The sequence below is a fragment of the Gymnoscopelus braueri genome, assembly GCF_963280865.1.
Source record: "Gymnoscopelus braueri genome assembly, chromosome: 22".
Lineage (NCBI taxonomy): Eukaryota > Metazoa > Chordata > Actinopteri > Myctophiformes > Myctophidae > Gymnoscopelus > Gymnoscopelus braueri.
The window spans coordinates 31,520,314-31,664,492 of NC_137624.1; the positions used below are offsets into that span (position 1 = coordinate 31,520,314).

The 144,179-nt window shown below is 41.7% G+C and overlaps 7 protein-coding genes across 13 annotated transcripts in view; 3 read left to right on the plus strand and 4 right to left on the minus strand.

Annotated features, from left to right (window-relative positions):
• aebp1a (AE binding protein 1a) overlaps positions 1-13,991 on the plus strand; it is a 21,935-nt gene extending 7,944 nt beyond the window's left edge. Inside the window, exons 8-21 of the mRNA XM_080419829.1 lie at positions 85-162; positions 1,382-1,491; positions 2,092-2,231; positions 2,825-2,909; positions 3,424-3,568; positions 4,052-4,131; positions 4,390-4,513; positions 5,560-5,756; positions 7,495-7,668; positions 8,148-8,273; positions 9,277-9,532; positions 10,310-10,449; positions 11,557-11,656; positions 12,782-13,991. Of these exons, the coding sequence (XP_080275955.1) occupies positions 85-162; positions 1,382-1,491; positions 2,092-2,231; positions 2,825-2,909; positions 3,424-3,568; positions 4,052-4,131; positions 4,390-4,513; positions 5,560-5,756; positions 7,495-7,668; positions 8,148-8,273; positions 9,277-9,532; positions 10,310-10,449; positions 11,557-11,656; positions 12,782-13,365 (2,339 nt within the window). The 3' untranslated portion in view covers positions 13,366-13,991. The remainder of the gene's footprint in view (positions 1-84; positions 163-1,381; positions 1,492-2,091; positions 2,232-2,824; positions 2,910-3,423; positions 3,569-4,051; positions 4,132-4,389; positions 4,514-5,559; positions 5,757-7,494; positions 7,669-8,147; positions 8,274-9,276; positions 9,533-10,309; positions 10,450-11,556; positions 11,657-12,781) is intronic.
• Positions 13,992-30,894: 16,903 nt separating this feature from the next.
• On the plus strand, positions 30,895-57,932 carry LOC308078603 (serine/threonine-protein phosphatase 2B catalytic subunit gamma isoform-like). 3 transcript variants are annotated; one of them, XM_080419842.1, is made up of 14 exons: positions 30,895-31,566; positions 38,118-38,315; positions 39,047-39,171; positions 42,671-42,782; positions 43,252-43,397; positions 45,751-45,890; positions 46,377-46,454; positions 46,773-46,867; positions 47,013-47,138; positions 47,894-47,971; positions 48,810-48,894; positions 49,381-49,478; positions 52,503-52,529; positions 57,500-57,932. In XM_080419842.1, exons 1-14 carry the CDS (start codon positions 31,500-31,502, stop codon positions 57,685-57,687), a joined length of 1,563 nt encoding a protein of 520 aa, XP_080275968.1. In that variant the 5' UTR covers positions 30,895-31,499; the 3' UTR covers positions 57,688-57,932. The 3 variants fall into 3 exon arrangements, with proteins under 3 accessions (XP_080275968.1, XP_080275969.1, XP_080275970.1); XM_080419843.1 differs by having other exon boundaries at positions 48,822-48,894; XM_080419844.1 differs by lacking the exon at positions 52,503-52,529.
• Positions 54,665-57,490, minus strand: LOC308078604 (sphingomyelin phosphodiesterase 5-like). Its single transcript, XM_080419845.1, has one exon. It carries the CDS (start codon positions 56,318-56,320, stop codon positions 54,770-54,772), a length of 1,551 nt encoding a protein of 516 aa, XP_080275971.1. The 5' UTR covers positions 56,321-57,490; the 3' UTR covers positions 54,665-54,769.
• A 5,941-nt stretch (positions 57,933-63,873) lies between the features above and the next one.
• Positions 63,874-82,939, minus strand: dmtn (dematin actin binding protein). The gene is made up of 17 exons (XM_080420299.1): positions 82,821-82,939; positions 77,065-77,113; positions 75,656-75,736; positions 72,166-72,237; positions 71,779-71,850; positions 71,523-71,567; positions 70,989-71,106; positions 70,543-70,587; positions 70,199-70,330; positions 69,912-70,054; positions 68,923-69,034; positions 68,772-68,833; positions 68,160-68,205; positions 66,671-66,933; positions 65,857-65,922; positions 64,273-64,353; positions 63,874-64,023 (listed from the first exon to the last, which is right to left on the minus strand). Exons 2-17 carry the CDS (start codon positions 77,071-77,073, stop codon positions 63,910-63,912), a joined length of 1,461 nt encoding a protein of 486 aa, XP_080276425.1. The 5' UTR covers positions 77,074-77,113; positions 82,821-82,939; the 3' UTR covers positions 63,874-63,909.
• A 4,958-nt stretch (positions 82,940-87,897) lies between these two features.
• Positions 87,898-93,382, plus strand: pbdc1 (polysaccharide biosynthesis domain containing 1). Its single transcript, XM_080419857.1, has 6 exons — positions 87,898-87,988; positions 89,109-89,174; positions 89,593-89,652; positions 90,250-90,390; positions 91,176-91,287; positions 91,386-93,382. Exons 1-6 carry the CDS (start codon positions 87,953-87,955, stop codon positions 91,478-91,480), a joined length of 510 nt encoding a protein of 169 aa, XP_080275983.1. The 5' UTR covers positions 87,898-87,952; the 3' UTR covers positions 91,481-93,382.
• An 11,713-nt stretch (positions 93,383-105,095) lies between these two features.
• Positions 105,096-144,179, minus strand: part of xpo7 (exportin 7) — a 45,079-nt gene continuing 5,995 nt past the window's right edge. Inside the window, exons 2-28 of one of the 5 annotated variants that reach the window (XM_080419828.1) lie at positions 139,898-140,044; positions 139,578-139,671; positions 138,358-138,524; positions 137,796-137,864; positions 137,505-137,609; positions 136,506-136,671; positions 135,613-135,686; positions 135,398-135,517; positions 134,885-135,031; positions 134,191-134,363; positions 127,345-127,538; positions 125,503-125,608; positions 124,725-124,860; positions 121,769-121,842; positions 121,464-121,544; positions 121,136-121,199; positions 119,845-119,953; positions 119,417-119,523; positions 118,354-118,442; positions 115,882-115,989; positions 115,234-115,316; positions 114,229-114,443; positions 112,446-112,584; positions 111,549-111,706; positions 109,214-109,312; positions 108,017-108,144; positions 105,096-107,706 (exon numbers count right to left, since the gene is read on the minus strand). In XM_080419828.1, coding sequence (XP_080275954.1) covers positions 107,613-107,706; positions 108,017-108,144; positions 109,214-109,312; positions 111,549-111,706; positions 112,446-112,584; positions 114,229-114,443; positions 115,234-115,316; positions 115,882-115,989; positions 118,354-118,442; positions 119,417-119,523; positions 119,845-119,953; positions 121,136-121,199; positions 121,464-121,544; positions 121,769-121,842; positions 124,725-124,860; positions 125,503-125,608; positions 127,345-127,538; positions 134,191-134,363; positions 134,885-135,031; positions 135,398-135,517; positions 135,613-135,686; positions 136,506-136,671; positions 137,505-137,609; positions 137,796-137,864; positions 138,358-138,524; positions 139,578-139,671; positions 139,898-140,044 — 3,246 coding nt within the window. In that variant the 3' untranslated portion in view covers positions 105,096-107,612. Of the gene's footprint in view, positions 107,707-108,016; positions 108,160-109,213; positions 109,313-111,548; positions 111,707-112,445; positions 112,585-114,228; positions 114,444-115,233; positions 115,317-115,881; positions 115,990-118,353; positions 118,443-119,416; positions 119,554-119,844; positions 119,954-121,135; positions 121,200-121,460; positions 121,545-121,768; positions 121,843-124,724; positions 124,861-125,502; positions 125,609-127,344; positions 127,539-134,190; positions 134,364-134,884; positions 135,032-135,397; positions 135,518-135,612; positions 135,687-136,505; positions 136,672-137,504; positions 137,610-137,795; positions 137,865-138,357; positions 138,525-139,577; positions 139,672-139,897; positions 140,045-144,179 lie in introns of all 5 variants that reach the window. The other 4 variants (XM_080419827.1, XM_080419826.1, XM_080419824.1 and 1 more) reach the window with 4 other exon arrangements.
• The window catches only part of cetn3 (centrin 3), a 180,732-nt gene continuing 162,380 nt past the window's right edge, over positions 125,828-144,179 (minus strand). The window contains exon 6 of the transcript XR_013932554.1: positions 125,828-125,850. The gene's annotated coding sequence lies outside the window, so the exon portion shown is untranslated. The remainder of the gene's footprint in view (positions 125,851-144,179) is intronic.

Genomic DNA, 144,179 nt, shown 5'->3' on the forward strand with positions numbered 1-144,179 from the left:
TGTACCCTACAGGCACATGTGGAAATGTTTAGTGAGGTGAATGTGTGTCACATGTTGTTTTCCCATCATCATCATCCTCCACAGCTGAACGAATGAGGAAGAAGTGGGAGGAGGAAGAAGAGGAGAGACTGAGACAGATGTCCGTCATTGTTGAACCAAAAAGTAAGACTGTGTGTTAGCCTAGCACTACAGCAGGCGACACAGTTTAGTATCAAACAAACTAGTTTGAATGTATCCTGTAGTGTGGACTTGTGTGCACAGCTGGTGCAACAGGCTGCTGGAATTTATTGGTCGATTTTTGGCACAGCCTGTGGCAGCCTCTGTGTGTTCATTCAAAGAAAGAATGCTTTTGATAGATCCATTACACACACAAACACATGCTCACTGGAGCAGCGGTTCTCAAACTTTCTTGGCTTAGATCACCCCTGTAAATAACCTCTTCATCCACGGCACCCCTGAATTACATTGTTACCTTACAGCACCTTACATAAAGATTTACATGTACATGTAAATCTTTCCCCCAGTATGTCACAATAGGAAAACTTGAGAGAACATCAGTTTCCATTAGGAGTCTAAACAGATTGAAAATAATGTTATACTTGATGTTTAACCACTTGAACCGCATCATCCCTATTCTGGGGGGAACATTCGCCAAAAAAGCCGATCTACAAGCTCACAGCAAAAAAATATCTAAGTATTCTGCGACGGCGGCACCCCTGGACTTGCGTCACGGCGCATTGGTTCTCAAAGTGGGGTCCGGGGACCCCCAGAGGTCCTTGGGGGGTACCAGGGGGTCGCCATAAATATAACCATATTTTATACTTTGGCTAGTCAAAAATTGCAGATATACAAGCTCATAGCACGGCACCAAGTGCCGCACTATGAGCTTGTAGATCTGCTATTTCTGGAAAATCCCTGGCACAAAATATTTTTGAGATGGGGGGTCCGCAGCCAAATACATATCATTTTGGGGGTGAAACATGAAAAAGTTTGAGAACCACTGTCCTAGAGTGCCACGGCACCAACTTTGAGAAACCCTGCACTAGAGCATAAAGAACAGCCTGACGGTTGTGAAGTATTTGTCAAGCAGACTTCATGTCTTTGTCTTCCTGTCAGAGTGTCCACCTCTAGGCTTAGGGTCTCATCATGTGTCTTTGTCTTCCTGTCAGAGTGTCCACCTCTAGGCTTAGGGTCTCATCATGTGTCTTTGTCTTCCTGTCAGAGTGTCCTCCTCTAGGCTTAGGGTCTCATCATGTGTCTTTGTCTTCCTGTCAGAGTGTCCACCTCTAGGCTTAGGGTCTCATCATGTGTCTTTGTCTTCCTGTCAGAGTGTCCACCTCTAGGCTTAGGGTCTCATCATGTGTCTTTGTCTTCCTGTCAGAGTGTCCTCCTCTAGGCATAGAGTCCCACCGGGTGGAAGATGACCAGCTACTGGCCTCCTCCCAGTCCCACCATGGCTTCGCTGCTCAGAGGGGACGCCTCAACATGCAGGTAAGAGGATTTTGACAGCAAACTTTGATTTAGTTTTAGTCATCTTTTGAATAAAATCCCATTTAGTTTTTGTCACATTTTAGTCACCTGTAATGTTTTAGTTTTAGTTTAGTTTTAGTCGACTAATTCTACAGTTGATTTGTGTGGACTAAAATGTATTTTGGCAGGCCTCGATGGCGTCGTAAAGCCTGATTTATGCTTAGCTGTGTGTTAAGTATAAATCTATTTTTGGAGTGCGACACCCGCACACAGCCAAGCACAAAATGACTTAGTCTTAGTTTTACTGGATCTCCTCTCCACTAGACCCTCCATAACATTTTAGTATTTTAGTTACACTGCTCAACTAGAAAGAAGGCTTTGAGACAATATTTGCAAAAGTCTGCCTAATGCCTCCTCATCAGGTAAATCAGTACAGTACACAGGACTAAACTGACCATTATGACATTATGATTTTATTTTGCTTTACTCCATGAGCTCTAGTGATGAAGATGATGTGTGCTGTTGTCCTATGCAGAGCTCTAGTGATGAAGAGGATGTGTATGTATGTTGTCCTTTGCAGAGCTCTAGTGATGAAGATGATGTATGTGTTGTCCTATGCAGAGCTCTAGTGATGAAGAGGATTTTTATGGTGGAGCATGGTGTTCTGACCCAGACGAGAAGAGCCACTGGTTTGAGGTTGACGCCCGCAGAGAAGTAGAGTTCACTGGAGTGGTGACCCAGGGCAGGATGTCAGAGACACAGTGAGTTCCACCTTCTAAAATGTACTAGCAAAGTATACAGCTATGGGCTACTTAGCACTATATAGTCACGACGAACATGCGTGGATTTGTTCTCATGTTTTTGTTGCTTAGGCTTGTCTTTCTTGACCACAATGTTAGAATTTTGATTCTAGACAGATTCTAGGTTCGTGGTCTACCTGGTATCCTATTTTCAATGTACAGAATATTATTTTGATAGCATATTGTTTAGAGTAAACTGATACTAGGTATTTGGTTTACCTGTGATCCTAGTTTACTGAGGCACTTACACTGTCTCTCTCTGCATTTGATGTACGTGTTTACCTTGCTTATTGTAAGTCACTCTGGATAAAGAGCGTCTAATAAATGCCTACATTGTAAATTGTAATCTGTGGATTAATACATGGATTAATCACTTATATCATACTGTATATAGAAAATAGCTGATCTACAAGCCAGCAATGCATCGCAATGTGACAGGTTTTGAGCTTGTAGATCGGCTATTTTCCCAGTTTGAGAATAATTTGAATATTTAGTATATTTTTTTTTTGAATAAAACACACTAATTGGACTAATTGATCTGATTTATTTGCCAGCGAGGATTTTGTGTCCTCCTACTATGTAGCCTTCAGTAACGACAGCCGTGATTGGACGACGCTTCATGATGGCTATGCTGAATGGGTGAGTGCAGAACAAAAATATTTATTTGATATTTATTATGATAAGTGACATGAATTCCACCAGAGAAGACAGCCAGTGATTACAGGCACATATGTGCTCTGTGACAGTGGTTCTCAAAGTGGGGTACAGCAGGGACCTCGGGGGTCGGTCCTTGAGGGGGTTCCCCAGCTAAATTAGTTAACATAACATCATAATCAGTTTAACCACTTCAACCCTTTTTACTCGGCTATTCGAAAATAGCATCTAGGAGCTAGGGGCTGGGGCGTCAGTAATGAGTGTTGGGCAGGAGGAGTAGGACGAAGGCTCTACGTCCTCCTTTTGGGGGCTCCTCAATGGTAGGTGAAAAAGAAGGGAAAAAAAGAAGAAGAAAATACCCCCAAAAAAACTGGTACAAAATATTTTTAGATGGGTGTCCACAGCCAAATAATTTTTTTGGTCCTTGACATGAACAAATTTGAGAACCTTTGCTCTATCCTCTATGATAATCATCTCTGATGTTTTTGTGTCTGTGCAGATGTTCTATGGGAACGTGGATAAGGACACCCCGGTCATGTCTGAGTTCGACAGGCCTGTGGTGGCGCGCTACATCCGCATCCTGCCTCAGAGCTGGAACGGCAGTCTGTGTCTCAGGGCTGAGGTCCTGGCCTGTCAGCTGCCCAGTGAGTAACAACCAGCACTACATTGTTTTCATTTTCTATATTTGAAAAAGCCACCAACTCCAGTCTCCAGTCTTTATCTTAAAGGAGCACTTTAACGTTTTAGAGGAGATAAATGTAACTAATAATGAAAGAAAAAAAACGCCATAATTACCTTGAGATTGGGTTTCCTTCGACCCATACACACATACAAATGACCCATACACATACATACACCCCATAGGCATAGAACACACGCACGCACGCACGCACGCACGCACGCACGCACGCACACACACACACACACACACACACACACACTTTTCAAACTTAATTTCTGTTCTTCTGATGTGAGGATTTCACATGTTGTATATTGTGGCAGATGTATTTTATTTTACTTCTGTATATTTGTAGGATATATACAGTATACACAGTGTATAGATTTTACTATTAGTATATATCCATATACTAATAGTAAAATCATGATAACAACTTTTTCCCATTTAGACAGCTACCGCAGTGAGAACGAGATTAACCCTTCAGATGACCTGGACTTCAGACACCACAACTACAAGGACATGAGACAGGTGTGTGTGTGTGTGTGTGTGTGTGTGTGTGTGTGTGTGTGTGTGTGTGTGTGTGTGTGTGTGTGTGTGTGTGTGTGTGTGTGTGTGTGTGTGTGTGTGTGTGTGTGTGTGTGTGTGTGTGTGTGTGTGTGTAGTATAAACACACAGCTCATGTCATGATGACATAAATGACAGATGACTTGTCTCTGTGTGTGTCTGTCTGCATCCGTTAGTTCTGTCATTCATTCATTAGTTGTCTGTGTGTCTGTCTGCATCCAGATGATGAAACTGATCAACGAAGAGTGTCCCAACATCACCAGGATCTACAACGTCGGCAAAAGCTCCCAGGGCCTGAAGATGTACGCCATGGAGATCACAGATAACCCTGGAGAGCATGAGATAGGTACGAGGCACAGACAAACCTGTTTGAGTGATAGCAATTACAGTTACAATTTAGGCGTTACAAAGCAGGCGCTCTTATTCAGAACTTACAGGTGTGAGATCAGAGTCCACCAACGGCCAGGTACAAACATCAAACCTAGCATCTGTCTAAACAACACGCTATCGGAAAATAACGTTCTTAACATTTATGGTCAAGCAAAACACAACAAGTGAACAAGTAGCCAACATACGTATATCTGCATATTATAACTAGCATCTGTCAAAGGGTGACAAGAAGGGATACAAGGAAAGATTGGGGATGAGGTGGAGTCTGAAGAGGTGAGGTTTTCATACTGAGGTGGAACATGGAGACTGGAGAGTGAGTCTGCAGTCCTGACTGAGAGGAGGGGTTTATTCCAGTTTTGGAGGCAGGAGGGAGAAGAGTCTATAGGACGTGTGGAGCGTTGTCCAGGGTGTTTTAGAGAAGGGAGAAGAGTCTGGGACGTGTGGAGTGTTGTCCAGGGTGTTTTAGGTGAGGGAGAAGAGTCTAGGATGTGTGGAGCGTTGTCCAGGGTGTTTTAGGTGAGGGAGAAGAGTCTGGGACGTGTGGAGTGTTGTCCAGGGTGTTTTAGGTGAGGGAGAAGAGTCTAGGATGTGTGGAGCGTTGTCCAGGGTGTTTTAGGTGAGGGAGAAGAGTCTAGGACATGTGGAGCGTTGTCCAGGGTGTTTTAGCAAAGGGAGAAGAGTCTGGGACGTGTGGAGTGTTGTCCAGGGTGTTTTAGGTGAGGGAGAAGAGTCTAGGATGTGTGGAGCGTTGTCCAGGGTGTTTTAGGTGAGGGAGAAGAGTCTAGGACGTGTGGAACGTTGTCCAGGGTGTTTTAGGTGAGGGAGAAGAGTCTAGGACGTGTGGAGCGTTGTCCAGGGTGTTTTAGGGAAGGGAGATGAGTCTAGGACGTGTGGAGCGTCGTCCCCAGTTTAAATTTGAGTATTTTGGAGGGTCGTGGCCTGAAACATTTGAGATCCACTGCCGTAGTTGACTGCTGTCACATGTTCATGTTGTGTTGCTAGGTGAGCCAGAGTTTCGATACACAGCGGGTATCCATGGCAACGAGGCGCTGGGCAGAGAGCTGCTTCTGCTGCTGATGCAGTTCCTGTGTAAAGAGTACAACGATGACAACCCCAGGGTGCGCCGCCTAGTGGAGGGAGTGAGAATACACCTGGTGCCCTCGGTCAACCCCGACGCATATGAACTGGCCTATGAGATGGTAAGATGATGACCTATGACCCATGAGATGGTAAGAGGACGACCTATGACCTTTGAGATGGTAAGACCAGTGGTTCTTAAAGTGGGTTCCTTGAGGGGGTTCCAAATGGTCCCTCACAGGTCTATAACTCTAAAACGGAACCAAATGGACCGTTACGGGTCCATTTGGTTCCATTTGTACGCTATCAGAGTTTTTAATTTAAAAGTTTGAGAACCACTAACTCCAAATCTGATTTAATAACAGTGTGGACAGTCGGTCCTAAAGATCACATTTAAGAACAGTGTGGACAGTCCGTCATAAAGATCACATTTAATAACAGTGTGGACAGTCCGTCATAAAGATCACATTTAGTAACAGTGTGGACAGTCAGTCCTAAAGATCACATTTTTTTTTTTTTTTTTTAATTTTTATCCCGCGATTTTTGTAACCCATTTTTTTCACCCGGTGCCAATTTCCTAAGTGATCCTGGGCACTACACCAGCCCTACACCAGTATTACACCTGTCACCCCACAGTAGGGAGGCCAGGGCCGAGCTCATGCTTCCTTCAGGCATGAGAGCCAACTGACCTTCTTGTCACCTGACAGGGGGGAGTTTCCCTGGTTGGACGTAGCGCGTGGAAGGAACACGTTATTCCAACCAGTTCCCTTCCCCTCCATCAGGCGCCCCGGCTGTCATGGGGGAGGCGGTATAGTGACCAGGATTACTACATGTTTTTGTGAGGGTATTAACTACCCTAGGAGACACGGGGAGAACATGCAAACTCCACACAGAGTAGGCCCTTTCGCCAACCCCACCTAGGGTATGGGCACTGATGACGCGGAGGAGAAGACACGCCCCCAGTGCCCACAGCATCCCCGGCGGGAATCGAACCCAGGACCTTCTAGCTGTGAGGCGACAGCGCTACCGACTGCGCCACCGTGCCCCTCAAAGATCACATTTAATAACAGTGTGGACAGTCCGTCATAAAGATCACATTTAATAACAGTGTGGACAGTCCGTCATAAAGATCACATTTAATAACAGTGTGGACAGTCCGTCATAAAGATCACATTTAATAACAGTGTGGACAGTCCGTCATAAAGATCACATTTAATAACAGTGTGGACAGTCAGTCAGTCATAAAGATCACATTTAATAACAGTGTGGACAGTCCGTCATAAAGATCACATTTAATAACAGTGTGGACAGTCCGTCATAAAGATCACATTTAATAACAGTGTGGACAGTCCGTCATAAAGATCACATTTAATAACAGTGTGGACAGTCCGTCATAAAGATCACATTTAATAACAGTGTGGACAGTCCGTCATAAAGATCACATTTAATAACAGTGTGGACAGTCCGTCATAAAGATCACATTTAATAACAGTGTGGACAGTCAGTCAGTCATAAAGATCACATTTAATAACAGTGTGGACAGACAGTCAGTCATAAAGATCACATTTAATAACAGAGTGGACAGTCAGTCAGTCAGTCAGTCATAAAGATCACATTTAATAACAGAGTGGACAGTCAGTCAGTCAGTCATAAAGATCACATTTAATAACAATGTGGACAGACAGTCAGTCCTAAAGATCAGATTTGAGGAACAAAAATCTGATTTGCCTGCAGTCATAACAAAACCTGAGCAGCAGCAACCATAATAGAAGGGATATCTGATAACACATAATTGCAAGAACAATATTTGTTCCAGACAGTGTTTTGTGAGCCCTAACATGTGCTTACTCTGGCCTCCAGGGCTCTGAGATGGGGAACTGGGCCCTTGGCCACTGGACCGAGGAAGGGTACGACATCTTCCAGAACTTCCCTGACCTCAACAGCGTCCTGTGGGGGGCAGAGGACAGAGGCTGGGTGCCTCGCGTCGTACCCAACCATCACATCCCCATGCCTGAAAACTTCCTCAACGGCTCTGTGAGTTTAAATGTTCTTCTATCTTTGCTGTCGGGTAGAAACCTTGTATATGTCCGAAACTGTTACTTTTTAGGGTAAAAAAAAACGAAGAACCAGTTTTCCAATTAATCCAACGTAGTTATTATTCAGTCACAAGCTCTTGTTAATACTTCTCATTGGTTCAGTATTTATAAAACCCCACAGACACACTTTCATTATCTAAACTGTAGCGGAAATACCAGATCCACAAGCTCACAACGCATCGCGATGCAATGCGGTGTGAGCTTGTAGATTGGCTATTTTTGATGCTTTTGTGTGACACGCTTGTAGGATGAAGTAGGACATTCATTTACCAAAGAAAAACATTTGAAAACTCTGTTATTCCTTTACCTATATCTTCAAACCCAGTATCACGGTACATTATAGCAGCTACAGTAAAAGGTAAGGAACATTCTATCATTTCCAGCTCTTGACGGTTTCTTGCTCTTCTATGGTGCCAGGTTGCCGCTGAAACCAAAGCCCTCATTTCCTGGATGGAGCGCACCCCGTTTGTGCTGGGGGCCAATCTGCAAGGAGGAGAGAAGCTGGTGGCGTACCCCTTTGATATGCTGAGACCACCCAAATCTGTACGTTTGTTTCACAGTGCTGTACAATACTAAAGATAATAAATTAAAAGGAGCAATAAACTAACAAAACACATTTTCAATACAACAAAATCACCTTATTATATGCTAATTAAAAGTAGATTGAAGAGATGGGTTTTCAACTGTCACTTAACCACTTACGCCATACTGTGTGTACTTCATTGACCGGGGTCCCCCAGGGGTCTATCCTTGGCCCCTTCCTTTCTTCCCCTATACACCAAATCTCTTGACCGAAAATAGCCGAGCTCAAGCTCACACGAGCTCACAACGCATCTCAATACATTGTGAGCTTGTAGATCCACAATTTTTCGCTGAATGTTCGCCGATTATGAACTGTCCAGAACTGGGGTGCTGGGTTTCCAAGTGGTCATGTTCCAGAGAGGTATCCCCTCTCTTTGTTAACTTGCATTCAAGCACCTTACACCAGGGGTCTTCAACGTTTTTCAGCCCAAGGAGAATAGACCATATTCACACGGCGGCCATTTTGGAATTTAACATTGAAAGTGCCACCCCGTTGCCGTGGCAACCAGGGTGGCACTTCATTGACTTAATGGCAACATGGCCGCAGTGTGAATATGGTATATTGTGTTGCAGAGTAAACTTTTTTTATAGATTTTAGATAGCTTCATAGACTTGGTGTTGGATTCATGTTAATGTGTATTTTCAGACCGTTAACCACTTAAACTCTCCCCCCCCCACACCAAACCTCCTTTGCCGAAAACTACGATCTACGATCTACAAGCTCACAACGCCTAGCAGCGCGAGCCGTTGTGAGCTTGTAGATCTGCTATTTTCAGCTAATATTCCCCTCAGAATAGGGATGTTAAGGTTCAAGTGGTTAATGTAAAAAATAATTTACAAAGAATTCATACAAAGATATGGCGCCCCCCCCCTGTAGTAACTCTGAGGACCCCCTAGGGGTCCCAGCCCCCCCCTGTTGAAGACCCCTGCCTTACATCATCCTATATGTGTGACCTGGTCCAAGGTGACGACAGACTTGCGTCACGGCGGGAGGCACGGCGTGGAGCACCTGAACGAGGAGACGTGGGCGAGGATCCAGCGGCAGAACGAGGGAGCCCTGAGGGAGACGGCCGACGACACCATGTTCCGCTGGCTGGCCATGTCCTACGCTCACAGCCACCTGACCATGACGGAGACCTACCGCACGTCGTGCCACACCGATGACGTCACAGGGGGGCAGGGCATCATCAACAGAGCCGGCTGGAAACCCGTGGTGGGAAGTGAGTGGGTTTTTGTTTTGTTTTTTTTCTCCCTAATTTTGTCATTATGCCATGATTCCTCCACACACAACATTTGTGTGTTGCAAGGTTATTATAGTTAACGATTACTAACGAAATAACGAAAACTAAAATTTAAAAAAAATGTTTTAACTGAATGAGTTAACTGAACTAAATAAAAACTAGGGGAAAAAAAGATAACTAACTGAAATTGTAGACAAAATGTTCTTAGTTTTCGTTTATTTACAAGGTTTTTAGGATGATATGGATTTATTGATTTCGCTGTACCAAAATGTATAAATAAATGCTATCTTTTGTTACGTTTTTATGGAGGACGGTGGATTCGAACCCACAACTGCTTCCGCGGTGGTGAGCGCCTGAGCGGGCACTTTACCACTGCACCACCCGAGCGCAGACAGGTGCTCTTTTATGGTGGTTTTGAATGAGGATAGGAAGCTCTACTGGTGGCAGGGCGTTCTTCGGTGGCAGAATAGTTATAAAGCTGACCAAAAAACGATAAATTAAGGATTTACCTCAACGGAAACAATCTGCAAGGACTTTTTTGGACGGACCTTTTAGACAAAAGTATTACAAATGTAACTGTGTTGTTTTACATTATTTTTGCCTAATACAAATTTCAATCAATCAAATTAATTTCCTATCGGTTCAATATCAATATTGCATTCTTAAGGCCGATATTGCTCCGATATGATGACCGATTAATGCATTCCCAACCAAAACCCTCATCCATGCTTGTCTATAAACTGTCATCCACTCCAGGTATGAATGACTTCAGCTACCTGCACACTAACTGCTTTGAGCTGTCCATCTTCGTGGGTTGTGACAAGTTCCCTCATGAGAGTGAGCTGCCTCTGGAGTGGGAAAACAACCGTGAGTCTCTGCTAGCCTTCATAGAGCAGGTAAGAATCACACTACTGCTGTTGACGTGCTGCTAGTCTCGCGTGGTCAGACTGTTGCCTCCCACAGTTTTCAAATGCTTCCTGTCGCACAGTCTGGTACACGGGAGCTCTGATCATGAGTAAAATATTGAGCCGGATGTGAAGCCTCCTCCCCACTTCCGTTTCGTCTTTACAGTCGCGCAATGTTATCCTAATATAAATCAAAATCATCTAAGCATATATAGCTTGCTGCTTAGAAATAATAAAAAAATAAAAAAATAAAATAAAGATATTTTAAAATATATTTTCGTGACCGGAAATGCCAGCTTCCTGACTCGGATTTGGTTCCAGACTATAGCATTCGGAGATTGTGGAATAGTTGTCTGGCTACGCAAGACTAATGTGCTGTTAACATTAGAACCATGGGGTCCAGGGTCCTTTAGCAGATTCCAGGTGGGCCCCCAGAAGAATTAGTTAATATAGCATCAAAATCAGTTTAACCACTTTAACCCCTATATACATTGGCTATTTGAAAATAGCCGATTTACAAGCTCACAACGCGTCGCAATGCGACGCGTTGTGAGCTATTTAAAAAAGACAAATCTTGAAAAAAAAATCAAAAAAGTTGGAGTATTTTTTTCGAAGCATTTTAAGAACACCAATCTTGTATAGGGCACATAGGGCGCTATACAAGGGCGCTCCCACTTTGATTTGGGGGTCCTTGACACTAAATGCTGCATGTGTTTTGTCTTAAAAGGATAGTTCACCCCCCAAAAAATATGTTTTCTATCGATTAGTCACCCCATGGAGACTTGAATTCATAGATTTTTAAGCCAATAATTTGATGACCAGCGGACCGGTAGGCAGCGGTTCCGGTAGGAAACACAAAGGACATCCCGGTCATCAAATTATTGGCTTAGGAATGCAACAAAAAGTAAAAAATATCCATGAATTCAAGTCTCCATGGGGTGACTAATCAATAGAGTCAAAAAGTCCTTTTTGAGGGTGAACTATCCCTTTAAGCCCGCTGTGTGATCTCTGGGTGTCGTGTTCTTTGCCTCCGTGTGATCTCTGGGTTTAGTGTTCTTTGCCTCTGTGTGATCTCTGGGTGTCGTGTCCTTTGCCCAGGTGCATCGTGGAATAAAGGGTTTGGTGAAAGACGTGGAAGGGAATCCAATAGCAAACGCCAGCGTATCAGTGGAGGGGATCAAACATGATGTCAAAACTGGTATGTGCTCCATAACACAGATACACAATACATGTGAATAATGTACCGTTGAGCCTTCTTTTCATCTGACACTGATTGTGCTAACATGGACAATATTTCCTCATTCAGAATGAAATCATTCCGATCAGAGATTCCAATGTATTGTTTTTGCTCATTGTATTTTTTATTAAGTTTTCAAAATGGACAATATATAATAATATAATATATCACAAATTGAGACACACGAATCAAAGGGAAAAAGTTAAACAAAATTACATAATACACAATAAGAGATAACAACTTAACTGTTTACATGGACGCTAAATACAAGTAATCCTCATTTACACATGCCTCAAAGCATTTAATCTGAATATTACTTTTGACATTTGGCACAAAGTGCTTCTGCCTGGTTTATTATTTTTTTTCTGTAAATGTTCCAACCAGACACCAACCAACCAGATAGAAACGATGGGACTAACTGTTTACATGCAGATATTTTCCTGTTTATCTGAACATTAAAAGGTTTATACAACCCCTCTCAGGAGGGAACATTCCAGAATGAACATTCCTTCCGATCAGACCGGATCGGAATATTCACTTCTAATCGACGTGTTTACGTGAGGCTTTTCTATTCTGATTGAAGTTTGTTTCTTTCTCTATTCTTATGCCCTTATAAGTAGTTTCTTGAAATTGCAATTATGAGCTTGTACAAACATAATTTCACCTACACTTGACCTGTAAACTGTGATGTGACGATACATACAGTTGAAGGTTGAAATTGACAGCCTTGCTACAAATACAAGATTTCATTATTTTTCATTTAACTACAGTCAAAATATAAAGAAATAGCTATGAGTCTTCTTTCTAAACAAGTTCTTAAAACCTTTTTTGAAATCGAATATTTTTAAATTGAAGAAGGTCATGTCATTCAATAATGTCTCAACCTGGCCTTCCTATTTTGGGGCGTGTCATTATAGGTGAAAACTGTCAAACATTGTGAAAATAGCTGATCTGCAAGCTCAGAATGCGTCGTGAGCTTGTAGATCTGCAAAGTAGTTAATTGAAGGGGATCCCAATGCTATTGACCTCTTAAACGTCTTAATCTGTTACATTACATTTCTGAATTTGTGCCGTACATGTGTTCAGCTGCAGGCGGTGATTACTGGCGCTTGCTGAACCCCGGGGAGTACCGGGTGACGGCGAAGGCCGACGGCCACACCCCTCAGACCAGGCTCTGCATGGTGGGCTACGACACCGGTGCCACTCCCTGTAGCTTCACCTTGGCCAAGTCCAACTGGGACCGCATCAAACAGATCATGGCGCTCCACGGAAAGAGACCCATCCGACTCGTCCCCAAAGCCACTACAACAACAAGCACCGGAGACAGTGACAGTGACACAGCGAGACATGAAGGAGGCGCCGGCAGCAGCAACACTGGAACGGGTGTGGTCGAAGAAGGGACGGAGGTTAACTCGCAATCGCACAACGCAGAGCGCCTCAGAAGGCTGCGGCAGATGCGCCTGCGCCGGCTACGTCTTCAGAAAGGACGACAGTCCACCACGACGACTGCAGCCACGACGACGACCGTAAGCACGACGACGGTTCCCACGACAGCGGCTGCGACCGAGAGTACAACTTCCTGGTACGACTCCTGGTTTCCTGTGGATAGCTTCGAGTCGGTGCCAACGCAGCAGTACTTGGAGATCAACATTGATGATATTGATTATTAAGCGAAATAAAGACACATTTATACTTTGTTGTATGACGGTGTCTTGAGCTGAAAATAGCCGATCTCCGTCGCAAGCCAGTAAGGCGCGCAAAGAATTGCCGATCTACATGCTCCGTCGCACGCCAGTATGGTGCGCCAAAAATAGCCGATCTACATACTCCGTCGAATGCTAGTATCGTGCGTCCAAAATTGCCGATCTTCAAGCAGCTTATAGATTGGCAATATTCGGCGCGCAATACCGGATGTAGTCTGTAGAGGATGTAGAGTAATACTTCATATAAATGAAGCATTAGTCTACATCCATGTTAGAAAATGGTAGAACCTTCCTAGCCAGTCAGGATAACTGCCACATAACTGCTGCAATCAATCATACATACAATGATCACTAATGCTTAGGTTATTAGTTATGTACTTTATTTTTGAAAAGTTGGGTCTGTTTATGTACTCATTTATTTTTTTTTGTATTTAAAGGGCTTTTCCATGTGGAACATTTTGTTTTTTAATATTTTTCTAATGCCGATGCAGACATCTGATATGACCTACATTGTATCTGCTGAGCAGAGACAAAGCAAGACAAATGTAATTGAATCTACATTCAATAAAAGCTGTTGAATGATAAAAGGACAATATGCTCATTATGTCATTATTAAGAATCATAGATGATAAAACATGTTAAACATTCTATTCTATGTTTTCTAAGTATGTGTGTGTGTGTGTGTGTGTGTGTGTGTGTGTGTGTGTGTGTGGGGGGGGGGGGGGGGGGGGGGAATTGCCATAGCGTTACTCGTACGACGGTGGCTCGTGCCGAAAATAGCCAATCTACAAGCTCACAGACAGACTTTATGTCACATCCGCAACGCGTTGTGAGCTTGTAGATCTGCTATTTTTTAATGTATTCTGAAGACTCAGCGGGAAAAGTTGCTTGACGTTTGACATTTAACTTGACAGCGTTTTGATGGCTTTATTTTGAAGGAGGAAAAAAAAACAGTGCTCACGTGGCGTTTCAAGTTTAACTTGCATAACTTGACGTTCAGGAGTAACCACATTCTAAAGCTTCTATTTCTAAATGTATATTTCCAATTATACTTATACTTGGCTGAACCACCGGAGGGCGCCATTGCATTCCATTTTACATTCAAAGCGATAGGTGTGCCGTGAACTCTGGTGTGTTACTGATCATTATGCTTATACTTGGTTTAACCACCAGAGGGCGCCATCGTTTAGCATTTTACGTTCAAAGCAATGAATACATCATAACGCTATGGTGGGCTAGTGATCAAGAGGTAATGAAGAAAGAGGTTTCTGTTGAAATAAATAATTAATGAATACACTGCCGTACGACTATGTTTACAGTTTTGTTGTTGTACATTTACTTCCAGGAAAATACGTGTAATTAACTTTAAATGAATGGATGTGATATAAACTAGTATATATTATTATTTATTATTATTATTATTATTATTATTATTATTATTATTATTATTATTATTACCCTTATTATATTTATTATTACATTTAATAATAATAATATTATTATTATTATTATTATTATTATTATTATTATTATTATTATTATTATTATTATTATTATGGCTTTCATTCTTCCATCAGCTTGTACTTTCTACATTGTGATGAGAACCAGGGGTTGATTGTTGTTGCTTAATGTAATGTTTTGGTGTGTTTCACTGCTTATAATAATCACAATAATGCCCCAACCAGATTTTAAATGGGTCTCATTTAAAATGTTATGATAGTAGTATATGTTGTCCAGTTGTCCCAGGTACGATTCCAGGCCTGGCCAGCAATGTGTCTGATATGACTGGTCGAAGTGTCCTTGAGCAAGACATTTAACCCCTAACTGCTCTTGTAACTGCTCTTGAGTGCAGCGATCAGCTGGGTTGAGCTGAAACCAAATTCCCCCCACGGGAGCAAGTAGGTCAAAATTATTATTATCAGTGGTACATTGTGTACCGTAAAGTGAACATACTGTATATGTGGTTCAATTCACAGTATTACAGTATCATCAATGGTACATCATGTACAGTGTCAAAGTGATAGAGGGCACAAACTTGTTTAGGTTCAAAGTCACAAGGAAGAACAATAGATCATAATCAAGAATTTAATAACTTGGTGCGCATAACTGTTCTCCTATATAGCTGTGTATGCTGGACCCTGAAGCCTGCCCTACAGATGTCCCTGGATGGGTGCTACACCAGAATGCTGCATGCAGTACTAAACCAGGATGATCTTACCAACAAGCAGCTGTATGGGGGCTACTGAGGGTGAGTGAGAAGATGAGCAGCCAGGAGAATGAGGCTGGCTGGTCGCTGCCATAGACAGTGAGCTTGTACTTCGCTTGTACAATGAATTAGAATTAAGAATGTAATAACTTTGTGCATAAGCATAACTGCAACACAGGAGCTAGTTCCTCACTTCCTGGTTTATCTAAGAATAAACTGTACATTCAACTTGCTGTCCCTATTTTTGACGTGTCATGGCAAAAATCTACTAACTTTTCCTAAGAACTGAAAAAAACCCAATATAAACACATTTTCCAAAATAGTGAATACATTCTTGTAGGAAGTGTTATACAACTTGTTGCCACCACCTTTACTGGAAGGCAATGGCATCAATTATAATACATGGGTTAATATTCAACTTCCAGCCTGTATTTCTAAACTTGCACTTTCATCTCATTGTCAGTTTTGTGCTGCATGAACAAAGGAGATGAAGGAAACCACGGTGAGCCTGCTTGTGTTGCTGTTGTGTCTGTCTGGATCCCAGGCTGGAGATGGAGCAGAAGGTGTTGTTGGTACAGTCCTGGAAGAAGCAGAGCAGGTTCAAAACCAGGACACATCCTCAGACCAGGCAGAGACGGAGAGAAGCTGCGAACCAGACATGCGTGACCTCCTGAGATAACTGGGATCCATGGAAACCAGGTTGCAAATAGCAAAGAATGATTTGGCACAGTTGAGGAATCTGGAACCAGTTGTGGCTGGTAAAACATTTTGCTATTATTTAATGTAATGAGAACTTTGTAAACACAAAGACTGAACCAAAACATGATATATAGGCTAACCAACGTAGGCCTACAGATGGAGTTATGTTTGCTGCAGCATCTTCTCGAGCCTGCAGTCCAAGCATTGCCCTTTTCCTCTGGCAATTGGGTTGCAGCCATGAAATTAAATGATATCAGAAAGGGGTGCTGCGTGGAGCACATATTTCCACCAGGCCAGGTGGCCTACCCAGGGCTGTTTTAAGTCTTAGGTTGCAGCGCTAGGCCCCGAGGAAGTTGCGGGGGGAAATAGCATTTCTACGGGTTTTCTCAATAATGGTACCACCTCTTGTCTGAAAGTGCCTTTAAAATTACGAATTGGGATGATTGGATGTTGCCTTCATGATCTATGGGTTAAAACAAATATCTGAGACATCATACAGACAGTTCTTCAACAAATCACATGTCACGTGTCACATACTTACACAAATAAACGCTGTCATAATTTATCTTTGAGAAAGCTCAAGCAGCAGAGATGGGAGCTATGGAGAATCAACTGAGAGATTTGGAGAGCCATGTGGTGAGGATGACACTGGAGAATGAAGGTATTTCATAAATCAGCCTAATAATTTCAACTGACCACATTATACCAATGTCCTGGCTCAGGTCCTGTCTGTCTCTCTTCTCTACCATTCATTTCATGTGTATGTGTCTTCTACACATTCTATAATCTAATGAGGTAGAAATGATAGGGTGCAGTAAGTGATATCAAAGGTGTAACTGTCAAACACTGTTATAACAGTTTGCCACTCCGTTCTGTCATGAAATAATTCATGCAAATACTACGATTACTGTGAATAATCAGGCTAGCTTTTACATGCAAAGCATTAGTGTGATTACGGCAAAATATAACCCAAGTTAACATGTTTTACTCAAAAGGCGGACTTGGTGAAGTTGTTATGTATTGCAGCTCCATATTCAGACATGCACACATTAATGCCTTTACAGAGCATGTTCAAATACAATTGACTATAGGCTTTGTGCATGACTGTAGTTTCCTTTTCCAGAAGGTGGCATTCTCGTTTCCTGTTCAAATCAGCTGCTGAGCTAATCAAATGAAGCTATGGGAAACTTACCCGGAACAGGAAATGTTTATGCCACCTTCTGGAAAAGGGAACTACAGTTAAACGCTTTGCTTACGCCCAATATTACAAATCAGATAACAGTGTATGACCATTTCAATTGCCTGCAGGGAGGGTTTGTGTATTCGTGTGCATGTACAGTAAATGTTCTGAAGACTATGAATGTTATGAATGTTTGTCATTGCAGGGAAGGGGTTTGCAGGCTCTGGCCTTCAGGTCCAATGTCACAGAGATGAAGGTTGAGGAGCAGTACACTCTGCTCAACCAACTTATGAGGAACATTGAAGTTGAGGTGGACTTTCGTGCTGATCTCAAGCTGAAACTGCCTGGTATTATCATACCATGGTTTGGACGAATACCCCTTTCTGTTTAGCAGGAAGGTATGTCTTAAGTAAGGTATTATTCAATTAATAATTGCCAAAAATATTAAATAAGTACGTAAAAACGTAAATTGCAGTACAATAAAGTTGTCTTTTTTTTTCTCAGGGGGAGTCACTAATTTGGAAGTACATTGGATAGTACAGTATTAGCATTAATGTTTTAACTCTAATTCTACATGTCTATTTTCAATAGCTCATAGAGATGTATTACAACATGACACTGCTCTGCCAATCAGAAGGGCTTATTTGCCATAGGTGGTCTGTGATGTTTTGGTGCCATTGTATGAAGGATTTATTGCACTATATGTTTTTCTATTCAAATCCTTTAATCTACACATTGTTTCTACTGTTTTATTTATTCAAAGAACACAAATTACCTGGTATTTGTACACATGTATTTATACAGTACATGTATCTCTACGTCCTTTAACTGGCTTATGTGTACCCAATTGCCCCATGTGGATAATGTTTCATCTCTAGATAATATTTCATCTCATCTCTAGCATCTTTTATTATGACAGGCAAGCAATTACCAAAATGTTTCCTTATTGTTTTATTGTAGGTCAACCAAAGTTTGCGTTTACGGCTGCTCTAGGTGGTAGTGGTGATATACTAGCTTCAGACAGAGAAACCATCCTGCCCTTCAGTAAGGTCCTTATCAACATAGGCAACGCCTACAACCCAGGGACAGGTAATATGTCAGAGAAAAAATTCATTGATGCAATAAATGAAGGTTGTTTTGCACAGTTAAATCTTGAGTGTTATTTTGCTCTTGAGACTTGATATCTTACTGTGCCTTTCCTTTACCATTTCCTTCTCAGCTTTATGATTCAGCAAGAAAATGTAATAACAAAAGAGTGGAGCTGCCAACTCTTTTTTTGGGGGGAAAAAAATTATCCTAGTTACTGTGCCATGTGTTGAATTGTTGTTAAATTGTAAATTTTTTATTAAAAAGCATTTTAACGTTAGTGTAAGTGATATTTTATGGTTAAAACAAAACATTACCCAATGGGCACCGGTCTAGTTTTAACAACACAAATGTAATTTACTGTATATATTCAAAGTATTACTACATTTTCAGTTCACCAGGCTTACAAATAGAAATGTTTCCAACATAATGTTGTCCCTCAAATTATGAAATGGATAAAGATAAAAGATCAAATCAAACCAAATCAGAGCCAGGAACAATTTCATGTAGTTTCACAAGTCTGATTTATGACCGTCTAATGAATTGATTTGTCTTAATTTTCTATGTCATTCAGGTGTATTTGCTGCACCAGTGAGGGCCGTCTATTACTTCAGTTTCTCTTCATTTGCTGTCACCAGTCATCATAACCTCTGCATCAGCCTCTTTCACAACTCCACACGCATGTTGTCTGCATGCGACCACAGCTCACCTGACGGAAAAGATGTGTGTGACAGTGCAAGTAATGCAGGAGCACTGCTACTGCAGAAAGGATGTCTACATTACCCTGCATGCACACTCCCATATACATGCCAGTTCCGAAAATCGAAGCGCGTTCAGTGGATTCCTGCTGTATCAAATTTAAAGTTGCATTATGTAACTTTCCTCTTCTATCCCGGATTTGAACCCGGTTTCCTGCACATTTTTACCATTGAGCTAATAGAGCCTGCCTGTTTTAAAATTTGTCATATCCTGTGTCTAGGTGACCTTATGACCTTTGACACGACCTAAATGTCTCAATAGAAGAGCAGGGAGACAAAATACAACCACCCTAATTGTATAAGTAAAAAAAGTTACATAGTGCCGCTGGAGTAAATTGCTGGTTATTCAACATGCTCAGCAAATAGAAGTGTGTGATGGCATGTTTGCAGAGAGGATGATAATAGTGAGGTGTGTGCCAATATGTTGGATGACTGAGAACCAAAACTTTATTTGTTTCTTCTTCTCTAATCTTTTCCCACAAATTATAGTGTCATGTAAACAAAAAGAAACGCAATCCATAAACCAAACAGTAATTTGCAAAAGGTTGTAAATTAGAGCATGTAATGGCATTGATGTATGTGCACATGGGTTATGCACAATCAATCCACACAGTAGCGACTGTACAGTACAGTAAAGGAATCAATAGTTCCAGAACTGGGTGAGGTAAAGCCTAATTGATACTCCATTTATACTCCATCATCATGACACTGGATAATGTAGTCCTTTCAAGGTTACAAATGTGCTTGAATTCTCAACTCAAATCAAATGTATTTGTATAGCCCTTAATAACTGTTATTTATTTCACTTTCAAACATGTTTAGGGTAATTTTAACATCTACTCTAGCTTTTGTGTGCACCCCAGACAGTGTTGTTGTTGTTGGTTGTTTGATTTTGATATTCATGTTATCCTTCCTATACAAACCTATAGTAGTAGTAACTTCAAACTCCATTTTAGCCATGATAGATTCATTGAAAAGTACACATGTCCTTGGTTCTAGTGACTGATATTGTCCTTCTAATGCATGAAGGGGCCATGTTTTTTCAATAACGTTTTTCATGTATTATTTGTTAATATTTTGGGGAAATGAAAGAAAAAAAAAACATTAAATAATAAAATGTATAAAATAAAATAAAAAGTAATTGATCCCTTTAAAGTCTCAAAGTGTTTCTGAACATAGTCCTGGAAAATGCATAGGCCTAAATTTGCCCATACGATTATAATTTAGAAGTGAACAAAAGTTATTTCACATTTTGCAAATGAAAAAACACTCAGTGGAATGGGCAGAGGTCTGGACCCAGGCAAAGACACACACACACACACACACACACACACACACACGCACGCACGCACGCACGCACGCACGCACGCACGCACGCATGCGCGCACGCACACACACACACACACACACACGCACGCACGCACACACACACACACACACACACACTTCAGGCCCACTGGCAGCGATAAGAAAGCAAATCAACTGTGTGGCTTGCAGGTCTGGAGGCACCTAGGGACAGATGCCGATCATTACTGGCAGCAGTCAGCTCCTTTTAGACAGCACATTTCATACGACAGGCATAGAGACAATTAAAAATAAAAGCAATAATATGCAAAGATCCAACATGACATAACATTAGGGTTGGGATCCGGAATCGGAGAAACCGGATCCAACATTGAATCACCACATTTGGAACCGTTTCCGGAAAGTTTTTTTTTACCACACTGTCAGAGCTGGTATGTGGACTTCGCGTCTTCTATACAATTACAATACCAGTGGTTCTCAAACTTTTTTAATTTCAATGGAACATTTGTACCCTCTCAAAGTTACAGACCTGTAAGGGTCCATTTGTAACCCCCTATAGGAATCGTTAAAGGGAACCATTAAGGAATCCGACCGTTGAGAGGGAATTGTAGAAAATACTAAAGGATCCCAACACTACATTACATAAGATAGGGAAGAATAGACGTTATCAAGAACAAGGTTGCTCCTGCAGTTTGATAGCCTATTATCAACTCAAACAGCTGGAAGGAAGTTCCCTGCAGCTGGTAGTTATTCTCGTAACAGCACAGATCAGTCTAGGGTTTGGTGCTCGTTATCTGAGGGAGAACTGACTTCCTCATCAGCCTGTTGGAAGCTGCACAGTATACTGCCCACAGTATACTGCCCTGCAAAGAGTATTAGGAGATTGTGTCACGGCCATATAGGATGGGCCTTGTACTGTATAACAAGGGTTCCCAAACTTTTCCGGCCGCAACCCCCCAAAATAATCATATTTGAACTGGGGACCCCCCATCCCGACAAGCACTTGGAATTGTAGGCATTCCATTTAGTTTGACTCGGTTCCACAGATAACTATTGTGAAAATAGGCGAACTACAAGCTCACAACGCCTCGCACTGCGAGGCGTTGTGAGCTTGTAGATCGGCTATTTTCACAATGTTTGCCTCTTTCTTACGAAATATTTGACCATTTGCTGCTGTATAGCAGTGGTTCTCAAACTTTTTTGGCTCAGGTCACCCCTGTAAATAACGTTTTCATCCACGGCACCCCTGAATTACATTGTTACTTTATAACACCGTACATTTATCATGTCATATTGCGGTACGCAAATATAGAAAATTGTTCCCCTTAAGATACAGTATGTCACAAGGAAAACTTGAGAGAGTATCTGTTTCCATTCAGGACAGATTGGAAATAACTTTATACTTGACATTTAACCACTTGAATTATGCATCCCTATTCTGGTGTAGATTTAAAAAAAAGAGAAAAAGAACACACCGAGTACAGTGCAACTCAGGTCCGTTCAACTAAGTGCAGAGGTTCCAAGTGGTTAAACTGAACAATATTAATTAATTCCAAATATTATTAAACGTAGTATTCTGTGGCCCTCCTGGACTTGCATCACGGCACCCTATGGTGCAACAGCACCCACTTTGAGAAACGCTTCAGTATAAACTGAGGTGCCCATGTATTTGAGCGTTAATATACATTTTTAGTAAATTGTCCTTGTGGCCCAGGGCTGCCCAAGGCCCCTGGGCAGTGGCGCCACTGGCCCGGTCTATATAATTTGTTCATGTGTATAGTACTGCTGTGAGAATGTTATCCTGGCTGTCGCACATAGAGAATTCAGTCCATGTGTATCTAATAGAAAAGTGTAGATATTTTTTTAAATATAAAGTGTAGTTAGGTTACGTTTAGGAATAAGGTTAGGTTGTTTAGGCATAGTTTAACTGAGGTTAGGTTTAGGAATAAGGTTAGGTTTAGGCATAGTTTTACTGAGGTTACGTTTAGGAATAAGGTTTGGTTTAGGCATAGTTTTACTGAGGTTACGTTTAGGAATAAGGTTAGGTTTAGGCATAGTTTTACTGAGGTTACGTTTAGGAATAAGGTTAGGTTTATGCATAGTTTTACTGAGGTTACGTTTCGGGATAAGGTTAGGTTTAATATGCATCATTTTACTGAGGTTACGTTGTTAGGTTTAGGCATAGTTTTACTGAGGTTACGTTTAGGAATAAGGTTAGGTTTAGCCTAGCCTAGGCATAGTTTTCTGAGGTAGGTGGCGACCGTTCCGAGGTCGCTGGATTTGCCCAGGGGCGCGATTGTGTTTTGGGGCGAGCGTTTTCTTTTTCTTTCTTTTTTTTATCAATTTTTTATTTATTTTTCAAGTAAAGCAAACAGGTGAGATCACCAAAGCACACAAAAAGGCCATACTCAGGAAAAACCAAGACAAAAAAGGGAAAGGAAAAATAAACTGATAATAATACACATACACACATGTAGACATACAACAAAAAATAATAATAAAAAATGAATAAAAAATAGAATAAAAAAGAATACAAAACTCGGTCAGACAAACAAACTCACAAAGAGCTAAATAAATGAGACAAAGTCAAACAATAAACATGCATACATGCATTAGATGGAGACATGCATACACATGCATTAAACAAAAAAACATAACAAGCAAAACATACAAAACATACGAGCGTTTTCAACACTACACTACCCACAGTTCCACGCGCCATTGCACATAATATAGAGCCGTGTTGTAGGAAATCCGCTTGTGTGTTGGTGGATTAATTTGTAATCCGACAGAAGAGGGTCTGGATGAATCCAAGCCACACAACATCGGATCACGGCGACGCACACACACACGCACGCACGCACGCACAGTCGCACACACACACCCAAACCCAAACCCACAGCAGGCAGCGGGGGCTTTTTGAACAGATGCAACCAAACCAACGCTCCTCGTCTAAAAGAATAAAGAGATAAAAAGGGAGAGCCATAATAACGAGATTATTAAAACAAATCCGACGGGGCGCTTAAGGTTTTTTATAAAGCATATGTGCGTGACAGCAGAGCGTGTTGGTGGTGGTGGCGCTGCGGCGGGACGGGAGGAGGGTCGTTTCCTGGACGGGTGGTCGTTCAGCTCCGTTCCGGTAGCAAATATAACACATCCGGTTTCTGAGCTAGCAAATATAAGGTTTCCGGTTGCCTTCAAAGTAAGAGCATCGCATTTAATGTTTTATGAAAGACATACATGCATTTCGAAAAAGACATTTATACAGTGGTGGAAAGTAACTAAGTACATGTAATCAATTACTGTACTATGCATTTTGAAAAATACACGTATACAGTGGTGGAAAGTAACTAAGTACTACTCCACTACATTTCAGAGGCAGATATTATACTAGTTACTTGTTACTTTGTATATTTTTGATTATAATTACAAGACCACTTCAGCCCTATTTAAACTTTGGAAATTTGAAAATAGCCGATCTACAAGCAAAAGATTTTTATATTTATACAAGACCACTTCAGCCCTATTTAAACTTTGGCAATTTGAAAATAGCCGATCTACAAGCAAATATTTGTATATTTAATTACATTTTGATACCAGTACTTTTACTTAATTACATTTAGAATTCAGGACTTTTACTTTTGCAGAGTATTTCTACATTGCAGTATTGATACTTTTACTTAAGTAAAACATTTTAGTACTTTTTCCACAACTGCATTGATGGATGTAAATATAAGAATTAGCCTATACGCCCTAACAGGTCGTTATTGAAATTGGCCTTTGATCCACATTCAATGGGCACTTAGCACATTTTCCATACACCCATGTTTAACCACTGTGATTAGACTGTAAACAGGTTTCAGATTTAAATTGGAATGCCAAAGATGGCAATCCCCTTTCTATAAATAATAATAGTAGCTTGTACAGGTGTAACATGTGGGGGGTTTATAACATATTTAACAATACAATACAGTGTGTGTGTGTGTGTGTGTGTGTGTGTGTGGGGGGGGATTTCGTCATTTTATAGGGTCAAGGCCACTTGGCCTCATGGTGTTTCTCATGGCATGGTGTTTTTCCCCTCAATGTCTTTAGAGCCCAAAGCCCAAATACCATTGAATATAATGTATATGTATATGTATATGTATATGTATATGTATATGTATGTGTGTGTGTGTGTGTGTGTGTGTGTGTGTGTGTGTGTGTGTGTGTGTGTGTGTGTGTGTGTGTGTGTGTGTGTGTGTGTGCGCGCGCGTGCGTGTGTGTGTGTAAAAAATTAAGCACATTAAAATGGAAATGGTCATTTTCACTAAATGTCACTACATTTCAAAGTAAAAATGTTAAATTATAAAGAAAAACATTACTTAGTGATGTGGTATTAGTAATTAGGGCACATATATATGTTTCTTAAAACAAAAGATGACTAATATATTTCAAGTGTGTGTATGTATATATATATATATATATATATATATATATATATATATATATATATATATATATAGGCCTACACTGCTCAAAAAAATAAAGGGAACACTTTGATCCCTTAATTCCTTTGAGCAGTTTTTGTTAGCAGTATGTACTGTACAGTTCATGAAAACATTTCTTTGAGCAGTGTATAAGTGTGTGTGTACATGATTGTAGTGTCCAAACAACTGCTATGGCAAAACATACAGACATCTGTGAAAAATGTGCATCGAAAGTTGAAAGCATTTCATGCGCGCCTACTGTTTTTGCATTACCGCTGACACAGAAATGTGAGTCCCTCAATTCTCTTTTCGAACACACAATCATGGAAGGTGAAGGTCAACAGAGATGTACAGCATGTGGTTCAGAAATGAAGAGACAAATATGTTGGATTGATGCTCCTGATGTCATTACTCTTTCTGTGTCCCGTGTTGATAATGGTGGGACGGTGCTCCACACGCCTGTAGTCCCATCTGATATAATCGAAATTCCCATTCGTGACAGCAGTAAAATTAAGTATAAGTTGGGCTCAATCATTTGTCATGTAGGCTCAGTGGCCAAAGCCGGACACTTCTGGGCACATTTGCTTTATGACAATGTTGTAATTAGAGCAGATGATACAAATATAAACATCCTTCAACCAGCAAATGCATTGCAAATGGCAAAACCACATGGGTACATTTATTTCTATGTGAAATGTAATGATGCATCACTTAATGCTGTTATCACAATAGAGGACAATTTGGAAGATATTGGCCATGGTGTGGATGTGTTTTTTTGCAATGAAAGACCAAATCACAATATGTGTGAAGCCATACCATTACCAATACTAACATTTCTAAAACAGACATCTGCTTTCCAAAAATGTCACACACGGCTTGCAGCAGCAGCAGCAGCAGCGCAGTCCCCAGCATTGTTTAAAAGAGCGCTTGAGAAACTTGCCAACACTCAGGTGGTGTCATTAGTGTCTCGGCAATTTTCTATGACAGACGTGTACCACATATTAAACAGCTTTGTGAATGACACACTTGGGGCTCCTTTCCTTGGAAATGACCTGCTTTGCCTTAAAAGTCTTGGTCGCTATATTTGTACTCAATGTGGTGACCAGGCCGTACCATCTAGAAAGAACATGTCAGAACTCATAGTGCAGCCACTTGAAGTGTCACAAAAAGGCATCTTGGACACAGTTGCCAAAATATGTTCTGCTCAACTTGACCAATGTGAAACATGTAAGCAGGACTTAAGCTTATCAACCTATCAAGTAATTCACAGCCCACAGACTTTACTTCTCCTGCTAAGATCTGGTGCAGAAATTCCCAAAACGTTCACTCTCTCCTGTCTGTACCACCAAAATGATTATGCTGTGTCCAGCATTTGTGCATTTTTTGACAAGTCACCATATGTGTCATTGTACACGTGTAAAGACCAGCAATGGCATATCATGACAAAAGCATCCAATGACACAGCAGGCTATACCTTTGAGCTGATGCTAAAAATACTGACCACAGCTAGTTGCTTTGTCGTGTCATACGAGAAAACTAATAGTGTGAAACTAATCAACTTTCAGCAGGTCGAACAAAAACATAAATGCACAGACAGATGCAAACAACACAAGCAGACAAGGGCTAGAAAAGGGAGATCCATTCCAACGGCAGCTGTGGAGAATAACGAGTGGCTGAGTGATAAGATGATCGATGAGTACCATAAGCTCTTGCGTGTTGAAAGTGTTGAAAGAAAAAAAAATGCATTTATTTGTCCCAGCACTTTTGTAAGCCAACAGTTACAGAGTTTTTGGTGTGATGACATCAGTGTCCTCCCAGATGTACCACGAGCATCACGCAATTGGTGGAACTACGAGTTGGTGATATTGCCCGTCAACGCAAATAAGTCCCATTGGGGAGCCATCGCGGTAGATTTCACCAAAAAGACAGTGAATGGTGATGTTATAGTATTAGATGTTGTGATAATGGATTCACTACGTGTGCATGAGCAAGACCTGGTTAAGGCATTTTTTCCACTGCAAAGGTACTTAGCATTACAGTACTTTGCATTGTATGGTAGAGGTATGGGTATTACATTTAGATATGAGTGTTATCACAGTTGTCCCAATTTCATAGAACAAACTGACGGCAGCAGCTGTGGTATTTTCACTTGTTTGTTTTCCAAAGCTGTTCTGTTTGATGTGAGCCTCAACACTTTCAAAAGCCACCGTGAAAAGCGAGATTGTGTTATGCATGAGTTGTCAGGCAAAAAGATATTTATCTGAGTACAAAGTTAAAGCATGTACTGTGATTTACTGTATCTTGGACAAACTACCTAAAAGGCTCTGTTGTGTCTGTTGTAGGAGAACGTCACAAATGGAGGATGCGAGGGACCAGAACTGACATGTTCCCAAGACACCAGGAGGGAACGTCATTTTGGTCTTCCTTTTTTTCCTTTAGGTTTTGATTTAATCAAATGTTTTCTTCTTTTTTTCTTTTGTCTTTGTGCTTACTGTGATCATCTAAAAACAAACATTAGAGCACAGGACTATGCAATGTTTGGACTGAGCTGGTTCTGCTTTATATACGTACATCTATCTATTGATCAATTTGTGTGTGTGTGTGTGTGTACAATGTTTGCACTTTAAGTTTGCTGTGTTGCACTTTTGAGTGATGTTTGCACTTCAGTATATTGCATGTTATACTTTTTTATACATTTGAGTGATGTTTGCACGTTGGTACATTGCATGTTGTACCTGTTTATTATACATTTGAGTGATCTTTGCACTTAGGTACGTTGCACGCAGTACCATTTTATACTTTTGAGTGTGGTTTGCACTTCCTAGAACTTCCACATTTTTACAGTTTTGCATGATGATTGTGTTTGAATAATGTTTGCTGTTATTAACACACACACATATAGTAAATTGATCAAATCTGTGACTACTAAACTACTAAAGTAGCCTCTCAGTCCACCTTAAGACAATTGGCAATGTTTAAAAACAAATATTGGAAAATGTATTTATATATATTCTGTTTTTGATAAATTGTACACTGTTTTATTAGTAAAGAGTAATTAAAAGGTCTTTTTTTAAACTTTCAAAGCCTGTCTGTATTCTTTTATGGTGTGGGGTTGTGTGGCCACTTTTCTGACCCTTGACCTCACTGGACGGCCCGCCACTTTTTTTTACACCTTAGTGCCGCTTAGCGGAGAGTGTGGCTGTGTAGAGGGGGTCTCCCCGAACGCGTGCGTACCTCAGAAGTTCCGGCACTAAGCACCGTCTCCTGTCCAGTGTCCAATTTGTATAGGCTATGCACTGAAAAGGGCCCTTTTCTGACCCCTGACCTCACTGGACGGCCCGCCACTTTTCCAAATACACCTCTCCCGCTTAGCGGAGAGTGTGGCTGTGTAGAGGGGGTCTCCCCGAACGCGTGCGTACCTCAGAAGTTCCGGCACTAAGCACCGTCTCCTGTCCAGTGTCCAATTTGTATAGGCTATGCACTGAAAAGGGCCCTTTTCTGACCCCTGACCTCACTGGACGGCCCGCCACTTTTTTCTACACCTTAGTGCCGCTTAGCGGAGAGTGTGGCTGTGTAGAGGGGGTCTCCCCGAACGCGTGCGTACCTCAGAAGTTCCGGCACTAAGCACCGTCTCCTGTCCAGTGTCCAATTTGTATAGGCTATGCACTGAAAAGGGCCCTTTTCTGACCCCTGACCTCACTGGACGGCCCGCCACTTTTCCAAATACACCTCTCCCGCTTAGCGGAGAGTGTGGCTGTGTAGAGGGGGTCTCCCCGAACGCGTGCGTACCTCAGAAGTTCCGGCACTAAGCACCGTCTCCTGTCCAGTGTCCAATTTGTATAGGCTATGCACTGAAAAGGGCCCTTTTCTGACCCCTGACCTCACTGGACGGCCCGCCACTTTTTTCTACACCTTAGTGCCGCTTAGCGGAGAGTGTGGCTGTGTAGAGGGGGTCTCCCCGAACGCGTGCGTACCTCAGAAGTTCCGGCACTAAGCACCGTCTCCTGTCCAGTGTCCAATTTGTATAGGCTATGCACTGAAAAGGGCCCTTTTCTGACCCCTGACCTCACTGGACGGCCCGCCACTTTTTTCTACACCTTAGTGCCGCTTAGCGGAGAGTGTGGCTGTGTAGAGGGGGTCTCCCCGAACGCGTGCGTACCTCAGAAGTTCCGGCACTAAGCACCGTCTCCTGTCCAGTGTCCAATTTGTATAGGCTATGCACTGAAAAGGGCCCTTTTCTGACCCCTGACCTCACTGGACGGCCCGCCACTTTTCCAAATACACCTCTCCCGCTTAGCGGAGAGTGTGGCTGTGTAGAGGGGGTCTCCCCGAACGCGTGCGTACCTCAGAAGTTCCGGCACTAAGCACCGTCTCCTGTCCAGTGTCCAATTTGTATAGGCTATGCACTGAAAAGGGCCCTTTTCTGACCCCTGACCTCACTGGACGGCCCGCCACTTTTTTCTACACCTTAGTGCCGCTTAGCGGAGAGTGTGGCTGTGTAGAGGGGGTCTCCCCGAACGCGTGCGTACCTCAGAAGTTCCGGCACTAAGCACCGTCTCCTGTCCAGTGTCCAATTTGTATAGGCTATGCACTGAAAAGGGCCCTTTTCTGACCCCTGACCTCACTGGACGGCCCGCCACTTTTTTCTACACCTTAGTGCCGCTTAGCGGAGAGTGTGGCTGTGTAGAGGGGGTCTCCCCGAACGCGTGCGTACCTCAGAAGTTCCGGCACTAAGCACCGTCTCCTGTCCAGTGTCCAATTTGTATAGGCTATGCACTGAAAAGGGCCCTTTTCTGACCCCTGACCTCACTGGACGGCCCGCCACTTTTCCAAATACACCTCTCCCGCTTAGCGGAGAGTGTGGCTGTGTAGAGGGGGTCTCCCCGAACGCGTGCGTACCTCAGAAGTTCCGGCACTAAGCACCGTCTCCTGTCCAGTGTCCAATTTGTATAGGCTATGCACTGAAAAGGGCCCTTTTCTGACCCCTGACCTCACTGGACGGCCCGCCACTTTTTTCTACACCTTAGTGCCGCTTAGCGGAGAGTGTGGCTGTGTAGAGGGGGTCTCCCCGAACGCGTGCGTACCTCAGAAGTTCCGGCACTAAGCACCGTCTCCTGTCCAGTGTCCAATTTGTATAGGCTATGCACTGAAAAGGGCCCTTTTCTGACCCCTGACCTCACTGGACGGCCCGCCACTTTTCCAAATACACCTCTCCCGCTTAGCGGAGAGTGTGGCTGTGTAGAGGGGGTCTCCCCGAACGCGTGCGTACCTCAGAAGTTCCGGCACTAAGCACCGTCTCCTGTCCAGTGTCCAATTTGTATAGGCTATGCACTGAAAAGGGCCCTTTTCTGACCCCTGACCTCACTGGACGGCCCGCCACTTTTCCAAATACACCTCTCCCGCTTAGCGGAGAGTGTGGCTGTGTAGAGGGGGTCTCCCCGAACGCGTGCGTACCTCAGAAGTTCCGGCACTAAGCACCGTCTCCTGTCCAGTGTCCAATTTGTATAGGCTATGCACTCCTTTGAACAGCATCTATCAATTTAGATAAATAATTAATGTTTTAAATCCGTTTTTGTTACACAGAAACATAATATGTGATATATAGCTTCGTTTAAATGCTTAATTTATAGTTTTAATGTGCAAATGAACCGTTTTTCAATGGTTTTCAATGGTTTCTTTTTACTCTAGAGGGTACTCTTATTCTGAAGAGATCGTCCACCGGAAGTCTTATATTTGCTCCGTTATATTTGCTGACTGAACACTGCTTGGTCGTTCATCATCATCATCTGGTGGCAGCAGCCACTAGCCAGCCAGCCAGTCCCTGAGCCACAGCCAGGCAGTTAGCAGCCAGCCAGCCACTAGAGCCAGTCAGACAGTCCCTGATCCACAGCCAGGCAGGCAGGCAGCAGCAGCCAGTCACTAGAGCCAGAGGCAGGCAGCAGAAAGTGACAGTGACAGCCTGCTGGTGGTGGCACCGTGCTGCATGGTGTGGACGGTGGCACACACAACAATCAGCATTATTCTCATCATCCCAGGCATCACCCACCCTGCTCTGCTGCTAGAGTTATAGGGTGGCACACATAGACTGGGTGGCACACGACCGAGTGACGGTCAATAAGATTGTCTTCTTCTTCTTGAAGCCATCATCATCATCAGACCAGCTTCCACTCCTTCATTGTGTTTCTGGGTTTTGGTGTTGGGAGTTGAAAACCAACCCACTGTTAGCCTAGCCTAGCCTAGCCTAGCAGCACGGCTAGCTGCGTTGTAGCTATAGCTCTAGCCATAGCAGCTAGTTTAGTTTAGGGAAGGAGGAAGGAAGGAAGAGGGAGGATTTCTTTTTGGTTGTTTGTTGTGGGGTCTTTTAGGTTAGGAATTGATCCTCATCCAGGACCAGGTGAACGATGTCGTCTAGTCCTCCTGCTAAAGAGGTGGTTCCCAAGATGTCCACCGTGGACAGGCCTGTCAAAGGTAAGGTGTTAACTGGTAGTTTCTTTTATGATTGGTTTCTTCCTGCTGTTGCACAAACTTGTGGTTTAATGCTAACCGATGCTAATGTCAGCTAGCCGTCGGCTGTTGCAATTATTACTGCTGCTGCACACACAGTCAAACATCCTCAGTGTTTGTTTTAGCAATTATCTTTTTTTTTGGAGGGATTTGTTTTTACCTCCTTGAGGAAGTGTGCAAATGTGACCACCGTTTTGGGGTTAGATTTGTACTCCTTATGAGGTTAAATTGAACGCTGAGAATTTGACTGATAAAACACAAACACATCACATTTTTGTTCAGGGTTTTTTTTCTCCTCTAAAAAAAATGTGCTCATCAAAGAAATAAGCGACTATTGAGTTAATTAAATCAGCAGCTAATTAGGATAGATGTACCAGCCAACCCAAGGTGTCAAATTATTTTGACATCTTTCTTTGCACGATCCTTTTTTTGAAACGTCGACCCCATTGTCATCTAATAGCTGTGTGTGTGTGTGTGTGTGTTTTTTCTTTTTCACAATTGTGGATAAAAAAAAAAAACGATTGGTGGTTTAGGTGTGTGTAGTAACGTTATGCCTCTGGACGTTCAAGGCTAATGATGAGTTAGCCAGTTAAGCTAGCTGTGTGTGTGTGTGTGTGTGTGTGTGTGTGTAGGGGGGGGGGGGGTGGTGTATGTATGATGGTGTCAATGGTTTAGAGAGGCTTAGCAGTGTAAAGCAGCGGGAGGGCATTAAACCTGTCCTAATGCTGCTACACAGTAAATTACCCCAGTCTTCACTCTGATATAGTGTACATTACAACGTGTTATCCAAATGATAACATTTTGTACACTATCAGAGCTGCACATGAACACTTATTTGATTGACTACTTTATTAACTAGATTAATAACAGTACAAGTAGTACAGTTAAAAGTTATGCTATAAGGATGACACCAAAGCCTCAAGGGGGATTGTTTGTTTCCATTGTGGTCCATTGGACTCAATTCATCATCAGTAAGAAATACATACTTGTGTACATACGATACATATCGGTAAAAGCACAGGCAGCCTATATTTCTTTGAAAAGTGCCAAATTTACACTGTGGAGGATTTTTACTGTGTAGCCTATACTAGCCAACAACAGTACCTGTGTTGTTTCCTCAATCACACGCACATGTCACGTTGACTGATGTGCTTTTACAATATGTGTACCTCTAAGGTTTTAATTATCTGAGATCACCCAGCTAGCTTGTTTGACTCCCAAAGAAGACAACCCTTCAGAATTGTTCTATATTAATTTATTTGAAATTTGTATTTGTCGTAGGGGGACAATGTTTTCAAACCCCCAAACCAGGACCCTGTGCATGATCATTTTTATTTCGCATAATGCACATTGATGCATGGCATGACATGCACACCGGCATTCGCACCGCAAGCGTTTTCAGCACGACGACAGACGGGGGACAATTATTTATTTGAGCACTTGCAGTAGCACGCCTAGTGATTGCACCTTTCAACAAAACACAATAAATGTGATAAATGTAAGCGCTGCAATCAATGTGGTGGGAAAACAGCAGGGACAATTTGGTAGTGAATGTTGAAAGCCAGGACATTGTAGTGTTTTACTTGTTGGGACTCAGGACACCCCAGCTTGAAAGCCGGGACAATCCCAGACAAACTGGGATGTCTGGGGCCTGGCACCCTAACGATTAAAGCTGCTTGAGCCCCTTGGTCATTTTCACCGACTCAAATATATCGTATAGAACAGTCAGTGGATCAAAGGAACTAAACTAAGACCCCAGTCCACCACACCAATGACTCTGCAATGCAACCAAGTTGCAACTTGCAACCAGCTGCAAGAAATTGCAAGAATAGTCTGAATTGACCCCGTTGCAGGTCTCGGCACAGTTTTTTGGATAATGTCAATAGCACAGTCTGCAGCTGGGTGCTTCTCGATAATGTTCCAGTTGAGAATCACTTATTTTTTCGGGTGGTATGTCAAAGAAAAAATACCATTACAGTTTTTACATGACATTATTGTTATCTTGATTCTTAATCATTAACATCTCAGTGTTTGCCAATTAGTTGGGGGGCCCCACAGGTTCACTGATATAGATCACGTGGAGGTTGTCCTGTGTGTGTGTGTGTGTGTGTGTCTGTGTGTGTGAAGCCTACATGATAACTGATGTTATCCATGTTCTTCAAAAATAAAACATTGATAGCATTATAGCATTTGTCACATGGGATAAGCCTTGTGTTTATACATGTCCCCTGGGCTCCTTGTGTGACTGAAACAAAGAAGGGGGGACAAACTTGATTTTACACACAGTTGTGTCATGGACCAGTCCCCGGAATCTATAGGACTGTCATAAGTATTACATAATTTTCTTAGTGATTTCTATTGATTACTTTACTGAATAATCGAGAAGTGCTTTTTTTATTTTATAAATCAACAAATCAACACAAAATATTATAATAGACAAAAGCGATTAGTCTAATCAGGAACGGCCTATTTTATACTTTTCCGTACAGCAGTGTTGTGCAAACATTATATCGAAAAGTTTGTGAGCTTGTAGATCTGCTGAGGGAAAAAAACTCCTGTATTTGTTGCTACTGTATTTAAAAAAAAAGGTAATGTTTTTTATAATTGATTAAATGGATAAGTTATATCAACTGTAGCACCTGTAGACTGGTGGCTTTTTGGACATCAGCATGATGATGTTATGACCTTTTTAACTTTAGTTACAGCGGTAATTGAATCACTCTGTCCATTTGCATTGCCTGGCATGTGTAATGATTCTGTGTCCTCATCCATGATTGATGATGGCCCTTGTGATGGAGCTCTGCTGCACCAGTTGTAGGCTATAGCGTCTTCTTGCCAACGGCCTTTATGACGGAGCCGTGCTCAGGGCAGGGCCTGTTCTGTGTCCTATGATATAAGCTCTGCTTTGGGCTCAACAAAACCATGACCATTAAGCCATTGAAGCCGGGAACGCATCTGTGTGACCACATTATCCATATTTTTATACTTTGGCTGTTCAAAAATAGCAGATATACAAGCTTATGTCATCTCAATGTCCCTCATAGTGCTATGAGCTTGTAGCTCGCTTTTATTGCTTTTATTTATTTTTTACGTGAATTTTTTTGCAAATCTTTCAATATATTTATTTTTAAAGCGAACATTTTTGACTAAAATCTTTGCTTCATTGGGGTCCCTGAAACTAAATATTTGAGATATACATTTTTGGGGGCCCTTGACATGAAAAGTTTGAGAACCACTGATATAGAAACCTACGTTTTTCAAAAAAAATTAGGATTCAGAAGACATTTGTAGAATCCCCAGATGCAAATATTTGAGTTACAAATGTTTGCTTTAAAAAATATTAATATATATATATATATATATTCAAAGATTTGCACAAACTTTCACAATCTTTCAAAAAATAGCAGATCTACAAGCTCGTAGCGCGGCACTCGGTGCCGTGCTATGAGCTTGGAGATCTGCTATTTTTGAATAGCCAAATAAATCTAAAAATGACACCGATTCTTTCGCGGTCTAAATGGGTTAATGCAACTCACACTAGTAGCACTAGCAGAGAAGTACAGGTTCATTTGCCGAGTTGGACGTGAATGACATTGAAAAAAATCCTCTTCTAAGGTTGCTAGTTATGTAACAGCCAGGTAGAAGAATGTCTTGTTGGAATTTCTTCAGTGGTGCAACTGAACATTTTGAACAACTTAAATCCAATATACTTTTGTTGACCGGGGTCTCCCAGTGGCCTATCCTTAGCCCACTCCTTTTCTCCCTCTATCTTTGCAGAATATAGCCTGATCTACTAGCTTACAAATAATGTGTCACGTTGTGACCCTGTAGATCGGCTATTTTTGATGAATGTTATTATTTATGACATGCCCAGAATACAGACGCTAGGGGTCAAGCCAGGGGTTAAGCAGTGTGACTTTAAAATGTGGCCCTGGTGGTCTACCCTCTGGAGTAGGGATGGAGATTGACACCCGGTTCTAAGGACTCCGTTCAGAATGTCCAAATCCTGAAGATCAGTAAGCTCTGATCTTATCTACACTGCTATCCAGTCTAGCAGGTCCGTGAAGTGATGTCATGTCTTGAGAGACGAGAGTCATGGTATTTAAATCGAATCACCGTGCACACAAATTGTTGATTGTCTTAAGTTTTTGAATGCATTCGAACACAGTGTCAAAGTCAAGTCAACCTACTACTACTAACCTACTTGCTACTTGACAAGTCGCAGCTCGTAGATCGGCTATTTTCTCTATGAATACAGGGTGTGCCTTTTAGATTTTGACTTGACCATTGGTACTGCATCTGCCAAACCAACATTTTATCAGATTCTTAAATTAGATGGGAATATTAATGCATAATACCGTATTTCACATGTGGGCTCTGAATAGGGGTTGGTTTTAAACTTTAGATTTTAGTTCAATTTATCCCCAACAATCCTATCATCTTAATCAGCCTGACATGTTAAACCATGTACAGCCTATCCTATCGTTTTAGATCAAGAGTAGTAGTCATCAAATGGAACAAAAGATGTGTTTTTTTGTTCTCCCTCTTCTTCTTAAGCCAGGTCATGCCTTGTATCCCAGAATTCATTGCATTTGAAATACCTGAGCTCAAGGTGAGAAAACTCTCCCTTGGTTTGTAAAGGGAACAAGCAGGCCTGTGCTTGAGTGTCTGGCTGTCTGACAAAAGGGGGAGGGACACATTTTGTGGATTAAAGTTCTCTGTGGCCACCAGTGTTGCCATGTCTGCTTATTATAAGCGACTTTGGGCTTGTTTGTCTGTAAAAGTCTAATGTGCTGTTGCTTATTTGAGTTTGCTTCCTAATGTTGTTTAAACCCAACATTTTCATGAAACGTGATGCGTAGTGAGTTTATGGATCGGCTATTTTCAAATAGCTGCTGATGTAGGCCTATTAAAGTTTAAAGACAAGTCGCTTCTTTTGGGCTTGTTTTCATAGGCCTGGTTGCTTGTTTCTCTCGTAAAAGCTGGCAACACTGGTGGCCACACACACAGCTGATTTCAGCCCCTTGGATTCCATAGAGGCCAGCATGTCTTCTTTCTCTCGGCTTGTAACTTTAATACTGCTGCTCTGCACCATGTGGCTGGTATAGTCGATCCCTACTACTAACTGTAATAAATGATACGTTTATTTTCTGATTAAAGAGCTTTTGAATTGGTCAAAGTAGCAATAGAATACACGTTCAGATGTATCCATAAAACCACCACAGTGGTCTCGTATATCATGAAAGCAAAAAAGTTAAAGCCTCAATCTCAATACATTTTCGCTATTATCCCTACACATGGTTAAAATAATTACCCATTTTGATTTCTCCCGACAGAAGTCTGAGAGGTCTATAACAAAAACAAAGAACAAAAACGAATGTAAGATTTGCTAATTTTAGGCATAAGGCATCCTTCCTAACCCCTCTTTGTAATCAAAGCTGTTTGACAGTCTCGGCTACTACTTTTTTTCTCTTTCTTTTTTTTATCATGAACCTGATAAAGAACTGTGATTTTAGTTTCGAAACTAGGATAGTTTTAACCACATTAACCCTAGCGACTCTGTTCTGGGCATCTGAGCAACTTTACTTGCAAATAGCCAATCTTCAAGCTCACATTTCACTATTTGACGTACAAAAAAAAGTATATGCTGTTCGGGTTTACGTGGTTAAGCTTGATTTAGTTCTTTTCATTCAGACGTGACAGAAAAAGTTGTTTATCTTCTAATGTTACTGCACGCAGTGCACGGTTGCATGAAAGACTGAAATGACATCAGACCCACAAATCTGGCAGTGCTGGTCGGGCTCTTATTTGTACGGACACGTTTCAGTAGTGTTTGTATCGACATGTTTCAGTATATAGAGGTGAGGCAACAATGTGCCTAGCCTTAGTCCATTGTTTCCCCTGTGTGTGTGTGTGTGTTCGTGCTTGTATATTACCATACCTATGAGGACCAAATGTCCCCACACATAGAATTGTAGAAATGGACAATTTTACTGGTTCTCAAAGAAAAAAATATGTTTATGGTTAAAAATATACATTTTTAGTTTAGGTTTACCGATAATAGTAATTTAAAAAGGTTGGTTAGGATATAGGATTAGACATTTACAGGTTAGGTTTAGGGGTTGGGGTTAGAGTTTTCCCTGTCTTAAAAGGATCCCTGGCTAATTCCAGCTCTATGGAATATTATTAGCATGTCCTAATAAAAAATAATAATTAATACTTCCTAAAGTTGATATGAACATCAAAACTATATTTTAAATATGTTATAGCATATGCATTCCATACATTCCATGTTATGATGCATTAAGGCATATTTGGCTTATTGGCCAGGGATCCTTTTAAACTGTGGCGATGTCACACACCGAAAGATGTTGAGAGCTTGAAGATCTGCTATTTTTTTGGCTGTTGTGTGGCTATTTTCAATGCCGTCCTAACATTTTGATGTCCTCAATTATATTAATACGAACCCCTGTCTCTGTGTGTGTGTGTGTGTGTGTGTGTGTGTGTGTGTGTAGCGGTGCCATACCCTCCCGGTACACGCCTGACAGTCAGAGACCTGTACGTAGACGGCAGGCCCAGCGTGGAGTGCCTGAAGGCCCACCTGATAAAGGAGGGCCGGCTGGAGGAGGAGGCGGCCCTACGCATCATCAACGACGGAGCCAGCGTCCTCCGCCAGGAGAAATGCATGCTGGAGGTGGAAGCCCCCATCACAGGTAGGAACCGATGATGACCTCTGACTGCCACTTGACTTCATTTAGTCGAGGATAAGTAAGTAATGTATGCAAGCCTTGCCATGTGTCCCATAGGGCAGTGGTTCTCAACCTTTTGTAGGCTGTGACCCCCCCCCCCCCCAAAAAAATAATCATATTTGAACTGGGGACCCCCGCACCCTGACAGCACTTAACATTTAGTTTGACTCTGTTCCACAAATAAATATTGAAAATAGCCGATCTACAAGCGAGCCCAATCTAAAAGCTCGCAACGCGAGGCGTTGTGAGCTTGTAGATCGGCTATTTTCATTTTTTTTGTCTCTTTCTTATATTATTTGGCCAATGTTTGACCAGTTTTTATTGTATAGTTTGTTGATTACTTTTGATGCAGTAATGGTATTTTTTCTTTCGATTTTGTTTAGTTATTAAAAAGGTCTTAATTGCCACTTCACGGTCATCTGGGGAGCCCCCCAAAATCATGTGGGGACGCGACCCACAGGTTGAGAACTACTGCCATAGGGCTGGAGGAGCCTATCTCCTGTTTCTGTAGCGTGAGGCGGCTTGATGTGCAAATACATACCCCCCCCCCAACAAAAAAAAAGTCCACCAGTTTTGTAATTAAATAACAATTTCCTATTGAAACGAACGAAGACATGACCAATTCTACTAAGAATTCGTTGACGTACACATGGAATCGGAGATAATGAATCTTTTATTTGTTTGTGTGTCTGCAGTGTGTGGAGACGTCCACGGACAGTTCTTTGACTTGATGAAACTGTTTGAGGTGGGCGGCTCCCCCAACACCACTCGCTACCTGTTCCTGGGAGACTACGTAGACAGAGGCTACTTCAGTATCGAGGTACGTCTTGTTTTGCACATTGAGTATATTATGTTTGTTTCTCCACAGCTGAAATGGACAATTGGTCTTCAATCTCGTGCCATGTTTTTAAATGGACAGGAGTAGAACTATGCATTTTGAAACTTGATGTTGTGATGTAAACTAATTTGAAAGCTTGATGTTGTGAATGTAAACTTTGTCCATTCGTTGAGGGGGGGGGGAGAAGCAAAAACAAGACGGGATCTAATAACGGTGTGGCTTCCACGTGGATCTCCGACTTGCCAGTTTATGACGTCCGTCATCTATGATGGCAGTACTGTGACGTCGGGTCAACTCCATATTTGTGCAAGGTTTCAGCTCGATTCGACCAGGGTTGTCTTACATTACAACGTTTTAAAAAGTTATATAGAACTACTGCACAAGAAATGTGTCGCTGATCAGTCCAGCATTTTAAAAAGTGTGAAACACATATCGCCCACACCCTCACACTTTCCCTCCGTCACTCACAAACAGTGTTAATTTTGTCGACTAAGACTAAAAGACTAAGGTTTTTGATATTTAGTCGACTAAGACTAGACTAAGGCTAAACAATTTCAGAAGACTAAAATAGGACTAAAACTATGTTATTCAAAGGACTAAGACTAAAGCAGAATTTGCTGCAGTGTAATTGTTTTTGACTAAGACTAAAGGTGGTTACACACCGGCGAATATGCGAATATACGCAAAATTCGGACTCGTTCCGAATAATTAAAAGACGCTTTTTCGCTCCGCGAAACTGATGTGGACGCTTGCATTGACTTTATACGTTTTTTTTAAAAAGCGTATTATTTGCATGAAAAAAAATCGCCCCGGTGTGTAAGGACCTTAAGACAAAAAAAATTCAGAAGACTAAAGTAGGACTAAAACTAAATGGTGTGTTATTCAAAAGACTAAGACTAAATCAAAATTAACACTGCTCACAAATGAGTGTGCAGGAACCCCTAGAGGCCTTTCATGTTGCCTTCAGGCCAGAGGAGATGGTAGGATGAAACCAAGACCACAATTCTGATTCATTTCCTGTATCTGTGTCACACGTGGGGCTCAAACCCCGTTAGGAGCACACAAGCGCATTGTGAGTCTATTAGTGGTTTTCAACCTTTTTGTGGATCAGGGCCCACTTGAAAATCTTGAAAGCGCTTCGTAGCTATGCTTATTTTAACGATCAATCAATCGACTGTGTTCCGACTTGGATCAATGAAACTAACGCAATATACTTTAAGTTCTTATTTATTGAGTATCATTATGAAAACAAAACTGTCATAATTAGTTTTACATTATCTTTTTAATATATCATTTTGTTTTGCCAATTATTTGGGTTGAGAATCACTATTAGTCCAAATGGGAGAAGTGACCGTGAGACGTGAGCACATGAGAGATTCTTTCGCCCCATAGTAACTGAAATGAATATTGGACCTATTCTTCACCAGCGACGTAACATTCCCAACATTCTGACACTAAAATGCAATTTTTAAGACTGGAGGACAAATGAGAAGGAAGGAAATTAACTTGTTGGAAACCTCTCTGTGTCAGCAACACACTCTGGTGAGAGATAGTGACAAAGATCACAGGATGTTTGACATCTGACCACAAACTGTGGTCCCCGTAGTAAGGGTGGCTGCGCTCAATTGGGAGACTAGAAGTGTATACACACACACCATTTCATACCTTTTTGTCTAGGCTTGGAATGCAGTGTCTTTTGTATTAACGTATCTTCTCCGAGTAGATGGATGGACGGGCTGTTCGGTGGGGATGGGAAATGGGAGAGATAGCATTAACATCCCCATAATATAGTGCTGCTAGTGAAACTCCTCACTGTCGGCTGAAAAGAAGTGTGTGATGACTCCCATGTGTGTCAGAGGAGACGTGTGGTTGTCTTCACTCTTCACCTCCCCAGAGCCGCAGTGGAGGTTGGCAGTGACAGGGACTGCACTTCTATGCATGCGGTGGAAATGGCACTGATTCAATAGGCTCAGCCATATTGGAAATACATTTGGCTTCTTCAATACTTCTTTCACAGGTCTTGGCTCTGTTACCTGTTACAGTGCGGTCAAACAGTCAAGAGTGCTGATATTGTGTATGTTGGCTCACTGGAAACACTCTGACACACTAGTGGGTCACAAAGTGTGGTCCAGGTACCCTCATGGTTCGTTGAGGGGGTTCCAAATGGCTCCTTAACAGGGATGTAACTCTTGAGAGTGTAGTTGGTTCCATTTGTACACTCTCAGCAGAGAGAGTTATGGGGTTCCTTGAAATTAACTAACTAACCACTGTGCTACATTAATGGAACAGAGCCTTAATTAGTGAAATTGGTAAGACCTGTGAAGGAAGTAAGGGCCCCCCCCAAAAAAAGGTAATATATTTTTGGGGCATTTTATTGACAGTATAGTAGATTAACAGGAACTGGGGGGAGAGAGAGAGAGAGAGATGGGATTTGATAGGGAATTCCATTAACCCTTTATATAAGTCATTCTTAACAGAGATCTGTCTGAACTTTTCATGAACTAAAGTTTGATTTGTGTACGTGAAGACCGTATGACCATCTATTTGCGAGACAGTCTGCCATTGTTCATGTGTTCTGTGTGACTTTGTAACGTTTCAGATGTAAGGCCAGAAGCAAGGCTATCGCATGTTCATATACACGTTCATGTGATATCACTGTTATTGCCCCCCCTGGCTCTGGAGAAGCTGGGGACATAAAAGATGCTAGCACTCTTTGTCCACTTTCTTGTATTAAGGCATAATTATGATTATTATTACTTTTGTGTTGCATAACAATGAATTCTGAGTCTTGACTGCAGACTGTTTGTGCCTTGTTAACACAAGCCCTGTTATGGTCAAGGACTCAAGGCCACATGATGATTCAGACTCAGACAGGTGATAAGAGAAACCCTCCCAAAGCGATACTCCCTCCCTTTTTGTTCTCCCATGGGAGGGGCAAAACAAATTATTTTATGATTAGTCACCCCATGGAGACTTGAATAACCCTTCATGGATATTTTCTTTTTTTGTCGCATTCCTAAGCCAATAATTCGATGACCAGCGGACCGGTAGGCAGCGGTTCCGAATTCAAGTCTCCGTGGGGTGACTAATCGATTGAAAAAAAAAAGTCATTTTGGGGGTGAACTATCCCCAAGTCTATGTTTCTGTGTTTTTCTTGCATGTTGTCTTCATCTCAGCTTGAGCTGACGTCAATACAGCATCCGTGTACACATGTCAATAAAACTCCAGAAAGACAGTTCTTGCTTATTGCTCAGTACTACTAGTGTCAATACAAAATAGCAAAGGTCGTCGGGAACGGGATTCGAACCCGCAACACGCTGTCAGGCTCCATTGCAGCCTAGGTGCCCGGACAGCAAGGCCACTGAACCGTGGCTGTGCAGAGCTTATTGAGGAGGCAATGATTCAGTTGAGGAGAAACGCAGAAACGAATCAAAGCGTTGGCATGTTTTGTGACTTGTCTATCTGGTGTGTGTCCTTGCAGTGTGTGCTGTACCTGTGGACTCTAAAGATCAACCACCCCAACACTCTCTTCCTCCTGCGAGGCAACCACGAGTGCCGGCATCTCACAGAGTACTTCACCTTCAAACAAGAGTGTAAGAGTGTTACTGGCTTTGACCACTTTAACCCTGGACTCTCAAAATATGGGACGCCATGGGTTATTAGGGAAATTGGGAAAAATATATTGGAAAATGTTTTTAATAGCCTGTTAGTATAAAATAGGGCTTAAGCAGATAAGCCCCTTTCTATTGACTAAAATCCTCCCTGAGGCAAACTTATCTCATAATCGTGTGTGTGTGTGTGTGTGTGTGTGATTTAGGGGTTAGAGTTATGCCTGATTTATACTTGGTTGTGCACCGGTGTCTCACACCGTAATCAGCCGATCTACAAGCTCTTTGAGATATTTTCGGATTTAGGGTAAGGGCATATAAAAAAATGTCGTAAAATGTTGATGTCCTCACAAGTATAGTACTGCAAACACGTGTGTGTGTGCGGGTGTGCATGTGTAAATGAATTTGGAATAGAATTTAATTTGTTAGACCATTGTATGTGTTTGTCTTCCAGGTAAAATCAAGTACTCGGAGCGTGTTTATGATGCGTGTATGGAAGCATTTGACTGCCTACCCCTGGCTGCCCTCCTCAACCAGCAGTTCCTCTGTGTGCACGGAGGCCTCAGCCCTGAAGTCACCTGCCTGGACGACATACGCAAGGTTGGATGCTCTCTCTCAACCCTCGGCTAACGGTGCTAAATAGAGTTGTTCCTAACCCTCAGCCCTGAAGTCACTGACATACGCATGGTCTTAACCCTGGGCTAACGGTGCTAAAGGTTGGATGTCATCTCTTAACCCTGGGCTAACAGTGCTAAAGAGTTGTTCCTAACCCTAACCCTCAACACTGAAATCACTTGCCTGGATGACATACGCAAGGTCTAACCCTGGGCTAACAGTGCTAAAGGTTGGATGCCATCTCTTAACCCTGGGCTAACAGTGCTAAAGCGCTTTTTTCCCCCTAGCTGAAAACACAAGGCGCTCAACAAAAAAAAGTCTTCCAAACTCCCATATTTGAAAACTCAACTCCGCCCAGAAAAATAGACACTTGAAAATAATTCAAAACCTGCGCTATGCTCACAACGTGTCACGCTGCGATGCGTTGTAAGCCGTCGTAGCGGCTATTTTGGGTGAGCGGCGCGCCACCGGCGCATAGCTAAGTCTAGCTCGGACTTTGCTCACTCACAGTGCTGTCTCACTTTGTCTCATTCGCTCTTTCTTGTTCTGGTGTCAGCACAGTGCAGAGCCTCCGCTACTGGAGCACTGCTTGTAAACACTTTGCATGTGAGGCAAATGAACAAGGAAAGGGCAAGAGATACAAGCAAGCCCATATGAAAGAGATGCTTGTACAGACTACAGAGCACTGCTCACCAAGTCATACTGGAAGTTAAACTGGATAGAAATATTGTCATTAAGGAATAAAAACTATGTACTTGTGTGTCTGTGTGTGGGTTGTTGGTTTGGTGGAGGTGGATCATTATAGTGTTGGCTCACAAAGTGTGCTAACACATCAAACTTAGCCAAGGACCTGAAGGAAGAACCACACTGACTTCTATAAAGATTATCAAATGGTCGGACAGCTGTTATATGAGCTATTATGAGTCCCACCCTTTTGTGGGACTAAAATGTTCAGTTTAGACACCCCCACTTATCCGTGGATTTTTGTTATATTTGATCAAATCCATTCCGCTTGTTCATTAGGCGAACGCCCCCGAATCATTGAATTCTTATACCACGTTTTCTCTGCCGCCTTGCACCCAGGCAGCGAACACACACACACACACACACCGTTGACATGGGAGCTGGCCACTTAACACTGTGGTGGGAGGTGGTTGAGTTAATGTGGGTTACTTACACCTATCAGTGTCACCACCAAATGTTAAGATTAACATTAACCAACACGGTGAAAAGATGAGGAGGAAGCCTAGCTTTCATTTGATTCTCACTGTAGAGTAGAGTAGACTGGTCTGTTTCATGACTCTCTTGGTTTTGTTTGCATGTTAACTTGTCAACATGGACATAATGGAGGTTGTTTTCAAAGAGGAAAGTAAGCCTGATTTGTACCTCGTCATACAAACCCCCTGAGTGATCTGGCCTGAGAAATCTTTACCTCAAAGAACTTCTCCCCACCCCATAAACCTCGACTTCGATCCAAACCTCCACTCTACAAACACTAACCTCCTCCACCCCTCCTAAGCCCAAGCGACAGTGTACTGTGGGCGATCGGGCCTACTGCTCGGCCACCCCCGGTGCCGTGCTATGAGCTTGTATATCTGCTATTTTTTAATATCCAAAGAAATCTAAAATGAGAGAGATGCGTTCCCGGATTGAATGGGTTAAGAGAAAAAATAAATAAAAATACCTACTTTTTTTTAACAAAGCTTTTTTTATTTTTATTTTTTTGCTACACTGGTTTTACTTCTAGGTTTTCTTAGGTTTGTCTTTTTTACAGTGGTGTGATGGTTTTTATCCAAATGTTTATTGTAGCACTTTGGGATTTGTTCAAATGTAAAGTGCATTATAAATCAAAATCATTATTATCAAATCTCAGATAACAGTTTCAGTTGATAGGAAAACACTTTGACTATGGTCAGAAGAAAATGTACTGTTTGCTGTATTGCTTAACACACAGTTCTATTAACTTCACTTAATTTATAATAAGGCCTGATCTAAAGATAAGAAACAACAAAATGTTTCTTAAAATAAATTCTCTTATAGTACCAGAGAGATGAACTGCGAAGAATAGATCTGCGATGAAACGACACACTAGCAGCCTTTAATAAAATTCTATTTTAGTTCATGCCCTCAGAGTTGTGTTTTTTCTGCGGTATCGAAATGGTATCGAACATCGATGTTTGAAGGTGTTGTTCCGACGTTAGAAATTCCAATATACTGTATCATGCATTCGCTAAGTCAGGTCTGGTTACCACTGAGACTTAATTCTATTTTAAATGTGGATCATTTGTGTAATAATAATGTGGTTTAACACTAGTTTCCTGTGCTTTGTGTTCTGTAGCTGGACCGGTTTAAGGAGCCCCCTGCGTTTGGACCCATGTGTGACCTGCTGTGGTCAGATCCAGGAGAGGACTACGGCTCAGAGAAGACACAGGAACATTTCTGCCACAACAGTGTTAGAGGCTGCTCCTATTTCTACAGGTATGACCACTGACCAGTGTTAATTTTGACCTCACATTTTATTTTTTATTTTTTTGTCATTGAATAAAATATATTTTTTAGTTTTAGTCATCTGAAATGTTTTGGTCTAGTTTTAGTCAATTAAATCTACAGTTGATTTAGTCGACTGAAATGTATTTTGGCAGGCCTTGACGGCGTCATAATGCCTGATTTATACTTTTCAAATGATATAAACGTAAATGTCTGTGGTTGCATGAGCAGCACATTGTGATTTCATTCTTTCTTTGTGTGTCAGTTACCCAGCAATATGTGACTTTATTCTTTCTTCTGTGTCAGTTACCCAGCAATATGTGACTTTATTCTTTCTGTTTTGTGTCAGTTACCCAGCAATATGTGACTTTATTCTTTCTGTTTTGTGTCAGTTACCCAGCAATATGTGACTTTATTCTTTCTGTTTTGTGTCAGTTACCCAGCAGTATGTGACTTTATTCTCTCCTTGTGTGTCAGTTACCCAGCAGTATGTGACTTTCTGATGAACAATAATCTGTTGTCAGTAATACGAGCACACGAGGCCCAAGATGCAGGGTGAGTGTGAAGAATATTAACTCATATTAATGTTTTTAATCTGGCCTACTATCGATCATTACACATTCATGGTGGTTTTAATCTGGCCTACTATAGATTATTACTCATGTTCATGCTGTTTTTAATCTGGCCTATTATAGATTATTTCTCATATTCATGCTGTTTTTAATCTGGCCGACCGTAAGCATTTAAAGCACTGGTTCTCAAGGGCTGTGAGGATATTACGCAAAATAATTGCGATTAGGCGATTATATAATACTTGTGACAGGCCTACACCTGACATCCAACTCTCTCTCTCTCTCTCTGTGTGTGTCGCAGGTATCGAATGTACAGGAAAAGTCAAACGACTGGCTTTCCCTCTTTAATCACAATCTTCTCTGCTCCTAACTACCTGGATGTATACAATAACAAAGGTATGCACTGTCAACTGTGTAGGTAGGCTTCCCAAACAACAAAGAAACAGAGCGGTGGATACTTTCTTAACCACTTAAAGGGCTAAGACGCTTTTTTTTAAAATAATTGTGACAAGCCTAAGTGTGTGTGTGTCTCCCCATGCAGCGGCGGTGCTGAAGTATGAGAATAATGTGATGAACATCCGTCAGTTTAACTGCTCCCCTCATCCCTACTGGCTGCCCAACTTCATGGATGTCTTCACCTGGTCACTGCCTTTTGTGGGCGAGAAAGGTCAGAGGGTCAAGCGGCTCGCCATTCCTCAGTCACTCATGCAGGCAGGGACGTGCAGAGAATGTTAGAGGGCAGGGGCTGAAATTTCTAAAGGGGTACTTTTGGCCAGACTTTTTGTTTTTGTTGACATTTCTAGCCCGAAACTAGTGGTGTTGTGGCTATTTTTGGTGCGCGGCACTGCGCCCAACCAAGTATAATCAAGCCTTTACTAGATTCTCAAATTCTAAGCCCGGGCCTTAATTTTCAGGCCTGTTGAGAACTCTAGCCTTTACTGGAGATGGCATGGATATCTACACAAAGCAATTCTTTCAACATAAAAATGCTGCATTCAAGTTCATGAGAGTTTGGAAAAGGCAATTCTCTTGAATGCTGCCTTTGGGTACGGCATGGCGAGAGGGGGCATTTGCATTTCTTTCATCACAGTAAAAGCTGCATTCATGGTCTGGAGAGAGGGCACTTTTCTCTAGTATTTATTTAGAGAAGTGGTCACATCACAACCACATTTATGTGGAATGGTTACTGTGAAGAATATGCCAGTGAAAATGTATATGTATACTGTTTCACTAGAGATGCTGGTGAGTGTGTTTAAATATGTGTACATTGTGTGTTTTGTGTCGTGATAGAGATGCTGCTAAATGTGTTAGATATTTATTCATTGTGTGTTTTGTGTAGTGACAGATGCTGGTGAATGTGTTAAATATTTATATACATTGTGTGTTTGTGTATTGATCATACGTATGTTGTGTTTTGTGTAGTGACAGAGATGCTGGTGAATGTGTTAAATATTTGCTCGGACGATGAGCTCATGTCAGAAGGGGACGACACATGCGAAGGTAAGACGTTGAACATTCATACTTTTTACACATAGTTTTCTCCTGTACCCTCATCATCCATAGTATAACTATTGAAAAAGGTATAGATTTTGTTTAGCTATGGTACCCTGCGCGATATTGTTTTCCCCAGGATGGCTTGGCACTCACCCCTGGCTGCTCGCTCTGGTGCGTCTCATAAGACTCGGGCCTCTGTGACAGTACACCTGCCTTGTTTGAGTTGACAAAAACAAGCACTCCTCCCTAGCCATCCTTGGACAAACAATAGCCGGCATACAGTCCAGTGCTTTGCAGTCTTTTGCAAGCCAAGTGTATTTTGTCTCCAGAGCCATACAAACAGAAGCTCTGTGTGCACACAAGATGTCTGACGTCTAATAAATAGAGAACACCAGCAGTGGTGTTCTCTATTTATTATATGATGATATGGGGGTTTTGGGAGGGCCCAGGGGGATATCCCAAATTTATCAGAAGATCAAGTATTTTGGACATCAAGTGTTTTAGATGTACGTATGTGTGAGACTGAATTGCTCTCTTAGTTTGGGCTAATCTGAAAGTTGTGAGTGTTTGTAGTGAACCCTCAATATTAGCTGATCAAAGACATCCATTTTAGCTTTTTATTTTGTGCCTTAAAACCTGAACGTCAAATGATCTATAATTTAGTATTAGTGCTGCACACCAACAAAGTATTAGTTATTACCATCAACCAGCTGAGTGTCAGCTGAGATCTGTCAAGTCTTTTATTATGAGGATTTTTAATTCCCCCTTCCAGTTGCTTCCCTCTTCTAGAAGGTGTAAGATATCCGTTGAATTTTCACTTTCTTTAATTCACCCTGTGTTTCAGGGGGAACTCCAGCTGTCAGAAAGGAGGTGATCAGAAACAAGATCCGAGCGATTGGGAAGATGGCCCGGGTCTTCTCTGTCCTCAGGTCTGTTCGCTTACTTTCACTGTTGCATAACGCTGTTTGTCTCCAGTGTTTGTTTTGATGTTGCTTGATTGATAAAGCAGGTCTCCCTTGAAAAAAAATTCTCAATATTAATTGGAATACCCGGATAAGGAAATCCTGCGCGTTGTGACAATGCCTTCATCAGGGTGACTGATGAAGGCATTGTTGCCGCAACGCGTAGGTGTATTTTTTTAATTCTTGCCATGCATTAGCCATACTATTAAAGGCTTTAAAGTGTTTCATCAAGTGCATTGGTCTCTTCCCTTTTTTGCCAATCAATTTTGTTGGGGCTAAAAGGAACTTGAACTGTTCTCATGTAATGCAGCGTGAAATAAGACATTTTATCTAATGTTCTACCAGTTGGTACAACGACATTTTGTTACGTGTTAATCCTATCATGGATAATTGACATAATGAATATATATTGTGTGTGTGTGTGTGTGTGTGTGTGTGTGTTTCCATGACCAGAGAGGAGAATGAGAGTGTGCTGCAGCTCAAGGGGCTGACCCCCACCGGGGCGCTGCCTATGGGGGTCCTCGCTGGAGGACGAGAGACCCTGCAAAGCGGTAACAACCCCGCAACACACTACACCACAACACACCACAACACAACACACCACAACACAACACAACACACCACACCACACCACACCAGCGATTCCCAACCTGTGACCTGTGATAATATAACATTAATATTAAAAAAAAAGTCCCGGTATTTCCTCTTTAAAAATGACGTTTTCATTGTGATACGGAACTTAATGTATGCATGGATTAGTTCTCAGTCACCACGATTTCTGTCATTTTCATGAGACTAAAGGCTATTTAGAACGGAGTCAAACTATCTAGCAGTAGAATACAGTACAGGTTCTATTAACTGTACATTGTAAATTGATGTTCAGAAGATGGATCTTCCATAAAACCCTAATGATCTCGGATATATCATAAAAGCAAAGGTTAAAGCCTCAATCTGCGATTTCCTCGGCTGGTTGGCTGTTCTGTGTGTAGAACAGTAAGAACAGGGGCACGGTGGCGCAGTCGGTAGCGCTGTCGCCTCACAGCTAGAAGGTCCTGGGTTCGATTCCCGCCGGGGATGCTGTGGGCGCTTGGGGCGTGTCTTCTCCTCCGCGTCATCAGCGCCCATACCCTAGGTGGGGTTGGCGAAAGGGCCTACTCTGTGTGGAGTTTGCATGTTCTCCCCGTGTCTCCTAGGGTAGTTAATACCCTCACAAAAACATGTAGTAATCCTGGTCGCTATACAGCCTCCCCCATGACAGCCGGGGCGCCTGATGGAGGGGAAGGGAACTGGTTGGAATAACGTGTTCCTTCCACGCGCTACGTCCTACCGGGGAAACTCTCCCCTGTCAGGTGACAAGAAGGTCAGTTGGCTCTCATGTATTGAAGGAAGCATGAGCTCGGCCCTGGCCTCCCTGGCTGTGGGGGACTGGTGTAGGGCTGGTGTAGCGCCCAGGATCACTTAGGAAATTGGCACCGGGTGAAAAAAATGGGTTACAAAAATCGCGGGATAAAAATTTAGAAATTAAAAGAACAGTAAGAACATTGGTTAAGAATGATAATACCTAAACGTCATAATTCTACATAATTGTGTTGATTATTTAGGCAGCACAGCGCTAGTGTGTGTGTGTGTGTGTGTCTGTTTCACAAATCACAGATTGCGACATGGCCTGACAAAACCATTCAGTCGTGAGATTTGTTTTTGCTTTAATCCAAAAGTATACTACGTTAGTACAATTGATCCAAACCGGAACTCAAATCGATTAATTGATCATTAAAATAAAACTGAAAATATGCTAGCGGCCCACCCATCTGACCACTAAAGTGTTAAGTTGTCATTTGGGTGGGCCACAAACACTTTGGTCCTGAAAAGGTTGGGAACCGACTGCAATACAACAACACACGTGCACACAAACACTCATTTTAACTCCAACTAACACTAACCTCTTGTGCTTGCACACAAGCTCTGAAATTAACCATCCCAAGTAACCCCAGCCTCACACACACACACACACACACACACACACACACACACACACACACACACACTCTGACTGTGTGCAGATGAGCTTCTACTTAACAACAGGGCCTGACCGATATGGGTTGTGTGGGGCCGATGATACCAATATCTGGGAGCACAAAATAAGATTGATGTCGAAATATATATCGGCCACAGAGGGATGGGACTTTTAAACAGTTAACCATGTACACAAAAGAAAAGCACTATCCTGTATGTATAATAATAATAATAATAATGATTATTATTATTACAATGTGCCACTGTGCAGACTGCAGATGGTGTTGAGTCACAGTGGTGTCAGGGCGCTCTCTGCTGGACAAACTACATAATTACACCATTGTTTTTAAATGACTTTACACCATTGTTTTTAAATTACTTTTTCTGCAGTAAGAAAGATTTAATAAATATCTGTGCATATTGGACAACATATACGCCAATACCGATTTAAAAAAATATATATCTCCAATAGTCCCAAGAAAGCAAGGTGGGCCAATATCAGCCGATAAAATTGGCGTACCAAGATATCGCTCGGGCCCTATACTTTCTATCCTTTAACAGAAGAGTCTGTTCTAAATCTATAATCATTCTGTCAAAATAAAACATCCATGATTGAAGCCTCACCTCACACAGTCTCCCTCACAGAATGTCCCTCATATAATAATACTGTATTGTTCCCTCATTACTCTGCCTGTAGAGTTCTTACATGTGTGAACAGTTCCTCTGTAGGCCTTAAGGCCCACATTCACCTCCAGGATGGTCGGCAGGATACAGCGGGTGTCTTGTGCTGCACTCGTAAGCAGTGATCCCCTCAAAAGTTCCAACTTGTGTGGGCTAGTAGATGGTAAACTAACACTGCTCAAAGAAATTAAGGGAACATTTTTGAACCCTTCATTTGTTTTAGCAGTTTCACTCAGCTAGAGACTGAGGACAATCTCGCAGCCTTCATTAATAAAACTGGGTAGAAACGATTGTAGAACTTGCATTGCAGAACCAATCCAACGTCTAAAGAACGTTCCTTCATATTAGGCCGGTCGCAGGGCCCAAGAGTTCAAAACTTGTAATCCCTTTCTGAGTGGCTCAGATTAGGATTGTGGGTGTTAAATATATTATTTGATTAATCAAACTTATGTCTTATTCCCAAATTGATCCCAATCTTTTGTTTTTTTGTGGTTTTGAACCACTGAAACAATTGATTTGGCCATGATCAATCATCTCCCAAAGACTTTTGCATGGGTCCACTCCCACCGAAAATACACACTATCTCACACAAAACATGAGACCCCCGCTGTTGTCTGCTTGACTGCCGGCAGAGTGAATTCGGGGCCTTTTTACACGCCTTGCCTCTAACTTATGAATGTATTATTACTGCCATGTTGAATGGGGGGGGGGAGTGGGGTTGGGGGGGGGGGGGGGGGGTGTATGATGATTGACTAAATGATAACAGGACTGACTGATTGCAGTGATAATGTGACTGACTGACTGAATGCATTGATAACCTTGCCACTCTCTCTCCGTTGGTTTTGGGCATGGCTCTTCTTCTACTACTCACGCTTACACAGCCACCGTAGAGGCAGAAGAGGCACGAGGTACGCAAGTCCATCTATCATCTCTTTTTCTTCTTCTCCTCCTCCCCACCTTTTACATTGACCTAATCATAACAGTTACTGTTCAATGCCTGACCCTCCCTCTCATGTTGCAACAACACCTCATTCATTCAGTTTGTGATGAAATGTGATGTCATTAAAATGTCTCATTAAAACCCTCCTCCCACATAACCAACCACATCCCACCACCAACTGCAATGTCAAACTGACTATGAGTTTTTAACACACATAGGCAAATCTGATGTTGAAGTATGAGTTACATGCACACTAGATGGTGTTAATTAACCCATTCAACCCGGGAACGCATCTCTGTCATTTTAAAATGTCTTTGGCTATTCAAAAATGGCAGATATACAAGCTCATATGAGCTTGTGGATCTGCTGTTTTTGGTGAAAAAAAATCGTGAAAATGTGTGCAAATCTTTGAATATATTTTTAAAGCGAACATTTTTTACTCAAATATTTGCTTCTGGGGGTCCCTGGAACAAAATATTTTATGTTAAAAAAATACATATTGAAAGATTTGCACAAATTTTCAACGTTTTTCAAAAATGGCCAAAGAAATCTAAAATGACAGATGCGTTCCTGGATTGAATGGGTTAACAAGAGGTCCCGATTGTCATTTGTTTTAACCATCTGTTCAAAATAACATGGTTTCATCCAATAATCCAAGTCGATGCCGTCTTATTTCGTTGCTGTTGGGCAGAAACCTCTTTCTCCATATTCTAACTTTTCATGCTTCCCCCCCTGTAAATTAATGTCCTACTTCATCATGTGTCACACAAAAGTAGCAAAAATAGCCGATCGACAAGTTATGAAGATGGATAGATGGTAGATCTGCTATTTTAGAATTTTAATCCTGAAAAGTAACACGTTTTGGACATAATTATAGTTGGGTTAGAAAATAAATTAATGACTTGTGCTTATTGAAATTTTTGCTCAACTCTGCACCCGTTTGACACTCGATTTAGAAACTCTTGTAGCGCTCACTAAGGCACATGAAGCTTTGGCCACTCAAATCGTTGGTGATGGTGACGTTGCATCGGTGACGCATATCTTACGATTTATACATTAGATGAAAACCATCATAATCCCTTTGCCACAGGTAAAGATGTTAATCAACCATATACATTTATGTTGTGTCAGTGTCTGTAGTGACTGATTTTGCACCAGGACTGTACATTGTAGTCTTGTGTGTTAGTCATGTAGCTTTAATTCAGTAGTCTGTGTATCAAAGGAAGGTTATCCAGCAGTAGGCTAGATGGGGAAAAAGTAGCTGCTTTATACAGTTGCTGTATGGATCAATAGATCAATCTATTGATTGGTTTGGGAAGCATCGTCCTCTTCATCTGTGATTTATGTGGGTTTTTTTGCGTCCTCCACACTATAACGAGACCAGGAGAGAAGCAGCCAAGCATGTTACAGCATGCTTTTATTGTCTTTTATTATAAGTCCGAAAATTGTGTGCAGAATAACTGATCCACGAGCCGACAATGTGTTGGCGGGGTGTTGGCTTGTATATCAGACCCCATTGGCCAGCAACACCCCCGCATGACGGAGCACAAAACAAGCTTTAATTCAGTGAGCAGACAGTCACACGCACAGGGGGTCAGCTCATCTGAACTGAGCCATTTTCAGGACTAAAAACCAGAGTCATTTTGACTCCGTCATTGGCATCAGTGTCATCAACATTTAGAGGACCACAATGGAAATAAGCCTTAGGGCTTTATTGTGTTTTTATCCATGCTGATATTGTGTGTTTTTTTTACGTGCTGATATGCCCTTAATTTATCAATTATTGCAAAGTGACGCGTAAACAACAGTGTTGTGTTCTGGGGTAAAGTTGCTCGTTGTATGTTTTGAACCATAGCATCCCTTATCTTTTGTTTTTGGCTTTATGCCTTTTATTGATAGGACAGTAGGCTGACAGGAAATGGGGGGGAGAGAGATGGGGAGTGACATGCAGCAAAGGCCGTCGGGATCGGGAATCCGCGACACGCTGTCAGGCTACACTGAGCCTAGGTGCCTGGACTGCTACGCCAGTGGCCCAGGCCTAGCATCCCTTTTCTGGGCATGACATAAAAGGCAAAGATTCGGCAACAATAGCTAATACTTTTGGCGAATATTCTGGTCAACAAAGTAATAGTGACTATTTTTGGCGAATACATTTTGGTCAACAAGGTAAATAGTGTTTTATGTGATGCCTTCCTGCTCTTTTATGGGTCATTCATCAGTACAGTGTGACTCCATGAGCACATTGAGTCTCAGGCCCACAGGGATGTGGTCCGTGAGGCCGGCCAGCTGGCTCACAAACGTAAACTCCTCGATTTGTGTCCGGCAGCGCTCTGAGACGGAGCTCTGGCCGTAGAGGATGTAGTCGATGCGACGGCCCACCCAGGGCTGGCCGGGCTCGGGGTAAACCAGAGGAGAGCCTGGTACAGCCACGGGAGGGGAGATAAAGCGCTTCCTCGACCCCTCGTCCTCCAAAGTCCTTTGTAGGTTCCCTGGAGTGCGCGTCTCCTCTTGGTACAAAGTGGGCTGTTCCAGCAGAGTTCCGACCGCCCAGGGCTTCTCCTGCCCCGGCCCGGCCCTGCAGGGGTCTCTGTACTCCTCAAACACGCTGTGCTTCTGCTCCCGACGGTCCTGTGGGGAGCAGTTGTCAAAGTTAAAATCTCCACAGAGCACATCAAACGCCACCTCTTCATCGGGTCGTCTGTTGGCAGCCTGAAACTCTCTGATCCACTCGGTCACCATGTTCAGCTGCTCGCAGCGAATCCCACCGTCGCCTCGTGGCGCGTGAAGATGTGTGCAGTTGATATAGCCGACCACTCGCTTCTGATGCGGATTCTGGCCAATGAGCACCTTGGCCGAGAGCAGGCCCTTGGCGGCCAGCGAGTCCACTCCACGGCCGTTGGGGAAGCAGTGGTACTGGGCCTCCAGCACGGGGAAGCGACTGGCCACCAGCAGGCCGCTGTTGAGTAACTTGAAGGAGGAGCGGCAGCTTCCTGGAGGCTGACGGGCGTAGCTGCCCACGTCATACAGGATGTGGCCGAACAGCGGTCGCAGGTGGTCTGTGAGCTTCTTGGCCGCCCTCTTATCAAACACCTCCTGCAGGCACAGGATGTCCAGGTCGGCGGGGAAGAGTGGCGAGACTTCCCCCGTCACCTCGACCCCGTCCTGCTGGTGTGAGTCTTGGTTGGCGTTGTTGATGAGGGGCGGCGCTGGCGACGCGGCGGAAGCCTCCGTCGCGTCGGGTACGCGAGCCACGTCGTTGCGGATGCGGGGTCGACCGACGGCCTGCGCGATGGCCCGGCCGATGGCGGCCGCACGCCGCTGCGTGTGGCCCAGGTTGTTGAAGCGAGCCATGCTGTCGGGCAGCAGGCACAGGTTGGCGGTGGCGAAGCCAAACGTGGCCTTGCCCTCCGGCTCAAAGCCCCTGTGGGTCTCCCTCTCCTCCGCCGAGGACGGCCTGGTCTGGTGGTGGTAGCAGAAGGGCCGGCGGGAGGCTTGGAGCGGCGCCCACAGCAGAAAGCCCAGCAAGGCCAGGGGAACCGTGGTCACAGCCAGACAGATGAAGAGGACGGAGCCGCAGAGCGCCGTGAGAGGGTGGAGGTAGCACTCCTGGCCCCGTCGCTGGCTCCGTTCCAGGGTGGTGGACATGAACACGGCGATGAGCCGGTCCAGGCACCAGTAGCACGGCAGGATGAGAGCCCAGGCCACGGCGTGGAGGCCTGCAGCCGGCCCACTGGAGAACGGGGACTCCTGGAGGGACATTCCTCCTCACTGTCTCTCGGCACTATTAGGGACAAGTGGTGTCGGGACATAGCAGTGTCGCCTCAACAAACGACCTACTAGAAACTTCATTCAATGATCCTGCTAGCACTTGCTTTAAGACAAATGTACTGTTGCGGAACGGGTGTTACACCGAAGCTGGTGACCCATCCTGTGTCCCATCCACCAGCATTCCTCTGAATCGGTTTATAGGTGAACTATTTAAGCAACAGACACAGAGGCGGCAGAGGCAGCGACATGGCTATCTTTATAATCTTTTACCAATAAGAACAAAACTACTTCACAAGAACGATGTTCGTATACCTGGCCTTGCTGGGCTTGCAACTCTGCGAACAAGGACACGGTCTAATACTTCTTTCCTGTGGATCTCACACTGACGTCATGTCGATGATGTCATTGACTTAATTGATAATGTCAGTCTGACAGTGGATCTGACATCATGAATGAAATCACTAACTTTGAAAGAAATAAAAGAAATATGTGAATGAATATCCATCCACTGTACGAAGCCATCAAGGCCTGCCAAAATACATTTTAGTCAACTAAAACTAGACTAAAATATGACTAATTCAAAATTAACTGTCATAATTAACACCGGTTGGATGGATTATGACCCGAGTTATTCAGGTTCAGTATGAGTTATTGGTGTGCATGCAACCATACCAGCTATCCTGGTGTCACAAAGTAAACTCCCTCTCACCTGGTCTGATCCAGTCATCATGACACATCACTTATCATCATATGACACATCACTTATCGGCGATGTTGAGCATAAACCTTTTATTTCCAAAAACGTTACTTTTCAGGAAAGTTCCAATGGATCCAATGTTGTATTTAGAAGCTCTTGTTGGTTGTTTTGGGCTAAATGGTTTCTCAAAAATACTAGAACTGCAACCTGATGAAGCTTGTATATCTGCTATCTTCGCTACTACTTGTGCAACACTTTCATACAACAAAGTATAATAAAATGGAACATTAATTTATGAAAAAACATGGTTGCATGGTTTCTACCCTACAGTGACAGTATTATTCCTGTCTTATGTGGCCTAAAATCACTGGTGTGTCTCCCCACTTAGCTCCTTAGCTCCTTTTTATGTTTGCGCACGTCGTCCATTCAATTGTGCTCTGACTGCATGCTGTTCTGTGTGTCTGTCCTCGCAGCCATCCATGGTTTCAACCCCCAGCACAAGATCCAGAGCTTCGAGGAGGCCCGGGGTCTGGACCGCGTCAACGAGCGGATGCCCCCCAGGCGGGATAGCAAGCAATGCGAGGCCTCCCCGCCTCCGCCCAACAACCTGCCAGCCAGCCCCGGACCACCCGACAAGAACGGCACCGATGCACAAGTCTAGATATCTCTCTTTATTCTGTTCCCTCCTTTCTTTCTTTTTTATTATTATTATTCCTTTCTGGCTCCTCTCTCTCTCTCCACACCTGGCTGAAGCTTCTCTGCTTCCCCCAGTCTACTGAAGGTCAGCTTATGCTTTTGCGCGACAACTGTCTGGGGCTGCCACTAATAGATTTAATCGATTATGAAAAATGATCAATAGTCGATCATTTTATAAAATAATCAATCCTTAAAAGTTAAAAATGTATATCAAATAAATTGAAAAATATTGAAAATAGCCATCAGCTAGCCATCAACACCAAGATGATGCTGAAGTGGTTAATCCATTTGTTGTATCTTTTTTTTCTTAAACATGAAAAATGCACTTCTCGACTATTCGATTTCATTGAACAAGTAATCAATCAATAAAATGACTGCTAAGGAGATAATTGATATGTGTCTCACGACAAGTCAACGTTAAACTCGTCCAGTGGTGTGTGAACATCGGTAATCCCAGGTAGCCAAGATGCTGAGCGAGGATCCCACGACCAGCAGATTGGTGTGGCTGTAGCTTCACAAGAGGACAACACTGGTAAATGTCCTTGGATGTCCCAGTATTGTTGAATACAAGCCTTGCAGAAGTATGTTGAGAAGTGGCTCAGTGATCACACCCAGACGTATCGCACAGAGAAACTGCTCGTCTGAGAGACGAAGCCTGGCAGTCAGTTGCCATTATCTCTAACTGTGGTGAGTAAGTTTTAAAATAAAGTTTCACTGAGCATCTGAAGAGGATGAATCAAAACAGTCCCTCGATCACCTATGACATCAGCCAGTTATTTGACTTCATTGACGACCTGGCAGACCTGAGCTGCCTTGTATATAGGGCTGACACTCAAACATACCAGCCATACAACAAAGACTGGATCAAGGAGAAAATCTACGTGCTGTTGCGGCGTCAGGCCCAGCAGGCGGGGAAGTAAAGACGAGAGGGATGTTTGCTGCAAGGACTCCATTGGAAGAAATGCGCCATGGGATAGATGGGACAGGCCAATTTTTGTGTGGGTTAGGGTGGATGTTGACGTGTAGTCTAGGAGCAAGTCTTTGCTCATCTTAAACTTTGCGTCCATGCAAGACCGACAGACGGGGGGGAAGGAGGATAGACGGACTGGGGGGAAGGAGAACAGACAGACAGACAGGGGTCATGCTCAATCAGGCCCCTCTGATTGGCCTTGTCCAGGAAACCTAACCTGTGAGAGGTGCTTCTTCAGACTGAAGCAGGCCAACACCACCTCATGGCCATCTTTGTAAAGGTTAGGCACCCATGTCTGTACTGAGCAGCAATGTCTGGATTCCATAGCGGTCATCTTGGGGTGAATACGGCCAGACCAAAGACATCACTATTGCTCTCAAGCGAGATCAGCTCCCCATTAGATTTGTCTCAAAGTCCACTCCACAACCCCAGAGGATTATCTGCCAGTCTTGTCTCGCCGCCCTCTCAGTTTTGAGCGTTCATACTTTTCCCGGCGCGACTCGCTGACAACATCGGCACGCAATGTAAACGAGGAAGTTGGATGTATTCTGGTGCATATCTGCTATAACGGAGCTCACATCGTGTTCCCAACCAAAGAACGCAACATTTTATAAGAGCATGATCTGCTACCTCTCGTTTTCAGAGATATGCAACGTCCTCTAGAGAAGTCCTTCCACACAGTTTTGTCGTTAACGTCACTTGTGCCTTTGCGACGCGCTGTTCAACACTTGTGGCGCAAAGCGTAAATTGACCTTTTACTCTCTCCCTCCCTCCCGCCCCCCCCTCCCTTCCTATTCCTCTACTTTACCTTCCTAGCTTGCTTCCTGCTTCCTATCTTATCACCTTCTCCCCTCCTCCCGCTACAAGAAGGAAAGAGGGTTTAAACTAAAGTGTGGCTTTCAGTCCAACCAACCAGTCATAATTCTTATTTATTTCATCGTTTATAAGAGATCAAATATTGTAGTTTTAAGACTGAACCTGATCAATATGGACTTAAAGGCATTCACTGCCAAAAGTAAAATCAAGACTAGTCCATTTTTACAAATGTGAGTTGGTACTTGGGACAGTGTTCCAAACGCCTTCTCATTCAACACTTAAATCTTTGTCTGCTTGGTGAAGGAATATACTCATGACCCGACCTCTGCTGTGTTTGTGTCCACGCAACAAGAGTTCTGCAGAAAGCACTTGAATAATATGAAAGATTATGAAAGAAGAAATCAATTATTTGGAAGCCTCCATTAACATTATAAATCGATTCTATCTCATGCCAACGATAGCGTAAATGAGCTCCGACGACGAGAGCATGTATTGACTTTCATATTATATATGTACATTTGAAATGTTCCAGCTCTTTTCAATGTGATGATTTTATTTTTTCCTTTTTGTTAATTTCTACGACAAATAGAATTAGGCAAAATACATAAGTGGGGAAGCAGAGGAGAGATGGAGAAAGAATGGGAGAACGAGGGATAACTGGTAAAGAAGTGCAATGACAGGAGACAAAGGGAGACAATGGGTAGAAAAGAAACAGCACGGCCATTAACCACTTTGAACCTGGCCTTGTCCCTATTTGGGGGGCGTCTGCCATTACAGGCAATATGTTTAAAAAATAGCAAAAAAATATCGATCTACTAGCTCAACCAGAGGGGCATGTTCAATGTCTTTAAAAGACTATGCTATAGGGCTGGGCGATACGACTCCAAGTCAATACCCTCGATTATTCCTAGCTTTAATCTCGATTACAAAAAATATATTTTAAAAGAACTGCTACTTGATTAATCAATGAACCTACATGAGCAAGATTAAGTCGGTTATTAGTTATTAATATCGATATATTTTCTGTTAATCGCCCAGCCCTGAGCGAAGCCATCGGTGGCGAGCTAGCATCCCTTCCAGACAGCCCCGTAGAGATTGACTAGATTTCCTACAGAAGTGCTGTGGTGGCCACACCTAGGATGGTGGATGAGATTGAGAAGGACGTCTAAAGACAGCCTTATCGATCGGCTGTTTTGTTTTTTAAATAGGGCTATTTGTGAATTAGGGCTTTACTGTAAGTGATGCTTGTCAGCACAGCTGTTACGTGGCGATGGAGATTATCTTTAAAAGGGATTATGTAAACCAGTGGTTCTCATAAAGTGGAGTTTCTTCAGAGTTATTGGCCTTAAGTGCTGGGGCAAATTGGGGGTCCTTCAAACTAAAAAGTTCAAGAACCACCGATGTAAACAAAAGGGTACAAGTGGTTAAATATCCTGGAAATAAAATCTGCCCTTTTTTGTGGTTTTGGTTGAAAGGTCATTGTGTGTTGGACAGGGGAGGTGAGGTGTGTGTCTGATGATTACTGGCATTTTGGCACCATGTTTGTTTATTTTTGGGGAAAAGGGTGGTGGGCAAAAGGCCTCAGTTATGACTTCTTTTTTCTTTTCTTTTTTTGTCTCAGAACATATCTTACAAAATGTACAGAAATGATTTAATCAAAAAAAAAATCTTTAGTTTAAAAAAAATAAAAAATAAAAAACTTTTTTTTTGTCAAGTACTTGTATTGAGAGGCCTCTTGTTTATGTAGATGTTTCACCCCATTCAATAAAAAAAAAGAAAATAATCAGTTATTCTGTCTCCGCTGAGTTTATTTTATGTTGGTAAGTTACAATAGTGGTTCTCAAGGTGGGGAGAAAAAAAACTTTTTAACCCTATATACATCTTACAATCTCACAATGTGTTGCATCCTCTCTTCTGATTGGGTGAAATTGGCAACCCACCTGAAAATGTATTGTTAATTAAAGAGCTGGACAGACAGGGAGACCCCTGTTACTGAACAAACACTATAGCAATGGTTACTGTCAGAATATAGATTTTTTTTTTTTTTAATTAAAGATTTTGCTATGCTTTAAATGTAAGTCTTAAAAATCTATATACGGGAACAAAAAAACCTCATGCTTGAAAATGCTGTTTCTAGGCATAAAATATATAGATGATGATTTGGAAGTACTAAAATGTGTTAAAAAAGGTTCCAACGACACTGAAGTCATTCAACAGATATTCACTGATTTATTGGATTCTCATGTGAGAGACAGAAACGACGACCGAATGACATTAACCGGGTCCGCACTTCAAAATTAGCCAATCTACAAGCTCACACTGCAGATCCAGTATTTTTTGAAGATTTTAGGGACCCCCAGGGTTAAAGAAAGGACTGTAAAGCAGTGGTTCTCAAAGTTGGGTCCGGGGACCCCCATCAAAATTAGTTAATATAAGCATCACAATCTTTCTAACCACTTATAACCATATTTTATACTTTGACTATTCAAAAATAGCCGAACTACATGTAGATAGGCTATTTTTGAAATGTTTTGAGAAATGTTCTCTTCTGGGCGTCCTAGCTGGCACAAACTCTTCTCAGGTGCGGGTCCCCGTGCCAAATACATATCGGTTTCGGGTGTCCTTGACATGAACGAAAGTTTGAGAACCAGTGCTGTAAAGAAGGTTGAACAACGTGTGGAATGGGGGTTGTTGTGAACATTCAGCATCAGTGCCAATAGCAGAGTGAAGATCTGGGGTTTGCTTTAAGTGGATAACAAGCATTCCAAACAAACATCACCACATTGATTATTGCTACTTGCACCTTTTTTTTGTAACTAATATCTCTTTGATCTGAATACATGAAGAACGTCTAAAGGTTGAAGCTCTTAGGGGTGAGGAGGAGGGAGGGTCATCATCAATAGATAATATCTGTAACGTCACATTTTCCATGGTAAGAAAACAAAATCCATACACTGCAAAATATGATTCTTAAAGCAGCTGCAGCGAGTACGAACTACAATCGTCAAATAAATAAATAATCTCATTCACTCAGATGGCATCTCACCTATAGACTGTATACTATAGTAAACATACGTTGCATTTAAAGATACAAATCGATAACGTCACTCAGACATGTGTCGCCATGAATAAATAGTACGAGTGTGATTTGGAGGTTCCAAATCACTTTACTTTTCAACTAAAAAGACGCATGTAGGCTTATGTAGATATGATGTGAAATACATGGAGGATGAGCACAGGTGTTTGTTTGTTTTTTCAAACAAATTGAAGCGATGATGGTTATTATATCGTAAGTGCAGCAATTCTGTTCTCTCCACGTGGAGTGTAAATGCATGTGAACACAGTGAGTTATTATTGTAGACTCATGGGTTAGCTATTAGCCAGTGTATAATGGAGTGTGTATACTATGCCCTTTTTCTACACAGTTGAACCTTTGTTGCACAAAAGTGTCGCCCACCAAAATGACACATTTTCAGTCATTGTTTTTTGCAGAGCGACACCGTTGTGCAACGATAATAGAACCTATTGGCTTCGTTGGAAGCTATGTTGGTTTTCCAAGGATGGGTGAGGAAGAGGAAGGATGGGGTGAGGAAGAGCTGCACGTTTGTTTGCTGTTTGTTGACTCAACCTCCTCATCCACTTAGGATTAGTTGACCGGGGTTCCCCAGGGGTCTATGCTTGGTGTCCTCCTTTTCACTCCAAATCTCTTCACAGAAAATGATCTACAAGCTCACAACGTGTTGTGTTGCGCAACGCGTAGTGAGATTGTAGATCTGCTATTTTCACCGAACGTTCGCCCCCCAGAATAGGGACGCTAGGGTTCATGTGGTTAAATCCATTGAAAACGAGGCAGGCTCGCTGACAGCGAGGCCTCCAGACTTGGTGACGTACGCCCCAGCGAGCGAGTGCCTCAAGGAGCGTGCCGTCCCCTTTTGGCAGAAAGCCTCATCTCAGCCAATCACAGCCTGCGTCTTCCCCAGCCATCACTTAGTGGAAGTACTGATAGATGATAAACAAGACTAAAGCCTATCATTTATACTGTCTTCTGACGGTGTTGTGCAGCAAAACAAATTGCCCATGTACAAGCTCACAACGCGTTGATGATGCCAGTGGTTCTCAACGTTGTGAGCTTGTACGTCGGCTATTTGTGCTGCGTGACACCGTCGTGAGATGAAGTATAAATTAGGCGCAACAGTGGATATGTTAGGCTGAGTTAGTGCAGAATATTATATTAATAGATATAGTTCAGAATGATCACTGTTTCATGTTGTGATGTAGTGAGTGACATTTGTGGTGTTTGTAGCTCTCTAGGTTTCATTCTCCTCTGGCAGGGCAGTATAGCGGGGTCGACGTTTTGTTTGTTTGTTTGTTCAGAGGAAATGCGGTCACTTCCTCTTCCTGTTAGAAAAGTTGTACTTTCTTCTTGAGTTCGTTTCGTTTCCATAGCGACATGCGGTCGAACTCGCCGATGGGTATGCCGAACAGCTGCTGGAACTCTTCAGGAGACAGGTGCCTCTGCAGGAGAGAAGACAGACGATGATAATTATAACAATAATAATACAATTTATTTAATAGTCCAGGTGAGGTGCCTCTGGAGGAGAGTAGACAGACAATGATACTCCAAACATCTGTCTTAACTACTGTAAGGTGCAGTAAGTGACTTGCTTTTCTTGAAATAAGTGTTAAAGGTAGGGTAAGTGATATCCTTTTGATAAAATAAGTGTAAAATCGCCCTCTCTCTCACACACAGCTTATGCTACATACCTCCAGTCGCATACGGTCAACGCCAGGTGGTAACTTACAGCGCCCTCTGTGGGTCACAATAAGTGCTTCATAGGGGTAAATCTGAGTAGACAGAAGAATTTCATCATTAATGTTAGTTTGAATGCATTGGGATTTCATTTCATCTTTCAATGGGCCAGTTCTGATGCCTGTTCATATATCGGATGAATGAATATCGATGAATATGTCAGATGGAAACCTTGTATGTCCAAAACCGTTTCTTTTTCATTACTAACATTTTAAAGTAGCGAAAATAGCCGATCGACAAGCTCACAACTTTGTGTGCGACACTCTTGTATGATGAAGTTGTACGAACGCTTGTTTTCTATTGTTGTATTGTTTATTGGATCTTGTTTAGTCGATACACTTATTTGTTTTAGCTCATGCTCATTTGATTTAGCTATTTTGTCTCATCTGTTTAAGGAAATAGGTAGCTGATATATTGCACTTTTACCTTAGCGCTAGGTATACTCTTGGTTGCTTGTTTTTGCAGAAAATGCACTAAAGACTTCTGGTGATTAGTAGTTTTCGTTCCCTACCTATGTTGAATACACTTATTGTAAGTCGCTTTGGATAAAAGCGTCTGCTAAATGACTGTAATGTAATGTAATGAAGTCCTAAGTTGAAATATGGAGATGGAGAAATATGCTGTGGTCGACAATGAGAGTGTATTCGCCTTCCGGATTGAATGACTGTATTGATTTATATCAATTGATTTTATGAAATGTGGTACTAATGACCAAATCCAGCACACTGTTCTGTCTTGCATGTCGTGGCTGTCGTGCATAAACCTGGTATCTCCATGTCAGCTTTTTATGGCCTTTTTTATTTCATTTAACATAAATTAAAGACCCATTTTTCTAGTATTTTTCTACTACGTTTTTGCCTATAATGACATGCCCAAAATAGTGACGCCAAGTTGAAAGTGGTTAAGGGTGTCTGTGGGTTTTATAAATATTGAACCAATAGGGAACTGAAGTGTGGCATCACTGCCACTAGAGGCCGCTATCCCCCTGGGATTTGAAAAAAATTTAGCCATTATTTTTTCTATTGAAAATACCACAGGGTCTCTATAGCATCATGGCATATATAAGAACTGTTCCAAAATTAAACAAATAAGCCCGGCGATTTTACTCATATTGATATGAAGCATCAACTGATGTTGAAATAGTACCAATTTATCCAAAGAGGAAAACAAAATCTCCAAACTGTTATCAAATGTAACTCAATATCATAAATAACACAGTCACATATCTGACAGAATTATTTTGTAACACAGTTCTTATATGACACGATTTAAGATGACCCTATGGTATTTTCAATAGAAAAATATACTTCTGTGACCCAGAGATGGCGGTAGTGACGTCAGGACTTCGGTATATAAAGTAAAATAAGAGCTTAATAACTAACTAAATAACTATATTGGATCCATTGGAACGCAGGTTCTTTTTTCCCCCACATTTCCTGAAGAGTAAGGGTTTTGGACATACAAGGTTTTCCACCTGACTGCAGAGTGATTGATGAGGTAATAATAACTGTAGGATACATAGACATAAACACACTCACCTTCTGTTCCAGGATACTGGGCAGTGAGTTTCCTCTATCCATCCTCTCCTTCCGAGCCTCTCCGTTCTACACACACACACACACACACACACACACACACACACACACACACACACACACACACACACACACACACACACACACACACACACACACCAGCAAAGGACATGAGTTACTCAATGATATCTTCACTATTAAAAACCCTTACTTTTCAGGAAAAAAATTACTGAAATGTTCAGAAAATAGACAATCTACAAGCTCATAACGCATCGCAAGGCGATGTGTTGTTTTTGTAGATCGGCTATTTTCACTACTTTTGTACGACGAAGTAGAGCGTTAAGTGGCGAAAGAACGAAAAAACTTTAAATATGGGAGATACAAGGTTTCTGCCCGACATTGACTATATTATCTAATATCTACTGTACAGCCTGGTGCATTTGCATACAAAAACAGCAGTGTCACTATGTACAGTACAGAGAGTCTAAAAATGCGACACAAATACTTCACATAGAAACTTTATCAATGTCCTCCACGAGGCAATTTGAGGTTCTGCACAGAGCACAACGTTGCCGTCGGGCAGAAACCTTTTACCTCCATATTCTAACTTTTTGAGTTTTTCTCGTTAATGCTCCACTTGATCACACTACAGCATCACACAAAAGTATCAAAAGTAGCTGCGTGTTTTGAGCTTGTAGATCTGCTACTTTTGAATTTGAATCCTGAAAAGTAACGGTTTTGGACATATGAGACGATATATATATACAGGAGACACATTTAAAAGCGCATCAGGTCAACAAAAAAACAACAGTTAATCACAGACCAGGCAAATACAACGCAGTAAAAGCTCACAAACTACAACACATAGGATAGTGCAGGCAGACATTCTCAGGAGAGACACGCTTGGGAACTGAGATGTACAGTAACAGAGAGTGGGACTGTGCAGAAAAATAAATGGATAAATAAACTGGGTTGTAATGCAGTTATTAAATGTAAGTACACACAGGCGTTTTAGGCTGTTGTGTTGGTCACATGCACATTCAGCGCAGACGACATTCACCCAGAAACCTACCTGAGCAGCTGTGAAGACAAAATGAAGACGGGATAAATCAAGAGATTTCACTTTAACACCGTCATCTTAATCCCAATACATAATAACCACAAAGCTGTGCTAACCAAATGAACCCTAGCCTCCCTATTCTGGGGAAGAACATTCTGCGACATTCGGCAATCTACAAGCTTGCAACGTGTCTTGTTTTGCGAGCTTGTAGATCGGCTATTTCCGGCAAAGAGATTTGGTGTAAGAGGGAAATGGTAACAGACCTAGTATAGAGCCCTGGGGGACCCTGATAGATTTGTATAGGGTTTAAGCGGCTCCAGCATTTTGAACATCTTAGTTTTTTATCTTGCAGCCATCTCCTGTATTTTTATGAGGTCTCATATTTCTCTATATATTTTATAGATATCTGATAAGCATCAATGTCCTGCTTTTATATTACCTAAGCTCTAATGTTTGCTGTGCTGTTCTTGGTTTGAATGACTAGCCATTGTCCTGGTAGTCTTCTTAAACATATATTTACTAAAACTCCTATCCAATATGATGTATAACGTCTTGAACCGTCATAAAGCTAACTCTTATCCAATAGTTCTACCTCTGGAGTTATCACAGTGGATGATGTCACTTATTTAAAAAATGGTTTAATATAGTGAGGATTGGGGGGAATTGGGAGATTTAATACTCAGACAGTTAAACAGTGACTCATAGAACCACCTAATCTAAAATATCACCCTTGGTGCATGAGCTCAGAACAGTGAGGAAGAATTTAGATGTTTGTACAGCCTGTCTTGTTATGGTTCAGTTTGTCCTTGTAGCAGCTACAGTATAACTATGGTCTGATTCCTGTGCTCGTTGGCAGAACTACCTTACCACTGACATGAGTGTTATTTACATCTCCCGATGATATCATGTACATTTATTAAAGCATAACCATCACCACCTAGAATATTGTCTCTGCCTACTCTTGCCTCATCAATTATTGATTGAGCCAGAATTCCACGACTACAGCAACTAAATAGCATGAGTTATCCAGTGTACTGCATGTTTAACCTCTTCCAACCTGGCATCCCTACTTTTGGACAAAATAGCAGAGCTTGTAGATTTGTGCGCTTAAAATAGGGCTTAAGTCAAAATATAAGGACATTTGCCAGCTCATCAGAAGAATCGAGGCTTTTTCTCAAAGACGATTTCATTAACATATGCGTATGATGATATGAAATAATATGTAAAGAAATGTGAGAGAGCTTACCAGCTTGTGCCTTATCTGCCTCCGTAGAGAACTCGGCTGACTGCATCTGCAAACATAAAACAAAGTATTGGAGAAAGTATCTTTCAAAATGTCCTCCAGTTACTGTGGTGATTGTTTGCTTATTATACATGCATCAAAGCAATGCATCATGGGTATTAAACTGATGGTTCAGGAAATAATGCCAAACGTTGAACGTACTATTGGCTCTATGCACAGCAGCCATATTGGAAAGAAATTGGGCCTATTCTTACCAATGATACTTATGAAGGCTCTGTTCCAAGCTGATATTGTGCATGTTGGCTCACTGTGGAAACACCATTGGGTTTTTAAGTGTGGTCCAGGTACCCTCATGGTTCCTTGAGGGGGTTCCAAATAGGGCCCTTACGGGTGTGTAACTCTGAGAGTGTACGGGTCCATTTGGTTCCATTTGTACACTCAGAGTTATGGGGGTCCTTGAAATTAAAAGGTTTGAGAACCACTGTGCTACACTAAGTGGAACAGAGCCTTCATTAGTGTCATTGGTAAGACCTGTGAATCTGTGAACCCAATTTCTTTCCAATATGGCTGCTGTGCATAGAGTCTATTGTATTTTGTAGAAATACACACACTTACCCTGGTCAAGCCTGATCGAGGGGAGGATCGAGGGGAGGACTGGGATGTACTTGTAGATATACCTGCCAGAAAAAGAGACCAGTTAGAACAGCTACTGCTACTGATTATCCCTAAAATATAAAGGCATCAAGAAATAAACAACCTGTCTTACTAGAGTGCATGTGTGTTCTGTCAGGAAGTGATTGTGTCTTCCTACGGAAGTTTATCTCATTCTGTTTCTCATTCTCCTCCTTCAGGATGAGCCGACCCATGTTAGACTGGATCTATAGAACAGGACATGAAGAACCAAGCATTCAGTTCACCTTGTCATTCATAGCCTTCCTTTCAGTTGGTGTATCAATACAGCAATGTTGAAATACTCTGTTACAAGTAAAAGTCTGGTAATCAAAATTTACTTGAGCAAAAGTACAACAGTGTTGGCATCAAAATATACTTAAAGTAGTCAATATGCAGAATGTCCCATTTCACAAGTTTTCAAATGTATAAAATGTATTAAAAAAATATTTAGAAAATAGCTGATCTACAAGCTCACAATGCGTCGCACCCCGACGCGTTGTGAGCTTGTAGATGGTCTATTTTCACATAGCCGAAGTATACATAGGGCTGAAGACGTTAGTGTTTGTTTTGTAATATTAATCAAAATCAAATTGTAAATTCAGCCACGTTATGTGGCTTTAAGATCACACTCTCTACTCGTCCCAAAACAGTGTAACCCTATGATAGAAAAGAGGTGTATGGTCCTTTAAGCGGGTGGCGGGCTGAGTGGTTATAACATGACTTCCCTAAAAGTCAAAAAATAAATGGCGATACAGTTTAGTTTTTTCTTGTTCAGCTGAGCTTGCCGTTAACACCAGAAAATGGCATTTCTGGGATCATGCACTATCTCTACCATGTCAACAATAAACGGGATGGATTGTTAAAAAGAACATTAGCTAAAATAAGTCACTCTAATGCCAGGTGTGAAGGGGGCCATACTGTATCTCTGCTCAGTTGCATGCATGTAGACGTGTGTGTGTGCACACACACACACACACACACACACACACACACACACACACACACACACACACACACACACACACACACACACACACACACACACACACACACACACACAGACACACAGACACACTCACACACCCTCTCCAGCTCCTGTAGGTTCAGCGTTTTAACATCCTCTGTCAGGTCTTCAAATTCATCTTCCTCCTGCAGCTCCTTCTTCTTCCTCCACTCGATCTCTGTCAAACACATCATCATCATCATCATCTCCCTCCACTCAATCTCTGTCAATCACACAACCAACCACATATTTATTATTGTTGTGGCACATTATGCCTATTGTGTGTGTGTGTGTGTGTGTGTGTGTGTGTGTGTGTGTGTGTGTGTGTGTGTGTGTGTGTGTGTGTGTGTGTGTGTGTGTGTGTTACCCATAGAGGCCATTGAGGGGGGACAGGGCCAGTACTCTGTCTCTATCTTGGAGGGCAGGTTGGGGTCTGGTGGCTGAGCTGCTGGGAACTTGGAGGACTGAATGATGCTTCCTCCCACAGGTTTTCCAACATCTGGAGTGTGAACAGTGAGAAAGGCTACTGTCGGAGAAACAACTGGTTCATTTGGTTCTAAACATTGCAGTTAGAACTGCAGACCCAATTTTCCACCGTAATCTCAAATCTCACAAATCTCAGGTTCACCTCGATTAATTAAGTTAAGTTGCTCTGGTTAAGAGTGTCTGATAAATGCCTAAATGGTAAACATGAGAAGCCATGGTACATACCTTGTTTGTAGATGGGAGGTTTCTTGTACATGTTGGCACCAATGTCTGAAATACAGGATGGGAAAACATGTGAAATGTATATTTTAACGTAACCTACATGAACAATAGCATCCCTATATTTGGGGCAAAACAGTTGGCGAAAATAGCAGATCTACAAGTTCACAACGTGTCCATCCAAACAGGAGAAAGAACTCACGCAGGATACAAGAAGTAAAATTGGAAGTGATGAAACAAAGAAATGAGCACAAAGACATTTGGAACTGTAACACTACTATATAAAATCGAAGCTGATAAATACTAGTACTCTCTCCCGATTGTCTGAAATTGGCAACCCACGTGAATTTTTTGTTATTTTTGATTACTTAACCTTTTAATAAAAATCACTTACCCTACCGTGAGAGAGAGAGAGAGAGAGAGAGAGAGAGAGAGAGAGAGAGAAAGTATACCTGGTCTATGGAAATGTTGTTGGCTGGCACTAATTTTGCGGCCAGCTTGTTGCAGGTGCAGCGTCGAGCCTCCGGGAGAGGAAGTCTCACTTTCTGCCTTGCATACTTTCATCTGAATCTGAAACGCATGGAGTTACAAAGTGATATATAGGGATTTTTTATTTATTTAGACGATGGTGTTGTGAGGAGAGGCACTGTGTTAATGTGGCTGATCATGGCCGCTGTCCATGGTGCTGAACTCTCTTCTTTATCCACCATTACTGGTGGGTGTGTTTGGATAAGTAATGGTCGAAGGACTCTCAGCACAACCCTATTGGCTACCTTTTCTTTTGTAATTATTTGCCTGATTACATATCCTTGATTTTAGTGAGTTGTTGCTCTTTCAATGTATTCATACTTTAAAAGAGCATCTGGAAAATAGAATAATATGTCATGCCACAATCGCCACTGAATACTACAGATAGGGTTCTACACAAAATAGACATAAAATCACTTCTAAACCATAATAAAGTGTGTTGAAAAGAAGAATCTCACCTCAGGAGACTGGGGAGGAGATGTGGGCGGAGGAGAGAGCGATCTCTGGAAATCACAAGAACAACATATTAGTCCCATGGTGTCACTGTGAAAATGAGGTGTGTGTGTGTGTGTGTGTGTGTGTGTGTGTGTGTGTGTGTGTGTGTGTGTGTGTGTGTGTGTGTGTGTGTGTGTGTGTGTGTGTGTGTGTGTGTGTGTGTGTGTGTGTGTGTGTGTGTGTGTGTGTGTGTGTGTGTGTGTGTGTGTGTGTGTGTACCTCTCTACGTGGTGGGTCCAGTGAGGAGAAGCTGAGATGAGGCTCGTAGGTCATCAGATCAGGTCGCTCCACCTAGTGGTCATAATGATACTAAAATGATTCTGAATAACATCTTTCACCCTTTCTGTTTCAGACAGACATAACAGTGAAAGTGTCTAGAGAGGTCAAGGTTCTTCTTGTTGCATTCTTCTTGTGTACAGGTACATAAGAGGAAAAACGTAAAAGTGACATTCTTTTATACTAGTAAGTCTATCTTTGGACAGAGAGGTCTGTATTTTAGAGGCATGTTAATGTATGTGAAGGCAAAGTCAAAACGCTTTCTTTGTGTCAGAAAGTGGACTTTAAAATCTATTGTAAATCCTACTAGCAGTGTTTCTGTTCACTCACCTCCAGGATGGCCTTGTCTCTGGGCAGAGCAGCCAGGTCTCTGTAGCCCACCACCTGGTCTTTGACACGGGCCTGGAGATGATGAACACATCAACAATCAACAGGCTTTCATTTGTCACTCATTCATACAGGTACAAGCAGCGAAATGTTGGTGTTGCGTGTTCCTCAAGACTGTGTTATCAACAGCAATACAATATACAGTATACATGATGATAATAGAGATAATACTGGATTGTTGTGGATACAAAATAATTCTCTTTAAAAACCTAAACTTAGATTAGTGGGGAAGATAACAGAATGCACTGTGACATCTCTTGCGCGCGTGCGCACACACACGCGCACACACACACACACACACACACACACACACACACACACACACACACACACACACGCACACACAGATATATACAGTACATACAGTAATGATTGAAAGGACTGCTTCCACCCAGTGAAAATCCTTTGCTATTTGGGTCTAGAGTGAGAGTGAGCCTACTAGGAGAACATGGCAGTGGCCATGCCTAAAGGAATCATTACCAACACCCTATTCCAGTAAACCACTTAAACCTTCCCTTCCTGCTTCCCTTACAAACCAATTTACAATTTAGGCATTCAGCAGACACTCTTTATCTAGAGCGAGGTAAACACATACATCAAATGCATAGTGCCTTAATAATCTAGGATCATAGGTAAACCAAGAACCTAGCATCAGTATAATATCAAAAAATAAATCATCTGTACATTGAAACTATATAAACTATAGGATGTATGCCAGGTCAATAAATGAACCTAGCATCTGTCTAAATAACATCTAAATTACATTTTAACCTTTGCATAAGACTGCATGGTCGTCAAGGCTACTATAGGACAAGTGCCACAGGGCAGAGGTGGAGTCTGAAGAGGTGAGTCTTCAGATTACGGCGGAAAATTGGTCGTGACTCGTGAGTCTGCATGGATTCTACGACTACATCAGAAACCGTCTACGGCCCTCAGAGAAGGAACATCACACCAGATCTAGATCTGCAGATGTAACCACTCTCATCAAGAACTAACAACTAAATAATAGAACCATGTGCAGAACACTTCAGCATCCTCCTAAATCAGAGCAACTCCACAGAAACGTACGTACATCTTGGAAGACCTCGCCAGTTTCCCCTCTGTTTCGCAACTCGATTACATTCCTTGATTTCCTGAAGTCAGATAGGCAATCAAATGTCTTGAAAAAATACGACACGTGCAGGCTCAGACTCCACGAGACATCTAAGTGTGGAGGTTACCACCTCACACGTCATCTCTGTCCCACAAGACTGGAAAGACGTCACCATCATCACTATCTACAAAAAGGACAGGTTATAAGGTGTCAGCTGTGGTGACAGCAGAGGTGTCTCTCTCACAAATGATGTTTTCCTGCTTGGCTACGCACATCGCACAAAACATCCTGCCGTAAACCTTAATGCGAGGGTTTCGGAAGAAAAGTAGTACCACAGACATGATCAAATTCATACATTCATTCGGCGGCAGTGCCTCAGGAGGTAGAGTAGCCCCTTGGTTCCCAGTTCGATCCCGGGCTCCCCCTGAGCTAGTGTCAAAGTGTCCTTGAGCAAGAAAGACATTGAACCCCTAATTGCCCCCGATGAGCAGGTTGGTGCTTTGTATGGTTTCCTGAGCCATCGGTGTGTGAATGTAATGCTCATTGAAAAAAGCACCTTGGATAACGAGCCAGGCGCTCTATAAATGCACCATTTACCGTTCAAAATCCAGAGAGTACAAACAAGACCTGTACATGGCATAATCGTTGAAGGTACTGGACACAGTCAACTGAAAGCTACTCTAGGAGGATGCACCCAGTCAATTTGGGCTCACAAGTCCTCTCCATTCCTCAGCCGTTTCATAATGGTACTGTGTGCAAGCCATGGTGCAAATACGTGGACAATAAAGTGGGCCCTTTTGAGGTCAAAATAGGACAAGGATGTTATTTCCTCACAGCAATCAGCCTCATCTGCCACAAACATCTTCAATGCACTCTGATTGCACTCTGTCCTGAGTCCTCTCAGCATGCCATCGGTGGAGGCAGCCTCCTACAGAGCTGTCCGTCTACAGATCCACATAAGAAAACACTCATATAGGTCACCAACAACGTCATCGATAATGATGGACTGCCATAAGCAAGTATGTACACAAGTAAGACGCGCGAACGCTGGAAGCGAACGCAGCTCGAAAATATTGTGTATTTACGGACTTGTAATCCGTGTTATTTGACTGTGATGGGGAGAGAACAGTGTGTGTGTGTGTGTGTGTGTGTGTGTGTGTGTGTGTGTGTGTGTGTGTGTGTGTGTGTGTGTGTGTGTGTGTGTGTGGTGTTGCATTTAAATCAGAGCATTGTCTAAATTCCTGCACTCTGGCGCCCTCTACATAGGTAGTGCATGCACACAGACAGACACACAGACAGACAGACAGACAGACAGACAGACAGACAGACACACAACCTGAGCAGGGTTACATAGTAAGCTCCACTTGGTCGGAGGCGCGGCTTCGCCGCGCCTCCTTCCGCGTTCGCAATTATGCAGTACTACTCTATTTACATGTTACAGTACATATAGAATATTTATATTATATATTATAAATTAACTAGGATAGCAGGCAAACCAAAGATTCAGATTCCCCCCGCGGGATAATAAAGGTAGGCCTATCTATCTATCTAAAGACTGTAAAAATCACACCCAGTGTGAAGTGGGCGGTGTGGTCACAGTGGTCATCACAGTGATGGAAGTTCACTTAAAGAAAAGTAATATTGTGGACCAACCATTGTACACCCCTAACTTTAAAAAAAACATAAATGTGTTTTAAAAAGTGCATAGTCCTATTTATAGGGCTATGCTCATGTGTCATGTGTTCACTAGCCAATCACAGTCCTGAATAGTCCTGAATTGGCCACAATAGTGTACAATGGTGGCCAATCACGGTGCAGGGTTAGGGGGGTACAATGGTGGCCAATCACAGCGCAGGGTTTGGGGGGTACAATAGGTCCCCCCACCTATTGTACCCCCCCAACCCTGCGGTACAATGGTGGCCAATCACAGTGCAGCGAATGTCGATGTCCAAACCTCACATATAGGGGTGGTTTCACCGCCCCAAAAATGGCACCCAATGCCATGGCACCCAATGCCATCCCTACTTGACACTCGGCATGAAGGGTAGGATTGGTGGTAAATCCCTGTGACATACTGGCTCGGCAAGGCTTAATTATAGCAGGTAAACATCAAACCTAGCATCTGTGTAAATAACATACATAGTGTACTGTATGTCAACAAATAACCAACACACTACTAGTTATGGATAACCTGGTTGTTACCCATCAAAATAGTACTGACACAAAATAGGGTGCTAGGAGGCAGAATGGAGTCTGAAGAGATGAGTTTTGAATGTCTCTCTCTCTCTCTTAAAATGTGGGTGTCTGTGGGTGTCTATGCAGGTGTGTGCATATATTTACTGTGATGCCTGTGGCAGGCGATCCAGGGGCACTAGGACCATGAGACGAAGGTAGGCTGCCTGGGGTCACTCGCCCCTCCACCTGTGAAACCAATAATAATCACCACGAACAACCGTGTTAGTTTCCATATGATTAGTTATGAATGTTTATTTCACACAACGGTGTTAGATGTCCATATGACTGAGATGTATTTCATACAACTGTGTTAAAGCCTGATGCATATTACTCCACCAGAACAATCGACGTCAGTTCGGTATGGCTGGGCTCCCCGAACCAGACAAATGTCATTTCATACTTCTGTGTTCTGGACGCCAGACCCCGCCCACCACCGCTCTGACCCCGCCCACCACCACTCTGACCCCTCCCACCACCACTCACACTGTTTGCTCTGACTGAAGCAGTGACACTACAGCGAAGCCTCTGCTGCCTGGAACGGATGGTTAAATTAATATCTGGATATCGCGACCGAGACGCGCTGTGGGGAATTTCTGACACGGAGGTCTTGAGGTTTTGCCCTTTCTTGCGAGATTTCAGAGGTGTTTGCACCTCCTGGAAGTTGGCTGGTGTCATTTCACTGGCGTCACTGGTGGTGACAGAACGAACTTGAAGCTGGGCTCAAGGAATGCGGACGTATGACCAATCACAGTAGCCAAACTTAGGTTGGGTAGTTATAACACCTCAGAGGCACCAAACACCCGAATTCAGTGCTGATCCTGCCCACCTGAACCCCTGAATGATGTCATATTGTAGTCTGGACCCACTCGATCCCCTGAATGATGTCATATTGCAGACCCAGCTGAACCTCTTAATGATGTCATATTGTAGTCTGGACCCACCCGAACCTCTGAATGATGTCATATTGTAGTCTGGACCCACCCGAACCTCTGAATGACGTCATATTGTAGTCTGGACCCACCCGAACCTCTGAATGATGTCATATTGTCGTCTGGACCCACCCGAACCTCTGAATGACGTCATATTGTAGTCTGGACCCACCCGAACCCCTGAATGATGTCATATTGTAGTCTGGACCCACTCGAACCTCTGAATGACGTCATATTGTAGTCTGGACCCACTCGAACCTCTGAATGACGTCATATTGTAGTCTGGACCCACCCGAACCTCTGAATGACGTCATATTGTAGTCTGGACCCAGCTGAACCTCTGATGACATCATATTGTAGTCTGGACCCACCCAAACCCCTGAATGATGTCATATTGTAGTCTGAACCCACTCGAACCTCTGAATGACGTCATATTGTAGTCTGGACCCAGCTGAACCAAACGAACGCAGGCTGTTGGGCTGTAGTATGCATTGGGCTTTATCCATAATGATTAGTTATGAATGTTTATTTCATACAGCTGTGTTAGAATCCATGTGATTAGTTAAGAATGTTTCACATCATTACCTTCTGCATGGCTGGAGTGAAACCTTCTTCTGTCTAAGACCTGATGGTCCTGGTGAGTAGAGAATACACACAATTAGCACAAGCACATATCATCACACGTTGACATTTCATTAAGCACTGTTAGTGTTCTATACTATACCAATACTATAGGCAAGCATTTGGGCAAAAATAGGTTAGCTTGTATTGGCTATTTTTGGCAGAGAATTTGTGTAGAGGCAAAAAAGGAGGGGACCATGTATAGACCCCTGAGGGACCCTGCAGTCAACAAGATCAAATAACAGATCTATAACCTCACAAGCTCACATTGTGAGTAGATCTGCTATTTTTTTGCACAATGTCCACCTGATATGACAAGGCCAGAATTAGGGACATTATGGGCTTCATGTTCAGTTTGCTTCCTGCAATCCCTTGGGCCACAACCTCAATGTCTGAGACGACAGTATGAATACAACAAAAATACTGAATAAAACTGAAATTGGGCAGTTATCAGAGGCTTCCAAACGTGTTCACAGCCCAGTGACTTTTGATAGAAATGACAAGAATTGGCCTCTGATGTCACTGCTGTTTGGCAGAAGCCTTGTAATCTCCATATTTCGTTTTTGTCCTCTCCAAAGAATAATGCCCTACTTCGTACAGTGTCACACAAAAGTAGTAAGAATAGCCTTTTTATTTTTAAGTAAAAGTGAATGTGGTTAAGTCTGTCTGTGGGTTTTATAAATATTGAACCAATCACACGTATTAACAAGAGCGTGTAAATAAATAATAGCTACATTGGATCCTGTGGAACTAAGCTTATTTTGTTCCATTTTCTGAAAAGTTAAACCGTTTTGTACATACAAGGTTTCCCGGCCGACAGACAGCGACCTGCTCTGTGATTGAAGTAAAACACTTTGAGCAGAGGAACCTTGGACTAAAACACACTCCTTGAGTCCTTTGCTGCTAACAGGATATCCTGTGTTGTTGAAAGACCGAAACTGCCTCTTCCTCCTTTCTGTTTTTCTTTCTATTCCATAATGTCTCCTCCTTCATCTGCATCAGAAGCTACCCTCCTCCTCCTCCTCCTCCTCCCTCCCCCCCGTCCTCCTCGCTGGTTGTTTATCAGCTGGCCCAGCCAGGCCGACGCCCAGCCAGTCCCCAACAGTTATTGCTATGGCGACACACTCCTCCCTCCAGAGAAGGTTACCGTGGGGAGCAATTCACTCTGATGACGAGGACTTGTCCTTAATGTCACCATCTCACCAAACCAACAATTGCGACCAATTTGCACGCACACACACACACACACACACACACACACACACACACACACACACACACACACACACACACACACACACACACACACACACACACACACACACACACACACACACGTTTGTATATGAATGTCATTTCTTTCATTTTGAGGGGCATTTTTAAGGACCCACAACTACATATAAATCTGGCATAGCTCTAACCCCAAACCCTAATAAATCTAACTTATAAATGTCTAATCCTAACCCTAACCCAAACCTTTTCCTAATTGTAAACAAACCTCTAAAATTGTCCTCACAACGTCTATTACTCAGATTCTACTATACTTGTGGGGACATTTGCACACTCACACTTTCAGTCAACACAATTGTATGCTAGTATACATAGTATGTTTATCAACTTGTATATAGGCACAATATAGGCTACAATAGTTCAGTATATTTTTCAGTATTGAAGGAGTAGTTCAGCCAATAAATTACTTATTTTCTATCAATTACACACCCCATGAAGCCTTGAATTCATGGAGATTCTTTAGTTTTTGTCGCATTCCTGAGCCAATAATTTGATGACCAGCAGAGTCCCCGGTCGGAGACTCAAATGCAGGTCAATTGAGTCTCCTACCGGAGACGCCGCCGTCTCTTCATGTGGTGTGTAACTGATGGAAGATAAGTCGCCTTTAAACCCTATATGCTTTGTTGACCGGAGTCCCCCAGGGGTCTACACTAGGCCCCTTCCTTTTCCCCTCCTCTAAACCGAATCTCTTTGCTGAAAATAGCCAATAGTTTAGCCCCAGAATGGGGATGCTACGGTTTCAAGCGGCTGAGGGATGCTTGGGTTCATGGGGTTGAAGGATTTGCGGCTTGAAGTAATACTTCACAGTTGAGCAGATAATCTATACAGATGCAGTTGTGCTGTAATCCACATACAGCAGCAGTGTAAATCCTGTGTGTGAATGTGTACAAATAGACACTTTCTAGTGGACAGAGAGACAGTGCCTAGCCCTAGACCTGCAGTAACTGTCTTGTGTCAGACCAGTCAGTGTTTAATTGAGTTGGCATGGCTATGGAGTCCAGTGGCAGACAAAGTATATACTCAAGTAAATACTCAAGTACTCAATAGTGCAAATTGGACGTATACAATAGCCGATATACTTTGACTTAGACTTTGACCTCTTTATTGATAATAAACATATGTACAGTAAAAATACATACATTGTCACATAATTATCAAAAGGATAAAACGCAAGAAAGCCAGCGGCTACATGTATGTGTAAATTATGTGGTTGTGTGTGTGTGTGTGTGTGTGTGTGTGTGTGTGTGTGTGTGTGTGTGTGTGTGTGTGTGTGTGTGTGTGTGTGTGTGTGTGTGTGTGTGTGTGTGTGTGTGTGTGTGTGTGTGTGTGTGTGTGTGTGTGTGTGTGTGTGTGTGTGTGCCTTCCACACTGGGGGTGAATAATACAAGCCCACAACGCATCGCGCTGCGACCTTGCAAATCGGCTATTTTAACTATATTTGAAACAGGGCTTAAGTGTTTCATTCATAATGTATGTGTGTACGTTTGGGTCCCAGGAGTCCCTTCCTAGAAATGTTTAGTGGAGTCAAAAGTACAATCATTCTATTTGAAATGTATAGCGTATAGTGAAAGTCATCAGGCTTGAATATATGTGAAATACTCCAAAAATGTACTAACAGCACTCAAGTAAGTGTACTTAGTTAGTGTCGAGCACTGATGGAGTCATAGTGACACTGATCCAGCGCTCTGAGGCAGAGCGGAGCGGACATGATGTAGGCCTTCATGGACACAGCCGTTAGTGGGGGAGGAGCTCAGCACTCACTCCATGGGAACAGGTCAATTACTGAGAGCTTTTAGCTGCCAAGGAAACATCAATGAAGTCTGTATCCCATCAGACACTTAGTTCTATATACCATGGGATACAGGTCCAGTGAGCACCTAAACCTTATCCCAGGGGTCTTCAACGTTTTTCAGACCAAGGACCCCTTAGCTGAGAGAGAGAGGATGCAGGGACCCCCACAACATATTGTATAAAATTGTGTTGCAGACATAGACCGTAAAAAATGAATGGACAAAGTGACGCCATTGGTTTCTACAGATCGTAAATAAAGGTCCGAAATGCTAACGGAAATTAATGCTATTGGCTGCAACCGCAGCAAGGGCGGGTCTTCACTTGGTAGAACCAGTAGTAGCCCTAGAAACATACCCTACTTCATCATTTATTTTTAAATTAATGGGCCGATAATTTACTAAGCGCATATCATGATGATTTAAAAAAGACTGTAAACTAGCGATTGAAAACATAAACTGTTTAAGAAAACGTTTACTAAGGTAATAAATAGTAAAGTTCACCCAAAACCTCATTGACTCGTATTGAGATTATAATGTATTGCGACCGTAGAACGTGAAGTAGCGACATCTGATGGGCCATTAATAGGAACAGCAGGCTGAACAAGTGAGCTTAAATTCCAGCAAAGGGGGTTTGCCCCTTGGTTGCAGATTAAACTTTTTGATAGATCTAGCTCATAGATAGCTTCATAGACTTCTTTGACAGCACTATCATCAGTGTATGTTGGATTCACGTTAATGTGTATTTTCAGACACTTAACCACTTAAACCGACAATACTCAGTAAACTTGAAACCTTTCACTCTGTACTTGGTCTGCTCTTTTTTCCATCTACACCAAACCTCTTTGCCGAAAATAGCCTCACGTTGTGAGCTTGTAGATCTGCTCTTTTTGGCTAAAGTTCTCCTCAGAATTTTCAAGTGGGTAAAGTAAAAAATAAAATCCTATCACACAAACATTTGGCGGCCCCCCTATAGTAACTCTGAGGACCCCCTAGGGCTCCCGGACCCCCTGTTGAAGACCCCTGCCTTATGCCATCAGACACCTTTCTATACCATGGGATACAGGTCCAGAGGGCAGATAAAGCTTGTCTGCATCTTACCGAAATGTAAGAAAAAATAAATAATCCATTTGTTTTGGAAAATGGTGTGAAATATACATATATACATGATTTTTAACATGCACCCTACATCATCGTCAGACCTAAACTTACCCGGCAACATCTTGCTTATGCCCAAAATGACTGGCTATCCAGGGGTTTTGTTGCAATTTGTAGCATTTGTTGAAATATCAGGCCTTAAACGTAATTGGAAAACTATTTTATGTATTTGGCCCCTCATTTGTAAAGTAAATGTAGGTATAAAATATAAAATGGATAAATATACTGTATAAATGAAGGTGCCCAGTGTTCTCAGGGGCCCACTGTTCCAGTTACAATGTATGTATGTATGCACACAACTGGCTTGCTTTTATAACTGATACTCAAATACCACATTGTTTTTTGTTAATAACTTAAACAGGATAGCCTATATAAGTCAATATGGTGGACCATTTTCCAACCACAGGACTATTACGCACACTTTGTTGAAGGAAGTGGCTTGTTTAGTTTAAAATAACCACTTTGATGCTTCAGGATATGAGTGCAACAAAACATGGTTGATTGCACTTCCAATATTTATAAACAGTCCAAAAGCTTTTAGGAGGTTTACATGAATTTCACACTCTCTGCAGGTGGATAGATTGCTTCTGTCTAAAAGCCTACATTTAGCTGTGTCATAAACTCACTGGAGCTAAACTAAAGAGCCAAGACAATCTGTTTGAAAAAGAACATCATATGTTTGAACATTATGAAAAATACCATTAGTAAGTATTTGAGTAATTAACAAGTGCTGCTTGGATTTTCCATCTAGCCTTGACTTCCCCTACAGTAGGTGTGAATATACAGCTTAAAACACTTTCATACAGTTCATACAGAATGACTTGTTGTGAGCTATAATAACTATAACTAGGCTATTATTTATGATACATTATAAAATATATATTATATATTTTATGTAGGCCTATATTTAAATATGATATTCAGGTTTTTTTTTTTTGGGGGGGGGGTATTTATTTTATGTATTTAGTTAAATAGATCACAGCCTATAGCTACTATAACATATCCTACCAGATGTCTATATATAAAGCCATCGCAGGCCTGCATAACCTAACGGTACATCATCATGTGGCCTACAGCCTACATGGGTCTTAATTGTGCCTTAAAGGGGAAATCCACCCATTTTCAATATTTAACTATGTCATTAATATAGCATAAAGGAGTTGTGTGGAAATAAGAAAAAATTAAAAAAAAAATTAACATTGCAAAAAAAATTAACATTGCAAAAAAATTAACATTGCAAATTACACCATGATGAGTCATCACAGTGTAATTTGCAATGTTAATTTTTTTGCAATGTTAATTTTTTTTGCAATGTTAATTTTTTTTTTAATTTTTTCTTATTTCCACACAACTCCTTTATGCTATATTAATGACATAGTTAAATATTGAAAATGGGTGGATTTCCCCTTTAAGGAAAGGCAGCAAGTGCGCACGCAGCAGAAACGTTAAAATATAATAAACAATATTTAAATATATCCTCCCTACCTGCAGTGTGTTTGGATCAGCAGCTCCGCAGGCCGGGTTGATAAATAATAATAACGATAAAATAAGAAAACAAATCCAGGATCCGAGTCGCAATAAACAGCAGCCGCTTCGTGACGCGCGTCGTCTGTACAGCGGCTGGATGGATGGAGGCTGGATGGGTGGGTGGGTGGTTGGGTGCCACTGGGTGGGGGGTGGGGGTGATTGAAGGTGGTGGTCTGGACTCTGGTGGTGTTAAGAGGCTACAGCAGCAGGCGGAGGAAATGGTTTCCCTGTTGCTCAGTAGCTAGCCATCATAAGCCATGGATACATGACGGTCGTCTGTCACGACCGTCATGGATGAACTTCAACCTGGTGTTTGCACGTTAACCCTTTTTGGTCCGTACATCTACATAAACGTTCACATTTCAAATATAAAGTGCTTACCCCATGGCCACGGCTGTTACAAGTATGCACGGGCCATCAGAAGTACCCGTATCTTCCGTGTTGTTTAATAAAATGCATTTTTATCTGATTGTTGGCCATTTTCTCATAGAGTCAAATAAATAAATAATGTATCAATGTGCAGTACACCTCCCAACCAATAGGGTCGCGTAGTTGAAAGCATATGGAGGAAATACGGAGAAAATGGCCACCAATCGGAGTAAAATGCTTTTTATTTCAATACGGAAGATACGGGTACTTCTGAGGGCACGAACATAATTCTAACATCCATGGCCATGGGGTAATTACTTTGTATTTGAGATTTGAACGTTTATGTAGATGTACGGGCCAAAAAGGGAAAACAAGCAAACACCAGGTTGAAGTTAATCCATGACTGTCATATAATATATGACAGTCATGTTTCAGGGCTGCTCAGTAACCAACATCATGGATCAGTCCATTTTGTGGGAAAGCTAAGGGGAACAATTACAACGTCATGACACTGCGTAATAATCTGGCTTTTTACAATTATTATTTATTATTATTATCATATATTATTATATTGTCCTCTGTGTAAAGTAGGCCTACTCAGTGGTACAAAAGCTCTATACGACTGCTGATGAGCACATTGTGGAGTTAGTTCAAAAGTGGAAATTCCAGAATTTACCTCTAATATGGAATGGAATGTGCATTCAAAATAATTGAAGAAATAATGGAATATTAAAGCAAAAAGAGGGTGCGATGTTCCCATTCAGCCACAGGAGGGCAGCACAAATCAATGATTCAAGATTTACATTTTACATAAGTATTATAGGCCTAATAGCTACACAAGATTACAATTATTTTGGGTTCCTCAACATTATAGCAATAACAACAATAACAACAACAATAACAGAAAGCATTATCCTAAAGAATAACAGACAAGCAGTATGGTAAATAAATATCTAGGTTACATAAGTAGCACCATTTGAGGTGCTTCGAAGGTGCAGTGTGCATACTTCTAAATATTATAGCTATTCATAAATGATGTGTATAGCATCTCTGTCAGGCACCTAGAACATACTTGTTAACCGAAGGAAATATATATATATATATATATATATATATATATATATATATATATATATATATATATATATATATATATATATCAGAGGTGGGACAAAGTCCCTATGTTGCAAGTCCAAGTCGAGTCTCAAGTCTTTGCTCTCAAGTCCCGAGTCAAGTCCAAGTCAACACAGCCAAGTCCCAAGTCAAGTCCAAGTTCTCAGCTTTTTGTTTCGAGTCCCACACAAGTCCTTAGCATTTTGGTTCGAGTCCCACACAAGTCCTAACCTTTTGTTTCAAGTCCCAAACAAGTCCTAACCTTTTGTTTCGAGTCCCACACAAGTCCTAACCTTTTGTTTCAAGTCCCAAACAAGTCAAAATGTTAATTCAAGATATGTAAAGATTTACATAAATCATGACCATTTTTCACAATTTGCATTTGTTTTAAAACAGGCCAACAGAATGCAGATACTGTACTTTTAATTTCCTCCTTGAGGACAGGTTTTAAAAGGGCCCTTTTTAATGAATATAATGTAATTTTGTACAATCTGAATGGTAGAGTATGTTACTACAATATAACTTATACAATCAGGGTGGTTGTATTTTGTCTCCCTGCTCTTCTATTGAGACATTTAGATAATGTCAAAGGCCATGTCTCACCTAGACACAGGATCTGACACAAATTCAGTGTATCCTCTGATCAAGCAGGCAGGCTCTATTATCACAATGGTGAAATTTCAGCACTTGCACTGGAAACCGCGTTCAAATCCGGGGTAGAAGAGGAAATGTATATAGCGCTGAAGTGGTCAATGTATGTTTTGTATTAATAACCAAAATCTACAAAGTAACTGGTACCTGAAGTTTTCAAATAATTGTAGTGGAGTAAAAGTAGGCTAATATCTGCCTCTGATATGTATGTAGTTGAGTAGAAGTAGGTAGCTGATATATTGCACTTTTACCTTAGCGCTAGGTATACTCTTGGTTGCTTGTTTTTGCAGAAAATGCACTTAGGACTTCTGGTGATTAGTAGTTTTGTTCCCTACCTATGTTGAATGCACTTACTGTAAGTCGCTTTGGATAAAAGCGTCTGCTAAATGACTGTAATGTAGAAGTAAAGTACTGAAAATTGCAAATACTTCAGTAAAGTAAAAAATAAGTCAACATTGTACTTAAGTAAAGTACTTGAGTAAATGTCCTTAGTTACTTTCCACCACTGGTTATACTGTAGTTTGCTCTTAGCACGCCGTAATGTTAATGTGAAGTATAGGTCTTGCCTTGCATACTGCTTTTCTCGTCTTGTCTTCCACCTTGTAATCTTTAAAACCGAAAGCTATAACTGCTGGAGTTGACATTTTATTCCACCTGGCTTCAGTTCCAGCAGCGACGGCAGGAGTGAAGCCGGTGTGTTGTTTGTTTGGTAACGTGCAACATGTGGGCCAGTGTTGCCAAGTATCGGGAGAGAAACAAGCAAACCGACTTCCAAAAACAAGCCAAAAACAAGCCAAAGTTTGTCCAAAAGTTAGGGTAAATAAGCAGCTTTGGCAACACTACACTAGGTGTCACTGACGGCCGGGATTTCTGACTAATAACATTATAGTTGATGCACACTTTTTAAACATTTTTGGCTTGCTTAAGTGACTTGAAAGTGACTTGAAAAGACTTGAATTTTCAAGTCAAGAGGGCTCAAGTCAAGTCAAGTCTCAAGTCTTTAGTGTTCAAGTCAAGTCAAGTCTCAAGTCTTTGGCATTCAAGTCCCAAGCAAGTCCAAGTCTATTTTTGATTTGGTCAAGCAAGTCTAAAGTCATCAAAATCGGGACTTCAAGTCAAGTCGAGTCTCGAGTCTCGAGTCCAAGTCCCCACCTCTGATATATATATATATAGTAGCTTAATCAGTAGCTTAATCAGTGGTTCTCAAAGTCCTTGAAGGGGTTCCAGGGGGTCCCCAGCAAAAATGAGTAACAACCAGTTTAACCCTATTTTATAGTTGCGTTGTGAGCTTGTGGATCAGCTATTTTTGAATCATTTAGAGAAAAAACGAATCTTGAACAATTATGAATTGAATTATTGAATTATTTTTTGGAAACATTTAAGATCACAAATCTTCCCTTATGTTGGGGTCACTTACTGGCACAATATTTTCAGATATGGGGGTCTGTGGCCAAAATAGCCTACATAATTTGGGGGTCCTTCAGGTGAAAAATGTTTGAAGACCACTGGTTTTAAATGTGTATATAGCCTACTGGAGTGTGGTTGTTGCTATTTGCCAATGGCAGCTAAACCTTGAAACATTACTATTTGTTCCAGAAAGCTTTATTCCAAGTTAATAATAATAATACATTTTATTTGTATTGCACTTTACATTTGAAACAAACCTCAAAGTGCTACAGTACATAATAAAACAGATAAAGAAAACCATTTGCAAGAGAATCAAAAAATCGAAAAGTCTAAAACAGGATTAAAACATGTTTAAAACAAGTTTCAAAAGGAGAGACAGGGTTATTAAAACCGGCTTGAAAAGCTAACCAAATGCTATGGTAGGTTTTTAGTGCTCTCTTAAAAGTGATCACAGATTGTGGAGCTCTGAGATGGTCTGGGAGTGAGTTCCACAGCCGGGGGGCGGCTGCATAGAATGCTCGGTCTCCCATGGTGCGGAAGTTAAACTGATCCTAACAGCAAATGCACAATTATCCTGGTTCTTGCGAGCTAGATTTCTAATGCAATGTATGTGACACACAGCTCTGTTTACACATCTCTTTATTCCCTTTTATTTATTTTATTTTATTCTATTTTAATCATTTTTGTACATACATTGTCTTGATTTATGTCTGTTTTGTTTCATGTTTGCTTTGGAAATGTAAATGTAGGCATGCCAATAATAATACAGCCCCTTTGAATTGAATTGAAATTGTGTGGTGAAAGTGGACAAGGCAGGACATAACCTGAACAGATTTCTTCTAACATGATGATAAATGAAACATGAAAAATCCAGACTGGACCATACTGTTGGTGAGTTACTGTGGTTCTCAACCTTTTCAGGCTGTGACCCCCCAAAATAATCATATTTAAACTGGGGACCCCCCCACCCCGACAAGCACTTTGAGTTGTAGGAGTTGAGGCTTTACATTTAGTTTGACTCTATTCCAGAGAGATATTGTGAAAATAGCTGATCTACAAGCTCACAACGCCTCGCAAAACAAGGCGTTGTGAGCTTGTAGATCAGCTATTTTCACAATGTTTGCCTCTTTCTTATATTATTTGACAATTTGGCCAATGTTTGACCAGTTTTTACAGTATAGTTTGTTGATTACTTTTGCTTAATGTTTTTTACTTTTCTCTATTGTCACTTCACTGTCACCTGGGGACCCCCCAAAAATCATGTGGGGTCCTGACCATGGTCCTGACCCACATGTTGAGTTAACCAACACCACCAGAGGGTGGCAGTATAGTGAAACCACAAAGGATGTATAAAGCTGCCGTTAATAATAAACCCCAAAGAAGAAGAAGGGAGGAAAAAAACACCCGAATGAAGGCTGTGGCCCTTTAAAGGAAACAGCAGATCTACAAGCCCACAAAGCGTCACATCCGCCACGCGTTGTGAGCTTGTGGATCTGCTATTTTTGTTTGGTGCGCGACACCGTCGTAAAACGCAGCATAGATCAGGCATCATGGCGTCGAATAATGGACTCTCACTCTCATCTCTGGTGAGAGAGAATAATATAAACATCTATATTTATGTATTTTTGTCTGTATTTAAATGCATAACATCCACGTGTTGACGATATAATTACATGAATTCATGTAACATATATTAATAACGAGTAAATACTGTTGACAGCAAACACGTTTATTGTTATTATGGACATGAATACACGTGTGGTTTGAGAAAGGAAAGCCTACAGTAACATTATGCATGTTTTAATTACAATACGTGTAATTAAAATGTATTGTATTTTATACAACAGCAGCTGATTTGTTAAAAGTATTGCTCTCCAGGTGGTTTGGTGTTCTATAAAGCAGAATTTAAGCTAATTTGTTTTGCATTCAGTTAGAGATCATTTATATAAATGAAGGCAAGAGAACTGGGCACCTTTTGTACACATTGTTTCTATGTGCTACACAAACACAACACATAGATGTTCTATATACACACAACAGAACACAGATGTTCTATGTTCTACACAGCAGAACACATAGATGATATATTTACTACACAACAGAACAACACACGGATGTTCACAAGACACTGAAGCATAAGATGGACTAATTGTGTCAAGTTGATTACCTTTCAGTTTGTGTCACTGCATGTCACCTAGTTTAGGGCTAAACACACCTTTTCAATGCATTCTTAATGTAACGCTAAAGCAGATTCAGCTATGGTGAATGTCAAACCACTACCTTATACTGTAGCTACCTCCTAAAATGGATTTCTCAAACATAGTTATTCACTCAAACGTCAACAATATTTTCATCAGTTTATGATAGTCCTAAAATAAACCTGCAATTAAAATGAGGTCTGCTTTTGTTGTTGAGAAAATTGATAGCAGATACATATTTGTCACAGTATTTCGTCATCTGGGCCACTACCCACACCAAAAGTAGGTGTAGGCTGAAGTCGGGTATCGGTATTGTCCCTTATTCGTGGTTATTTCCTAATAACTATGCGTGCTTGTCATCATTACACATACATAATATATCATGCCATTAGATCCCATACACCTCCACATGCCTACATGATTAATCGTATGTCTCTACATCTGTCTGTCTTCTATACATTTTTGGCAAATATTTGAATGACTGTGGTGATATGTTGTCTTGTTACAGGGTATCGAGGGCATGTCATCAGCTGCTCATGCACTCTCTCTTCCAGCTGATGCCTATGGAAATGATGTAAGTGTTAATGTCACTGATATATGTTGTTATGAAACTTATTGTCAGGCATTCACTGTCCAGTGACTGTTACTGTGTTTTGTGTTTGTAATTGTACATTTTAGATCAACGTCGGGTCCGGGGACCGTCAGCGGGTCAAATGGACCCTTGCGGGTCTGTAACTCTCGAGGGTGTGCAAATGGAACACCCCATTTGCACACCCTCAGAGTTAAATGAACACTGAGAATTGTACAGTGTATATTGGGGTCCCAAAGATGGAAAAACAAACAACAGACATGCATTGGGTCCACCTGGACCCTTGGTGGGCCTCGGACCAGACGTTGAGAAACTGTGTTTTTCGATCATCAAAGGATCAGATGTGTAACGGCGTAGATGTGTAACAGTGTTGAGGTGTTAACTTGTACCTTGTGTTTTGCAGCCCCAGCTGGAGGTGATGTGGGCGATGAAAGCTTACAACCACGCAGAGGTCTACTTCAATGTAAGACTGCTTTCTTTCACTTCATTACATCACATTTATAAGTGGTCTACTTGGCATTAGCTGCAACACTACTTATGTCATGTATCTCTCAGTATTGACTATCTTTCGAGATCATATTTCTGCAGTGATTGTATGTTATTTGTCCAGAAGTGCATGAGCAAATCCATGGTTATAGTATTACATTACTTGGGACAGTTATGGATCTGAGACAACCTGTGTGACAATTATTAACTTGTACCTGTCGGTCACAAGAACGAGAACTGTGTTGTCGCCGTATGGGAATCAGGATTGTACAGACTTTAACCACGTGAACCCTAGCATCCCTATTCTGGCCATGTCATAGTAGTCTAAACATTCTGTGAAAATTCAAGCTCACAACGCGCAATGAACTTGTAGATGGACTTGGCTATTTTTAGCCAAGAGATTTGGTGTAGCGGGGGAAAAAATGGAGGGGGCCAAATACAGACCAAAGTATTAAGAGCTTCATCATATGATTATGAGCAATACATCAAATCTGGGTTGAAATAAACACGTTTTAAGTTGGAATTGCTGTGTGTATATTGCTGCAATGACTCCGTTCCCTCCTCTCTTCCTCAGCTCATCTCATCAGTTGACCCAAAGTTTCTGAAGCTGACCAAGGTGGATGATAAGATCTACACCTCCTTCAGGGAAGCCTTCAGTGAGCTCAACATCCAACCGCTCAATCCAGATGAGCTCAAGTCTGATGAGGGAAAAGAGGTGTGTTTAGAAAGATATTCTTAATTCAGTGGCATTCAGGTCTTTAGTAGGTAGACTTGTAGAAAAAAAAAACGTTTAGCCACTGACTTGGAATATTCATTTATTTATGCATTTTTTACAAAACAACAAAAAATATACAGTTACATTTTGGTAGAGGTTTGGGTTGAGTAGTTACCATGCCACAATGGAACTCCAAATATTTGTGAGATATCTTCAGTAGTTGATCTGTTGACTAAGAATTGATAACCCACTTTGTCCGTTTATGTGCTGAGACTTTTTGAATTCAGTCTTTAATCAACAGAGAAATTAGCTTGCCGATATTTGAGTTGAGCTCCATTGTGGGAAGGTACTGTAACAACCCACACTACCCAGCCCTCTACCAGTTTAACTGTGCTTTAAGTCAGTGCTGAACCTGTGGGCCGCAAGGGTATAATTGGCAAACATTTAATACATAAAAAAAATTCAGTTACAAAAATGACAGTCTTTTTTCTTTAAAAATGTGTTTTCATTGTGAAACTGACCAATAGGAACTTAAATTATATTACATTGGTTCCATTGATCAAAACCGGAACACAAATCGATTGATTGATCATTAAATTAAACGTGCTCTGAAAATGCACGCGGCCCACCCACCTGACCTGAAGTGGTCAGATGAGTGGGCTGTGAATGCTTTCAAGATGTTCAAGTAAACCCTGATCCAGAAAAGGTTGAGAGCCACTGCGTTAAAAGTTCAGGCTTCAGAGACTCCTTGCCGTTGTGGACTAACCTGCGTTGTTTGTGTGTAGAAATGGCGTCCGTTCTGTAACCAGTTTGACGGGGTCATTGACGACTTCAACTATGGTACTCTTCTCCGCCTGAACTGTGAGAGAGACTACACAGAGGAGAACACGATATTCGGTATGTCGCCGTTATCCAGGAAAACACGTCAGGATACCGTTGGAAAGAGATGCCACTACAATTAACTTTTCTTGTTTCTTTTTTCTCTTCTCTTTCAGCTACCAGGATCCAGTTCTTTGCCGTTGAGATAGCTCGCAACAGAGAGGGCTTCAACAGCCCTATTTTCAATGCTAAAAGTGCCAATAAGAGCTAGCTTAACATTATCCCAATGCCTTTCCCAGACCGCCTTCTACAGCCATGTAACCGTTAACCAAGGAACCAGGCCTGTATTGTTTTCATAGGAATTAAAAGTTATTATAAGCAGTGTAAAAAGCCTGATTTCTACTTGGATGTGCACCTGCTGTCGTGCACCGAAAATGGCTGATCTACAACATAGCTGTTCTACAAACTTGTAGATCAGCTATATTTCGGCGTGCGACACCAATGCGCAACACAGTATTAAATCAAGCCTAAAATAAGATTTGTGGACCGGGTCGAAGAGCCGGAAAACTGTCTCATTTGATTTTGGTTAAAAATGACTTAAAGCTGCAATCGGTAACTATCATCTCCCATCAGATATTCGAACCAGAGTCTCCCCTCGCTTGAGCGCCGAAATTTCTACCGCAGTTGCGTTAGTTATATTGTATTTATATATTGTATTAACATACTCTACCATACAGATAAACGTTTTATTCATGACAAGTTATCGTTTGCAGCTTTAGACACACATTAGTTTCTTTCATCTATCAGTCACTGACTGAGATCGGCCTGTAAATATGAAATTAATTTAAAGCATAAATATCAAGTCAGGTTTAGTCCTCCTTCATTTGAAAGGGGAGATTCACCACTGTAGTTAAAGGTAGGTGAAGTGATTTTTGTTTGTTTGTTAAATAGCTCTATATTCTGGTAGTAATAATTGCTATAGAGTGTTTGTTCAGTAACAGCGGTCTATCCAGCTCTTCAGTAAAGAGAAAATATATTTTCAGGTCTCGGATACCAATTTCATCCAATCAGGAGAGAGAACTCCTACAGGACACAGGATAAGCAAGTGAAATTGGAAGTGAGGACACCAAGAAATGACCAGACAATATTGGACGCAGATAAATTGGTTCCCTTTTTCAGATTGGACGAAATAGGCAACCCACCTGAAAATTATGATATTATTATATCTGTTTATTAAAGAGACAGAGAGACCGCTGATACTGAACAAACACTCTATAGCAATGATTACTATCACAATATAGAGCTTTAACCTTTTTAACAAAAAAACTTTTGTTTTAACCAGAAAATATCACTTAACCTACCTTTAAATCACATCAGCTGATGGTTGTAAAGTCAGTCTTTCATACAATGCAGTAACGTTATCAGAACAATCCCTTGCTTTTTCTCCTTATTGACAATGTTGACAGCAAAGTTGTGCTGCTGTACTTTCAGTTAGTTTTTCCTACATTAAAGTTCTACTCTGTGATTGAGATTTTGACGGTCCCACTGGCCTGCTGCCTCCTTGTATCACTGTTGTTGTTGTTTTATTATGTTTGTTTATTATTTGGGGAGGAGGCCGTCAGGGTATCGGAAGGTTCACACCGGTTCGGTTCTCCCCCCCGTTCTGCTCAGTCTGTGTCGAAATGCCACTGAGCAAGACACTTAACCCCTTAACTCAGTGGTTCCCAAACAATCGACTGTGAGGACCTCCATTTTATAGGTTGCGAGTAAATACCCCCTTTTTTTCCCTATAATTTGTTTTAAATTATTTAAATCCATAAATAAAAAATTAAAAAACGTTTTAATAAATGGTGAAAATAGCAGTTTTGGAAATGCAGTAGAGCTTAAGTTGTTAATTCATAATGTATTTTTGTAACGTTTGGGTCCTGGTGGGGAGACACCAAATTTTGGGTCTCCAGCTGAAAGGTTTGGGAACCGCTGTACTCTAACTCCCCCTGCCCCCATGCGTTCCACTGGACCACAGGATCAATAAATGTCTTACCTTATGATTGTAACCATGCTATTCTGTCCTTAGCCTGAGATAATGTCACCTGTACAAATTAAAAGACCATATCAAAACATGCATGCATGGTAGCCAACATAATTTCATAAATAAACACCTGTCTTACCTTAATTCCTTGTGTCATTTTTGTTTGTTCAGTTAATTGCCCAAATGTTCAGGTGGCTTAGACCAGTGGTTCTCAACCTTTTCTTGAAAATATTGAAAGCGTTAGCGGCCCACCCACCCAGAAATCGAAAGACAGAAGCTGATTATTTAAAAAAAACAAATAGAAAAAATATATATATTCTGTTCATGACAAGTGAATACAATTTACAAGTATGTGGCTCTGCCTATAATTGATCATTGATTTGATATGCTGCATGCCATGAGTGTACAGTGGTATTTTTCTCAAACTTAATTCAGCTAATCAAAGAGGAACTTTGGTCATAATGCAACACTGTTTGAGAAACTAGTTGAAAACCGTATAGCCACTAATTATTTTAATATAGCGATCCTAGTAAAAATACACTATAGTTTTGTTTTTGGTTGATTAAACTTGCTATAGTTTTGGTCATCTAAAACTTTACTAATATATGACAATGAATGAATTTGAATGTCCTTACTGAGGCTAAAACGAATATTTTCTAATGGAAAAAGAAATGTGGGTGAAAACATTATTACCTCCAAAAGATGGTTTTAAACAACAACCTAAACCTCAGTTGTGTCATAATGAACCCTGTTAATCAGTAGGTGTATCTGTAGATTCAGTCATTCTGTCAGGGGGAGAGGTGTTTGCTGTGGATTTTCATCTTTTGACCTGCTACCTCTTGAGTACTAAGGCACTTCTGCGATATGTGGTTGAGTGATGGTGTGGTGGTCTAAGCATCAGGCTCACAGTGCAGAGATTCCATGTTCAAATCCTAATCCTTTTATAGGTCAGTGCTGGAATATTATTATTATAAATGTTTCATAGTTTTAGAATTGTACTCCTTTAAAAGTTCAGAGATAAACATGAGGAGTGTATAGTGAATATTGGAATTATCGCCTACTAATCTACAATGTGATAGCCTATTATATGCGCCATGCATCCAACCAATTTGTCTGTGCTCAGGAATGTGTCAAAAACAAAAACAATCTCCATGAATTCAAGGCTTCATGGAGTGTGTAATTGATAGAAAATAAGTATTTTTGGGGTGAACTATTCTTTTAATTGTCTTATTCAGGGACACTTTGCTGAGGCCTGGGATTGAACTTGGATTGAATTTAATGGATTGCCAGGCGGCTAACTCTAACCATTCAGCTATGGCCACATCATCAGCTACAGATATTCTAAGGCATTTCTACTCTGTAACAGTAAAGGGGTTTCAGGGGAAACCAGCAAAATAAGGAATAATATAATAAAAGACTGTCTTGCTAATAAAGTGTCCTGTCTCTCTTTTTTTACAATGTATTTGATATTACCTTTATATTATTTAATAAATTATGCATTTCATCCTCTATATATTGTCCAAAGGCGAAAAAAGATAGCAGACCCGTGGGAGCCAGATTGCTCAGATGTCAAGGTTCCTGTGCTGGGAATCGAGCCCGTGATCTTGTGGTCTGAAGTCAAGAGCTCTACCGACTGAGCTATGGATAGAGCAGCCACATATGAAGCAGAAGTCACACTTTCAACTCCCACCCGTATTCCAGTGGGGCAAGGCAGCCTACTGTAAGTCTTAAACAAAATATATAAAACATAACCCTAACCCTCAACAGTGGGATAAAATCAATAGGCCTACTTATGCAAATGAGCCATGCGGTCGAATGTAAACAAATCGCTAGTGCAGTCTGGATCCATTTAAAAGTGCAGTCTGGATTCTGACATTGGACTGTCAGAATCCAGGAGATTGGTTGGGGTCGTGGCTAGCGGGGGGTCTGGGGGTCCTCCCCCCGAATTTTTTTAACAGGGTAGATTTAATTTCCTGTGTTTTGGTGAATTTAGTTTGATACTTTTATCAGGCTTGCTTTACTAGCATTGGAAAATAATGGGTATTTCATCCATTAAAAAAGTAGGCCTACAGAAATTGATCTGATGACTGAAGCAATGTATAGGAGCTTCAGTCATCCGGGGGGTCTGGGGGTCCTCCCCCAGAAACTTTTTAACATAGTAGATGTAATTTCCTGTGCTCTGGTGAATTTTGGGAGTTTGATACCAAAAAATGGGGGGGGGGCAGGGTTATCGGACGGTCTGAAAATTGGCATGTATAGCCTCAGTGGCGCACCTCGCTAATTATTTGACTACCCCCCCAATACTTTGGGAGTCTGGGTTCGTCTCCCGCTTGAGACATTACTTTTTCAAACAAATTCATTATTTATCTTATCTGTTGTTATTGTATAACATCTCTCCCTCAAGCCCAGACCAACCTCGTCTGAGAGATGGGTTTCTCTGTTGTTCTGCTTGTTTGTTTGCTTGTTTGGTCTGGAGCTCATGGATACCCAGCATGGAGGTGGAGAGAGGGGTAAAGGATGGAGTGGAGGGGAGGGGAGTGTATAGGACATGGACCCCCCCCTGGAGGTGCATGGAGGGAGGCCTGCAGAGAGGCTATTGAGCCAATCTATTTTGATTTTATATTTTAAAATAAAGTAATATTTTTAGGCACACTTTCATTCTCCATCTAAATTCTACTAGGTTAAGAATTTCGTTCTCACTTGCATTTTCTGTGCCAGCGTGGCACAAGACATAATGTCAGGGGTTTATAAACCGAAGGTTCTAGGTTCAAAGCTCAAACTCATCAAACAACTAAAACAACTGTGAAATCTAACTGGTGTGATTAAAAAAGCTGGTTCAAATGCCTCAATAAAAAACTAAAATTGCCATGGAATCAAACCATGAAAAAAACACAGTAACAACTGTCAAATTAATAAACAATGGGAAAAAGGAACTAAAGGGGGAAAAAAACACCAAATAATAAAATGCTCAAAGTCTCAAAAAAAGACATATTAAAGAATTGTTCAAAATGATGTTGACCATTTGAAAATAACAGATCTACAAGCTCACTAATCACGACGCATTGTAAGCTTGTAGATCTGCTATTTTCAAAAGATTTTGATACATTTTGAAAACTTGAAATGGGACTTCTGCACTTTAAGTACATTTTGATGCCAATACTTTTGAATTCCTGACTTTTACTTTAGGGTAGTGATACTTTTACTTTTAAGTAAAAAATGTGAGTACTTTTTCCACCACTGTTTCTTAGTTGTCTACTGTCTTGCATGCTCTTCAGCAGTGGTGGAAGAAGTAAACCCCAGCATCCCTATTCTCGGGGCGAACATTCGTCAAAAATAACAGAGTTACAAGCTCACAACGTGTCGACGTGTTGTGAGCTTGTAGATTAACTATTTTTAGTGAAGAGATTTGGTGTAGACGGGAAAAAGTCAAGCGGTCCAAGTAAAGTTGCAACTTTACTAAGAATAGAGGGTCTAAGTGGTGAAGTTAAAATATCAATACCACAATGTAGAAATATACTGTGCATCTAAATTCTAAAAGGATAAGTATTTCCTTCCCATCTGAATGTTTCATGTCTCTGTGGCTCAAGAGATGTGTCACTGTTTATGAACCAAAGATTTTAAGGTTCAAAGCTCCATCCAAATTCTAAAAGGTGGGTTAAGTATTACGTCCTCCAATGCATTTTCCATGCCAGCGTAGCTCAAGAGATAATTCCAGAGTTTTTAAACGTAAGATTTAGGATTCAAAGCTCCCACAGAACATTTTCATTGTCCATCTAAATCCTGAAAAGGTGCGTTAAGTATTACATTCTCAGTTGCATCTTTCATGCCACCATGGCTTAAGAGAAAGCTCTGGGGTTTGTAACCCGAAGGTCTAGAGTTCGAAACTCCTGGAGCACATTTTCACTGTCCATCTAAATTCTAAGAGGTGGTTTAAGTGTTACGTTCTCATTTGGATTGTCCATACCTGTGTGGCTCAAGAGATAAGTACAGGGTCTGAAAGCAGAAGGTATAGGATCCAAAGCTGCTGAAGAACATTTTCACTGTCCATCTAAATTCTAAAAGGTGGTTTAAGTATTACGTTCTCATTTAAATTGTCCATACTTGTGTGGCTCAATAGATAAGTACAGGGTCTGCCAGCGAAAGGTTTGGAGTTCAAAGCTCTTGAAGAACATTTTCACTGTCCATCTAAATTCTAAAAGGTGGGTTAAGTATAACGTTCCCAATTGTAACTTCTATGCCAGCGTGGCTTAAAAGATAAATATGTGGTTCATAAACCCAGGGTTCCTGGTTCAAATCTCACTCAAAACAACTCAAACAACTACTACATAAAAACTGAAATAAAACAACTAAAATGAAACTGTGGTCAATACAAACTGGTGATGGAAAAAATACACTAAACAATAAAAGAACACTGAACAATACAAAAAATACCTCAATCAAATTAATGTGAAAAAACAACGTCCATATAAAAAAAAAAAAAAAAAAACTTTGCACAATATGTAAATTTCTTAAGCTCCTCCCCCTGGGGGTGGGCTCCCTCCATGCTCCTCCCTCTCCTACCGGATTCTTAAGCTCCTCCCCCTGGAGGTGGGCTCCCTCAATGCTCCTCCCTCTCCTACCGGAGCTAAAAGAGGGCGTGAGGAGGGAGGCGGGCTTCATCCATGCTTCTCGCCTTAAAAAGACCGAAAATTGAGATCTTCCCTGGCCAAGATTCAAACCCACAACCATCTGCTTGTCAAGCCTATGCTTTCCTCTTGCACCACCAGGCCTTTCACAATAATCAGGATTTTGACGTTATATTTAAAGTTAAAGCGAGAGGTGACAGGTCAAAAGACAAAAATCAACAGCAAACACCTCTACCCCTGACAGAATGACTGAATCTACTAGATACACCCTCTGATGATCAGGGAAAGGGTTCATTATGACACAACTGAGATTTAGGTTGTTTAAAACCATCTGTTAGAAAACGTTTACTCTGACTGAGTCTGAACCCAGATTTACACCTTCATTGAAAGCAAACAGAGAGATGTTTCGTAATGTCATAAAAATTCACACCCTTTTTGTCATTTATAAATTCCTTAGTTTCAGATGATCAAAACTATAGCAGTCTTGGTGTTAAATCAAGTAGGCTACATTGTTCTCACTTTGGACTGGACATTTAAAAATATGTCTGTAAAGTGTTCAACTATACAGTAGTTCCTCAAACAACACTGTATTATGACCACAGATCCTCTTTGATTAGCTGAATTAAGTTTAAGAAAATACCACTTTGCACTCATGGCATGCAGCATATCAATCAAATCAATTATAGGCCGAGCTCCATACTTCGTTTTGAGGTATTCTAGTGACTCCGGGATAACAAATTACGTAAATTGAATCCAACCACTTAAATGTAATATATTTATTGCAACAACCAACCAAGAGTGTTGCAAACGGCTGAGTTTGTAACAAAATGAGGAAACTCACACAAACAAAGAACGTTTAAATTATTTTATTAAAACTAACTTAACCCCATATGGGTAACCGGTGAGCCTCAGGGCTCAATACTAGTGTATTTTCTGTTTTGTGTTATGAGGAAAGCTTTGACTGAAAATAGCCGATCGACAAGCTCACAATGTGTCGCAGTGAGCTTGTCGATCGGCTATTTTCTGCTAAAGCTATACCCACAATACGGATGGAGTGGTTAACAGTGCTTAAAGGGCAAGACCACTTGGTAGACGTTTGGGTTGTGTAGTTACCTTGCCATGATGCATCTCCAAAGGTGGGCAAGAAATCTAAAATAATTGCTCCATTGATAATAAAAAATATGCTCCTCATTGAATTACATTGTATGCTGAAACAGCTCTCAAAGTCACTTTTAGCACAAACTAACGCAAATAAAGTTGATTCAGACAATCTAGAACATCCCCAAACCCAGTACCGTTTGTTTTTTAAATAAAAATGCTAACATCCTGTTGATTTTGCTATTTTTATTAAAAAGAAACCCCAGACTGGATCCGCGGATATGGATCTTCAAATAGTAAAATCAGCAGGAAGTTGCCATTTTTATTAAAAAAACAAACAGTGGGTTTGGTGATGTTCTATATTGACTGAATCAGCTTTGTTTGTTTGTTTGTTTATGTGCTAAAAGCGTGACTTTGAGAGCTGTTTTACCGTACAATGTCAATGAGGAGCATATTTTGAATGAGCAATTTCTATTCAATGGAGCAATTATTTTAGATTTCTTGTTCACCTTCGGAGTTACATCATGGCAAGGTAACTACACAACCCAAACCTCTACCAAAGTGGTCTTGTCCTTTAACAACAAAAATCCAAAAAGGCTGGAGTGCTCCCAGTGAGCTTCATGGTGAGAGCGAGGACAAGAGTTAAGTCCAGCCACCTTTTTTATAGAGGACAATCCAGGTGGGCTAGATCTCCACTGATGACACACTCCGCCCTCCAATCATTCTGAAACACAGACACCAGGTTAGTAACCATGACAACCACACCAGTTACCCTGACAACCCCCAGGGTTGTCACAAGAATTACATATACAAATAGATAGCTGTGCTGTAAACAATTTAGGCTGACAAGAACAAAGTATTATAGCATTGAATAGCTTTCTTTTTTTTAACAACAGGGCTGTATGGCATTTTGTTTAAACTAAAGTATTGTATGACTTTATTTTTTATGACACAGTTGATTTCTTATACCAGGGGTCTTCAACCTTTTCAGGCCAAGGACCCCTTAGCTGAGACAGAGATGAAGCAGGGACCCCCTCTACATATTGTATAAAATTGTGTTTCAGATTAAACTTTTTTGTTTACTTGGTCTGCTCTTTTTTCCCTCTACACCTATCTCTTTGCCAAAAATAGCCGATCTACAAGTTCACAACGCCTCGCACTGCGAGGCGTTGTGAGCTTGTAGATCGGCTATTTTTGGCTAAAGTTCACCTCAGAAAAGGGATGCTAGGGTTCAAGTGGTTAAGGTAAAAAAAAATCATATCACACAAAGATTTGGCGGACCCCCTGTAGTAACTCTGAGGACTCCCTAGGGGTCCCGGACCCCCTGTTGAAGACCCCTGTCTTATACTATTGTGTCAATGTAGGAACTGAATTAATAACAAGCTAAACTCCTTCTTGCATCAACTCCTCCAAGGAACAGGCCATATGATGTAGTTGGCAGTGCTTAATTGAAGAAAAGGTGACATTAAAAACAAACAATTAAGACAAATAATCATACATTGACGATGATAATGAAGTGCACATTAGCATTCACACTGACTTACATTTCAACAGTAAAGTCACATCAGACAATGAGCATGATCTGTCGCTTTTACACACAGTAATAAAAGTTATCCTTGCCTGGGCTTACCTCGTGTGCTGGAGGCTGACGACAGGGGAACAGGTTCTCCTGAGAGCAATGAGCTGCGATGGAGAGATGAGTGAATGACATGGTTCCAAGGAGTCTCAGATTTACTAAAGCAGTTAAACCGTGCAGCTAGCTACAGATAACGACCGCCAACTACATATAAAAACGTGATCACCTTCTGTTATCCCCATTGATATGACCTTATTCCCAATTGATATCATCCGTTGATGGCTAATGAATATAGTGAATCAAGCACAGTTAAATAAAACTCCTCATTGCACAATTATCCAGTGGTGTAAAGTAACTAAGTACATGTACTCAAGTACTGTACTTAAAGGGATACTTCACTTTCACATAAAATAAACATTAAAAATATATATTAAAAAAAATGAAAGAAGTTATGGCAAAATAAAGGCCCCCTCACACATTAGTAGGACACTCTAATGCGTGAGGGGGCCATGAATTTTCCATTACTTTTTTCATTTATTTTTAATATATTTTTTAAATGTTTCCCCGACCCGAAAGTGAAGTATCCCTTTAAGTACAATTTTGAGGCATTTTCACTTTACTGGAGTATTTCCAATTTTCGATACTTTTACTTCTACTCCATTACATCTCAGAGGCAAATATTGTACTTTTACTCAACAAAATGTATTTGAAAACTTAAGTAACTAGTTACTTTGGAGATATAAATTATTATATTATATAACATGCTTTAACCACTTTAGCCCTATTTTATACCTAGGCTATTTGAAAATAGCCGATCTACAAGCCTCAAATTAGGCATTTAGTCCATGAGCCAGAGCCCCAAAATTGAGCCAGATATAGAATATTCCCTCGTTAAAAACCTTTACTCCAACATCTTAACAAAATGAAATAAGAATGTTGACTCTGGCTTTCTCCAATGTTCCAATGTTGATTCTGGAAAGTTATGCAAATTCGGGCATATTTTCCTAATGCCTAATTTGCATATTTATATATACAATTTCAGAAAACTTGTAATACGATAAATCATTGTCTTCATGTAAGTAATCAACTGGGGAAGTTTCATTATGATGACTATTTTTTTAATTTTAAATTTTTTTCACCTTTTTCACCTACCTTTTCGTCATGTACGTATGGGGAAAATAACTACATGCGTGATAAATATGAAAAAGCTGCTCCTGTGGAAAGGTTATCATATATTTATTGTCTCCGCCGGAGGCGGAGAGTATGTTTTCGCTTCGTCCCGCTGTGTGTTCCCCTCCCCCCTAGCCAAGCTAACATTGGTCAAACTTCACGTGACACGTGACAATATGTTGTCACCAATGCTTTTGATTGGCTAGCGAGACGCATGACGAAATAAAATCCTATAAATAGGTGTGTCGCTTCAAAAAGCTATTTATATTTTTGAAGTGAGGTAAGACAGGATCAATCAGCCTTGATTGGAACAGTACCTTCCAGTACAAACCCCCAGTCCGTCCGTCCGTCCGTCCGTCCGTGCGTGTGTGTGTCCCTCTGAGAACACCTAACATTGGTCAAGCAAAGGCGCAGAAGGCCAAAGCTAAGAAAGCATAGCCTACTCATCTACAACAGTAACACAGAAGAGGACTATAGAGTTGAATTGATCCCACAACAAGGCCGAAGTCTTAATACTGTAACAATTGGCCACCTTGATCAAATACACTATGTAGCACTAGAGAAAACTGACATAGATCAAACACACCAATCAACTGCTGAAACTGTTCAAGACAATGAAGATGAAGAAGACAGACAAGCATTTGAACAAACCAGTCAATTACGAGGACTCCCATATGACACATTGCTTCAAGAAGAACATTTTTTAGATGCAGACACTACATATTCAGTCGCCCCTGCACAACACCAAAAACCACGCGCATTCTACCAAGACGACCCGTTCTACCAAGACGACCCGTGCTATTAAAATAGCACGGGTCTGCTGGCGGAGACTTGTGCTCCGAGGAGCACATTTTCTAGTTTACTTATATTGACCCTATAAACAATTTCTTTCGATAATGAAATCTTGTCTGCCTCATGGACTAAGTAGGTGTGTGTGACTCACCATGAGAGCCAGCCTCCACAGCAGTGGCGAGGAGGGGGAGCTCCTGGTTGATCAGCTCTGCAGGCTTACGGGATGCAGGCAGCGCGTGCCTCAATAATCATACTTGACTGTCCTCAAAGCAGTCAATTTAAGTTGAAATACTCCAGCACCGACCTACAAGAGAATTGGGATTTGAACATGGAATCTCTGCTCTGAGAGTCTGATGCTTAACTACCACACCATCACCCAGCCACATGTTGCAGATGTGTCTTCGACAAGTAAACTACTGTACCGTTCATTTGTATGTTAGCCCTCAGTTAGTACAGTTAAGTTGAAATACTCCAGCATTTTTGAATTTCTTTCTGTGAAAGGTTAGCTAGCCTAGACAGAGTTCTTTCAGAAATAAATAACCCGAACAATCAAATACTGCCATTGTGATCAGCGGATTTTTTGGGCGGTAAAACCGCCCCTATAAGTGAGGTTTGGAAATTTGTACAATTATCTTGGGCAGTGAAACCGCCCCTATAAGTGAATTTGGAAATTTGTACAATTATCCTGCGCTGTGATTGGCCAATCACAATCTATTCAGGACTGTGATTGGCCAGTGTCACATGACACATGTGCATAGCCCTATATAAGAAACCATAACTTTAAAAAAAACATAAGATTGTTTTTTTAAAGTTATGGTTTCGTCCATCATAAAGAGTGTTTCAATAAATGTATTTATCTTTTGTACATGATTGGTTGACTCCATTCAGTATTGTGATTAGCTAGCAAGACACCGCCCACTTCACACATAGGGTGTGATTTTTTTTTTTACCATTGTCCATTCGGTTCCTAAATGTCAATGATTTGCAACTCACTCTCAGAACCAGTGACTTTTAGACTCTTTGGCTGCATCCGAAATCAAATATACTATTTAGTATGCCAAATTACTTCCTATACGTACGAAGCCTTAGCTACTAAATAGAATAGTAGCCTACGTGAGATGCTCTCTGCCTGTTTCAATATTCTTATTTAACACACTTTAATTGTTTGGTCATAGCTGAATGGTTAGAGACCCTGCCTGGGTAGCCAGAGTTCCTGGGTTTGATCCCAGGCCTCAGCAAAGAGTCCCTGAGCAATACACTTTACCCCTAACTTCTCCCCCGGAGGCGCTGTCCCTGTAGTGCCCACTGCTATAGTTACTTAGGATGGAAGATTAAATGCAGATACCTTATTTCACTATTATGTAAATACCACTAAGGTGTGCGTCCGAAACCACATGCTGATATACTACAGTATGCCATTTTCTGAAAATAGCATACTGTAGTATATCAGCATGTGGTTTCGGACGCACACCTTAGTGGTATTTACATAATAGTGAAATTTAGTGTCTACTAAACAGTAGGCTGAAAATAGCATACTGTATAGTATGCAGCTACTGTATGTGGTTTCGGATGCAACCATTCAATCAAAGGGCGAGCAACCTCTGTCACCATTCAGGTTCCATGCCTAAAGGCTGCCCCCTACTGCCACAAATGTGATTCATACATTTTCTTCCCAATCAAGTACTGTACATCTATTGGCATCTATTTTTTTGAGAATGTGCTCTAGTGCTTCATTTCCATTTTGCAATGAAGCACAACTACTACATCTGCTATTTATTTTTGCAAAGTTTTAAAACGTTTAAGTAGGACTTAACCCCATGAGCCCTAGCTTACAATGTTCAAGTTAGATAAAAAATAGATCAACCTTTATTCCCTGTACAGTTGGTGTACAGGGAATAAAGGAGGGGGGCTTAATATAGACCCCTGGGCGACTCCGGCCACCAAATATATTGATGGCTAAACTTATATCTAGACTTGGACTGGACCCGAGTCGTCTCTGTACTTGGACCGCTTTTTTTGTCCGTCTACAAAAAGAAGCATGTCGCATTGTGCCATTTTCTTTGGCCAATGTTCTCCCCAGAATATGGATGCTGTGGTTCAAATGGTTTTAACAGAATCCTGTAGTGGGAGAAACCAAATTCAATACATCAGTGTTAATGCTGCTGATACAATGCAATCCTCAGCTGTTTTTGCACATCTCATGGAGTAAAGCAAAGTACATTCTCATGACTGAAAATGTAATGACCAGTTGAGAAGAAAAACACATTCTGAGACCATTCATGTTCATGGAAGATGCTTCTAAATCTAAGCTTGTATTCTATTGCTCGTTTGACCACTTCAAATACTTTTATCTCAAAATAACTAATAACTAACTAACCAAAAATAGCCGATCTAGAAGCTCACAACACGTCGTGCTGCGACGTGTTGTGAGATCTGCTATTTTCGGTGTGCGTCATGCTTTCATAGGTGTGCTGGCTTCTATGGAATCCAAATGACTGAAATCAGTTGTGGCGACTAAGAACTTCATAATCCATGATCTACAAGCTTCAGAAAGTGTTTTAGCTTTTATCGTATGAAATGAGACAATGACAAAGTGTACAAACCAACGAGGTTTATTTGCAGTCACAATGCTTACACTATAAGTAGCAGACATCCAAACAAGTCCAACAGCTATTCACTCTATGTACCCAAAACATTCACATCAGGGACACAAACAAACCAAAAAAAAAAATTAAGAAACTCAAAATGAACATCCATGAGTGCTGGCATGGTTAATGAGCTAGTCGTCACACAAACAGTTAGCAGCAACATCGTAGAAGAGGAACAACAAAGTTGCTAGTTATACTCCCGTCCCCGTTTTTCTTTCTTTATACTGTTCTGTATTCCCGGGCCGTTAGGATTCGACGCCATATGTTTCTTAAGTTTCATTTAAAATCGGTAAATTCCTTCAGGTGAGCTCTGACGACGTGAACCGGCGTTCCAGCTTAAAAGCCCCGTTTCACACTTCCCGTCGCACGGCGGCCGAATATAGCAGACCTACAAAGCTCACTCATGTATCGCGAATGCGACGCACCGTGAGCTTGTAGGTCTACTATTTTCGTCGTGCGACGGAGCATAAACGTAGGCATTTAGTTCCTAGGCGGGGGAGCCGCCTAGAACTTCCGGCTGGTTTGGGCCCCCAAAAAACACCATCAGAGGTTCTAAGCAGTCAGTCACAGCACCATGGGACACTGCACACACTCAGTCACCAGGCAGCAGAGAGCCATTTTGTTTCCCTTCACCACACACACACACACACACACACACACACACACACACACAGTTATCATACTCGCACACAAGAGGACTCCACTGCAGGACCCTTAGTTCTAAAGAACGCGGTCGGTTCCATAAACTGGGGTCCCCAGCGATCCAAGAGAGGAGTGTAAACAAAATGGTGGAAACTGCCACCTGGCCTACCAGAGGGTAAAATGGAGCTATTACCATATTGCTTGCACATCAATCAGACTGCTAAAAAAAGGGGATAACAAGCAAGTGTGTGTTTCTGTATGCACATTAGACCTAGTAGAGAGGGGGCACGGTCGGGGTCTTGTGTGGTAGTAATGATTGCTTCGGAGGGAAAAAAAAGGGGGCCGAAGAGCCTGTGACACAAAGTCAGCGAGTTGCGCCCCCCCCCCCTCCTGGCCGGACCGGGCCGCCATGCCGCCGGCAGTCGTAAGAAGGGAAGTGGCTATTTACATCAACTCCAACCCAGAGGCCGAGAAAAATGTACAACGTGGGTGGTGCTCTGAATCTGAATCCTTCACCTCCTCAAGTTAGTGTAGGTCTCTCCTCCTCACCCCAACTCCCCCCTCCCAGCCTAGAGGTCTTTACACACCGGAGGGGGTATCTTTTTTTTTTAATTCGCCCCGAGATATCTATTTTTTTTTCAACTGTTTGTGTCATGAGTACAATCACACAGGATAGTCATTACGTGGTGATAAAGCGACACATTTCTTTTTTATTCGGAAAGAGGTCGATTTCTCACAAATAAAGGCATCAGCTATAATTGTTTGACGCGAATACATTCGCACTTTAGACGCGTTTCATAATAGTTTATTCTTCATCACCACCGGTGTGTAAAGACCGTATAAGGCCTGGTTTATGTTTAGTTGCGTGCTGGCGTTGTGCACTGAATATAGCCAATCTACAACCTCAAAACCTTTTTTAGATTGTTATATATTGGGTGCGTGCACCCAAGCATAAACCAGGCATACGTAATAAGCACTCTATTATCCACGACTACTCCATAACTCAGTCGGCGCACTCTCTCTCTTTCTCTCTCTCGTTCGTTCGTTCGTTGGTGTCTCCAGCTCCCCCTAGCTGTGAAAAGCTTGCTTCCCACATTTAAAGACAGCTGCACTAAACTCACTACACTGTAAAAAGCTCAGTCACACATTTTTCTGGTGATTTTTCTTTTAAATTCAATCATCATCATCATCATTATTATTATAAACATTGTTCAAAATGTTATGAAAAAAAATTTACACTTGTGTGTTTTTGTTTTCTCTATACAAGGCAGGCAGAAGCAGGTTACTATGTTTAAACCCCACCCCCCAACCCCCCAACCCCCGTTCCATTCCATTCCGGAGCCCCCCCTCGCATCGTCTTCCGGTCCGTGGTTTCCCTCTTTCCAGAGTGCGTAGAAGTTGTGTGTCAACCCACCCACCCCCTCCCCGTATATATTTATATATGTTTATATCAAAAAGGTGGGGGGGTGGGGCTGGGGGTGGGGGGCAGAATCAGGGAATGAATTGGTGCAACATAAAAGAGGTGATGCCAGATGGTTCGTTTTGATTATTTAAATCGATATCGCCCCCATGTGGCCGCTGTTGCCCATGCAGCAGCTATAATAATAGTACTCTGGGGGGGTTTAAGAAAGGAGGAGGCTCTCTCCCCGGGCATCCTGGCCCGAGGGGGGTTGAGGAGGGGGGGTGAGGCGATGAAGCCAGGGGTTGTGGAGGGGGCGGCGGCGGGGCGGGGAGGAGGAGGAGCGGTGGAGGTAGGAGGGAGGAGGAGCAGGAGGAGGAGGAGTAGGAGGAAGGGAGTAAGACTGCGGAGGAGGTGTGGAATGTCAGCTCATCATGTCGTTGCTGTTGACGCCGTATGTGGAGTTCTTCATGCTGTCGTTGACCTCCCTCCTGAACACAGACAGGTTCTGGGTGAACCTGCACACACGCACACACACACACACACACGCACACAGTTTGACACGTCATGTTAGGGCTGGGCAATTAACAAAACTGATATTTATAGTATCAATATTATACTGCCTTAATCTTGCTTAATCTTTTTTTTAAAAACATTGTTTAAACGTAACGTCAAAATTAGTCGCACACATCCCTAAGGTGCCATGTCAATTGAGAGTGGCCTTTTGATATGGCAGCGCCAATCTGACGTGTATTCCTCTACCCAGCGCTTCAGTGCTCTCGACGATATATCGAAAATTTACAGTGTGTTTGTGTGTGTGTCACTGACCTGTCCCGGTTCTTGGTTAGCAGGTTGCGTTCTATTCCCTCCATGAGATTCTCAAAGCATAAGTGCATAGCTTGCTGCTTCTCCGGAGGCTGGCTGTTCACAATGCTGTTCCTCAGGTCGGCAAAGTACTGCAGGACGCACAACAGTAGAAAGGCATAGATGCACTGTAAATATGCTCATCACAAGACACAGTCGTTCCTATAAGATCATTCACATTGGTAAGCACATCTATTTGTGGCCTGGGGTGTGATTTCTGACTCTGACCTTTCTGGAACAAACTGCAGGTCTGCTGCCACTCTTATTTATTTTAGAAACCTTTCTGTTTGCCACTGCCTTTGATTGAGTTATTATTCCTTTTCCCTCTTTTATGCACCGTAATTGTATTTGTTATTTTCACTTCCTTTGTTTTATTGTATTGTCATTCTATAGAGCACCGAAGTCCTGACGTCACTCGTTCATCCCCAGGTTTGCGGAAGTAATTTCTCTATGGAGAATAACATTGGGTCATCTTAGAATCGTCTCATATAAGAATTGTGGTCCAAAAATAAACACCGCGTGTCGGCGTTATTGTCAGGGAGGAGGTTCTGTATCGTTTATGATAGTCAGTCACTCACAGTCTGTTTCTGGCGAAAATGTAACTAATTCGGCGGAAGTAACATTAGCGTTTTCTCACCGTCAGTTGATGCTTCATATCCATAAGAGTCAACCCGCCGGGGTCATGTGTTTATTTTTGGAACACAGTTCTTATTTGACGCGATATTCAATACGTCTATGGGATTCAGAACGGGGGTGGAAAACTGCAAACCAGGTAGACAAACAAAGGATGTGTAAATGACGTCAGACTTCGGCGGTCTATAACAGTTTCCTTTGCTTGTCGTTTTGTGTAAAGCACATTGAATTGCCTTGTTGTTGAAAAGTGCTGTACAAATAAAATTGCATGTAAAAACATGTCCCAAAACATGTCTAACATTGGTAAAACATAGTGCTGCGCAGCACGAGCTGCGTGGGTGCGGCCTAAATGTAAACAGGACGCCACGTGACCAAAAAAGAATAGATCTACAAGCTAATAAGACGTTGCACCGTGATACGTTGTTAGCTTGTAGATCTGTTCTTTTTGTCGCGTGAAACCTTTGCTGATTCTGCTCTGTTATTTGCTGCTTTTTACTGTGTTCTGTACAGCACTCTGCACTCTTTTACCTTCTCGTTGAGTAGGATGAGGCCTAACAAAGGTCTGGACATGGACCACTGGTTCCGGCAGTCCTCAAAGATGATGATGTTCAGAACTGTGGACAGCATCTGAAAAGAAAGCAACAGGCGCCGTTTGAAACTCAACCCTTTCAATCTGAAATTCTTGAGGAGCTACTTTCCACTTCAACCCTATAGTGTCCCTATTCTGGCCATGATGTCATAATAGGCCAACATTCGTAAAAAATAGGTGAATATTCGTCAAGAGATGGGGGGGGGGGGGGAATGTACCCCTATACTGCCCACTTGTGATGGCGCTAGAGGAAAAGCAGTATACATAAACTAAATGTAGCATATAATGATGGCATGAGACTGCTGCTTAATCCATAAATGCATTAGATTTCTTTGGCTATTTTTAAAAAATCGTGAAAATGTGTGCAAATCTCAGAATATATATATTTTAAAGCAAACATTTGTAAAACATTTTGTTTCAGGGACCCCCCCAGAAGCAAAGATTTGAGTTACAAATGTTCACTTTAAAAACATATATATTCAAAGATTTGCACACCTTTTCATGATTTCTTTTTTCAAAAATAGTAGCTCTACAAGCTTGTATCTGCTATTTTTGAATAGCCAAAGAAATGTAAAATGACAGAGATGCGTTCCTGGATTGAATGGGTTAAAGTGCCACGAATCGATGCAGCAGTGCAGGCCAAATGTTTGTCAGTATCGGTGTGCCCACCTGCTCGGCTGTGCTGTGGAACCCCATGTACAAATGTATGAGTGGGCTGTCTGATTCTGCCAACAGTGTCATTTCAACAACTGACAAACCCCTGCACTGAGTTCGGTCAGGTTTTATTCTAAATTATGGAACCATTGGCGTGTAAGCCTTTAAATAGAAAATAGGACTTTAACGGACTCTGTCCGCCCTCGTTTGTTTTTGTATTGTCCGTTATTGTTTTTTAATGTTGCTATGGACCATGTGTCTATAATAAAGTTTAATTGGTTGATTTATTGATTGATTAAGTGGAACTACAGCAGCATAGAGCCCTGGGAGACTCCCGTCAACGATGGATTAACGGTTGACGTTTTTGAAGCATCTTGTTGGGGACCTGGCTGATCTGAGGAAGAACACAAGCTTCCTAGAGATCTGAACATGAGAATCTAGCACAGCAAATAACAGCATGTCATGACAGATGCTCTCTCTCTATGTGAGGACGACTGATTTATCCTGTGTGCATCAATTGTGCAGTCACATCTACTGCAGCTCTGAGTCCAATTAGTTGGACTCAAGAGTAGGCATGTCACGATTTATCGTAAATCGATTCAAATCGATTCAAACTGGTGAGAATTTAAATAGATTTAATAAAAAATTATCGCGATGCAAACAGCCGAAAAAAAAGAAGAAAATACAGGATATTTGTTTCAGTCATTTGCTACTGTATTGAAAAGACGATAAGAGAAAACACAGTATTGTAAAAAAAAAAAACTGGATTTGCGAAAAATAAATAATTTAAAAAAAAAAACTTTTGGTGTTTAAAAAATCGTGAAAAATCGTATCGTGAACCTAGTATCGTGATGTGAATCGTATCGTGAGTTGAGTGAATCGCTACATGCCTACTCAAGAGGTATGACTGCTTCAACCAGCCACCCCCCTACCCAATGCGATGTGAGAGTGCGGCCTTCGCTGCCCTTCCGAGTTTTTTAGGGTGAAGATGGTGGATTAGCTTAAATAGTGTCTTCAAAACGGGTCTGTAGGAACCAAAGGGTGGCGTTAACAAACAGGCTCCCTTCGTCCATATAGTTTCTCTCTTCACAGTCTATGATGATCGTTTGTAGATCGGCTATTTGTGAGTGGTTCAAGTATAGTGGAGAAGTTAATTGGTTCTCAAAGTGGGGTCCGGGGATCCCCAGGGGTCCTTAAGGGAGTTCCAGGGGGTCCCCAGCTAAATGATAGATTAGGCACCAAATGGACCCTTATGGGTATGTAACTCTGAGAGTGTACAAATGGAACCAAGTAAAAATCGACCCCTAACGGGTCCATTTGGTTCCATTTGTACACTCTCAGAGTTAAATTTAACATAGATTTAGGAATATAAATTGGGGTCCAAGAGATAGAAATGCCATTATATGGGGGTTCGTAGCCGTAATGCATGTCAAACTGGGGGTCCTTGAAATTAAAATGGTTGAGAATCACTGCTAGAGCTGTAAAAATCTACTCTTATGGGGGTCCCTGGTATATCTTTTCAAATCTGCGGGGTCCGCGGGCTAATAAGTGTCAATTTGGGGGTCCTTGACATGAAAAAGTGTGAGAACCACTGGAGTAGGTTGTAGGAGACATCTCTACCTGCTGGATCATCTCGGGGTGCTGCTGCATGATGTGGAGGAAGCGGTCGTCCGACGCCATGGGAGCGGGCCGCTTCTTGGTGGAGCGGGAGAGCTGCTTGAACAGGTAGGTGACGATGTGGTCTAGACTGGAGCAGCACCCTGTGCACACCATCGTATCTACACACACACACACAGATTTGGATTACTATACTTGTGCGGACATCAACATTTTAAGACTTGACGTTTTGATTGCCATTTTTAACCGTAAGCCTAAAGCCCCCAAAAAAATGCAGATCTACTATATCTGCTATTTCTCGGCTGCACGACACCAGCTCGCAAGTACGTGTAAATCAGGTATATAACTCTACCTCTAATCCCTAAAGCTGACTTCTAAATGTCTAATCCTAAACCCAACCCGGATCTTTTTCTAATTGTAAATGTATCTGGTTTTCAACCATAAAACAACCATTTTTCTAGGTCCAGCTAAATGGTCCTCACAACCCATTTCTCAAATTTTACTATACTTATGGAGACATTTGGTCCTCACAACTGTAGTAATACAAACGCACGCTCAAATAATTGCGATTAGACGATTATGTCATAATTGTGCCTATTTGACATTGAAATGTTTGAGAACCACCCGTCGTCGTCCTGTACACAAAAGTAGAGCGGTGTGTAGGACTGTATAAACACTTTGTAAACGATAAAATAAACAAATAATTTACTTAAATACAGTGTGCAAAGAAATGACCGACATATTCAATAATTTCATGCTTTCAAAATAATGTTTGAAATTGTAAGAACATTTTAAAACAAGGAAACAAACGATTATGAGGTTTTACAAAAACTAAATGCAATCGTCTCAAATTATTGCGATGTGGCGATTATCATGTAATAATTGTGACAGATGTCTTACCCAGCGCGGTGAGCCCCTCTGATATGGAGGACAGGATGTACATGACCACATGAGGCTCCAGGCTGGCGATGAAGTTCATGTGGTCCTGAGTCAGCACTTCCAGCAGAGAGTAGAAGGACTGGCTGAGCTTCGGATAGTCCTGAGTCACAAACACACACATAAACATGAGTCAGCACTTCCAGCAGAGAGTAGCAGAGGCCTTCCTCAGAATCAACAAATGTTGATGCTGACTGAGGAAGGCCAAAAGGCCAAAACGTCAATCAAATAAATCACTGCATGTGGAGATAGAGTGTGCGACTTTTCCCCTCCTTTTTAAGATGTGTATATACTAGTAAGTCACTGTGGGGGATGGGCAGTCTAACAGTAAGATGTGTGTATACAGTACCGGTACGTCACTGTGGGGAAGGGTTAGTAACAGTGTTTATTACACGGCTTGGTTGAATACTTGATTCTGATTGGTCAATCGCTGAATTCAGCGGTGTGTCATTTCTGGATAATGACCGATGAGCTCTATAACAGACCACTGTCTAATCAAAGACTCAGAGCACCTGCTCATATTAACCTGCGCTGCTTGATTTTATGCTGTATCCAACATGACAGCCATGTAAACAAACGCTCCATGTCATTTACAACTAAACGTTGCTCTCAAGATTTTTTTTTTAAACATTTGAAGCGAGAAATAGACAATGCAGTAACCAAAAATGTATTTTATTCTATGTATTCTATGTATTAGGATGTATTTTTTAATAATGAACAGCTACCCGTCAATTATCCCTTGCGTATATGTCACAGGGTGAATGGAGAACCAGGTAGATTGAAGACAGAGCGCTCGTTTTTAGGCACGGGGCTTCGGGGCGAGGCGGGGCTTTTCGAGACAGGGTTTATTAGCGAGGCTCGCGAGGAGGAGAAGGAGGACGCGGCGCTGCGAGGCGGGGGTTTATTACGTGAGGCTGAGAAATAAACCGTCCTCCTTCTCCTCCTTCTCCTCCGAGGAGAAGGACGGTTTATTTCGCGAGGAGGAGCTCCTCCTCGCGAAATAAACCGTCCAGGAGAACGCGGAGAGGCGGGGCTTTGATGTGCCGACGTGGACCTGTCTTTTGTTGTTCCCCCCCACATAGCAACCAGGAAGCTACGCTAGGGGAACGCTGAACACGCGTGCACACGCACACGCTTGTCCACGACGGAGGCGCGCCGACTTAGTGGAGCTTGAGGCCGAGGAAGCGCGCCCTCGCGCCTCCGGGCGCGAGTGCCCGCGCTGACCGGCCGATGCTCTACTAGTCGACTCAGCGCCGTTTGAGTTGTAAACCGATAGGGACAGAATAGTTCTTTTCATGGATCACTGTATGTGTGTGTGTGTGTGTGTGTGTGTGTGTGTGTGTGTGTGTGTGTGTGTGTGTGTGTGTGTGTGTGTGTGTGTGTGTGTGTGTGTGTGTGTGTGTGTGTGTGTGTGTCAGGGAGAAAGTAAAACAAAAGCCAGAACACAATAAAAGTATCTTAACAGTCCTGCTTTCAATAAACCAAAAAAAGCATGAGCGCGCGTGTGTGTGCGTGTGCGTGTGCGTGTGTGTGTGTGTGTGTGACTGACTGTGTGTGTGTGGTCGCAGCCATATATGTTTGTGCACAAGCCTGGCTTGTGGCTCCCTCTAGTGTTGCTTCTACAGAATTGCTGGGTGGGTGGTAAAAACGAACGCGCCTTCTTCAATCTACCTGGTTCTCCATTCACCCTGTAACATATATACCAGTAAGTCACTGTGGGAGGGGTTAGTAAACAGTGTGTATATACCAGTAAGTCACTGTGGGGAATGGAGAGCAGCAGTTTGATGAAGGTCTGCAGGGCGTTGTCCAGAGCGTCGTCGCCGTACAGACGGAACACGCCGAAGTTGACGTAGTTGCCGCTCAGCACGGCCTTCAGCATGGCAAAGCACACACTCACTCCCTTCAGCTTCACCCCGTACACCTGGTCCTTTGGTACCTCCCCTAAGGTCAGGATACGGTTCCCTGTGCAGAGAGGAAGACAAGGACAGAACGAAGTGCGACATTGTTGAGTTAAGGGCCATTGACACAGAGCACTATAACTATAATAATATAGTTTTAAAAATCGTTCTAAGTCAAGTGGATGGCAGAGTTCACACCAACTATTTAAAAAAAAAGGTGAACAGTGTGAACGGCCCTTTATAGGGCGGGATTTTGCAGAGCTTTGCCATGAAGGTAGACAATGGAAAAACTATGGTGATATTTTGTCGTTGTTGGGAAGAAACCTTCCTTCTCCAGATTTCATTTTTTTAAATGTTTTTTTTCCCTCCATAAATGAACGCCCTGTTTTATACTTTGTCACATAACAGTGTCATGTAATGGTTGTGAAAATGGTAGAGCGGCAATTTTTGCTATTTTGGATTTTTGATCCCCGCCTACTAGTGATCATCTGATCCGTTTGTTAGTTACTGATCAAAACAAAACCAGTACAAACAAACCTACACCTACTGCTTTGGAAGCCACTCCTGATATCGTCCCAATATTAAGCACTGCTCTCAAGTCCTTGTGATGTTTCTGCAATGTTGTTATTTTTTCATCTTCAAATAGTTTCCACCCAGTCTCTGTGTTCTAGCCCCGACATTGAAGTTAGATGTCAGTATGCAGAGACCTCCGATCGTCTGGCTACGCGAGACTAATACAAATAACACGCCCAAGTTGTAAGTCTGTCTGAGGGTTTTATGAATATTCTACCACTGAAATTATTAACGAGAGAGAGAGAGAGAGAGAGAGGACAGTGGTTGAAGGTTAAACATACCGTAGGTGGTGATCATCTTGCTGGTTTCTCTGAACAGCAGGATGCCATTGGGTGAGGAGACATCAAACTGGAGCCTTTGGGATCTAGAAAAACAAAACAAAAAAAACAAAGACCAAAGATGTCTCACTTGTTGTATAATAAAGGATACATATGAACACTAGCATCCCTATTCTGGGCATGCCATAATAGACAAACATTCACCGAAAATGATCAGCAGATCTACAAGCTCACAAGCGGCTATTTTCGGCCAAGACAATTTGTAGAGGGGGGAAAAAAGGAAGGGACCAAGTATAGACCCCTGGGGGACCCTGGTCATAAAAGTATGTAATTGTTAAAGGGGGTGTAAGAGATATTTGATACTAATTTTATCCAATCATTAGAGAGAACTCATACAGGATTGCAGGATAAAGGAGTGAACATTTAAGTGATGAAACAGAAATTGTAACTGGACCACTATAAAATGTGAAGCTGATAACGTATCTTTGAGGGAGTTCTCTCTCCTGATCGGATAAAATTGGTACCCCAACCTGAAAATACATTTTCTGTTCACAAAAAGAGCTGGAGAGACCCATAACTGTAAAAAATGTTTTTCATTTAGAAAACTTGACGTCAAGTACACATACTACTGAATGGAGACAGATATGTTACCTGTTGTGAACGAGCTCAGCCATGAGCTTGAGGACAGGCGTGGTGCATGCTGGGTCGTGGTACCACAACTCTATGGCTCTCTGTAGGATGGGCATGTAGGCTGGATATCTGAGTGAAGCTGAGTGAAGGACATTTAAACCCTCTAACTTTACCCATTAAAGCATCTGTGTCATTTTAGATTTTAGTGTCACCATCATTTTAACCACTTTAATCATATTTCATACTTTGGCTATTCAAACAAATGCAGATATACAAGATCTGCTATTAAAAAAAAAAAAAAACATTTGTGCAAATCTTTTAAAAAAAAATCTCTCTCTCTAACAAAATATTTTGAAATTCATATAGGGGGTCCTTGCCATGAAAAGGTTTGAGCACCACTGATATAGAAACATAGGTTTTTCAGAAAACTGTTAACATTTAGAAGACATTTTGTAGAATCGGCCCCATACCAGGTCTTAATGGGTTAAAGAAACAGACTGAGTTTACAGTTGCAGACCGAGTTGCAACTGTACTTGGTCTGCTGTTGTTCACTCCTACATGGAATTTCATCACCAGAAATAGCACATCTACAAGCTCGCAACGTGCTGTGAGCTTGTAGATCAAATATTTCTGGTGACTGGTACAGGGGTTCAAGTGGTTAACACAGTCTCCTGACCACTGGCTTATAAACAACTATCAACCTGGTGTCTTTATTTTGGGAATGTTGTTAGATCTTCAAAAATAGTGAAAATAGCTACAAGCTACAAACTCACACCGTGTTGCAGACTCGCGGTGCAACGTGTTGTGAGCTTGTAGATTGGCTATTTTTTGCCATGTGACACTAACATACAACAAACTTTGGTTTAAGTGGGTAAGTGATTCTACTTCAGCGGCGCCATTTCACTTTTTAGATCAACTAAATTAAATTAGATGTTCACTGGAATCATAATCACGACCAACAATCAGCCCTACATTTCCAACTTACTGTATGATTATTACATAGTTGTAAAAATATTTGAAAATTACCACAATATCTATAGAAGAAAGAAAATTACTTATTGATAATTACCGCAATGAACACAAGACAAAATAATGTAGGCATTTAGCAGACGCTCTTATCCAGGGCGACTTAACGACAACAAGCAAGGTAAGCACACACATCAAATGCAGAGAGACAGTGTGGTGCCTCGGTAAACTAGGATCACGAGTAACCCAGTCTTAACAAATTACTATCAAAAATAATAATCCGAGGCCCGGACCGCTGGCGTAGCGGTCAGGCTACAGCGCGTTGCGGGTTCGAGTCTCGATCCCAATGGCCTTTTCTGCGTGTCACTCCCCATCTCTCTCTCCCCATTTCCTGTCAATCCTATCAATAAAGGCATAAAAGCCCCAAAAATGTATCTTTAAAAAAAATGATTATGTGCACATAATATGATATATATCCAAGTAATATTCCTTTGATGGTTTAGTATTGGGTGAACTCTTGTGTAGTTCAGTATTTTCATCTAAATTTAAAATGCTGCACCACACAGTGATATATCAGCTTTAAGTAGAGAAACACTGCCTTTCAGTGGAAACTAAATTAGTGTGAGGTTTTTAGAACGAAGTGTCCCTAATGCGTTTTAAATGGATATACAAGATTGGGGACAAACAGCACGCTGCCTTGTTGGAACTCTTCCCCTCAAAGAGGACAATGCAACGACTGTCCGTCTACTCTGGAGTTGGAAAGAGAGAAATAAAGACTTCTTTCTGTTTAAAAACGGATGTTAATGACAGTGTTATGAAGCTGTTGTCAAGCAGAGTGACAGGTTGACAAAGCAGTGCTTCTCAAAGTGGGGTCCCTTGAGGGGGTTTCCAGGGGGTCCCTTGAGGGGGGTTTCCAGGGGGTCCCCAGTATTCCAGCAAAATGAGTCAATATGGCATCAGAATCAGTTTGTTTTAACCTCTTTAACGTTATTTTCATGCTTCAGCAATTCAAAAGATGGCTGATTTACAAGTTCACAACGAGCCATATTTCTGAAACATTTGGGAAAATCTTAAGGAGAAATCTTGAATCATGTTTTACACAAACCTTCTCTTATGAACCTTGTCCCAGTGTTAAGTCTGACAGCAAATTTTGATTTAGTTTTAGTCTTTTGAAATAAAATTCCATTTCGTTTTAGTCACATTTTAGTCATCTGAAATGTTTTACCAAGATTTTACTCAGCTAAATCTACAGTTGATTCAGTAGACTAAAATGTATTTCGGCGGGCCTTGATGGCACCGTAATTCCTGATTTATACTTAGCTGTGTGCCGGAGCGTGACACCCATGCGCAAACAAGCATAAAATGACTCGTCTTAGTTTATATTACGTAGTTTTTATTAGTTGACAATTGTCAATATATTTAGTCTTTAGTTTTTATTTCGTTTCTTGTCAGTGAAAAAAAGGTGGCCGACGAACATTTTTCGTCACAGTTTTAGTGGACAAAATGATCACTGTTGTGAAAGGATACATCCAGTCAAAGAGCATCATGAAGCTGGTCTTAGCGTTGAAGGCAAAGGCAATGCCTCTCAGGTCCCGGACCAAACCCACCAGAGTCCTCTGCAATGACAGAGAGACACAGGAACACACACTGTTAGAGAGAAAGAGGCTGTGTGTGAATGTTGTCCTAATGAGCAACAAACCAATAAGTACACTAAAGCAAGCAACCACAAGAGACTGTGCTTTACAGTGATTATTAACCCATTCAAACCGGGATGGCATCTGTGTCATTTTAAGATTTCTTTGGCTATTCAAAAATAGCAGATATACAAGCTCATAGCTTGTAGATCTGCTATTTTATTTTTAAATCGTGAACATCTTTGAATATATGTTTTTTTAAAGCGAACATTTTTAACTCAAATCTTGCTTCTGGGGGGTCCCTGGAACTAAATATTTTGAGATGGGGGTCCGCGGCCAAATACATAATCTAAAAATGTTTTCTAAATCCTAACAATATGTTGCTATATCAGTGGTGCGCCAACTTTTCCATGTCAAGGACCCCCTGATATGTATTTGGTCGTGGACCCCCATCTCAAAATATGTTGTTCCAGGGACCCCCAGAAGCACAGATCGGAGTTTAAAAATCTTTGCTTTAAAACATATATATATATATATATATATATATATATTCAAAGATTTGCACAAATCTTCCACGATTTAAAAAGAAAATGCAGATCTACAAGCTATGAGCTTGTATATCTGCTATTTTTGAATAGCCAAAACAAATCTTAAAATGACACAGATGTGTTCCCGGTCTTAATGGGTTAAACAGCCAAGAGGCATTGTGAAGAGAAAAAAAACACTGAAGCTCAAAGGAGATTAAAAAAAAGGATGCTGAAGTTGCTTCTAGGATCAGCGGGAAGGCAGGCTTAAAAAGAAGAGGAGATCCGAGCACTCAAAAAGTGGAGGAGAGGATATAGAGTTAAAAAAAAACTTTAATACATAAAGAACGCCAACATGTTTCAACCAGTTATGGTCTTCATCAGGGCGAGAACTGAAGGCATTGTGCAGAGTTGTGTGTCGAGGGATCTTACCTTAGCTTCCTGTTCGTTGAAGGTGTTGGTGCTGAGCATCTGAGCCACGGTTTCAAACGCAGCTGTGAGCGGCAGCATGAACTGTTCAAACTGATCCTCATCCTCACCTAGACACATACACACATTAACCCCTGTTACTGAGCAAACACACGATAGCAATGATTACTGTCAGAACATAGAGCTATTTTAACACGTATTGTTACAAAAGATATCACTCACACAGTAGGTAATGAATATATTAAAAGTTAAACAAACAAACAAAAACTTTAACACATCCAATAATATAATGCAGAAATTTGTTTTATGTGATGTACTTGATGATGGCTGTGTGTGTGTGTGTGTGTGTGTGTGTGTGTGTGTGTGTGTGTGTGTGTGTGTGTGTGTGTGTGTGTGTGTGTGTGTGTGTGTGTGTGTGTGTGTGGGGTTACCTAGATCCACCATGAGCAGACGTCCCAGGGCAGTGTAGAAGGTGGTTCGACAGCGCATGTCACTGAGATTTGATTGGTTGTTGACCCCCAGGAATGAGAAGTGCTCACTCTGACATGACAGGAACATGACATCATCATAACATGATCTGACATCAGTATGAATATGACATCATAACATGATGTCACATTAGAACACAATCGCAGATTTGATGTGTGATTCTTCTGTAGAGCAGTAGTTCTCAACATGGGTTCCGGGGACCCCCAGCAATCCTTGAAGGGGGTTCCATGGGGTCCCCAGCTATATTGTTAGGAACCAAATGGACCCTTACGGTTCTGTAACTCGAGAGAGTGTACAAATGGAACCAAATGGATCCGTACTCTCAAAGTTAAATTAACACTGAGGGTTTTAGTGTGGATTGGGGTCTCAGAGATGAAAATCAAAAGGGGGGTCCGTGGCCTAATGCAAATCAAACTGGGGATCCTCGTAATAAAATAGGTTAAGAAGAATTACTACTTTCTTCAGCACCCCATTTACCCTACTATAACATTTTTGCTTAGAAAACGGCAAGAGAAAACCATAGCCATGGGGCGGCAGTGGCTCAGGGGTCGAGTGGCCGGGTAGAGTGAACTGGAAAACCGCAAGGTTCCCAGTTCGATCCCGGGCTGGGGCGCTCCCCTAGAGCTAGTGTCGAAGTGTCCTTGAGCAAGACGCTGAACCCCTAATTGCTCCCGATGAGCAGGTTGGTGCCTTGCATGGTTTCCTCCGCCATCGATGTATGAATGTGTGTGTGAATGGGTTAATGGCACAATCAATGTAAAGCGCTTTGGATAAAAGCGCTATATAAATGCACCATTTACCATTATTTACCATAGCTAACATATGATGCTATGAATGAATCATAACCTAACTTTTGAAGGATATAATATTAAAAATAAGAAATGCGAGTAAATGGGTTGCACAGGGTCCCTCCTGAGCAGATTTATTTTAATAGGGTTAGGGTTAGTTCCAGTTTTGATGTCATTATGTTGACAATAACTATAGGCTTGTCTTCAATTAACAGTTGGATTTAATTTGATTCACTGTAAGGATCAGCAGGTTCACACATACTTTGTCAATGTTTTATCCTTTAACATAAGTGGACTTTATAGTAGTATCTGTGTGTACCCTTAGGGGTACACGTAACCTCATTTGAGAACCACTGCTGTAGAGCAACATGTCTTCAGATGAACCCACAAGTGGCATAGATAACGCTAAACATGTATAAGTGTTGTGTGTGATGTATGTTCTTACCGTATGGTTATTCAACATAAACTGCACAGCACTGAGTTTCACCAGCTTCCTCACACTGCTGTACGTGATCACACAGCTCGTTAAGGAGAATACCCACTCATAAACGGTAACAATTTAAACCCTCTAGATTTAGAAAACTGGACGTGAATGGTCTCTGTACACCGATCTACAAGCTCACTACACATCGCGTGTGAGCTTGTAGACAGTGTAGCGTCTACAAAATTAATGGTCCAAGTTCCCTCTGTGACATAATTAGCGTAGTTAAAATGTTTATCAACACCTGCTGCACGCACGCACACACACACACACACACACAGGTCAAGGATATCCTAAAGAGAGGTCATTGAGAAGCTGAAGTGTTTTGGAGGTGATTGGTTCACATTGGCCCCAGTACTTCAGATTGGTGATGCTGCAATAAAGATAAAACACAGTCACACATGAGTCCATACTTATTATAATAAAACAATTAGTATATTAGAGAGTAATGGTTCACAACTCAGGATGTGTGCAAAAAATTTTTTAAGGTAATAAATACAAAATAGCTTATACATACTGTATATTTATATCATTACACATGTAGGGGAAATGATTGACAGTTACACTAAACTGTAAAGATGTTTTGTTGTTACTTACATTTTTCCAATAAAGACACTAAGTACCATGGTCTCATCGTTGAGGCCTAGAACCTCTGATAGCCGCCTGTAAAGCTGGAAAGACAAACAAACACACGTCAACTCAAGAACATCTGTGTTAATGCTTTATAATCACACACACACACACACACACACACACACACACACACACACACACACACACACACACACACACACACACACACACACACACACACACACACACACACACACACACACACACACACACACACACACACACACACAGCAGCAAACATCTCAACATTCAATTCAAATAAGGGTTCTCGTTCCAATGACAATGACAACAATGAGGTGTATGGCCTCATTTAGTACTTAGCTGCACATCATGTCGTGCACCGATAATAGCCGATCTACAAGGACACAACAGGCTGCAAGCTAGTAGATCTGCTATTTTGTGTAAGCAACACCAACGTACAACTTAAGTATAAATAAGATGTTTTCTAACGGGCAATCACATCTGCAGTTGGGGGACACTTTTTTCCCCCTTCCCCAAATCATCCCACAGGCTGGACTGGACCCCTTCAGCCTGCCAGTTAGACTCCCCTGATCTGATTCAATGTCCATCATAATTACAGGAATACATTACGAGGCCTACATGAGATTCATATTCATTGTGTAGTAGCTCTGGCCAAACCTGTGTATGTGTGCAATACTGACTTTATAAACTCAGAGATAGCTTGGACAACAAGAGAGATAATCATATTGCTGTCATGACGATAACTGTGGTATTGTTACATATATTAGTGAAAAAACGATTATAGTAAATAAGCTACATTGTCATACATCAAATTCTAGAACGGAGTGGCAATAAAAATATGACTTTATACACAAGGGAAAACAACTCACAATTGCACAGATTGCTGCTAGGAAACTACTACCAGGCCTGGAGCCAAACCACAGTGCCTAGAGCCTCCTAGTGTCGCCAACACCAGCTGCAACATCTAAACTAACATGGCCTGGCATCGGCTGGACTGATGGCGTGGATTCACGTATTCCAGTCACACATGCCATGTGTGAGTGGATCCACGTTGTCGGTCTGGCTAGTGCCAGGCTAACCCTAACCCCCAATCAGCACCGTCTCTAACCCCCAAGAGACAGTGGGGCCAGTAGCATGCCACTTGGACACAGCCTGATCAGCCTCGGTCGGATCGCCTGGAGGAGGGTGTCTGTTGCAAGACCCGAAACACCCAGTGACTCCAGGTAACAACACTGATGATGTGTTTAAGTGCATCAGCTGATGTTTTATTGACTACCTCTGTTCAGGCTTACGCGTGATTTATACTCGGTCGCGCGACAGTGTTATGCACCGAAAATGGCCGATCTACAAGCTCACAAAGTTATGAGCCGGTAGATCTGCCATCTAACCAAATATAAGTTGTGTTTTTATTACACCATACCAAAGTTTTAAATCCCACTACGCTAGTATTGACTGTATTAATACCCCCATGAGGTTGAATCAAGTTCTGTTGAGGGGCTGGGGAAGCTAAGACAAAACCGACAAAACCACCAGACACATATTTGGGGGCAAGCTACTCTGTATACGTTCCACCACTTATCTGGGCTGTTCACACTGTGCAGATTCTGCCCGGTAACAAAGAGAACACACTCGGTCAGTCAGTGAGTCGGTTAGTGCTTTGATGAACAAGGGATTTAAAGCTAATAAACAACACAGCATCCACAGAGCACTAGTAGCAGACTGATGCTGTTTAGGACTAACTTGACTCCATCAATAATGTAGCGTACATACGTCTAGACACACTAATTATCAATATGATATATGGAAATATGAAAATATGAAGCTCTTTACTATGTTCACTTAATTTTATATGAGTTCCGCCATTTAGAGCAATTTACATCATATACCCTTTTAATACACAGAAAGAATGCCATCATATTTACTTTACAGACTTTATTTCAGGCATCTAACCAAAAAACATACACTTGGAGAGAGAGAGAACCAGGAAGCTGAAAATGCGAACTCATTTGACAGGTTTTGAGACTACCACTCAGCAACAAAGAGCATCTGCAATAGAGATGCGCGGATGGGTTTTTTTGTCACCCAAATCCGCGTTAACAAGTTCATTATCCATCCGCCATCCACCCGCGGTACTTATATCATCCTATTTATAGATCCGCACCAACCGCACCAAATAATTGTTATTTTCCTGACGTTAGTTTTCTTATAAACAGTGTTACTCACCACTGTCGCGATGCAGTGACTGTATACAATCCACAACCATGGTAACAACAAGCGCACGTCTTCATTAAGTTACTTTCGCTTTCAACCACTTTGTTGCCATGTCGGCTTTTTATAAGCTTTTTATAAGCGACTTTTAATATAATAAACTTTATTTATATAGCACCTTTCATGACATAAATGCAGCTCAAAGTGCTTTACAGAAAAAGAAAGAAAAAGTGAAAACAAAACACAGAGCTAAAACAATGCTCTGTGTTGCGACTTTTGGGCTTGTTTGGCACTTGTTTTGGGCTTGTTTTCATAGACCTGGCTACTTATTTCTCTCGCAACCTGGCAACACTGGCTGCTGCCTGCAAAGCAACATGTGAGCGGCTATTTTGTGCCTGGTGTAAAATGACGTAATATTAAAATACTACAAACGCACACACGGTGAAATTAAGTGCTTTTTAAAAGCTATTATAGGCCTATAGATTGATATCATTAATTTAATTCCCGCATTACTTCACCCGCGGTTTATCCAATATGAATTAATAATTATATTTGATTGACCCAAATCCACCCAAACTGCGGTTAACTGCGGCAACCGCGGCTAAAACCGCGATCCGCGCATCTCTAATCTGCAAATATCCACATACTTCAGACAAGTATGCTCTGCCTGCTCATAGTACGAGCTGATGCAACAGCAAACAGATGTTATGTTCAGTATTTATTTATTTACCTTGGATGATTTTTGCACCTGGTCACCAATGTAGATCTTTCTGAACTGTTCAAAGAAGCTGAGCATGGCCAGCTCTAGTCTCTCGTTCCCGGCCTGCGCCAACCGCGAGTCTGTCAGATTCATCAGCTGGAGCACCCTGTGGCGGAGAAACACAAACCACTTCATTAGCACCAGTGTTCGTTTTGACAGCAAATTTTGATTTAGTTTTAGTCACATAGTCTTTTGAATACAATTCTTTTTAGTTTGTCATATTTTAGTCATCTGAAATGTTTATACTTTTAGTCTAGTTTTAGTTGACTAAATATAAGATTTGAGTCCAAATCTACAGTTGATTTAGTCGACTAAAAGATGTTTTGGCAGGCCTTGATGGCGTCATAATGCCCGATTTGTACTGAAAATAGCCGATCTTCAAGCTCACAATGCGTTTGCGACCTGTTGTGAGCTTGTAGATCGGCTATCTTCGGAGTGACACCCACACACAGCCAAGCATAAAATGAATTGTCCTAGTTCTACTAGATGTCTTGTCCACGAGTTCCTCCCTAACATTTTAGTCTAGTTTTTATTTGACAAAATTGTCAGTATATTTAGTCATAGTTGTAGTCATAGCTTAGTTTTTAGCTCGTTTTTTATTTAGTTTTTGTCAGTGAAAAAAGGCAGTCAACGAACATTTTCTGTCATAGTTTTAGTCGACGGAATTAACATGGATCAGCACAGGGGTTCTCAAAACATGTTCATGTCAAGGACCCCCAAACTGATATGGTATTTGGTGAATTCTTACCGACATACAAGCTCTCCATCCATGGCGTCCTGCTCATCTGTACTGGCAAACGATACCCGTCCTCCGATTACAGCTCCGATTATATACACCAACCATGTCAACCGCCCTGCACAGGGAGGCAGAGCATTAGAAGAGGGGTTCGGATCGGGAACCGGAGGAACCGGATCCAACATCGAGGAACCGGAATCGGTTCATCACATTTGGAACCGGGTTTTATCAAACTGTGAGAGCTGGTAAGTGGACTTCACGTCTGCTAGCTATACAATTACAATACCGGTAGTTCTCAAACTTTTCAATTTCAAAGACCAAATGGACCCGTTCCATTTGTACACTCTCAGAGTTACAGACCTGTAAGGGTCGGACCGTTAAAGAGGGAAGCGTTACAGAACTGGATTGGTTAAAATCCTAAAAGGATCCCCTCCTTAATTAGTGCCGGTATTCTTCTTCATAACATTTTAAAAGTCTGACCAAAGTAACTGATAAGGAGATCATAGCAGTAAGCATTGTTCAGTGTTTATAAATGCCCCGTTTGCCATTGCTTCAGACTTCAGAATGAACAATCCGATGCAGTGGTGGGCAAACTACACAAGGCAAGAAGCCCATTACTGGAGTCAATGCACAGATACTGCTTGGCAGCAGTAGCTCAGTGCAGTGGTTCCCAACCTGTTTTCCTTGGAGCCCCCCTGTGGTGGAATTCACGGTCAATCAGTAATTGGAAATGAACGGGGTCAGAGGCACTACTTAGAAGGTGGTGGTGTTGGTGCTGTAATAAATGGGTGGACAGGGGAGATGTACAATGGGGGGTGCACAGCCGTTCTGCCTCACGCACAAGGAATCAGACCATAGTTATACCGTCATGTAATTTACAAGGACAGGCTGCACCATAAACAATAGCTATCAGGCCTAAGAGAGACATCTTGGCTCTTACGCCATGTAAAATATCATGTATCATAAGGCACGAAGATGAATAACATAAGATGAACAACATAATGATCTGGAATAAAGGTTATATATAACAACCATAATAGCATAATATAATTTCTTCCTCACCCCCCTTCTTACGGTACATCTGAGAAAAGATGTTACTACGTGCACGTCTTTCAGACTTAAGGCATATACAGTAATACTTCTTGTACGATGAATAATGAAAATAGCCGATCTGCAAGGTCACAAAAAAACGTTGGATTGAGTGGATGAAAGCAAGTTATGCTTTGTGCAATAATGTTTAAAATGTTGTAACTACTACCAAATAGACAAGGCCTTCTGTATTCAATTATGTATTTTCATTCTGAACTTCCACGCATCACATAAACACAAGGGGTAAATAGAATAGACTACAGGCATTCAACAAACGAAGCAAGACAAGAGCTGTTTCAATGGGAACGTATCAGAGCTCTGAACACCTGCACATCCTTTGCACGCCTCAAATGGCTTCAAAGATGCTTCCAGTATAGATGAACAGCAAAAGCACAGCTGTCAGTGTGTCAACACATGGAAGGAAGGAAGGGCTGTGCAAAAATATTACACAGCTGAGTCTCAGCATAATAATTCTTTACAGTATTGTACTGTATATATCAGTGAATTACCAAACATTTTAGCTTGATACCAAAGAGGCACACTTTCCAAACTAGTGAAAATAGCATACATACAAGCGCAGCTTGCAGCTCAGCACAAAGTGACGCCCTGTGAGCTTGTATAGCTGCTATTTTTGAATAGCCAATGACCAACGTATGAAATATGGATAAAGTGGTTAAAATGATTGTGATGCTGTATTAACACATTTTGGTGGGGACCCCGAGACTCTACTCTAAATGACATGTATCACAGATAAAAAACACTCACCCTCTTGTACAGTGATGTCTGCCGTGCTGGAGTTGGTGGACTGTAGGAGCTCCTGGTACGTCTGAGCCGATTGGTCGAAGAGTTGGACCAGCAACGCACAGGTCTTCTCGTACTCACACCTGCCGATGGTTGACAGCTGGTCCAGCTGCTGTTGCACCAGGCCTGCGTCATCTAGAGGGTCTTCTAGACCGTCTCTGTCAATAAGCACACAATACAGGACACATTTCAAGACAATTTGAAGATAAAAAATTATTCAATGAAATACTTGTATTAATTACTTAAAATCTGCTTTAGAGATTACATTTACAATATAGGCATTTAGCAGACGCTCTTATCCAGAGTGACTTACAATAAGCAAGGTAAACACATACATCGAATGTAGAAAGACAGTGTAGTGCATCAGTAAACTAGGATCAAGAAAAACAGGCCTAAGTAGCAAACATTTGTACAAATTTATGTTGCCAATTCAAATAATGTTGGTTTGGTCTGAAAATCTCCATTAATGAATCCACCTTTTTCCTTTACTTCCAACTACACCTCTGTCTCTGTCCTTCCAGGTGTGTGTGTTCCATCTAAATTGATCATGACCTCAAAATTCTAGATTGTATTTGTTAACCCATTAAGACCTGTTTCCGTCAGTGGTTCTCAAACTTTTTCAGGTCAAGGACGCCAAAATTATATGTATTTGGCCGTGGACCCCCCATCTCAAAATATTTTGTTCCAGGGCAAAGATTGGAGTTAAAAATGTTCGCTTTAAACAATATATATATTGAAGGATTTGCACAAATGTTCACGATTTTTCTATAATAAATAACAGTCGTTTCGATCTTTTTTATGCTCCACGCCAAAAATAGCCACAAGCTAACGCATAATATCCATGACGCGTTATAACTTGTGAATCGGCTATTTCTAGCACACGACACCTTGATACAACAAAAGATAAATCGAGCTTTGCACTGACGAAGTAACGTGCACTCTCTCTAGGACAAATTGTAAATAATCTAACATAGTGCTTTGATGTGGCATCTGTCACACCAGGAAAGTGGCACTTGAATACAATATGTTCAACGATTAATATTTAATTGTGTGGTCAGTTTGATGTATGGCATCATGGTTACATAACCCTGCACATGCACACGTGTGCACGTGTCATAGGTGTGCAGGGTCTGTGGTTATGTTTATAAATGTATTTTATGTCGTCGGCTTGTCTGTCTTGCTGTTTTGGTTGCTCTCTGTATGCGTGTGTGTGTGTGTGTGTGTGTGTGTGTGTGTGTTTCAGTCTAGGCTCTATGTAGAACAGAGTGATCTTCATTAACCTATCCAATAAAAATAAAACTGTAAATGTATGTTGGTTAATCAAATGCAGTCTTGCAGCATACTGCATGGCTGTATTACTCTCTTTCCCCTTTATCCATTTGTACACAAAGTTAAATTAACACCAAAGAATTGGCTCTGTGTATCGCAAACCAATACAGGTCCATTTGGTTACATTCATATACTCCGAGTTAAATTAACACAGAGGATTTCAAGGTTCTTTGTCATTTCGATAACACACACTCAGCATTCATGGTAGCAAAATACAGCTCTCACCAGTCCAAAATACATTTAAACAACACACAAGACATCATTAAAAAGTAAAAACATCAACAAAAAAAAGAGCACTGAAAGACAGAGACAGAGAGAGCGATCTGATGCAGTTCAGATCAATGGTGGGGGGCAGTATTCAGTGAGTGTTCAGAGTCCTGATGGCTTAGGGATAGAAACAGTTCTACAGACTAGCAGACCTGACACATGCTCTGAAACCTCCTTCCAGATGGTATGAGTGCAAAGAGAAGGTGGGAGCAGTCAGATGCAGTGTTGGGAGGCCTTTTGGACACACCGGGTTTCACAGATGCCAGCTATGTTCGCGAGAAAGACACCTACTATATTATCTTTTTCACAGTCTTCGTTATCCACTGCAAACCAGCCAGCAATAGTGTGTCAGAATGTTGATGGTAGGTACCTCTGTAGCATGTGGTTAAGATGGGGGAGTGTTCAGCTTCCTCAGAAGGGCCTTCTTGGTGAGAGCTGTGATGTTGGTAGACAAGGTCAGGTTGTTACAAAGTGCACTCCCAGAAACTTGGTGCACCTGACTCTCTAGGGGAGCACCATTAATCAGCAGGTCAGCAGAGGGTGCTCACTGCCACTTTTCCTGAAGTCACTGACCATCTCCGTCCATCTCCATCTCATATTTACAGCGAGGGTATTGTTGTCGCAGACATCTCCTTTCTATAGTGCATCTCATCATTGTCCAGGGATGTTGTTGTCATACAGTCCCCACAGCTTTGTGGGGGGGGGGGGGGGGGTTAATCCTAGTCACCTCTTCACACTGGCTGAGATGAGGTATGGCTCAAGCATACAAGTCGTTGAGCTGATCTGGAAGGGAGGGGTCACTATCCCAGGGCCAAACCTGTAGTGGAGCTTTGTAGAGACTGCGATGGCCCGGAGTCCCTGCCACGAACACAGTGTCTCTCTGTCAATGAAGTGATTGCCTATCTTCTTGGTGTACTGGCATTTAGCCCTCTTGATCCCTTATAAAGTTAGTCACTGCGTGCCTCCGTTTATAGCATCGTCACCATGATGTTCACCAATACAGGTCCATTTGGCTACATTTGTATACTCAGTTAAATTAACACAGAGGATTTGACTGTGTAACCTGAGGCTGTGCTTATAGCAAATCAACTTCAACTTCTCCAACTTCCAAGTTTATTGCTACATCACAGGTTTACAGGTGTAAAAGCGTGGTTGAAATTATGTCCTCGTACATCCAATGATTTTCAGTTACAAAATGGTCATGCGAATAGAGAAAGAAACAAGGAAAACGTCAGATAACAGGACAACAATATTAAATGTGCGTAAAAGGTGCGGCAAATAAATAATGATTCAAATGAGAGAGAATATCATACTGTCTTGTGCAAATAAGAGACATCCCTTCGCAGCACAAATCAAACAATCACTTATGCAAGTGTATACATAAGTGACAGTGCAGTAGCAATGGAGTGTATTAGTCACATACATCATCCGTTTAAAGTGTGCTTTCCAGTTGGACTGGATCCTCGCCATGGCTTTCTTCCACCAGGAACGGTCAAGGGTCCACGGCCATCTCATGGACAGCAATGATATACAGTACATTAAGTGATAATGCCTGTGTGACGGTCTATGTCACCAAGGCTGACATGGCAATAGGGCTCATTGCGTGTTGCACTGATGGCTGACAGGTGGTGAGTGTTCTTGATGATCCACTCAGCCTTGGCTATGCACCGTTTCTCGTGTATTACATGAAGGGAGGGAAGTTTACCTCCAATGATGTAGTGGTGGGAAAACACGTTCATTTGAGTGAGCGAACGATTTCGTTCATGTTCGCGGCAATGATCCGCTCAAATGATTCGTTCACGTTCACCCTTCAGTAGCGCTATTTTTTAGTGAAAAACAACTCAACCACACCGCTGTCTGTCTGTCTGTCTGTCGCGGGAACAGCCCTCCCTTCCATCCTGTGTACGGGGGGGGCATGAACGAAAGCGTGAACGTAACAGTTTCAGGAAGTGAACTAGTTTGTTTCTGTTCACGTCAATGAACAAGTTATTTTGAAGGAATCGATCATGAACGACCCATCACTACAATGATGTGTCCGCATCACTCTCTGTAAGCTTTGTGGTTGAGGCCGGTGCAGTTCCCATACCAGGCGGTGGCGACGCAGTTCGGCAGGATGCTCTCGACGGAGCTGTTGTAAAAATGTTTTGAGGATGCAGGCCGGGGGCTCACACTGAAATTTCTCCCAACCATCTGAGGCAATACAGACATTGTTGATGGCGAGGAACTTTTAAGTCTCTGACACCTATCCACTGCGATGCTGTCAATGTAGATTGGTTCTCGGCCTCCAGTAAGTCCACAATCAGCTTGACATGGAGGCGATGTTGTAGGAATGGGATTATAATCGTTATGATCGTTTATAGTGATAAAAAGAAACGCTCAAAACAATCGTATCGTGGAGATTTAAATTAATCGTGAAATTGTCCTCCGTCATACACTAGGACTAAGATGGATTAGCTTTTGTTGAGCTGCAAATTCAGTACCACTTAAACCCACTTGATAAAACAGACCTGTAAAGAGCAAATTTGGTACACTCTTATTTCACTCTTCACAAATCGATTCACCAAAAATAGCGAATCTACAAGCGTTGTGAGCTTGTAGATCGGCTATTTTTGGTGAACGTTACCCCCAGAATAGGGATGCTGGTAGACCTGGTTCAAGTGGTTAACAGAAGTGCCATTTAAAGTTTTAATCATATTTTGATTATCCGATAATATCGTTATCATGGACTAAAGCAAAAATGTAATGTCACACTGAAAAGATTTGTCAGGCCAAGTCTGTGCCCCACACTAGAGTTCCCTAAACAATTATCATAATATGTAGAATTATGATGTTTAGGTATTATCATTCTAAACCCATTGTTCCTGCTGTTCTACATACAGCCAACCTGCTGAGGAAACTGCAGAGCGAGGCTTTTACCTTTGCTTTTATGAAATATCTGAGACCATTAAGGTTCTATTGAAAGACGTTTCTGAACATGTTTTCCATCACTGGTTTCGCTGTGTGTCGACATGCTGCCGTAGAGGACATGCTGGCTTCGATGGAATCCAAATGAAATCAAAAACAAAAAGGGTGCTCAAGTGGCGCAGAGGGTTAACGGTTTGAATCCACCGCTGAGCATTCAGCTTGCCAAGCATCTACGTAATCACAGTTGACCATATCCAGGGGAGGGAAGCTGGGCAGAGAGTTTATCTTGGTCTCTGGGCTAGGGACTAGTGCTGCACGATTAATCGAAAAAAGATCGTGATCTCGATTCAGACACCTATGCGATCTCGATTTTAGATGACGATTTTCTTTTCAGTTAAAAAAAAATCGTGTGAGAATCGTGATCTCAATTCTTATGGAGAAAAATCGTGATTCACATTTGAGCAAGAATCGTGCAGCCCTACTAGGGACTCCTACGGGCTGGGGGTCAGGGCCTGTCAGTGGGGGGTGTTGAATAGGAGGAGTATGACGGAGGAGGTGCTACATCCTCCCGGTGGGGGTTCCTCACTGGCAGGTGAGCCAGTAGGGTGTGTAGAAATGTGTGGGGAGAGTTAATTGGCATGATGACTAAATTGGGAGAAGAAAACAAAGGGGTACAAATAAATGGCTACTAAAAAAAGACATGACTGAGTTCTTCCGAGACAAGTGTTTTTAACTTTCAGAAACAACCCTCAGCTCTCATCTCCTACACAGAAACTGTGTGTGCCAGCCAGCGGAGGCAGCGTGACATAACAGGCTTCTTATGAGGAATTTAAAATTGGGTTTTTGTTTTGATTGGATAAGGCTGTAATATATTTAGTTTGATTAGAGCACATTTCGTAGCCAATTTCATTTGAATAAACAGGAAAATCCTTGCAATGTTCTGCAGCAGGAACACACACACACACACACACACACACACACACGTAAACATAAAATGACAGAGTACTGTTGCCCAGCCAAATTAAAACCTGATCCAACCCCCATACCGACACTATGGTTTGTCTGCTACCAATAACTATCTAGCCGAGAGACGGCCTTCCCTGCTGTTGTTGTGTATACTTCCACTGAAAGACACAAAGCATTATTTAACATTAAGCTGATCACTGCACAACGTGTTGCAAGGTCAGTAAGATTATTAAATAACAAAATATATATTATTATTAATTACTGGACGTGAAACAAGAGGTTTCACATTCTGTTTCCAGCGAATCAATAACATTCAAAACAGTGGTTAGTATATCAAAGTATATGTTTTAGAGCCCTACACACCCCTATATACTAGAGATGTGTGCAGCTAGTTGACTGGTCTATTAAACCAACCACTTAACACGACGGCCTGCCAAAAAAATGCCAATGCCCGTGGACTGTACGGTGCATAGAGGATGTCTTCATGATGCTGCCTTCTCCTGTTCAATGACTTCTTTGGTGGGCAAGACGATTTTCTCTAGTGTCTCAGTCTTCTTCAAAAGGGCCTTGTCAAATCCAGAGATCTCCTTCAGGTCTGGTTTATCAGCCATTATTTGCAGGCGGTTAAGAGTAGGTGGTCAGCGGAGTGTAAAAGGCTGCCATGTTAAGTGGGTCAGATGGGATTTTCAAGTGGGCCCTGATCCAGAAAGGGTTGAGAACCACTGCATTAAATGATGCTGCCTCTACTAAACACTAGTCGTTTAAACTATTAATATCATAATTGCAAAACATGCTCCAATTCTGAGAAAAGGCATTGTTTTGAAATTACAAATCCATCAGTCATTACACCCGCTCTCCTTCCGTTTGCTCAAGGGAACTTATTTCCATGAGCTACATTGAGCAATCATGTTTATTTTATAACAAGGCACTGAACCCCCAACAGTTGGAGTGGAGCTGGTCAGTGGCCAACAGTGTAAGACTGTGGTTGGACTGGGCAGATACCAGGTTTTAGTGTGTGTGTGTGTGTGTGTGTGTGTGTGTGTGTGTGTGTGTGTGTGTGTGTGTGTGTGTGTGTGTGTGTGTGTGTGTGTGTGTGTGTGTGTGTGTGTGTGTGTGTGTGTGTGTGTGTAGCAGGGCGTTGCTGAAAAAGAGAATTTGTTCTCAGCAAGCCTCCCCTGGGTGAATACAAAAATCTTGTTGTGTACATTTGCTTTTTTTCATTACTATTCCTAACGCTACTAATGTCTGGGGAACCAACAGAATTACATTTTACTCTTATGTAACTGCACACCAGACTTAACAACAATAAACACCTTGAACCCATGGACTGAATGAAGGTGCTACCTGAGGATCATGTGGACAGACTCCAGGCGGGAGGTGATGTAGGCCTTGGTGACCTCAGGTGTGTACGTCTCCAGCAGGTGAGGCTCAGTGGCTTTGACGTAGGGAACGGACGCAGCCAGCCGCTGCCATAAGCTTAACAGGTAGTGGACGCTGTTGGGAGCAAACTCCCAGTGCTGGAAAACACAAGGAAAAGAGAGGGGGGGGCAAGCATTAAGTAAACATATTGGTGCCATTTTCATACACCTTCTGTGTATGATAGTTGCAAGCAGTTCAATCTAATCAAGTACTGGGGTTGAGTACTTTCTCCACCACTGATTGTTAGACAGACAGCAGCCACTCACCTGTAGACTGGTGACAGTGAAGTTAGCTATGAGGTGGATTAAGGTAGCTCTCCACCAAACAGACTACTACAGATTACTACAGACTGAAAAGTCGAATGAAGTCGGGAGATCAGGCGGTTGGAAGGTGTGGAAGAAAAGTACCAGAGAGCCGGCACAGCGGAAAAAAAATAGCCTATCAATAGCTTGATGTCTTTTTCAACAACAAGCCCGCTGAAATACGACGCTGCCCTACAACTTGCGACCCGACTTGACAGTGTACCCACCGCCCATTCAACAGCAGATTTTCGGCAACGGGCGCTTTCCAACACTTACCGCTGCCGGTGCGGTGGAGAGCTACCTTTACTTTGACTCACCTGCAGACTGGTGACAGTGAAGTTGGCTATGAGGCGGATGACTTCAGGGTAGTTCTCTACTTTGACCAGCTCTCCCAGCTGGTAATTGCTCTTCAACCTCGCCAGGAGCCGACAAAACTCATGGTAGTTATTAGGGTCCGGCAGACACTGAAACGCCACACGTTAAAAACACGTCAATGCAAATGAAGTTAAATCAAAGCGTAATCGTTGCTGTCGGGTGGGAAACCTTTTATGTTCAAAACAGTATATATATTTTTTATTGTTATTTAAAAAAAACTTTTAAGTAGTGAAAATAGCCGATCTACAAGCTCACAACGCGTCGTGACGCGCCGCGTTGTGAGCTTGTAAATCTGCTATTTTCACTACTTTTGTGAGACACTCTTGTACGATGAAGTAGGGCATTCATTTATGAAAAAAACATAAGGTGAAAGATGGAGAAAGGTTTCTTCCCATACAGTGACGATATTCCATGTAAATGTGATGTGTACAAGTGTGCACGTGTACAGTACGTACTTGTGGGTTTGCTAGTATCCTCTTAACTCCATCCACTAACTGTGAAAGGAACTTTGCTCTTTCTGCGTTGTTGAATAGAGACCGCCGAACTGAAGCTATTTGAACAAGACACGACAACACCTGCACAAACACAACACACACACAGTTTATGACAAACTGTAAACTTTAATTTTGGATATAATTTATTTACATCATGCTAATTTGGCATTGCTTACCAACGGGGAGAGGGACGGAGGGATGGAATGATATAAGTTGAAAAAGAGCTGTAGGGTGGCGGAATCGAGAAACGCTGCAGGGACAAGGAGGAAACGTCAACATGCAAAATGTCAGGAAATCTTTCATTAAAAAACACTTAGTAATATACGTTGTTAAAAAGGACCCGAGTTGCACTGTACGTGGTGTGCAAGTACAGTGTAACGGTTCGAAGTCTCGGAGTAACTGAACTGTAAGGGTCCATTTGGGGGGGGGGGGGGGCAAGGAACCCTGGACCTCACTTTGAGAACCACTGTCGGCGACTTTTTACACAGGTATCGGATCGGTACTCTGTATCGACTGATACGCAAGTTATGGCGTTATCGGAGACGGTATCGGCACATCTCTATTCGCTTCTTCAAATAAAGCTTTGCTCCTGTAGCGTGAAGCTTCCAATTTGACTCATTCAATCCGGGAACGCATCGGTGTCATTTTTGATTTTAGCTATAGCCATTATTTTATACTTTGGCTATTCAAAAATAGCAGATGTACAAGCTCATAGCGCGGCACCTAGTGCCGCGCTATGAGCTTGTAGATCTGCAATTTTTTTTAAATCATAAACATTTTTGCAAATATCTTTGAATATTTATTTTTTTAAACGCACATTTGTAACTCAAATCTTTGCTTCTGGGGGGTCCCTGGAACAAAATATTTTGAGATGGGGGTCAGCAGCCAAATACATATAATTTTAGGGGTCCTTGACATGAAAAAAATTGAGAACCACTGATATTATAGCAACACACGGTTTTCAGAAAACTGTTAGGATTTAGAAGACATTTGTAGATGCGTTCCCGGATTGAATGGGGTTAAGTGGATAAACGGGGCCTTTTCCCTCCCAGGCAGGGCAGCTACCAACCTGATCTCCATGATGTGGGGATCTGTACGGTGCAGAGGTCGTCCGAAGACTCGTCTGTAGAAGTTCCTATGAAGTCATAGTTGAGGCAGTTGTGGCTTAGCTTCAGCAGCTGCATCAGCAGGCCGTGCTGAGACTCATCGTTCAGATTAAGGTTTTTCCCTGATGCCTGCAAGAATGAAAATGAATAAAAAAACAACCATAATGGGAACAGTAAGAACATGCAACGCTCCCAGACGACACCAACAAATAATTCCCAATAATCCTTCGACCGAAGCAGACGGTAAATTTTATAAACTGTACACTACACCAGTGTTTATCAACCTTTTTTGTGCCAAGGCACACCTGACATAGCCAAAAAAATCCCAGGGCACACCTAGATATACGGTATATATATATATATATATATATATATAATTATATATATATACGGTATATCTATATACACACACTAGGGGTGTGCCGATACACTAATTTCACGAAACGATACGATATGATATTGGGCACACAACTTCGATACGATTTCGATACGATACGATACACACTTTTTTATCATGAAAATATATGGGGGAGAAAAAAATCAAATGCAAACAAATATTTCTGTTTTTGCATTATTCAGACATGCAAACTTGTAGCTTTTCAGCTTCCACTAGCCGTTTTTAATCCAAATAGGGCAATAGTGTGACACCTGACCCGAAAAAAACAGCATGTTGTCACCCTTTTCACCTCGGGGCTGTTTGCATGCCTGATTATTATTATTGTTTAAAAAAAAAAAAAAAAAGGTTTTTTTTTTTTTTAATTATATATTTTTAAACCTTCTTCAAACGGCGCGGCACACCTCAGCAGTAGCCCCGGCCCAAAATTGGGACGTTTGCCAGGGTTGATATACACTGCACTACACAACGTGTCCGCCCAACAGCGACAATAATTATGTTTGCCTTTGTTTTTCACGTATTACCACCTCTCCCTTGTTCCTTACACAAAAAATAAATGAATAAATACCTGTTTGAGCAAATTGCAGGATAAAGTGAATATGTCAAAGAGCGAGGAATCTCTGAATGACGACGCTATCTTCCTATGCTTCGTCAGCGGATGTGTTGTGTCGGCCTGGGAATGAATAAAAAGACCGTTATAACACACAATATAATGCACAATATAAAGAAACAGTATAACAACAAATAAATATTAATATATAAATATTATAATAACTAAAAAGAGGACAGTATAACAGACAATATAATGCACAATATAAAGACAATAACTGATTGTGGAGGACATTGAGAGGGAGGTTACCTGATTGATTTCATTAGTCAGCTGGGAGAGAATAGTGACTCCTATGATGCAGTGTTCCACACTGTCCTGCTAAGATGTACAAGATCAGATAATACAGTTAAAATGGTTGAAAGCTAAATAAAATCTCACCACTGAATCTTTCAATTCATCCATTTTTGTCAGGCCCAATGCCTGGAATCATCAAATCGTTTTTGATCATGTCTGAAAAGCGATAAACCACATGCAAACTGATTTCTGTGAATCAGATTTGAAGCACATTCCCTAGGTGGCTGATTTATACTTGGTCATACGACGGTGTCACTCGCCAAAAAGCTATTTTTTCTCTGAATAAACAAATCCGATCTGATCACTTGTAAATAATAGCGTAAGAAAACGTATTTGAGAAACACATCGGAATGGCTTGCAGCCTGAACTAAAGCCTAACAGACAGAAATAGGCACAAACACATTTCATTCTATTAAAATTATACTCATTCTGTCTATCAAACTATGCAACACCCTCTCATGATTAATTCACAGTTTACATTGAGGTTTAGGGTTGGGCCTTAAAAATATTAAAATACCTGTAAAAATCGTGTAACGTCTGCAATGACGTTTCTGAAGACATAGTCCTCTTTCTGACAGTCGAACCAGCCCAGCTTGGTGATCCGGGCGTACAGTTGAATGAGTGCCTGGGTCACAAACGCAGCCAACTTTGGCCGCGTTGCCAGATAATTCAGCACATAGTTCCCTGCAGCAACAAAGAAACAAAACATCTACTTTAATAAACATTCAACTGTGACTAGACCTATAATTAGCAACAACAATGACAACATTATAATCATCACTTATTTCAAACAAACTGCTGTATAACAAATACATACCAAAACATGCAAATATATAATATAATATATAATATTATATCGTTTTTTTTAATATATTTTTGGGACTTTTCTGCCTTTATTCAGATAGTACAGTGACAAGGAGAGAGAGAGAGAGACGGGGAGTGACACTCAGCAAAGGTCGTCAGGCTGGGGAATCGAACCCGTGACTAACTGTCAGGCTGCATTAGTTGCACAGTAGAGGTTTCTGTTGTGTCGCAAAGTTTTCTAAAAGGTTAATGTTATAGACCATGATCATAGACATTGGCTCACATTTTGCATTTTTGTTGAGACAAGACATTTTTGTTTACTCCGTTAGACAGGAATCTAAGGACAGATAGAGTAGAGGAGGACATGCCGCACAGGTCTCCAGACACAATTAAGACTGGCAATCATGGTGCACCCCAATCATATGTTTTTTCTCTATCATAATTTAACATATAACTGCAATTCATCGGTAGCTTGCACAAGAACGCTATTCACCCACACTGTTACACCTGTAAACCTGACTGTGATGTGGCAATGAAGTGACGTTGAAGTAGATTTTTTACTTTAAAACTAGTCATCTGTTGAGTTATGATTGTGTGTAATAGGCTTCTCTGTAGTCCTGGTTTACTGAAGGCGGGATCCCCGTTTCCGGTTCAGTTTCCCCATGACCCATCGCTTCGTTTGATTGGCTCTGCAGCAGATTCAAACCGGAAACACTTACGCGTTTCCGGTTTAAATCTGCTGCAGAGCCAATCAAACGAAGGAAATGGTTAGGCCACCCTCAGTGCACTGGGACTACAGTTAATGCATAAGAGCCTATTGCAGAGCCGTTTATTGCTTTAAATTGGACAGTGCAAATGAACTCAAATGGATGGAAACAACCTGGTTAAGTAGATAAAACGATTTGCTTCTGTTATGAGAGTGACAGAACTTACGGATGTCAATGCGTTGCTCAAGGGGCAGAGGGTTGCTAGTTCTAGACACCAGTTTGGATAGACAGGTGGCAGCGAGCAGCTGGGAATATGACGACTGTGGAGAAAACACACACAGTTTAAGTCTTGGAACTGATCAAATAAGTTCAACTATAAAAAGGAAAAAAAACAAAACAGGTGAAATATTATGCAAATTAAACAAAGAAATGATGTTGTAATACATGATATATTGTGTGTAATACATGATATATTGTGCAGTTCTAAGTGAAGCCACAGTAGCCAAGTAGGTGACAGTGATGGAATAAATTCTATCAGTAACTCACACTGCCTCTCTCCAGTAGTAGCTGACATTTGCTCAGACAATCAGGGCTGTTGGTAAACTCCACCAAAGCTTTCTCCGCCTGGAGTCGGACAGCTGAGTCGGTAGTCTCGTATAGCTGCTTACATAGGATCTCCAGCTGGGCAAGGCCCTGGAAAGACACAGACACAGTCAGACACGTATTGTATACTTACAGACACAATGCAAGAGAAGAAAGCCATACATGCCACCCTGGGTACTACCAGGGCAGTAGACACATCTAGTGAGATAAGCCCTTTCTACATCTAGCGAGAAAAAAACAATAACCATGTAACAATTATTGTGACCAAAATAATTGCGATTTAGGATATTTCCGCGATAATCAAAATGGTACTTTTGTTAACCTTTGTTTGTTAACTTTTGTTGAACCCCAGCATCCATATTCTGGGGGGAACATTTGCCCAGAATACAGACAGTAAAGAAAAGACTGTATCAAGTACGTTCTTTACAGGTCCGTTTTTTCCAATTATAGAGGGTTTAAGTGATACCGGATATGCAGCTCGGCAAAGGCGAATTGATCCCAGTGCATGACGCATGCATTAAAATCTCTGCGATACGCTTATAGTGAGCGTTTTTTTTTTATCACGATAAACAATAACGATTATCGTCGCATACCATGTCCTGCAGAACAATTTCCTGCATTCCAATAATCATGGGGGGAGGGAGAGAGAGAGCGAGAGAGAGACATGACATCTGTGTCATAAATGAATGTACAGGTGTGGTGAGGTGTGCTGCACAGAAGCTCTTAAACATAAGCAGCAAACTGGATGGTGGGTTCTGTGAGAAACATTTGAACATTTCTGAATAATGTCACCTATAGCCTATAGCGGCACGCCCTAAATAGCAACACTGGGTTGAGCAGTTAGTAATCGATTGTTCTACATGATGTCAGACAAAGATTAGATTTATCAAAATAAGGCGGTGAGGTGAACAGTTTGAAAGCAGGCGAGGTGTTTGCAATCAGCGGGACTTATTTTGTAGACACTGCCTTACTACAACTCCACGCACGCTCTGATAACACTTATCAGACGGTGTGGTAGATCTGTCGGACCACAACGCAAACAGGTTCCCAGGACTTATTTTTGCCTTAATACCACGTACCATGTGCTGTTTACATTTCTGACCAATAAAGTATTCAATCAATAAATAAAAAAAGATCAAGCTGGACATGGTGGGACTAGCTTTATGATGAGAGATCTCAGTGACAAGAGCTCCTGTCACAACAAAGTGGACAGCAGCACTTCTCAAGCACACAATTATTACACCCAACATGTCATGAATAAATACTTTGGTATCCTTCATCTTAAAACCTCCCGGTCACAAACGCTTTTATGGGGAGAGACTGTTTTCATTGACGGACCAATCGAAAGGAAGAGATTTACACCCAGGCAGCCTATTAAAAGAGACGGTACCCGTTGCAACAAGAAATACAACGTTCAAGCACTGAATCAAAAAGGAGCAAAGTTCATTCACAAGCTTGTTTTAAAAGCATCGGTTCAAAATGCAACTGAAACATCTTTGCCATACAACCATCATGGAGAAAACAGAAACAACTCGCTGCACACAACGGTTTGATTTCCTATGAAACAATCAGCATTTTCAACAAGAGCTCCACCCCACCCACCATGTACAGTCTTTACACACATTCCAACATACAGCTGAAGAGGGAGTTCTTGGTGATCGATTGGTTCATCCTATCCAACCAATCACTATCACAACAAGCCAGTCACATAATTCGATAAGTCATCCATATTGGTGTAAGGCTGAACACCAGAGACTTAATTTCCCATTTCAGTTAGACTGTGGTATTTTCAACAGCCTAACATTAAGGCTCAATTTACGTTTCACTTCACTATTTCTGGGAATGTTTTCAAAACGGCTTCAACAGAAAATAAATTATATCAGCTAATGTTACCACTGCCACTGTTATCTGCTTAATTCCGTCATCACATTCAAAGGATGCTGATGATGAACCTGGTTGAAATTCCAAACAGCGGTGCCCTAAAATGTTAAGAGGAACGTACTTTTGATAAAAAGGCTCCCGGTTCGATTCCCCAGACCGGCAGGAAGGGAAAAAAAAAACATGGGTGAGGAATTTAATGACCAACACTCACCCCTCCCTCAACTCAACACTGTTGAAGTGTCCTTGAGCAAGGCACTGAACCCCCAACTGCTTCTCAGTGGCCAACTGTGTAAAGGCTGTGTTTGTACTGGTAAGCTTCTAGGTGTGTGTGTGTCTGTGTGTGTGTGTGTGTGTGTGTGTGTGTGTGTGTGTGTGTGTGTGTGTGTGTGTGTGTGTGTGTGTGTGTGTGTGTGTGTGTGTGTGTGTGTGTGTGTGTGTGTGTGCGCGCACACGCGTGCGTGCGTGCGTAGCAGGACATTGCTGAAAAAGAGCATTTGGGCTCCCCTGGATAAAAAAAACAACAATAATACATTCAACACTAAGCTCACAACGTGCTACAATGAACACTAAGCTCACAACGTGCTACAATGAATTATCCATGTTGTGAGCTTGCAGATCTGCTATTTTGAACATTTCTTAAAAATGTCACCTAAAGGCTATAATGGCACGTCCTGAATAGCAAACCTGGGTTGAGCAGTATTCGTAATCGATTGTTCTACAATCTACATGATGTCAGACAAAGATTTGATTCATCAAAATAAGGTGGCGAGGTGAACGGTTTGAAAGCAGACGAGGTGTTTGAAATCAGCAGGACACTACCTTCAAAGAATGTGTCAAAGAATTATTTTCAAAATACTGCTGTTGGTCTATAAAGCTTTGAATGGTTTAGGTGCCAAAATACATTTCTGATCTTGTACGATATCATGAACCATCCAGATCTCTCGGGTCATTTGGGAAAGGTCTGCTTTCTGTTCCTAAAACCAAAAATAAACGTGGGGAAGCAGCACATATCTGGAACAAACTCCCAAAAAACTGCAGGCCTGCTGCCACTCTTATTTCTTTTGAAACACAACTAAAGACCTTTCAGTTTGCCGCTTTTCTTTCTCTTCTGCAGTGTATCTGTATGTATGTATTCTTTCACTTCTTTTGTTTTATGCGTTTCCTTTGCTTGATGTTCTGTGTAAAGCACATTGAATTGCCTTGTTGTTGAAATGTGCTATACAAATAAAACCGCCATGCCTACCTAGTTACTACAACTCCACACACGTTCTGATAACCCTTATCCGACGGTGTGGTAGATCTGTAGGCAGTTACTGTCTCCTAACTGTCATTTGGAGTCCAGATGTTTGAACTGCTACAGCTGGCTGCAGACTAAAGGATCATCAGGCAGATTTGGGGTCAGATTGACCATTCCCGGAAAATAAAAACATTTCCAGCTTACTTTGGGATTTAACTCAATATGACTCATCTCATACAGTGAAATTTTGTTATTGTGATTAACCATTCAAAAACACAGCTTGTAGTGACAGCACCCTCGAGCGTCATGGATGTATTAATGCTGGAGAGGCTGGTTGGCAAAATGCTAGAATAATAAAGATACAAAAGATTTGTCAACGATGTCAGCGTCATGCGGAAGTGTTTCAGACTCAGGGCAAGGGGCCCTTAACCACTTAATCCCCGGCCCCATGCTTTGTCCAGCGTTGAAGACCATCAGCAGCACGCCCTGCTCTGGTTGAGCTGACCACGTGAAACATTGCGCAGCAGCCAAGTAGCCACGCCTACTAATAATCAGATATACATTTTACAATAAATTGTGTATTTCCCACCCCCCCAAAAAAGTCAACGATTATTCAACACGATGTATTCATTTGACAGCACCAATATAAAAAATGACATGCTTGAAAAAGATTCCCTTATCTTTTCTTCAATCCCACCCATATTCGGAGGCAGGCAGGAGAAGTGCCGAGTCATACATAGCCACAGTGAGACCGGAGATGCTACTGATAAAACTGCTGAGATGATAAAGGGGGGACATCAAGTCTGGGAGTGGGAGAATAGTGTCTTGGATTGAGAGAGTATATGGGTGGGTGGAGGGGGAAGGCTCTTGCTGGGTTACATTTGATAATGGATAATAAGATGGGAAAGTTTGCGATTTAAACTCAAGGCTTACTAAGGCTAAAGACAGGTGCGAGAAGCCAGCATTAAATTGATGATGACGGTCCGAGGACCGAAACGTCCACTCTGTCACTTTTTGTACTTCTGTAATTCACTCACTTTTTGCACTTCTGTAATTCAAAGTTTCTAGATTTTTGCATCCAAAGAGCCTCAACGTTTGTTTGTCAGT

Bases quoted from the DNA above. Each gene is read 5' to 3' on its own strand.
- pbdc1 (XM_080419857.1), top strand. From the start codon at position 87,953: ATGGCGTCGAATAATGGACTCTCACTCTCATCTCTG. The intron at 89,175-89,592 runs GTAAGTGTTAAT...TGTGTTTTGCAG, and splicing joins CTGATGCCTATGGAAATGAT to CCCCAGCTGGAGGTGATGTG. The intron at 89,653-90,249 runs GTAAGACTGCTT...TCTCTTCCTCAG, and splicing joins ACGCAGAGGTCTACTTCAAT to CTCATCTCATCAGTTGACCC.
- LOC308078604 (XM_080419845.1), bottom strand. From the start codon at position 56,320: ATGTCCCTCCAGGAGTCCCCGTTCTCCAGTGGGCCGGCTGCAGGCCTC.
- LOC308078603 (XM_080419842.1), top strand. From the start codon at position 31,500: ATGTCGTCTAGTCCTCCTGCTAAAGAGGTGGTTCCCAAGATGTCCACC. The intron at 31,567-38,117 runs GTAAGGTGTTAA...GTGTGTGTGTAG, and splicing joins CGTGGACAGGCCTGTCAAAG to CGGTGCCATACCCTCCCGGT. The intron at 52,530-57,499 runs GTACGCAAGTCC...CTGTCCTCGCAG, and splicing joins AGAGGCAGAAGAGGCACGAG to CCATCCATGGTTTCAACCCC.
- dmtn (XM_080420299.1), bottom strand. The intron at 71,107-71,522 runs GTGAGATTCTTC...CATGCGTTTCAG, and splicing joins CTCCTCCCCAGTCTCCTGAG to ATTCAGATGAAAGTATGCAA. The intron at 70,588-70,988 runs GTATACTTTCTC...CCTGTATTTCAG, and splicing joins ACAACATTTCCATAGACCAG to ACATTGGTGCCAACATGTAC.